The sequence below is a fragment of the Staurois parvus genome, unplaced genomic scaffold, assembly GCF_062004578.1.
Source record: "Staurois parvus isolate SC_StPar_1 unplaced genomic scaffold, SC_StPar_1.0 ptg000132l, whole genome shotgun sequence".
Taxonomy (NCBI): Eukaryota; Metazoa; Chordata; class Amphibia; order Anura; family Ranidae; genus Staurois; species Staurois parvus.
The window spans coordinates 1116868-1261046 of record NW_028317928.1 but is presented as its reverse complement, the minus strand read 5'-3'; the positions used below and the strand labels follow the sequence as shown (position 1 = coordinate 1261046).

The 144179-nt window shown below is 44.0% G+C and overlaps 2 protein-coding genes across 3 annotated transcripts in view; one reads left to right on the top strand and one right to left on the bottom strand.

Annotated features, from left to right (window-relative positions):
* The first annotated feature begins 24924 nt into the window (after window positions 1–24924).
* Window positions 24925–113240, top strand: LOC149466122 (syntaxin-3-like). Of its 2 annotated transcripts, none has more exons than XM_089672871.1 (11): window positions 24925–25109; window positions 71417–71494; window positions 72913–73012; window positions 77439–77513; window positions 78873–78940; window positions 83266–83374; window positions 86394–86467; window positions 90374–90511; window positions 90820–90930; window positions 99305–99425; window positions 102479–102940. In XM_089672871.1, exons 1-10 carry the CDS (start codon window positions 25080–25082, stop codon window positions 99389–99391), a joined length of 870 nt encoding a protein of 289 aa, XP_089528997.1. In that variant the 5' UTR covers window positions 24925–25079; the 3' UTR covers window positions 99392–99425; window positions 102479–102940. The 2 variants fall into 2 exon arrangements, with proteins under 2 accessions (XP_089528997.1, XP_089528998.1); XM_089672872.1 differs by lacking the exons at window positions 90820–90930; window positions 99305–99425; window positions 102479–102940 and adding exons at window positions 92491–92601; window positions 108052–108130; window positions 113141–113240 and having other exon boundaries at window positions 24933–25109.
* A 21005-nt stretch (window positions 113241–134245) lies between these two features.
* The window catches only part of LOC149466121 (cobalamin binding intrinsic factor-like), an 11304-nt gene continuing 1370 nt past the window's right edge, over window positions 134246–144179 (bottom strand). The window contains exons 2-4 of the mRNA XM_089672888.1: window positions 142799–142943; window positions 138390–138508; window positions 134246–134899 (exon numbers count right to left, since the gene is read on the bottom strand). Of these exons, the coding sequence (XP_089529014.1) occupies window positions 134838–134899; window positions 138390–138508; window positions 142799–142943 (326 nt within the window). The 3' untranslated portion in view covers window positions 134246–134837. The remainder of the gene's footprint in view (window positions 134900–138389; window positions 138509–142798; window positions 142944–144179) is intronic.

Sequence of the window (144179 nt, the reverse complement as noted above, 5' to 3'; positions counted from 1 at the left end):
GACCATTTGGAAACTCAGGCACTGCCCGAGGGCCCGGGGTCAGTAGGGGGCCCCATGAGATGCCCCTGGTACCTTTTTCATAGGCTTTTTTGAGTTTGGGCAAGGACACAGGGGCCCCATGATCCCCTATTGCCCAGGGGCCCCATGAGTTGTCAGTGCGCACCTGGAAACCTATACATTTTCAGTTGTATCCAAGTAGGCAGGCCCTTGTACTACATAGTTGAAGGTAAATCTAAAGGGAATTGGGCAGAAATTGGACAGAAAATGGTATAGTATGTGGCAGGGGCGGACTGACAACTCATAGGGCCCCGGGCAATAGGGGATCATGGGGCCCCTGTGTCCTTGCCCAAACTCAAAAAGCCTATGAAAAAGGTACCAGGGGTATCTAATGGGGCCCCCTACTGACCTCCGGCCCTCGGGTAGTGCCCGAGTTTCCAAATGGTCAGTCCGCCCCTGGTATGTGGTCAGCCTTAGAGTCTATGTTGGTTGTGTAATATACTTTAATACATCATCAAACTGCTGACCTCTGTGGCTGTGCTACCTAACATAGGCCACTAGCAGGTGGTAGTACTCTATAAGATAGGCAAAGTACGATATATACGGAAATCGAAAGGATAACATTTCAAGCTGGTAGGTGATTTAACCTTCTAATGGGAAATCAAATGTAACTTATGGGTGGACGGATCCTTTTATTTTGTGTATCCCTTGGTGCTGTTCCACACAATGATTTGCTTCTTGACCATCTTCCATACAAAATCAAACAAGGTTACTAGTTTTGGATGGAATTATTCTTTGAAAGAGTGCAAAATACACTTGTTAAAACTACAGTTTCTCGTAGTTTTTGGCCGCGGAACCCAAAGGTACAAATTGCAAGAATTCTGAAAAGGTTTTGCAGATTGTAGCACATCTGTAGATATTGAGATAGGCTGTTCAAGTCAGCTTCCTGAACGTGAGTGCTAAGGGGGAGAATCTGCATATCATAGTTAATTACAGGCGTACCTCGGTTTACAAATTTAATGCGTTCTGCGGGGCTTTTTGTATTGCGAAAAATTCATAAACCGAAACGCGGTTTCCCATAATAATGCATTGAAAACCAATTAATCCGTTCCGGAGGTCAGAAAAAAGTAAGAAAAAAGTATTTTGTCTGTTCAAAACTCTTTATAAAGTTCACTTTAAAGGCATAAATACTGTACAGGGACATGATTAAAAATGAATTTGTAAATGCATTGAAAACCAATTAATCCATTCCGGAGGTCAGAAAAAAGTCAAAGAAGTTTTATCTGTTCAAAACTCTTTATAAAGTGCACTTTAAAGGCATAAATACTGTACAGGGACATGATAGAAAAAAATCGTAAATGCATTGAAAACCAAGCCTTTATTTTCATTTGTAAACCAAAAATTACGTTAACCGGGGCGTTCGTAAACTGAGGTACACCTGTAGTTAGTCTGGCTGAAAAAAGACAAAAGTCCATCCAGTTCAACCATTAAAAAACAAAAGTTATAATCCTATAACCACAGTTGATCCAGAGGAGGGCAAAAAAACCCAGCAAAGCATGATCCAATTTGCTCCTGCAGGGGAAAAAATTCCTTCCTGATCCCCCGAGAGACAATCGGATATTCCCTGGATCAACTTTACTTTCTATCCAGTTATATTCTGTGTATCCAAGAAAGAATCCAGAACTTTCCTACAGCAATCCACTGAGCTGGCCATAACCAACTCTTGAGGGAGTCTATTCCACATTTTCACAGCTCTCACTGTGAAGAAACCTTTCTGTGTTTGGAGATTACATTTCCTTCCCTTCAGACGTAAAGAGTGCCATGATTATGTGATGTTAGATATGTAGAGAAACATTTTATCTCTACCCCCCAACATCTTTTTAAATGGGCAGACAAAATATTTGCAAGTGAATCGCTTTGCCTTACTTGAAAGGAAGAGAAATACAGCTTATTGCTATGTCTGAAGCAGGGGCGGACTGATCATTGGAGCACTCGGGTACTGCCAGAGGGTCCGGGGTCAGTAGGGGGCCCTATGAAATGCCCCTAGTACCTCTTATAGGCTTTTTTGGGTGTGCTTTGGGTGTGGGCAAGATGATCCCCATGAGTTGTCAGTCCGCCCCTGGTCTGAAGTCATATTAAATATTATATAAACCATATATTCACAGCGCAAATGAGATGTAAAAATATATTAAAAAGGGTGCAGCGAGGAGGATCGGGTGAAACGCTCGTTTCATGTGATTTACAGAAACATTTAACAGTTATTGTGGATATTTGGAAATGCTTTCATTTATTTCATGTGACTTCAATACTTTCTACCCAATAAATGGTTTTTAATGGATTATGAGTTTTCTTTGACATCTTTCCTTGATTACGTAGCAGGGGCGGACTGACATCTCATGGGGCCCCTGGGCAATAGGGGATCATGGGGCCCCTGTGTCCTTGCCCAAACTCAAAAAAGCCTATGAAAAAGGTACCAGGGGCATCTCATGGGGCCCCCTACTGACCCCGGGCAGTGCCCGAGTTTCCAAATGGTCAGTCCGCCCCTGTTACAGAGTGTAATAGTTTGGAGGATGTCCCGCCATCATATCAGTCTCTAATTGATGAAGGGCTGGTTTATTGATGATCTGTACTACGCTGACACTCACCATAAGTCCTCATGCACACGGGACGTTTTTACAGCTCATGTTTTTGGCTTTTGATGGTTTTTTCTACAGCCAGTAAACCCCCCAGCATGTTATCCTATGTGTCCATGCACACATAGACTGGAATCAACGTTTTTTGGCTGGGACTTTTTTTTTACTGGAAAAAACCCCAGGACCAGTGGGTTTTGTAACGGAACTGACCCAGTCTGCGCTTGGGTACTTCTGTTAGAATACCGCTTCCCCATCCAAACACCGACCACAGACACCACAGCCGCCCATACAAGACTAATTTATTTGAACACAGATACAATATATATACACTTAGGGAGCAATCCCCCCTCCCTGCATAATGTCACAGGGCGGGGCAATCTACATTTAGTAACAAGAGACACACAGGTATTTAAACTTCACACCAGCAGACAGTCCCATCAGGAGGGAGGGCTGCTGGAGACACCCCCCACCAAGCTACTACACATAAACACATACATGCCATAATAGTTTGCTCCCAAGCCAGACAAACAATAGAACAATGGGATGCAGCCACATAACATTAAACAATCAACAACCCCCACCCCACCTATCTCCTAGACATGTCTACACAATATTAGGACAGATCACCCTGAACCTCTAACAGGCACAGGGTGACTTACACATAAGAGGGATATGGGGAACTGAGACAGGGGTCTCCCCACCTCTCCAAAGTGAGCTGGGTTCCATGGGCCCCCCACCCAAAGTGACTCCCGTCACAGGTTTCTAGAGGAGTTTCTTAGCTGTAAAAAGGCTCTAACGCTGAAAAAACTCAGCAAAATGCAGTAATTTGTAATATCGTCCATATCATCACAACTACTTTGTACATCCGGGTGGATTATACCGCGTTTTTTCAGGACAAATTGGGCTTTCATTTGGTGGTAAATGGTAATGGATAGCTCCTGATTTTTTTTATTATCAAAGGAAAAGTAGCCCAAAATAGTAAAAAAAAAAATTGTTTTATTTAGCTGTGTGTTTCTCGTTTGTACCATAACCTACCACCAAAGAACAACCCAAAATAAATTCTCCAGCTCTTGACGATCGCAGCGATACCATATATGTGTATGTTATTTGTTGTTTGTACCCATAGTACAGCCCAGAAACAATAGTGCGCATTTTGTTTTTGTCTTTTTTTTTTTTACCTAAAACACACTGACACTAACTGACACTGATACCAATTTGTTTTTTTAAATCCTGACCTTTTGACCTTTGACCCTGACCTTGACCCAAACCCTGGCACTGAACTAGATCAAACCTTGATCTAGGCATTTTTTATTTTATTTTTTAATATTTATTTATTTATCTTTTTTTTTTGTTCAAACATTTTTTTTTCTCTGTATGCTAGGAGTTAGAGAGATACAATGTATAATAGAATGTATATAATGATACAATGTATAATGGAATGTATATAATGATACAATGTATAATAGGATGTATATAATGATACAATGAAAGTAGATTTCAAGCCAGGCATGAGAATATTCCATAATGTCGTGATCCTCTCCTTGCTTGCTTGCTTGCTTAAAGGGAAGCTCGAAGGTGGATCCTAACATTCTACATCCTGCTGTATCCTCATTACTACCCATCAAACTGTTGGGAGTCACTTTGGGTGGGGGGCCATGGAACCCAGCTCACTTTGGAGAGGTGGGGAGACCCGTCTCAGCTACCCATATCCCTATTAAGTGTAAGTCACTCTGTGCCTGTTAGGGGTACAGGGTGATCTGTCCTAATATTGTGTAGACATGTTTAGGAGATAGGTGGGGTGGAGGTTGTGGATTGTTTGGTGTTGTGTGGCTGCATTCCATTGTTACATGATCAGTGACACCGAGGTCTTTGTGCTGGGAGCACGCTGTGCAGCGTGTTCCCAGCACAAAGACAGGTACGCCAACATGCGGCCCCACGGAAAAAAGGACAGTTCCGTGAGGCCGCATATTTGTGTGATGTCGGCGTCAAGGGGTTAAATATTATACTAAATTGTTATTAATCATTAAATTACAGAATGGTACTTGTGGATATAACACACTGAGGTTTTATATGTCATTTTCTTTTTTAAAAAAACTGAAAAAAGTGTGGCAGAATAGCTGCATTTTTCTAACAAGTGAGGCCATAGTGTTTTCATGCTATCACCTGCCTTCTTAACTATACAAATAAAAACTAATGCCCTACCCCACAGGTGTTAAACTGGTGACCCTCCAGCTGTTGCCAAACTACAAGTCCCGTGAGGCATTGCAAGACTGACAGTTACAGGCATGACTCCCAAACGCAGAGGCATGATGGGACTTGTAGTTTTGCAACAGCTGGAGGGCTGCCAGTGTGACACCCCTGCCTTACCCCATTCCTGGATTCAACTGTCTAGTCCAGGGGTGTCAAACTGCAGCCCTCCAGCTGTTGAGGAACTACAAATCCAATGAGGCATTGCAAGGCTGACCGTTATAAGCATGATTCCCAAAGGCAGAGGCATGATGGGAAGTGTAGTTCCTCAACAGCTAGAGGGCTGCAGTTTGACACTTGAGGGTTTATTTACTAAAGCTGGAGAGTCCAAAATCAGACTCACTTCTGCATAGAAACCAATCAGCTTCTAACCTCAGCTTGTTCAATGAAGCTTTGGCAATGAAACCTGGAAGCTGATTGGTTTCTATGCAGAAGTGAGTCTGATTTTGCACTCTCCAGCTTTAGTAAATAAACCCCTTGGGGTCTAGTCCATCCACATTAGTGGAACATGGACAGAGACTCATTCCTCTGTCATTACAATACCATTGGTGTACCTCAGCTTAAAGTCTGGTTTACCCTGGAGATTAGGACCGTGTTCATGTACTCGTGTTGGAGTGGAGGACTCCGCCATCACATTCTTCCCGGCCGGCCGCGGCACAAGGAAAGGAAGGTGCACTGTGATGTAAGGGAAGGTGGGGGACTCTTATCTTCTCAAAGTGGGAGGGCTCTTGACATCTGATGTAAGGAGGGGGTTCTCTGGACATCTAGTCTTACAGATACAACCAACCCTTCAAGGACAACTATAATGCTGATGCTGCCCATGAAGAAATTGAGTTTTACACCCCTGCAATACAGCCTAGTGCTCTGGTGGATTCTCCAGAGAAGTACTTATGGCTGAAGACACTAGTAGCTTGGCTGAAAGATTTAGCACAGCTCATGGGTGTCAAAATGCCTGATGGAGTCCATGAAAGGAGTATGTATACCCATTGGGGGACAGATGTTCCAAAAAATTAAAAGGTAATTGGACTAGTATTTGCAGTACTTCATCAAAAGGATACATGGGGTATATTTACTAAGCTGATCATTTGTCATTCCCTGTGTCCCGTTCCTGGGATAATACAAAAGCAATATACAGTATTACCCACTAAGTGTAGTACTACCCCCTTGCTGAAGATTTGGGTCCTCCTATAGTCAGGCGACACGTAATTCCTTCCAGCCTTGCACTCCAGAGACAGTAAACAGTCCTTGAACTTGTTTTTTTTTTTTGCATTTTATTAGGGGATTTAAACTTGGATGTGGATGAGGGATGCATGGGATACCCAAGGAACTGTTAAACTAAAGGCAACTTCCTGGAACTGTGTACAAGTGCTCAGAAGGGTTTATCCTCTTTGAGGAGCTCTCCGGGCTCTCCTGGTGTAGGAATCCCTGGATCAGAGGATCTAGAGTCTGACACTTTAAAGAACACAGTTCAGCTGGGGCTAGTCAGGTTTCCCACCCAAATGCCCTCTCCCCTACTCCTGTCCAGGGGGTGTAGAAGTACTCACTTTCCCTCTTCTGCAAACTGCAGGTTGGTAGCTGCTTTCAGGCCTTCTGCTGGGCTAGCTCCTTCGTTAGCTCCACAGATTGTCCTGTCACAGTGGGCTGGTGAGGTTCAACTGTCCTCATTTCAGCTCCTCTCTGGAGGCAGGCCCCTTCCTTGGGCCTCCTCACAGGCTCCCCACTTCAGTTCCTTCTCTCACACCTTACACCCGAACTCCTCCTACACTGAGCAGGCTCAGCTATGCTTAAAGGCTGTCCCAACCTCTTGCCAAGCCTCCTGCTGGGGAATGGTTGAGATCCTTTAGGCATACAGACCAGCCACTCCTTACCCCCACCCACTGAGTTCTAGAGACTTCTCCAAGTCTCTAGATCAGGGGGAGGTCTTAGAGATATACAGAGCCTCACAGCCCTGACTAAAATTTGACCCCTCTGAATATCTTCTCTGGCTGCTACCCAGCCTTCTAACTACATAAATAATTAACTAGCTCCCCCTAGGTTACCTAGAAGAGTGCTACATAGGAAATTTCTATATATCACTTTCTTTTAGGTCAATGCCATCACAGTGGGTGGGGACTTCCACCCCCTAACTCCCTGAATCATTATATTCAGGAGTCCTCTTGGATCCCCTTGGTGTGTGCACGCGCATTATTTATAGTAGCTCCAAGTGGGCCATTTATGGCTGCCATCTGCAGGACAACAGAGCCGAGAGATCTTCATTTATATTTTGTGACCTGTGATTATACAACTGTCACAGACATGGGGCTGAAGGAGAACCAAAGCTCAGGGAGAACTCTGTGTTTGGTTATGTTTTCAAGTTATCCAGAAAGAACGATCATTGTAACATATGGCTTCCTATATATAATGTATTCCTACGTGGGAGCTGGACTGTCTGGAGTGGGCATTGTCTGTCATAATGTGATTAGTTCTTATCTGATGGTTTTCTGTATAAATTCATTGTGTTTCTCTAATAAAGCAGTTTTTCTTGTTTACTCCAAAAATTGGTGTTGTCTAGTTATTTGGGGTAGCTAAAGCTATAGTCACTTGCCTCGTGTTCCAGAGCTTGGGGAGCAGATTTTTGGTGGAGATACCCATCCTGGCTTGCTCCCTGGCTCTTCCTGTCAGAGCCTGGGATCGAACCTGGTCCTTCAGCAGTGGGAGGCAATGTCTCTTTATGTAGGGGAACCCAGGAAGGCAGGTCGCTGGACACAGGATTTCCAGCAGCAGGCTGGGAATCAGTTATTGGCCAGTGTAGCTGGACATCAGGGGCTGGCACATCAGGCTGAGCAGCGGACAGAGGCACATCGGGCTGTGCAGCGGGCAGAGGCACATCGGGCAGAGGCACGACAGCGGGCACCGAGTCATCTGGCACGACAGCGGGCACCGAGTCATCTGGCACGATAGCAGGCACCAAGTCACCGGGCAAGTCAGCGGGCATCGAGTCATCGGGCACGTGAGCGGGCACCGAGCCATCTAGCAGACCGCGGTCACCAGGTAACCAAGCTCGACAGCGGGCACCGAGTCATCTGGCACAACAGCGGGCACCAAGTCATCTGGCACGACAGCGGGCACCAAGTCACCGGGCAAGTCACCGGGCACATCAGCGGGCACTGAGCCATCTAGCAGAACCGCGGGCACCGGGTCACCAAGCTTGACAGCGGGCACCGAGTCATCTGGCACGACAGCAGGCACCGAGTCATCTGGCACGACAGCGGACACCGGGTCACCAAGCTCGACAGCGGGCACCGAGTCATCTGGCACGACAACGGGCACCGAGTCACTGGGCAAGTCAGCGGACACGGAGTCATCGGGCACCGAGTCATCTAGCAGAACAGCGGGCACCGGGTCACCAAGCTCGACAGCGGGCACCGAGTCATCAGGCTGAACCACGGAAGGCGGGTTCTCAGACGGCAGGCTGACCGGTTTGGATACTGGCAGGATGGTACAGCGAGTGGGAGCAGGGGACTGACATGTGGTAGATAGCAGGGTATACTGGGTTGTCACTGGGGGTGCTGTCGGGAATGCAGGAAGAGAGCTTTGAGCAGAGGAATGATGAGAAGCAGGACTGGTTTGTTGCAAGCTGACTGAGGCTGGGTGTAACAAGTCTGACCATGTCTGCAGTATGGGTTGGACAAAGCTCAGCTTATACATAGCCTGTCTGACCAAAGACTGCACTGCGTTTATACACTCCACTAGCACCTGTGGTGAACATGCTGAACAATGTTCCCAGAAGCAATCCGGATCATCCTCCAACAACCATACCAGTGATACTATTTGACTCACACTGAATGGAGGAAGAAAGTCATCCCTGCTTTCAGGGGTACTAGATGAAGCCAACTCCACACAAGTCTGAATCAGTGCTTGCACCTCAGAGAACTCTGTGCCCTGATCTAATAGGGAATGAGCGACCCCTATGCATTCTAGCAGCTGATCCCTGGTATACTGCTGCAGAGTCTCATAGGCATATTCTCTGTCATCAAAGACTAGCAGAGACAAATACACAACCTCCTCCGGATGCATCCTTCCCAGCAACAAGCCAAGATGGCTTCCCTGTGCAGCCACTTCTGGTCAGGAAGGGCCTTGGTGTGATGTCAGGAATCTGGGTATGACCAGAAATGTGTGGACTGACACAGGGAAACGCAGACTTCAGGTATGATATAACAATATAATTATTATTAGCCACCCAGATATATAACGCACAGTGAACAAACCAACCTTCCACTAATCTTAGTATGTGCAGGAACACAGGCGTAGTCAGGGCTGAAGAGGTGGAATGGTCAGGCCAGCCGTAGGGTTCTGTAACGACCGTCTGGTGGTACCTACCTCTAGCGGTCCTCAGGACAGGATTCCCCAGGGCGCGGAGTCTAAGTCCCAGTCTGCTTATTCACCAGGGCCCCTGATGGTGGGGATGGACTTGGAGCTGACAGGAACCAGGTCGCAGCCCCTGAGTACACCTGCTCATGGTAGAGGGATCCGCCAGAGGTATGTGCAGGTAGAAAGCCTGATGTGAAGAGGCAGAAAGTGTGAGCAGGGACGGCTGGATCCGTGCAGGATGGATGGATGGTAGAGTAGTTAGCGTGGTCAGATGGGCCAGGTCAGCAACGTGCGGGCAGCGAGGTACCGAAGGAGCAGGCAGAGAATGGTCAGGGTCACAAACCGGGTTAAACAGGAGACGGTCAGCAGAGGTCAGGATCAGGCAGGGTCGGCAACAAATCAGACAGGCAGAGGAACAGGAACACAGGATACAAGATACAGGGGCTCATGGGAAACATACACCAAGGCCCTGATCACAGGCCTGGTCATTCCTTAAATACACCTTCTGCAATCAGCCCCAGGTGTTGGATGATTGCAGGAGCGAGCTTCTGGCTGCTGAGAGCACCCGCTGGTCAGCCCTGGTACTGCAGCCCACACGGCAGGTGAGTCCCACCACCAGTGCTGAGTCCATTCCTGACACTTCCTTTGCTCCTTGTGGTCTGTTGTTCCCCACTTGTATTGGCCCTTACTTGATCCCAGCTATGGTTTCTGCCTGCTACTTTGCCACTTTGCTGCCTGCAAGTTGCTCACATTGCTACCATCTCACCTGATTGCTGGAGACCTTGGCTCATTACTGGACTGATCAGTGACCAGCATTTCCCATCATCTCCAGCCACACAACAACAGCGCATTGGCATCAAAAGCCTCATCTTCCACCAGTGCCATTCCTTCGTCTCTCAATACTCCGGAGGCTTGGACTGGAGCAGTAATGGTAGCTCTTTAATAAATGATGGGTTTCTTTTCTGATCCCTCGATAGGAATAATCAATTTTTAGCTGTCAACTTATTCAATTGCTATGACAAATGCAATGAAAGTAGATTTCAAGCCAGGCATGAGAATATTCCATAATGTCCTGATCCTCTCCTTGCTTGCTTGCTTAAAGGGAAGCTCGAAGGTGGATCCTAACATTCTACATCCTGCTGTATCCTCATTACTACCCATCAAACTGTTGGGAGTCACTTTGGGTGGGGGGCCATGGAACCCAGTTCACTTTGGAGAGGTGGGGAGACCCCTGTCTCAGCTACCCATATCCCTATTAAGTGTAAGTCACCCTGTGCCTGTTAGGGGTACAGGGTGATCTGTCCTAATATTGTGTAGACATGTTTAGGAGATAGGTGGGGTGGAGGTTGTGGATTGTTTGGTGTTGTGTGGCTGCATTCCATTGTTCTGTTTTTTGTCAGGCTTGGGAGCAAACTATTATGGGATCTATGTGTTTATGTGTATTGGCTTGGTGGGGGGGGGGGGGTCTCCAGCAGCCCTCCCTTCTGATAGGACTGTCTGCTGGTGTATCTCTTGTTACTGAATGGGGATTGCCCCGCCCTGTGTCATTACGCAGGGAGGGGGGATTGTCCCCTGAGTGTATATATTTTGTATCTATGTTTCAAATAAAGAGTTTTATGTTCAGACAGACTGGTATCGTCTAGTCTTGTATGGTTGGCTGTGGTGTCTGTTGTAAGTGTTCGGACGGAGAAGCAGTATTCTAACAGAAGTACCCAAGCGCAGTCTGGGGTCGGTTCCATTACACTGTGCATTGGCATCTTCCTACCAAATCTACTTCTATCTTAGCCTTCTACCCATGGTACCCAACTAGGGGCAGGGCAGGCATTAAAACTAAGGGCTCATTCACACTAGTTGTCACGGATCTAAACCACACGCACACGACTAGCTAACTGAGGCGCGCACATGCGGCCGTTGGGGTAAGAGGGAATAAGGGGGACTTAATCTGAATATATATAAGTATATAAGACCGGCCGTGATATACTTTCACAGCCCGCACTACCTCTGGCCACCACTAGAGGGAGACTCCAATCCAGCTGGCTGACTATACACACAGGCAGACATGAATCTTATATACAATCTGGTGCACACTAAGGGCTGAGGAGCAGCCTAGCAATCGCATACCCGTCTAGGATTCCTCCAGCTATCCTACAAGCTAGAACCCCGGTGTTAATCACTCTTCCACTGTCCACACACCCCCACACCAGACACACCACAAACGGTAGCTTGTCACCACCCAACAGTTTTACTGGCCTGCTGGGCCACCACACACACACAGATCTCCATCTGGCAGACCTGTTACCTTTACAATCTGCATGCAATCTGCCAACACGCAGTGCAATTGCATACAGATTGGCAATGAACTTGACTGAGCATATAAAGACACTGCAATACAATGCAATACAATCTCTCTGGAGATATGAGCCCCTGCTTAAGTACCCAGAAGTCACTTATTAATTTTATGATTTAATATCCCGAAAGTGGGCAGTGCATAAAATATGTACAAAGTATAAAAAGTTACAGAAAATACAAAAAATACAAGAAGACACACAATTGGCTATTGACTATAAAATAAAAGGGAAATAAAAACAGAAATAAAACTTTTACCAAGAGTTATCCTGTGACTGGAGCAAGTCACAGAAAACCCGCAATCCATCAGTCAATAGAACTGGCTCCATAGGAATCACAACATCCATATCATAGGGTCCTCAATTTATGGGAATATGGACGTAGGCTGGAAATTAGCCCTTGGCCAATCGACTCTGGGGGGTGTTCCTGTACCAGCCCACAGGATGTTCTGGGTACTGAATTGCCCAAAGTCGATTGGACCAGGAATGGTTTGAATCACCAAGTCAGGGATTGAATTTCCGACACCAGCGCATCAGTCTGATCGCGACAGTACAAATCACTGTTCAGCTGTTGCAATCAGGCGCCATCTAACCATTTTCTGCATTTCTTTGGGATTCTACATAGGCTACAAATACAGTTTTACATGCAGGTGTAGCCTACAGTGTGTCCAATCAGAGGGAAGTATTTTCACCTCTCTGCAACTAATATTTTAGCTTTTATGAGAGATTTAATATATTCCTTTAAACTGCTGATATACTTCAAAGCTCCCAGACACATCGGAACCACCTCTGGTCTCCCGCTGTGTCATGAAGGCTAACTGTCTCCAGCCTTTTCCTTCCAGATTTCCCAGAAGGTGACAAATCTTATTGGCATCCAGGTGTCAACTCCTTCCAGAGGATGCTCTGTCCCTTTCAGATGCTAATTGATGATCATATGTCTCTGACTTAATTCTGAACACATCTTATATTATTATAACATGGACTGAAGCTAAACCTACATTGTCATATTTCTACAGGTCAAATCTCAGCTACTCAAATCTTACATGTACATTACACTAGTGTTGGTCTCTGAAGAGTTATCCACTTCTGGATTGCTCTTCAGAAAGCATTTGATAGGCAGTGAGTTGTATTACCTCCTCACCACCTGTATTAACCCCTTCTAGCGTGCCAAAAAAATGTGCGGTTGTCCTTTCAGAGAGGACTCATTAACTTATATGGGTTGCATCAGGGGCAGGGGCGTATTTACCGCAAGGCAAACAAGGCTTTTACCTTGGGACGCATTTTTCAGTTGGGCGGCACCCCCCGGCAGAAGGGGCACATGTGAGGATGCATGAACTCCGCTCCGCCACATGGGATCTAAAAGAGCTGCTGGAAGGTGACAGAGCCCTACTGTCATTACAAATAACTGGCTGTGCTCACCTGGGCTTTCCTGATCATGGCTCTGGTGATCTCCAGCTGTGAAGGTGAGTACTGTAAGAACTCTCTCATTGGTGGGGGCCCACAATATTTTTGCTGCCTAGAGCAGCACAAAACCTAAATACACCTCTGATCAAGGGGTGCTACACCTGCCAAAAGTGACAGGGGGTATCATTACTGCAGCAAATGCAAAGGAAGTCATCAAGGCCATTGCATATGTACACTCCTCACCTTTGTAGCTAACGGGGATAGCAGTTGGGGAAGGTAAAAGCATGGCTCAACCTTGTGGATTTACTAGTTCTCAACCACTATTGTGAATAAGCCCTGAGTAACCCATGCCTATCACTGACATCCTAAATATGAGGACCTCTAGTGTCTCCTAAAGCACATACAATTCCTGTCAATCCAAATGGTCCCAGACCTATCCTACTGCATTACATCTTGTGGCCTGAAAGAGGAACTACACCAGGAACACCAATGGCACCTGTAAAACTGTAGATTTCCGTTCACTTTCTGTCTCTGTAATAGTCATCAGTACAAAAGGAAAGTCTGAATCTGCTTCCCCCCCCCAAAAAAAACTGAAATGCGTTTAAACCCTTATATAGGGCTGTCACCTCCCTTTAAAACCGAACACATATGAATTACACAGGTTCTGATTAAGGTGGTAATTAAAATCACCTAGTGCATTAAATTAGTCTCAGAACCCGTGTAATTAATGTGTTCGGTTCTAAAGGGACGAGGTGGCAATCCCATATACGTATCATTTAACTGCACCCCAATGTGAATACCTGCTAAAAAGAAAGACACCTGACCCTCATCCAAATAAGAATAAAATATGTTGCCCTGCAAAAAGTCAGGTGCTTTCTATAATTCGTGTACCCATGTTGAGGACCTATAGAAAATGACAAGGACTGTTCAAAATGTCCAAAAAAACATAAGTGAATGCCCTAGCAAAAATGCATCTGCAAATGTGAATGGGCCCTGGGAGACTCTGACACTGGCGACTATTCTAGTGTGACATGGATCCAATATTTGGGGACTACGCTACACACAAGCAAACAGACCTTAGGTGGGAACAGACAGGCCTGCTAAATAGAATGTTCTCCCTGGATAGGTAGGATAATCTATGCTTCCTCTGTGACATCTGCAATAAAAGGCATCTAAGGACAGATGATTTAAGGATTATCCCTTGGTAATCTGGCTATTCCCAGGAGTGTGTAGGCTTCAGCCTTTGTTGGAGGCAATACCATCATGGAGTGTGACCCCCCATAGCTGACACTTACTAATGAGGAGCCGCGTGATCAGGAAATAACAGGTCCCCATTCAGACGGGAAAAAAAATGGGACTGCCCGTCATCCCCAGGCTGACCTGCTTATCAGAAGTGACAAGTACACGGCTGTTGAGTCATTTGAATCCAGGAAACACTTTCAAAGCAGGATGCTGGTGTCACTGACAGTTTCCTTATGGTGTGAATCCTAGCCATGCATTCAGCCAGCTTCTGTGTGCGCTCTCCCTCCCTGCTTACACCACGGCTCACATTGGCAAATCCCCATTTTCTAATACTTAGCATTTTCTTTTCTAAAAAATGACTTAGAACCCCCAAACATTATATATTTTTTTTCTAGCAGAGGCCCTGGAGAATAAATTGGTGGTCACAATTTTATATGTCACATGGTATTTGCACAGAGGTTTTTCAAACACAACTTTTTGGGAAAGAATACACTGTTATGAATTTTAATGTAAAAAAATTAAATATATAACCCAATTTTGGTTAACCAGAAGTGACGTAATGCTGTTGCTTCTGGTCTCCTGGACCACACTGAGATGACCGGGGATCTTCTGGTCCCCAGCCACTTCTATGACAGCCCAGCAGCACTGCCAGATCAGAAACTGGGATTCGCAATTGCATGGAAGAGCCTGGAGAGATGCAGGTAGTAAGTGGGGGCTGTGAGACCTTTCACAAAGCACAGCTTGGATCAGGCATGTGCAGTGGGCAGCTAGCTGTCCAAAGTTAACATGGCGGTGTCGCGGACTGAAGACTGGAAAAAAAAAATGGCCTGGGTGAGGATGGCGCTGGATCCTTATATCCTTGAACAAGTAATTGTCTGTTTATTAAAAGTCAGCAGCTAGAGTTTTTGAAGCTGTTGACTTTTAATTTATTCAGAATTACTGAAGAACTGCTTTAATTAGCTGTGATTAGCAGTGCTTATCCAAAGACAAGTGCCTTCACTAGGTATGCAGGAGGAGGGGGTGCTTTGGTTATCCTGTTCCACTCCATCTGCTGTTCATTGGATGCTGGGATGCAGGCTGCTAGTCTGCACTGTATCACTGGTTCCCAGCATGCAGGCGGCATAGCATCATTGGTTACCAGGATGCAGGCAGCAGGGAAGCAGAAGGGGCTGGGTCACACAGTAACATGTGCTTCTACTGTGCAGGCAGCCCAGCTGCCTTCACCACAGCAACCAATTACACTGTGCAACAAGAGGGGGTGAAATGGGGGAACTGGGTGAGAGCCCTCTAGCTGAACCCCAGGCATGCTCACTGTACATATGATGGTGGTAACTGGGCTCCGTGTAGTAACACCCACAAATTGGGCTTCTATCAGGGGAGGAACAGAGAAATTATAAGGCACAAAATAAAGAAAGGATATTCATGCAGGCGGCAGGGAAGCAGAAGGAGCTGGATCACACAGCAACATATGTTTCTACTGTGCAGGCAGCCCAGCCGCCTTCACCACAACAACCAATTAAACTGTGCGGCAAGAGGGGGTGAAATGGAGGAACTGGGTGAGAGCCCTCTGACTGATCCCCAGGCATGCTCACTCTACAAATGACTGTGGTAACTGGGCTCAGTTTAGTAACACCCACAAATCGGGCTTCTATCAAGGGAGGAACAGAGAAATTATAAGGCACAGAATAAAGAATGGATATTCATGAAGGCAGCAGGGAAGCAGAAGGAACTGGGTTGCACAGCAACATGTGTTTCTACTGTGAAGGCAGCCCAGTCACCTGCACCACAACAACCAATTATACTGTGCGACATGACCACCCGTGAAAATACAGAGGTGGTGAGATGTGGGGACTGGGTAAGAGCCTTCTAACTGACCCCCAGGCATGCTCACTGAACAAATGATGGTGGTAACTGGGCTCCGTGTAGTAATACCCACAAATCGGGCTTCTTTCATGGGAGAAGCTTGGAAAGCAAGGAACAAAGAAAGAATATTTGTTATATTTAAATAAATGTTAATCGGAGAGGCAAATGCAGGTATTTAGACATGAATGTATCAACCGTGATTCATTTCATTTTTTCATGAGAATTCTTCTTAAAGCACAACTATGGGCAAAAAAAACAAAAACCTTCAATGTTGGCCCTCCCCCCCAACCCCCTACCCCACTGCAAGAGGGAAATGCACATCTTAAGGAATACAGAAGAGGCCGTAATACTTTCCTCGACTCCCCACTCTATCAGGGTTCCCTTGGCCTGTGTGAGTACTCCACCGTAGCCTCCTTGGTAAGCTATTCCAGGCCACTGCATCCTCCTACCGGTGGCAGTGGCATTCTTACCATTACCACATATGACACAGAGATCTGGTCAATAACTTACAGTCATAGGTTGCGATCATATTCTATCAAAAAAAATCCACTTCCCTGTGTGTGGCATATTGATCCAATGAATAAATCAATTATGCCGGTCAGAAAAAAAAAATCAATCATTTACCGAAGCATGGTTGGCCACCAAAAGTTGCACTTTATCTTGCCTACACATCTCTTACTATACGCTGTAATTTTTATAGTAGTTCAGCACTGAGGACAGGATGTCACAATTACCTGAGGACAGGATGTCGCAATTACCTGTCTTCTTTAAAAATTCTTGTACTCAAGTGACTATTAGTCAATATTATCTTCGGACTATTTATCAGATCATCATTATTTAATTAGTCAACCCCTCTAATAAGGAACAAAAAAAATCTCTTCGGTCTGTTATAAATTGCCTCATGATTCTTGTAAATGCTGCTTCCGGTGGCAGTGGCATGCTTACCATTACCACATATTTATTTTATTTATTTATTTCAGTTACTTATATAGCGCCGTCAATTTACGCCACGCTTTACATATATATTGTACATTCACATCAGTCCCTAACCCTCAAGGAGCGTACAATCTAAGGTCCCTAACTTACATCCATACACATACTAGGGCCAATTTAGACAGGAGCCAATTAATCTACCAGCATATCTTTGGAGTGTGGGAGAAAACTGGAGTACCCGGGAGGAAACACATGCAGGCACAGGGAGAACATGCAAACTCCAGGCAGGTGGTGCCGTAGTTGGGATTCAAACCAACGACCCCTAGTACTGTCAGGCGTAAGTGCTAACCATTTAGCCACTGTGCTGCCCACATATGACACAGAGACCTGATCAATAACTTACAATCATAGATCATATTCTATCAAAAAAATCCACTTCCCTGTGTGTGGCATATTGATCAAATGGGATTTTCACTATAAATCAATTATGCCGGTCAGAAAAAAAAAAAATCATTTACCGAAGCATGGTTGGCCACCAAAAGTTGCACTTTATCTTGCCTACACATCTCTTACTATGCACTGTAATTTTTATAGTAGTTCAGCACTGAGGACAGAATGTCGCAATTACCTGTCTTCTTTACAAATTCTTCTACTCAAGTGACTATTAGTCAATACTATCTTCGGACTATTTATCAGATCATCGTTATTTAATTAGTCAACCCCTCTAATACTCTAATAAGGAACCAAAAAATCTCTTCGGTCTGTTATAATTGCCTCATGATTCCTGTAAATGCTTTCTTCCCTTGTTTCTTAATTCTGTCGGTGGCCTTTACGGTATACAGAAGTGTGACTATTTTCTGGGTTCCTATTTATTCCTGTATGTGGTCTTAACCCCATCTACTTTCTTCTCTCCCTTTCCAAAAATTATGCATTACATGTCCTGCCATTGTCATGATGTGAAATTTAATTTGGAGTGCATTAGCTAATTAGCAGCTTGGATTACTTTTACTTTATTCAGGTTCGCCAGCTGAAAAGATTGAGAGCTGGGTCATGACTGCATCTGCAGCCATGGTGCCGGTATAACCACTCAAATTCGATGATGTGCAGGTACGTTGTTGGGCGGCAAATGGTTAAAGGGTCCGCCCATCCTGATAATTCAGTTTGGTAGATGCTGGAGAATTAAACCCCTTGACATTTATTGAGTTAAAAAAGATCTAGAAAAAGCCTATGAGTGGTTTGATGAGCAGAAGCACTCGTTATATGTTTAAGGATGGGTAGGAGTCATCTGGGTTAATGAAACCAGATGACTCCGACTTATTGTTACACATATGATAACGGGCACCTCTGCTAATTGGATCGTTGACAGGCTTTTTCTAGACTTTTAACTCAACCAGTTCAACAATCACCTAAAAACTGCACAGAGGATCCAGGATTGGGACCCTCATAACATTGGGCATGCCCTCTTATAGCCTGCTTGGGGACAGGGTTTTATCCACCTGGGCCTTCGGAAGTTTGCGTGTCTCTACTCCACAGGGTAACCTCAATGGATGTAAGTTATTTTCCCTTTTTTCCCCATAATTAAGGCAACTTACTATGCTATAAGTGGTGTGACATCCAGTCCAATATGTCTGTATGTATATATATAAAAACTGGCACTTTAATGAAATTCCTACAAACACCTAAATCACTAGAAGCTATGATAACATCATAGAGTGATATATACAGTGCCTTGAAATTTTCCAGATTTTGTCATGTTACGATCAAAAACATAAATGTATCTTATTGGGATTATATGTGGTAGACCAACACAAAGGCACATAATTGTGAAGTGGAAGGAAAATGATAAATGATTTTCAGAATTTTTTACAAATAAATATCTGAAAAGTATGGCGTGCATTTGTATTCAGCCCCCTTTACTCTGATACCACTAACTAAAATCTAGTGGAACCAATTGCTTTCAGAAGTCACCTAATTAGTAAATAGAGACAGGTCAGGGATCAAGTTGTGGAGATGTTTAAAGCAGGGTTAGGTTATAAAAAAATCTCCCACGCTTTGAACATCTCAGGGAGCACTGTTCAATCCATCATCCGAAAATGGAAGGAGTATGGCACAACTGCAAACCTACCAAGACATGGCCGTTTATCCTGACAGGCCGGGCAAGGAGAGCATTCATCAGAGAAGCAGCCAAGAGGCCCATAGGAACTCTGGAGGAGCTGCAGAAATCCACAGCCCAGGTGGGAGAATCTGTCCACAGGACAGTTATTAGTCGTGCACAGGGTGGATAAAAATCAATAATTTTTTTTAAAAAATCAAAAAAATCTGATTTTGTTTATTTAAATCGGATTTTTTTAAATAAAATGCTTTTTGAGGAAAATATATTACCATCCAAAGGTTATTCCATCATGAAATAAAGATTCGTTTTTTAATTATGTAGAATAAGGCTGTATATGTTTAATTTTTTTGGTAAATAAATTCCATTAATACATTCACAATGTCATGCTCTTCCAGAGGTTTTTGTAAGATTATTGGGCAGTTTCTCTGCCTACAAGATATTATCACAGATGCTTGGTTTACTTTTGCAGTTCTCAAAACTGAATTTGACTCAGCAGAGATCACATGCCTCTTCTTCACAGCAAAAATGTTATAACATGAACAGAATTAAGAAAAAGACCTTAATCCTAACTTCTACAAACCTATGAATACAGAATCAACCCCTTCAGTGCTAAGTTTCAAGAAGTTCAGTGAATAGAATAGAAACAATATTTTTCTGATTGTTTGGAGTAGAATAGATCTGCACAAGAAGAAAGTGAAACTAAGTGTGAGGAGGAAGGGGCTGACAGTCTAAGTTTCTTAAAATATATATATTTTGTTTAGCCAAATTAGTTAACAAACATGGATGTTTGTTTAAGCAAATAACAGATGCTGTAATGTTATTGTTTCAGATGAATAAATCTATTTAAATTGGTATTATTAAGGTAATGATTATTTTTCTCCTTCCTAAGTACAACAGAAAAGTTGTCCAAATATGAATGATTAACCTATTAAACTGGGGATAAAAAAACTAATATGAAAAGTTGTTATTCTAAAAATCTTCATCTACTTGTATATTAAAGTTATACCAGCAAGAATTAGTCTTTTTGTAGAAAACTAGGATTTAAATCAAGCCTTACTGACTAGTGATTTAAATCGTGATTTAAATCAGTTTGATTTAAATCAAATCCACCCTGGTCGTGCACTCCACAAATCTGGCCTTTATGGAAGAGCGGCAAGAAGAAAGCCATTGTTGGAAGAAAGCCATAAGAAGTCCCAAGAAGCCATGTGGGGGACACAGCAAACATGTGGAAGAAGGGGCTCTGAACTGTTTGGCCTAAAAGCAAAATGATATGTGTGGGGGAAAACTAACACTGCACATCAACCTGAACACACCATCCCCACCGTGAAACATGGTGGTGGCAGCATCATGATGTGGGGATGCTTTTCTTCAGCAGGGACAGGCAAGCTGGTCAGAGTTGATGGGAAGATGGATGGAGCCAAATACAGGGCAATCTTAGAAGAAAACCTGTTAGAGTCTGCAAAAGACTTGAGACCGGGGCGGAGCTTCCCCTTCCAGCAGGACAACAACCCGAAACATCCAGCCAGAGCTACAATGGAATGGTTCAGATCAAAGTATCTTCATGTGTTAGAATGGCCCAGCCACAGTCCAGACCCAAATCCAATGTAGAATCTGTGGCCAGACCTGAAAATTGTTGTTCCCAGACGCTCTCCATCCAACCTGACAGAACTTGAGTGATTCTGCAAAGAATGTGCAGAAATGTCCCTCTCTAGATGTGCAAAGAGACATCCCCAAAAAGACTTGCAGCTGGAATTGCAGCCAAAGGAGGTCCTACAAAGTACTGACTCCGGGGGGCTGAATACAAATGCCGCCACACTTTTCACAGATTTGTAAAACATTTTGAAAACCGTTATCATTTTCCTTCCACTTCACAATTAGGGTAGTATATTGGCAGGTCAGGGTAGTATATTGGCAGGTCAGGGTAGTATAGTGGAAGGTTAGGGTAGTATAGTGGCAGGTTAGGGCGGTATAGTGGCAGGTTAGGGTGGTATAGTGGCAAGTTAGGACGGTATAGTGGCAAGTTAGGGCAGTATAGTGGCAGGTTAGGACGGTATAGTGGCAGGTTAGGACGGTATAGTGGCAGGTTAGGGTGGTATAGTGGCAGGTTAGGGTAGTATAGTGGCAGGTCAGGGTGGTATAGTGGCAGGTTAGGGTGGTATAGAGGCAGGTTAGGGTAGTATAGTAGCAGGTTAGGGTAATATAGTAATATAGTGTCAGGTTAGGGTAGTATAGTGGCAGGTTAGGGCAGTATAGCGGCAGGTTAGGGCAGTATAGTGGCAGGTTAGGGCAGTATAGTGGCAGGTTAGGACGGTATAGTGGCAGGTTAGGGTGGTATAGTGGCAGGTTAGGGTAGTATAGTGGCAGGTCAGGGTGGTATAGTGGCAGGTTAGGGTGGTATAGAGGCAGGTTAGGGTAGTATAGTAGCAGGTTAGGGTAATATAGTAATATAGTGTCAGGTTAGGGTAGTATAGTGTCAGGTTAGGGTAGTATAGTGACAGGTTAGGGTAGTATAGTGGCAGGTTAGGGTAGAATAGTGACTGGTTAGGGTAGTATATTGGCAGGTTAGGGTGGTATATTCGCAGGTTAGGGCGGTATAGTGGCAGGTTAGGGCAGTATAGTGGCAGGTTAGGGCAGTATAGTGGCAGGTTAGGACGGTATAGTGGCAGGTTAGGGTGGTATAGTGGCAGGTTAGGGTAGTATAGTGGCAGGTCAGGGTGGTATAGTGGCAGGTTAGGGTGGTATAGAGGCAGGTTAGGGTAGTATAGTAGCAGGTTATTGTAATATAGTAATATAGTGTCAGGTTAGGGTAGTATAGTGTCAGGTTAGGGTAGTATAGTGACAGGTTAGGGTAGTATAGTGGCAGGTTAGGGTAGAATAGTGACTGGTTAGGGTAGTATATTGGCAGGTTAGGGTGGTATATTCGCAGGTTAGGGCGGTATAGTGGCAGGTTAGGGCGGTATAGTGGCAGGTTAGGGCGGTATAGTGGCAGGCTAGGGTGGTATAGTGACTGGTTAGGGTAGTATAGTGGCAGTTAGGGCAGTATAGTGGCAGGTTAGGGTAGTATAGTGGATGGTTAGGGCAGTATAGTGGAAGGTTAGGGCGGTATAGTAGCAGGTTAGGGTGGTATAGTAGCAGTTAGGGCAGTATAGTGGCAGGTTAGGGTAGTATAGTGGCAGTTAGGGCAGTATAGTGGCAGGTTAGGGTAATAAAGTGGCAGGTTAGGGCAGTATAGTGGCAGTTAGGGCAGTATAGTGGCAGGTTAGGGTAGTATAGTAGCAGGTTAGGGTAGTATAGTGACAGGTTAGGGTAGTATAGTGGAAGGTTAGGATAGTATAGTGGCAGGTCAGGGCGGTATAGTGGCAGGTTAGGGCGGTATAGTATCAGGTTAGGGTGGTATAGTGGCAGGTAAGGGTAGTATAGTGACTGGTTAGGGTAGTATAGTGACAGGTTAGGGTAGTATAGTGACAGGTTAGGGTAGTGTAGTAGCAGGTTAGGGTAGTATATTGGCAGGTTAGGGTAGTATAGTGGCAGGTTAGGGTAGTATATTGTCAGGTTAGGGCTGTATAGTGGCAGGTTAGGGTAGTGTAGTAGCAGGTTAGGGTAGTATATTGTCAGGTTAGGGCTGTATAGTGGCAGGTTAGGGCGGTATAGTTGCAGGTTAGGGCGGTATAGTGGCAGGTTAGGGAGGTATAGTGGCAGTTAGGGCGGTATAGTAGCAGGTTAGGGTGGTATAGTAGCAGGTTAGGGTGGTATAGTGGCAGGTTAGGGTAATATAGTGGCAGGTTAGGGCAGTATAGTGGCAGTTAGGGCAGTATAGTGGCAGTTAGGGCGGTATAGTGGCAGGTTAGGGTAGTATAGTGGCAGTTAGGGCGGTATAGTGGCAGGTTAGGGCAGTATAGTGGCAGTTAGGGCAGTATAGTGGCAGGTTAGGGTAATATAGTGGCAGGTTATGGCAGTATAGTGGCAGTTAGGGCGGTATAGTGGCAGGTTAGGGTGGTATAGTGGCAGGTTAGGGTGGTATAGTGACAGGTTAGGGTAGTATAGTAATATAGTGTCAGGTTAGGGTAGTATAGTGACAAGTTAGGGTAGTATAGTGGCAGGTTAGGGTAGTATAGTGGAAGGTTAGGATAGTATAGTGGCAGGTCAGGGCGGTATAGTGGCAGGTTAGGGCGGTATAGTATCAGGTTAGGGTGGTATAGTGGCAGGTAAGGGTAGTATAGTGACTGGTTAGGGTAGTATAGTGACAGGTTAGGGTAGTATAGTGACAGGTTAGGGTAGTGTAGTAGCAGGTTAGGGTAGTATATTGGCAGGTTAGGGTAGTATAGTGGCAGGTTAGGGTAGTATATTGTCAGGTTAGGGCTGTATAGTGGCAGGTTAGGGTAGTGTAGTAGCAGGTTAGGGTAGTATATTGTCAGGTTAGGGCTGTATAGTGGCAGGTTAGGGCGGTATAGTTGCAGGTTAGGGCGGTATAGTGGCAGGTTAGGGAGGTATAGTGGCAGTTAGGGCGGTATAGTAGCAGGTTAGGGTGGTATAGTAGCAGGTTAGGGTGGTATAGTGGCAGGTTAGGGTAATATAGTGGCAGGTTAGGGCAGTATAGTGGCAGTTAGGGCAGTATAGTGGCAGTTAGGGCGGTATAGTGGCAGGTTAGGGTAGTATAGTGGCAGTTAGGGCGGTATAGTGGCAGGTTAGGGCAGTATAGTGGCAGTTAGGGCAGTATAGTGGCAGGTTAGGGTAATATAGTGGCAGGTTATGGCAGTATAGTGGCAGTTAGGGCGGTATAGTGGCAGGTTAGGGTGGTATAGTGGCAGGTTAGGGTGGTATAGTGACAGGTTAGGGTAGTATAGTAATATAGTGTCAGGTTAGGGTAGTATAGTGACAAGTTAGGGTAGTATAGTGGCAGGTTAGGGTAGTATAGTGACAGGTTAGGGTAGTATAGTGACAGGTTAGGGTAGTATAGTAATATAGTGGCAGGTTAGGGCAGTATAGTATCAGATTAGGGTAGTGTAGTGATAGGTGAGGGTAATATAGTGGCAGGTTAGGGTAGTATAGTGGCAGGTTAGGGTAGTATATTCGCAGGTTAGGGCGGTATAGTGGCAGGTTAGGGCGGTATAGTGGCAGTTAGGGTGGTATAGTGGCAGGTTAGGGTGGTACAGTGACTGGTTAGGGTAGTATAGTGGCAGTTAGGGCAGTATAGTGGCAGGTTAGGGTAGTATAGTGGAAGGTTAGGGCGGTATAGTAGCAGGTTAGGGTAATATAGTGGCAGGTTAGGGCAGTATAGTGGCAGTTAGGGCAGTATAGTGGAAGTTAGGGCAGTATAGTGGCAGGTTAGGGCGGTATAGTGGCAGTTAGGGCGGTATAGTGGCAGGTTATGGCAGTATAGTGGCAGTTAGGGCAGTATAGTGGCAGGTTAGGGTAGTATAGTGGCAAGTTAGGGTAGTATAGTGACTGGTTAGGGTGGTATAGTGGCAGTTAGGGCGTTATAGTGGCAGGTTAGGGTTGGCTTTGGGGGGGTGGACACAAGTAGAATTTGGGGGACATAGCCCACCCCAGCACCCCCCTAGATCCGCCCACACTTCATACATATACACATATCGGTCTCCATATCTCTCCGTGTATGGCTCGTCTCTCTATCCCCGTGTGTGGACTCCTCCTCCTCTCTGAGGTGGGTGTGGTCGATCATACCTGCACAGGTAGCCGTTGACGTCACTTCTCCTCCCCCCTCTCTCTGGGCGGATTAGGGCGGAGCCGGGGGCGTGGCTCAGTAAACCCGGATTAGGGTGTCGGTGAGTCCAGGGAGGATTACACAGACGGAGCTCTCCGGGAACAGGGAGGACATGTAGGCTGTGCGGAGAGGAGGATGATGATGGTGGGGCGGACACAGACGGATAGACTGAGCACAGCGAGCTCCTGAGACACCCCGATACACCCCCCGATCTCCCTCCTCCGATCACCATGAAGGACCGGCTGGAGCAGCTGAAAGCGGTGAGTAGCGGATGTTATTTCTCGGGGAGGGTGTCCCCTGTGACGGCATTCATCCTTCAGAGGGCCCCTTTCTGCCATCAGAGCCCATTGTAGAGCTGTGGATCCTGCCAGTAACCCACTTCCTGTCAGATGGTGACAACGCTCACTGCACTCTGTCTATGGAGGATCCTGGTTGTCACCCCAAACCACTCCCTTTATTTGGACTGCAAACACCTCCTCACCTTTACACAAGGGGGGGAGGTGTTCTGTACTTCTCAAAAGACAGCTGGGAAGAGTGATGGCATCCTTCATAGGAAGTTGTATTTCCGGCAATATTAATCCCGTACTGGCGGAAAATGTACAAAAACACAAAACGCAGCCCTCACTTCTAATGATGAGCTCAGGATCCCGGATCAAACCCACCTGTGCTGTCCCATCACAGCCAATCAGAAGCGGCCGAGGCATGACCTGCCCATATACACACACAGCTGGGCGCTGTGGAATGTCTCCGCCACTTATGATTGGCTATCTCCAGTGACCGCTTCCTGGCGGGAGAGCTCAGGCGGGTTTGGACCAGGATCTGTACACATCCCTGGGGCTGCGTTCACACTTCAGCGTTTTGTAGCTCCAAAAAAAAAAACGCTCAACAAAAATCCATCCATCCAGGTGTGAACAGGCACCATAGAGAATGATTGATTTGTTAAGTTTGAGATTTTTTGGAGCTTCGAGCTACGGAATGCTCAAATGTGAATGCAGCCTAAGGCTGCGTTTACAGCCGTGCGTTGTGCTTTTGAGCATTTTTTTTTTTTACCTGTTAATATGCATGGCTTTTGTACAGCATTTTTGAGCTTTGGCATCTAAGTTTTTCAACTTCTTTTAGCTTTTCCATCCCAATTTATTTATTTTTCATTTGATATTATTTTTATTATTTTTTTTTTTTTGTTAGGGTAAGGGGATTAGGGCCAGTTCACATCACATGTAGTCCAGTGCATTTTTTTTTTTCCTGCATCAAAAATGCATAGTAAGTAGGTTGCATGGTTTACAATGACATAGTTTGCACCAGTGCCATCCATTCCAGGGCATTCCAGTTCACACCCGTGCGTTGCGTTTTTGAGTGTTTTTTTTTTTTCAGGCATTTGTATGCATGTTTTTGTGCAGTGTTTTTGAGCTTTGGCGTCTGGGTTTTTCAGCTTCTTTTAGCTTTTCCATCCTCATTTATTTTATTTTTCATTTATTTTATATTATTGTTATTATTTATATTTTTTTTTGTTAGGGTAAAGGGTTAGGGCCAGTTCACATCACATGCAGTCCAGTGCATTTTTTTTTCCTGCATTAAAAACGCATAGTAAGTAGGTTGCATGGTTTACAATGGCATAGCTTGCACCAGTGCAATCCATTCCAGGGCATTCCAGTCCACACCCGTGCATTGCGTTTTTGAGCTTTTTTTTTTTTTTTCAGGCATTTGTTTTTGAGCTTTGGCATCTAGGTTTTCCTGCTTCTTCTAACTTTCCCATCTGCATTTATTTTATTTTTCATCTGTTGGTTTTTTTTTTTCCCATTTATTTTATTTTTTCATTTATTATTAATAATATATATAATTTTTTATTGTTAGGGTGTGTATTATTTTTTTGTAAGGGTGTTAATTCATTGTTTATTATTATTATAAATATTATTATTTTGTATTCTAGTATTATGATTCATTTTTTTTTTTTAGGGTTGAGGATTAAGGTTAGGGTTTAATGAAATATATATATATATATATATATATATATATATATATAATTTTTTTTTTTTTTTAATTAAAACCCTAACCTTAATCCTCAACCCTAAAAAAAAAAAAATCATAATACTAGAATATAAAACAATATTTCTAATAATAAAAAAAACTCAAATAAAAATAATTATACATTTAAAAAAAAGAGAAAATTTTTTATATATATATATATTTATTTTTTTCCTTTTTTTTTTAAATGTATAATTTTTATTTTTTTTTTTTTTTAAATTTATTTACCATTTATTTGTTCATCTATTATTACTATCTTACATTTTTTCATTTGGGCAGAAAAATGCACAAAAGAACGTGTTTCAATTAATTTCTATGGAATTAAAAGCGCTCAAAAGCGTGCACATTTGCCCAATTTGAGCGCCTCAAAGTGCTCCAGAACTTGTTTGAGCTTCGGGTGACTTGAGTGGAGAAGTGAACCATCTCCATTGGGAATAACTGATTTTTTTATTTTTTTTTTTCTCAAGCGTTTTTGAAGCTTTGAGCTACAAATCATTCAGGCCCAGTTCACGTTTTCACGCAACACGCCATCAGTTGCATGGGCTACCCTACACGTGATAGATGTGTTGAAAGAAACGCCGTGCGTTTGGCGGTTTCTGGCCACATTTGGGTGCCATTTAAAATGAATGGTGTTGATACAGTAAAAAAAAAAAAAAAATGGTGTATACATGACGCTTGTTTTTCTGTATGTTACGGGAACACGCACATGTGAATGGGGCCTAATGGCGGTCATAGATACTTTGACTTTATTATCCTATTGATGTGCAATTCAACCAAAATGATGGAATCTGCAAACAATCGATCAGTTCTAATCAGGTCCAGTGTGAGCTGATCATCCGGGGACAGTGATCAGCGGTTTGGTATTGATCAGCAGCACGGAGATACTTTGGTTATGGATCCGATCGATCAGATGAAAGGATTGTCTGTGGAAAGTATAATTTATGATTGGCTGAAACCCACATCAACATGTATGGCATATCAGCCAATTGGGTTGTGGCCTGTGTATTGATTATACCTATTGGGATAGATCAATCCTGCTGTGCTGCAGGAGACGGTCAGGGGCTGCGGCTGCGCTGCAGGAGACGGTCAGGGGCTGCGGCTGCGCTGCAGGAGACGGTCAGGGGCTGCGGCTGCGCTGCAGGAGACGGTCAGGGGCTGCGGCTGCGCTGCAGGAGACGGTCAGGGGCTATAGTGAAAGGTATTAAACACCTTGACCCGCGGTGGATTGCATTTCATAGACCAGAAAATGCTGACCCAGCCCCCACTGTGACTTTTGTAGGGCTCCAAGCCCCTCTTTAGCCAGGTAGTTGCGGGGTGGTAAAAATGTGCCTTAACTGCATGACCAACAGCCCCCCCTCCCCCCCCTCAGCTCACCCATGTAAAAACTACGTCTGGCCCACAGCCGTCATCCTTTCTCTTGAATCAACCGCTTTATTACCCAACAACTGTAGGCTGAGAATCGCTCTGTACAGGACTTCCTGCAGTCCTGATGTAGAAGTGACAGAACAACTGCCATTTGCTGCCAATGTTTATTCTTCGGTTTGTTATGTCACAAGGTGATTGGCTCACATAACATCCTCCTGTGTGATTCTTCATCTCTCCTTATCTCGTATCTGGTAGCTGTATTACCCAACCATCTGATAAGCTGCAAGACCTAGTCCTGGAGCAGAACTCCTCCGACGCTGAGCTCTGCACGTGCTGTACAAAGCCTCCAGGCAAATGGCTAACTACAGAGGAAGTGCAGAAAATGGAGGTTTTTTTTTTTTTTTTTTTTTTTTTTTAACCTGCAAAAAGATTTTTTTCCTGTCCATCCAGTTCTGAGATTTACACAGCTCTGCAACATAGCGCAGCCCTGTAAAAGGAGGAGTCCTGTTTTTTTCCTTGGGTACAGTGAAGGAAAGCTCCATGCATGTTGGGTATTGGGCTCTGCTACATGGGGTTCTGGCATTAGTTGTGGGCCAAGGGCACAAGTACCCAATTCAGCCCTGCTGGGAGCTTCTGGGGCTGGATGGTGGACCTAGCTGGATGAATGTATAGGACAGTGTGTTCCGAGGGATGAATACCTGGCGTGTAGGATCCCGGCGTGTAGGATGCCAGCTTGCAGGGTCCTGGCATTTGTCCCTTCATGCCCTAAACCTAGTGTGCATTGGACCTTACCCTTCCAGGTCTCGTCCCTCTCCCACGCTGCGATTGGATAGTGAGAGGAGAAGCAGATATGAGCATACACTATATTGCCCGCAGTATTGGGCCGTCTGCCTTTCCACGCACATGACCTTTAATGGCCTCCCAGTCTTAGTCCGTAGGGTTCAATATTGAGTTGGCCCCGCCCTTTGCAGCTATAACAGCTTCAACTCTTCTGGGAAGGCCGTCCACAAGGTTTAGGAGGGTGTCTATGGGAAGGGTGGACCATTCTTCCAGAAGCACATTTGTCAGGTCAGGCACTGATGTCGGGGGAGGAGGCCTGGCTCATACTCTCCGCTCTAATTCATCCCAAAGGTGTTCTATGGGGTTGAGGTCAGGACTCTGTGCAGGCCAGTCAAGTTCCTCCACCCCAAACTGGCTCCTCCATGTCTTTATGGACCTTGCTTTGTGTACTGGTGCGTAGTCATGTTGGAACAGGAAGGGGCCATTCCCAAACTCTTCCCACAAAGTTGGGGGCATGAAATTGTCCAAAATGTCTTGGTATGCTGACTCCTTAAGAGTTCCCTTCACTGGAACTAGGGGGCCAAGCCCAACCCCTGAAAAACAACTCCACACCATAATCCCCCCTTCACCAAACTTTACACTTGTCACAATGCAGTCAGGCAAGTACCGTTCTCCTGGCAACTGCCAAACCCTGACACGTCCATCAAATTGCCAGACAGAGGAGCGTGATTGGTCACTCCAGAGAACATGTCTCCACTGCTCTAGAGTCCAGTGGCGACATGCTTTACACCACTGCATCTGACGCTTTGCATTGCACTTGGTGATGGAAGGCTTGGATGCAGCTGCTCGGCCATGGAAACCCATTCCATGAAGCTCTCTACGCACTGTTGTTGGGCTCATCTGAAGGCCACACCAAGTTTGGAGGTCTTTAGCTATTGACTCTGCAGATAGTTGGCGACTTCTGCGCACTGTGTGCTTCAGCATGCGCTGACCCCGCTCTGTCATGTGACGTGGCCTACCACTTGGTGGCTGAGTTGTTGTTCCCAGTTGCTTTCAGTTTGTTATAATCCCACTAACAGTTGAGTGTGGAATATTTAGTAGCCAGGAAATGTCACGGATGGACTTATTGCACAGGTGACAACCTATCACGGGACCACGCTTGGAGTCACTGAGCTCCTGAGAGCGACCCATTCTTTCACCAATGTTTGTAGAAGCAGTCTGCATGCCTAGGGGCTTGATTGTATACACCTGTGTCCATGGAGGGGATTGGAACATCTGAATCACATGATTTGGAGGGCGGGGCCAATACTTTTGTTAATATAATGTCTCAATCACTCTGCTCTCTCTTTCTATCAGCATGATCCTTGAATCGAATGAACTGACTGACTCCTTGCTCTCTTTTTCCCTCCCACAGTCTGAACTCTGCTGTAAAGTGACTGCACAAGGCTGATTTCAAGTCCAGTTTAGGTACTTAAAACGTTACTAAACCCACAACAGTACAATCAGTCTGTAGATGCAGTAAAGCATGCTTGCTTGTTGTACTCACTGTGGAACCTAAAGGGTTAATCCTGTACATTGTGTAAAAAGGCTGTTTGCTTCCTATCCTCCCCTTCTTCTGCTGTCCCCAGTCCATCTGCTCTAGGAGTCACTTTGCACATGCTCAGTTTGGTGTGTATTGCAAGAGAAGCTTTTTTTTCTTTTGGAGGGTACATGTGATCAGTACAGGGCAAATCAGCACTGTCGAGACAGAGGGTCAGGGGTTATGCAGCCTCATAAGACAATCGGGGGAGAATTAAAACTCCTCCTACAAACTTTAACCAGTGCTCTGCTGGACACTGATATAGGTCACAAGACTGCTATATACTGCTGATGGGAAAAGGTATTAAGCAGTTTATATTTACTATAATAATTGCATTTCCATGTTCTGTGTACTGTGGGAGGCTGGATATAGTGAATGCAGGTTCCGGGGAGAGCGGATATAGTGAATGCGGGGTCCGGGGAGAGCGGATATAGTGAATGCGGGGTCCGGGGAGAGCGGATATAGTGAATGCGGGGTCCGGGGAGAGCGGATATAGTGAATGCGGGGTCCGGGGAGAGCGGATATAGTGAATGCGGGGTCCGGGGAGAGCGGATATAGTGAATGCGGGGTCCGGGGAGAGCGGATATAGTGAATGCGGGGTCCGGGGAGAGCGGATATAGTGAATGCGGGGTCCGGGGAGAGCGGATATAGTGAATGCGGGGTCCGGGGAGAGCGGATATAGTGAATGCGGGGTCCGGGGAGAGCGGATATAGTGAATGGGGGGTCCGGGGAGAGCGGATATAGTGAATGGGGGGTCCGGGGAGAGCGGATATAGTGAATGGGGGGTCCGGGGAGAGCGGATATAGTGAATGGGGGGTCCGGGGAGAGCGGATATAGTGAATGGGGGGTCCGGGGAGAGCGGATATAGTGAATGCGGGGTCCGGGGAGAGCGGATATAGTGAATGCGGGGTCCGGGGAGAGCGGATATAGTGAATGCGGGGTCCGGGGAGAGCGCATATAGTGAATGCGGGGTCCGGGGAGAGCGCATATAGTGAATGCGGGGTCCGGGGAGAGCGCATATAGTGAATGCGGGGTCCGGGGAGAGCGCATATAGTGGTAAAAATAAACATGCAAAAATGCCAGTTTGTGGCGTTTTTTACCACGTTTTGTCGTGTTTTTACAGCTAAAAATCTCCTCTAGAAGCCCACTAGTCCTGGTTTATTTTTTCTTCCAGCCAAAAAACGTCCTTGCCAAAAAACGATTTCAGTCTATGTGTGTATGGGCACCTAGGATAACATGCTGGGGGGGTTTACTAGGTGTAGGAAAAAACGTCAAAAGCCAAAAACAGCCGCTGTAAAAACGTCCATTGTGCATGTCCTTGTTTTACTCCACCATTGGTTCTGTCTGATGCTTGGGGTAAATTTGCTATATTCTGGTTCTAGAGCCTAGGAGGCTGTAGTTTGGTGGAGATATTTAGTTAGGGTGTCAGGCAGTCCGTCACAACTGAGTAGGTCCCCCATCTTTTGCCACCAAAACCACCCTGACCTATCATGGCATGGACACCACTAGACCTCTGAAGGTATACTGTGGTACCTGGCATCATGCCACCAAGTAGCAGGTCCTTTAAGTCCTGTAAGTAGCGCGGTGGGGCCTCCATGGATTGGTTTTTCCAGCACATCCCACAGATGCTCCATTGGATTAAGATCTGGGTGATTAGGAGGTCACGTCAAGACCTCAAACTCATGTTCCTCAAAACATTCTTGAATTCATCAGACCAGGCTACCTTCTTCCATTACTCCATGGTCCAGTTCTGATGCTCATGTGCCCCTTGTAGGATCTTTTGGCTGTGCCCCTTGTAGGAGCTTTTGGCTGTGGACAACGGTCAGAATGGGCACCCTGATTGATCTGCAGCTACGCAGCCTCATACAAAGCAAACTTTGATGCCCATTTTTCCTGCTTTCAACACATCAATTTCAGGGACAACATGGTCACTTGCTGCCTAACATATCCCACCAACTTTCAGATACCATTGTAACGAGATGATCGATATTATTCACTCAACCTGTCAGTAGTCCTAATGTTAAGGCTGAGCGTGTATACATACTGACAATCTTTATCTGTGATTCTCTTTTAAATTTAAGGAGAAGTTGTGGGAGGAAGTAACTAGGTCGATGTGCTGTGAGGTTTTGGCATTCGTTCTCTATTTATAGGAGAAGTGGACTCCGCATTTACCACCATGCACTGTATACAGAGTAGCCGTATTTATGATTGCATGCAGCATTAAAACATGTAAAAGTCCCAGCGATATTCAATGCTTTAGAAGTTGATTTCAGCAGACGGTAGTTATGCAAAGATTTGCGCAGCTACTACTGCAGGTTGCAGAATAATTTGCACCATTCTGTGTGATTCCTAGTTTGAAGGGTTGTTCATGCCAGGTGGTGCGTCCAAGCGCGTGCGCTTTTTTTGCTCATGCCCAGACAGCCCATTTATTTCCTTGGGCATATGAAACGTGCAAGAATGGTGCCAGCATGGTTTTAAAATTTGCACTGTACCAAAATGCATGGTACGGTGGTACCATGCATTTTCATGGGTGCGAATGCGTGAGTGTTTGCTAGATGCATTGGTCTTCCGTTGATAATTAGTGGCACCCAGGGACATCTGCAAAATGCAGTCCGTTTTTGTAAGGTGCGGGAAAACATGCAATATTTGTATGATTTCTGCAGAGGGCACAGCACCGGCAGTAGGGCAGTGAAGTCTGGCCTTGATTCCTCCAGCCCCATATCAGAAGGTACATACCTATGTATTTACCTGAGGCTGGAGTAGATGCTGCAAGACCCTGGGCTTTGCAGCTGCAGGCCTCTATGCCCAAAAGTAGTGTACACACATTTACCCAGGGGCGTATTTACCACAAGGCATTTGCCTAGGGTGGCATTTTTCAAGGGGGCATCACTGCCCCCCCAGGAGAATGGAGGCATGCACCATGGGGACCAGGTGGGATCTCAGAGAGGCTGCTTGATTGTGTATACAGAGGGTCTCTCTCTCTTTCTGGGGGGGGGGGTGGTATGTTAGTGGTGGGAGGCTCTCTTTGGTGGAGGGGGCAGGGGTGGTGTTGGTCAATGTCAGGCCCCCTTCCAGGGGGGAGGGGGTGGTGTTGGTCAATGTCAGGCCCCCTTCCAGGGGGGAGGGGGTGTTGTTGGTCAGTGTCAGGCCCCCTTCCAGGGAGGAGGGGGTGTTGTTGGTCAGTGTCAGGCCCCCTTCCAGGGGGGAGGGGGTGGTGTTGGTTAATGTTAGGCCCCCTTCCAGGGGGGAGGGGGCGGTGTTGGTCAATGTCAGGCCCCCATCCAGGGGGGAGGGGGTGGTGTTGGTCAATGTCAGGCCCCCTTCCAGGGTGCAGGGGGTGGTGTTGGTTGGTGCCAGGCTCTCTCCCCTGGGGTGGCGGAGCTCCGATTTACCATAGGACAAATGTTGTTGCATTTACTTCTTTTTTTGTAAAAGGTGGACTGTGCTTTTAAATTCTCAGTCAACTGTATTCCACATTTATGAAGCAAGCTCCAGTGGATTCGATTTGGCAAGAGATGAAGGCGTGTCTTTGGTAAAATATGTCATAATAACAAGACCCCTGCAACCATGCATGTCTGTAGCTCATGACCCTCTGCTTTTCAGTTAAGCCGGCCATATACGGGTCGAATTCCGATAAGAATTTTCTTTAAAAAATCTTTTCTAAGAAATTTTGTTCAAATTTCGGACCATTAGTGGGCCACAGCAATGGACGATTTCCGAGCGACCATCGAATTCGAGTAATTGGGTATGTTGAAAATTTTTTTCAATCATATCAATCATTCATGGGAGAATCGTGTGAGAAATATAAACAAAGGAGTGTGAGCTGTGACCTGGAAAGTAAAGAAAATTCTTAGCTGCGAAAATTCTTTTCTGTAGCAACATGTGAAATTGATAGCTTGGTTGGTCAAGTTTCAAAATCAATGGTTGCACCATTTATTTACAAAAGGTACGAAATTTCCTATCTTCTAAAGAACATTTGTTCAGAATTCAACCCATGTGTGGCCTGCGTTAGCTTGATAGCATTTCAGTAAAACATCTGCCAGAATCGTAGAATTTGTTTATTGGATGCATCCGGAAACTGCTTTTTCTGCTGCCATGGGATGTTTTTGACCAGGCCTGTTAGATTGAGTGCACTGCACAGTGTGGTCAGAATCTGGGTCCTACACATCCCTATCCACGCCAAGCTGACTGGGGAGGGCAGACAGAGTGAGCAGCCTGGGCTCAGGAGAAGTCCCTGGGAACTGTCCCTGTGATGGACTCCAAAACAGCCATTACATAGGGAGCCATATGTTCTAATGATAGTTCTTTCTGGATAACTTGAAAACACAATGAAACGCAGAGATCTCCGGCAATGATTGTCCTGAAGCCCCAAGTCAATAACAGTCCCACGCGGCAAGTTGTCCTGAGGGGACCACAAATCCTAAACGTCCCCTTCTGTTCCAAGCTGGCCGGCATGGGCGGCCTGGACTTCTTGGAAGTCCCGTGGAACTGTCCCCACCCAGGTGGCAATCTGTCTGAAGGGGATAGCAAATCTAAAATGTCCCCTTCCATGCCTACCTGATCGGTGCGGGTAGCACGGGATTCTGTGGAAGCCCCATGGAACTGTCCCCACAAGCACGGCAAGCTGTCTGAAGGGGATGGCAAATCCTAAACATTCCCGCTCATACCTAGCTGCTCAGTGCAGGCTGCCTGGGCTCTGAGGAAGTTCCGGGAACTGTCCCCACCCTCATGCAAGCTGTCTGGAAGGGACAGCAAATCCTAAATGTCTTTACCCGTGCCAAGCTGACCAGGAAAGGTGTTTGAAAGCATGCAGCACAGGCTACTATGGAAGACCTGTGGAACCTTCCCCATTCATTTGGCTAGCTGTCCGGAGGTGACAGCAGATCTTTAACATCCCCTTCGCGCACGGCGAGCTGTCCGGATGGGTCAGCAGATCCTAAATGTTCCCTTATTGCGTGGCAAGCTGACTGGCAAGGGTGGAAGTCCCGTTGAACTGTTTCCACCCACACAGCAAGCTCTCCAGAGGGGATGGAAAATCCTGTATGTCCCTACCAATGCCAAACTGACCTGTGAGGACAGCTAGAGAGGGCAACCTGGGCTTCTATGGAAGTCCCATGGAACAAACTTCACCCGCACGGCAAGCTGTCCGGAGGGGACGGCAAATCCTAAACATGCCCACCCCTGCCTAGCTGACTGACGCGGGTGCCCTGTGATTCTGTGGAAGCCTCGTAAAACTCTCGCCACCCGAATGGCAAGCTGTCCGGAGGGGACAGCAAATCCTAAATGTCCCCACCCACGCCAAGCTGACCAGGGAAGGCGGCCAAAGCGTGCAGCCCAGGCTTCTGTGACAGACCCATGGAACCGTCCCAACCTGTGTGGCGAGCTGTCTGGAGGGGTCAGCAGATCCTAAACATCCCCTTCCCATGTGGCAAGCTGGGTGGACAGGCCAGCAGATCCTAATCCAGGACCTACCCAGGTTCAGCCCCCTTGGGAGTCGCTGGTCCCGCATTTAGCACTGCGTCTCCTTGACTGGAGACACATAGGCGTTGCTCCCAGTACGGACAAGGTCTGGAGACTGGTATTTGGGCCTTGAGTTCCAGTCCATAGAACACGAGAGGAGAGCGCAGGCATTGCCTGACCACTTTTTGGGCTTAGTCATAGGGGCCTCAACCTGGAACCCTGGGCCTTTTAGGTAGGTCTCTTTTTAGTTTTGTCGCAGAATTACAATATGAAGTTAAGTTAGAGGGAATCTCCCCAAATGAGGACAGTTTACCTCTTAGGCAGTTTCTCCTAAAACAGGTCTTCTCATTGGAAGAATTGCCCTTCTTGTTCTGGGGATAACTACAACATTTTGGGTTTCACAATGGTCATTACAAATAAAGGGTCACATTTCCCCATTGGTCTCCCCTTTCATTGTTCTATCCAAACTAAGAAAAGGCTTGCCTAAAAACATGAATTAATGCTGCTTTGTATTTGTTGAATAAATCCCGACATGTATGTATTTTAAATTGAACGTGTGTGGGTGCCTGAATTTGAGATCTCAGAGAATGGACTGGAGGGGCAGAGCCCAATTCTGGGCACAGAAACACCCCTTACAGTTGAATAAGGTTTTGTGTGTTCCATGGAAATCCCTGGTATGATTATATAGAAGCACTAAGCCTGCCAAGCTGACCTCTGCCAATCATTTTAATTGACTTTGTTAGTAGTGGGAGGAAGGGGGTCTCCTCGAGGAACCACATGTGTCCTGGGTGGTCATGTGACATAGACGTGAAAGGATTATGACGCAGCCAATCTCATCAAGTCACGCTCATACTGATGAGATCTTTAGTTTGTGGCGCTTAAAGCAAATCAGCTGCGAGGTGTACTGGGGTGTGATGACCTCCTTTTGGAAGTTCTGCTTTTTTTGGTGCTCATGGCTCTTGTGCTAAGCCTGTAGCTTCAGATTTTGATGTCATGGATGTCACATCTTTTTATCCCTTCAAATGAAAGGGCTTCCATAGGGAAGCACACAATACTGCACACAGCCCCTGGATGCTTAAATGTCTTGTATACAGCAAGATCTCCCTCCCGTCATTCATGATTGGAGCTTTGGGTGTTTCTATCACCTTTGTGTGTTTTGGCCCCTCCTGTTACTGTCTCCATGATATCAAAAGAACACATCCAGCAGGGATGGTGGGAACCCATCATAGTGGCCACAGCAGGTGTGCAGATTCTGGAATATGGTGCAGAGAATTTAACCAATGGAATCCTCAAGAGTAAGAAGAAATTGTCAAGTGGTTTATCTCTCAAGCATCCATTAAATTCTAAACCAGGCATTCTGAACCAAGGTTCCTTGCAACCCTAAGGTACCTCTAGAAGCATCTAGGGCAGGGTTTATCAACTAGGGTTCCTCCAGAAGTCTCTAGGGCAGAGTGTCTCTACCAGGGTTCCATGGAACGCTATAGTTCCTTCAGAGGTTGCTAGGGGTTCCTTGAGCAATTTCTGCCATTCATATAAGTACCCGCTGACACCATTGATCTTTTTAGCTATCTGTAAGGGGGTTATTTTTCCCAATGACCATTCTTCCCAGAGATCATCACACTAACTTATCTGGAGTCGTGGATCTAGTAATTTTGAGAAGGGGTTCTTTAAGACTGGAAAGTTATTTCAAGGGTTCCTCTGTGTTGAAAAGGTTGAGAGAGGCTGGTCTAGGGGTTCCTTGAGCTGTGGCTAAATGACCTTCCATGTGATGGTTCCTGCGTAGTTGCAGGTCCAGCACTACTTGGCAGAGCAAGATGCATGACTGTAAGAGGAGCTTTCTTCCTATGGACCCCATCAAGGGGCATTTAAGGGGCATTTTCCCAATAACCATCAATGGACTAATCTTAGCAAGGGTACTTTTTGGGGTAAAAAGTTTGAGAAAGGTAGCTCTAAAGCAGGGTCTCCAATTTTTCTAACGAAAAGGCTAGTTTTCTGTGCTTGAGACTTTAGGGGGACTAGGTTATGGCCAGAATGAATAGGACATGGCCTTGCATCCAGTGGGAGTAAACAATGCCCTACTTTTGGTGTCAGTGGAAGGACTAGTGCCCCCTCATTGGTATCAGTGGGAGGAATAGTGCCCCCTCATTGGTGTCAGTGGGAGGAATAGTGCCCCCTCATTGGTGTCAGTGGGAGGAATAGTGCCCCCTCATTGGTGTCAGTGGGAGGAATAGTGCCCCCTCATTGGTGTCAGTGGGAGGAATAGTGCCCCCTCATTGGTGTCAGTGGGAGGAATAGTGCCCCCTCATTGGTGTCAGTGGGAGGAATAGTGCCCCGTCATTGGTGTCAGTGGGAGGAATAGTGCCCCGTCATTGGTGTCAGTGGGAGGAATAGTGCCCCGTCATTGGTGTCAGTGGGAGGAATAGTGGCCCGTCATTGGTGTCAGTGGGAGGAATAGTGGCCCGTCATTGGTGTCAGTGGGAGGAATAGTGGCCCGTCATTGGTGTCAGTGGGAGGAATAGTGGCCCGTCATTGGTGTCAGTGGGAGGAATAGTGGCCCGTCATTGGTGTCAGTGGGAGGAATAGTGCCCCGTCATTGGTGTCAGTGGGAGGAATAGTGCCCCGTCATTGGTGTCAGTGGGAGGAATAGTGCCCCGTCATTGGTGTCAGTGGGAGGAATAGTGGCCCGTCATTGGTGTCAGTGGGAGGAATAGTGGCCCGTCATTGGTGTCAGTGGGAGGAATAGTGGCCCGTCATTGGTGTCAGTGGGAGGAATAGTGGCCCGTCATTGGTGTCAGTGGGAGGAATAGTGGCCCGTCATTGGTGTCAGTGGGAGGAATAGTGGCCCGTCATTGGTGTCAGTGGGAGGAATAGTGGCCCGTCATTGGTGTCAGTGGGAGGAATAGTGGCCCGTCATTGGTGTCAGTGGGAGGAATAGTGGCCCGTCATTGGTGTCAGTGGGAGGAATAGTGGCCCGTCATTGGTGTCAGTAGAAAGACTTTAGCCCTTTTGTTGGTGTGTCAGTGGGAGGCAATGTTCCCTTTCTTTGGTTTCAGTGGGAAGAATAGTGCCCTATGGTTGGTATCAATGGAAGGAATTCTGCCCCAACATTGGTGTCAGTGGATGGAATAGTGCCCCAAGGGCTGAATAAAGGCAAGCAAAGGGCTGCAGTTTGGAGATGCTGCTCTAAACTGTTGGTTTTGGGTGGACTGACCCTTTTTTTTATATGAACCAGACAGCTAGTGTTCAGGGAATGATGCAAATTTAACAAATATACACTGCTCAAAAAAATTAAAGGAACTCTTTGAAAACACATTAGATCTCAATGGGGAAAAAAAATCCCATGCTGGATATCTACGGTATACTGATATGGACTGGGTGATGTGTTAGGAATGTTTTTTGTGCTTTTTTTTAAAGTGGAATTTTGGATTGGCACCATTGATTTGACTGGGCCTTGCTCCACTCCAAAAAGTACGCTAAAGTGGTTCATGTACCATCTTTTGGACATGAGCCAAGCGTGTTTTGCAACTTGTTTTGTCGTGCATAAAGCACACAACTTGTACCTGTGTTTGGGGTGCCTTTAAGAAATAATACCACCACAAGGATATTGCTCATTTAGCACCTCTTTTTTTTTTTTTTTTTTCGTGCGTTGGCAGAAACACAACCGCAGAAAAAAGTGTGAACGAGGCCTTAGGTGCTGCTAGGGTATCAAAATACTTGCCAAAATTGTTCAGATTCAGCCTCATTAACCCTAATCAGTCCTATTAAAGCGGCGCTCCACCCAATAGGGGGAAGTTCTGCTTTAAGGATTGGTCCCCCGCTCCCTGTGATCATTTGGCACCTTTTGGAGAACGGGTATCTGTCAAAATTGGGTTTTACTATTTTTAGATAAACTTTGTTTTTTGTTTTTCTTTGTTTCTGTATGGCTGCTTATCCTTCACAGTGATCAGTCATTTATGGACTCTAACTTAATAAAAAGTCCAATAATGCCCATGAAAAACAGACCAACTGTACATCTAATGACTGCAGCAATTCTTGTGAACTGCCCGGCTACACATTCAGAGTTTGCTGTCATAGTTGACTGTCAAAACACAAAAATGGATTATCATGGCTTTCTGTATGCGTGCAGACAAACATGGGTGTAACAAGGACTTGACGTGTCCCGTGGCAAAATCTAAAGGGCCCCCTCACCCTTTTCTGCTTACTATGCACAACTCCAAGCGTATCTAAACCAAAGAAAATAAATATATCACAGTTTACCAGATCTTAGATGTGGTGGCTGCATTAAGATCTTTTTTTTCACCTGGCATTCCTGCCAGTAACACACTTCCTGTCTTACTGTGACAACGCTTACTCACTGCTCTGAATCTATGGAGGAACAGGGTTGTCACCCTAATACAGGGTTACAGAACACCATACAATGAATTTGTATTTATTTATACTAGTAATGGCAGTGATTAGCAACTTATAGTGGTAGTGGACTGTGAGTGCAGTGGGCAATCTGACACTAACTGATGCTGTGTGGGAACTGACGGACACTGACATCTCCAGTGACACTAATACAGTGGTCAGTTCTAATACTAGACACTGTCACTGTACTAATGACCCTGGCTGGTAGGGGCATCCCTAGAGTTGGGGTCACCTGGTGCCGGAACACTTGGTGACACCCCCTCTCTCTCTTTCTGCCCCCTCTCTCTGCTTTCTTCCCCCGCCTTCTGTCTCCCCCCCCCCTACTGCCTTCTTTCTCTCCCCCCCCCTCCTCTGCCTTCTTTCTCCCCCCCCCCCTCCTCTGCCTTCTTTCTCTCCCCCCCCCCCTCCTCTGCCTTCTTTCTCTCTCTCCCCCTCCTCTGCCTTCCCTCTCTCTCTCCCCCCCCCTCCTCTACCTTCCTTCTCTCTCTCCCCCCCCCTCCTCTGCCTTCTTTCTCTCTCTCCCCCCCCCTCCTCTGCCTTCTTTCTCTCTCTCCCCCCCCCCTCCTCTGCCTTCTTTCTCTCTCTCCCCCCCCCCTCCTCTGCCTTCTTTCTCTCTCCCCCCCCCCCTCCTCTGCCTTCTTTCTCTCTCTCCCCCCCCCCCTCCTCTGCCTTCTTTCTCTCTCTCCCCCCCCTCCTCTGCCTTCTTTCTCTCTCTCCCCCCCCCCCTCCTCTGCCTTCTTTCTCTCTCTCCCCCCCCCTCCTCTGCCTTCTTTCTCTCTCCCCCCCCCCCCTCCTCTGCCTTCTTTCTCTCTCTCCCCCCCCCTCCTCTGCCTTCTTTCTCTCTCCCCCCCCCCCCCTCCTCTGCCTTCTTTCTCTCTCTCCCCCCCCCCTCCTCTGCCTTCTTTCTCCCCCCCCCCCCCTGCCTTCTTTCTCCCCCCTGTCAGCCAGTCAGCGGGTTTTGGAGACAAATCATTGGACAGGACCTGCCAATCAGCTTCTGCAGTAGCAAATGACAGCACAGCCAGGGTGGCAGGCGGAATGCGCCCCCTACCCGGAAATGTTAGATCACTTACATGTCTGTGATCCTGTGCAGCGGGGCCGCTCTGTCGCAGTTTATCTGTGGTAGGCGGTTGCCAAGCAGTTAAAGTGAAAGTTCCCCTTTTCACTCTACAGACTCCCCGCCCCACTTTCCTCTGTGGGTGAAGAGCTGTCACCGCCCATGCAGAGGTTCGGGGATTTGAAAGTCACACTGTTCTTTCCTGTTTTTCGTTTAGGGCTTTCCTCAGAGCAATTCTGGTTGGTCATGTGCTGGCACTTGACCACTTTGACCAATCAGAATCACTTTGATCCATCAATGGAGCCAGAATGAAAGGAAAGAACAGTGGGGCTCTCAAATTCCTAGACTGCTGAATCGGCTGCATGGGCAGTGCAGCTATTCACCCACGGAAGTAAGTGTAGCAGATACAGTGTCGGGACAAGGTCATTTAGAACTCCCTCCCCCATGATGTATGAGCATTGTGTCAGTAAAAATCCCCCCTCCCCCCAAAAAAAAACAATTGAGTACTAATCTGCATTCTTACCCCCCTAAGCATAAATTCCCCCTCCCAGTGCAAAACTGCCCCCTGCTGAATTTTCTCCCCCCCAGCACAAATCTTTGCCAACCCCCAGCTCAAATCCTCTCTCCCCCCATATGCCCCCATCACAACCCCGAAAAAAAATCCCCCTCCTAACACGAATCCTCTGCCCCTCAGATCTCCCCTCCAAGCACGAATCCCCTTCCTCCCCACTACAAATCCCCCCCCCAAAAAAAAAAAAATTTCCCCTCCTAGCGCAAATCCTCTTCCCCCATCACCCTCCCCTCCCAACACAAATCAGCGCAGATCACCACTCCCCAAATTTCCCCTCCTAGAACAACCCCCTGTTGGCTTCCAAATTCTCCCCCCCCTTATTCTACTCATAGTGCCCCTCCCGTCTCATATAATACCACAGTGGCCAGGGCAGCTGCCCCTCCTGCCAACCCCTTGTCCTGGCCTTGAGCAGATGCCAGGGTGGTGAGGGGGATGTACAGTGCTCAGTACTCAGTTCAGCAAATTTTTATCCATGTATGGCTGGGCTGGTTGTACAGAAGTTGATCATCTGATCTACACTTGTCAATTTTTTTCTGATCAATCAGCACCGCCGGCTATATCTGGCAGCACTGATCAATGTATTCTGATGGTAGGGAAGTCTGCTCGCTGTCCGAATACAATAGCGCAGCGGGAAGGATTTGATGTGGATGGGGGAAACGGGTCATTTTTTTTGTTCAACCCGCTGGTTTAATCAAAAACAAAATGACTTGTGTGGACTGCGTTAGTACGCCTTTTTATTTATTGTGAAAAAACGAACCCGTAATTATAAGAGCTCTTTCACACTTGCATTTGGATTACTTTTCAGAAAGTATTTGATGGGCTAAGTTTACACCTTGCGAGTGTCATGAACGCGTGCAAAATTTCGCGCTCACCCAACATTCACAGAAACATGCTGCCCTTAAACAAACATGCGATGGTGCCATGAATGGGATGGCACACACACGCTTCGACTAATGCATGTGCCAAACCAACATGGTGCCATGCGAGTTCGAAGAAGGGTCAAATACTTCTTTGCACGTTTTTCATGTGTAATGAATGGGCTGACCTACAAGTGATGTGCAGAAACATGCGTGTACTCATAGAATATGTATGGTATGATCCTAGTCTAAGGCTGCACATAGATGGGTTGTGGGCTGATCGGGAAAAAAAAAAAAAACTTGATTGGATTTCCCCAATCACACAGAAGATGTGGATGGAAGAATCCTCCCCACTAGGACTTTGTATTTTGAGAGCGAGACTCCTCCACTGTCGGGATACATTGATCAACGCTGCAGCAACTGACCCAATGAACATTTTCCAACATTCTCATTCAGCAGAAGTTGATCCTTCGAAAAGGTCATTCAATCAACTTCAGTTGAGCTGGAATGGCCTTAGATGGATCAAAATTCAGCTGGTCCATGCTGGATCCATCTAAGGCCAGTTTTAGACAGGAGCCAATTGAAGAATTTTTTGCTAGAAACATTTCTTAGAACCCCCAAACATATATATATATATATATATATATATATATATATTTTTTTTTTAAAGCAGATGCCCTAAAGCAGTGGTCTCCAATCTGTGGCCCGGGGGCCAGATGCGGTTCTTTGCCTGCTTTTATCCGACCCTTGCAGCACTATTTCATCCAGTGATACCAACAATGGAACAGAATTCTCCCCACTGACACCAATGAAGAGGTAAATTTCCTCCCAAAGACACCAAAGATGGGGCACAGTTCCTCCCAATGACACCAATAATGGGGCCTAATGACATCGATGATGGGTCACAATTCCTCCCACTGCCACCAACGATGGGGTGCTCTTCCTTCCTCTGACACCAAAGATGGGGCATTGTCTATTCCAACTGACAGCAGGACATTTTCTTCTCCCAATAGTCAGAGTCCGACCCCCCCCCCCCCCTAAATTTCGAATGACAATAAACTGGCCCTATCTTTAGAGAGTTTGTAGACCCCTGCCCTAGAGAACAAAATGGTGGGTTTTTCAATTTTCTATGTCAAACAGTATTTGCACAGCGGCTTGAACCTTTAAGCCAAAAAAAAAAACATAACCCAATTTTTGGTAAAATATAAAAGATGATGTTATGCCGAGTCAGCCGCTCCGATTGCTGTTACAAGAGAGACGACCTTCAGCTGTAAAATAAAATGGCACCTGCAGGCATCTTTCCAGAACAACCACCAGGCGTACCATGTACGGGACTGGCATGCATGTGGATATGTAAACCCAACATGTTATGTTACTGATACTGTATGTGCCGCTGTACCATGTACTTGTAAGAAAAAGTATCCTGTTCTCCTTGCATTGCTTCCTTTAGTGTGAAATCCCTGGTGATCTTGCCAGTCCCCTCTGCTTCCCTAACAAAAACTGACCACACTATGCCTGTGAGCACAGCATGGTCAGTTCTCTAGCTGTGGTCCAATGATCTGCTCTTCTCCAATGATCCCCACGCACAAACATTCACTGGGAAGATCAGTGTGCAGCGGTTTCTCCTTCCCTGGCTCTTATGCAGCTGAGAACAGAGGGTATGTGATCACTTATAAAAAAGAGAAAAAGGGTATTTATAAATTTTATAATGTTTTTTTTTTTTTTTTTTTTAGATCTATACACAAATGTTTTGCCTTTTTATTTTCTATTTTAAACTGAATGGGTTTACATATAATTTAACCTGTCAGCTTGTGTTTGGAGTGTGGGAGGAAACCGATGGAAACCCAAGCAACAACAGAGAATATGCAAACTCCATGCAGATAGTGTTATGGCCGGGATTCAAACTGAGGACCCCGGTGCTGCAAAGCACTAAGCTACCGTGCTGTTGTTATTTTTTGATCAATGCGGCTTCCCCATTAGTAACTAGGGCTCCGTTCTCTAATCTGCAGGAAGAATGTTCCTCCCTTTCAGGGTCTCATCAGTGCTAGATACCTCCTGCTCTCTAGCTCCCTTGTCTCCTCCTCCCATGCTCATCTCCAGGACTTCTCCAGAGTCTTCCCCATCCTCTGGAACGCTCTACCCCAATTTATCAGACTATCGCTCACACTGCTCACTTTTAGGCGATCTCTGAAAACCTCTCTCTTCAGGGAAGCCTATCCTGCCCTCAGCTAATAATGGAATCTTCTACTCCTCCTACCAGTCCGTCCCCCACAGTTATTACCTTTTCTACCACTAGACCCTCCCTCTTAGATTGTAAGCTCCAGGGAGCAGGGCCCTCCTAACCCTCTTGTACTGAACTGTATTGTTGCTGTCTTGTCTCCCGTTATATTGTAAAGCTATTGGCGCTATGTAAATCCTGTATAATAATAATAATATTGTAAATCCTGAATAATATAGATCCTGAATAATATATAAATCCTGTATAATTTTAATAACCATAATTAATAATGAATGAGCAGAGCAGTGATTTGTACTCTTGCAGGAAAAGAGAAGTGCTTTGCTGTCATTTTCCCATAGAGACGTGTTGGCAGCTCAGACGGGATGACGTGACCTAACCAGCCACTAAATCCACCCTATTCAGGCTGTAAACAAGGAAACACCTTAGAGAAGGGATTGTGTTCCTCCAGAACCCTGCTGTTCTCGCTCGCCGTGTGCTGGAAAACATGGCGCTGTCCTCACAATTCATCAACACTTTTAAAAACACGACGCTGAACTGCGGCCAAATTTTGGCATTGAAACCCATCCCTATGGACGGTTTTATCTGCGTTTTTTAATATTTTTAATTTTGTGTTTTTTTTTAATTAACCCCTCACCCTCCAGAGGATTCCCCCCCCCCCCCTCCTGAGCAGACCATTTTTTTGCGATACGGCGCTGCGTTACTTTAACTGACAATTGCGCGGTCATGCGACGCTGTACATAAATGAAATTTACGGCCTTTTCTCCCCACAAATAGAGCTTTCCTTTGGTGGTATTTGGTCGCGGTTTTTATTTTGTGCGCTATAAACAAAAAAAGACCGACTATTTTGAAAAAAAAAAAATGTTTTGACTTTTTGCTGTTAAACATGTCCAATTAAAAATTTTTATGTTACGGCACTGCGTTACGCTGTACATAAATTAAATTTACGTCGCCCCCCCCCCCCACAAATACACCCCCCCACAAATAGAGCTTTCTTAAGGTGGTATTTGATCGCCTGTGCTGTTTTTATTTTGTGCGCTATAAACAAAAAAAGACCGACAATTTTGAAAACAAAAATAAACGTTTTGACTTTTTGCTATTAAACATGTCCAGTAAAAAAAAATTTAAAAATCAAATTTTGTCATAAATTTCGCCCAAAATGTATTCTGCTCCATGTCTTTGCTAAAAAAAAAAAAAAAAAAAAAATCCCAATACGTGTAAATGAATTGGTTTACGTGAAAGTTCTAGCGTCTACAAATGTCGGTATAGATACTGGGTTTTGTTTTTTTTTTTGTTTTTTTTTTTATACTAGTAATGACGGCGATCAGCGACTTATAGCGGGACTGTGGTGGGGATTCTGACACTGGGGGGGTGACTAACTGCCACTGACACCCCCAGTGACACCAATACAGTGATCAGTGCTAATAAAAAGCACTGACACTGTACTAATGACGCTGGGCAGGAAGGGGTTAACATCTGGAGCGATCAAAGGGTTGACTGTGTGCTGTTTCACTACAGAGACATGCTGTGCAGAGAAATACACAGCAGCATGTCCTTGATGGCAGGAGAGAGATCTGTGTTGTTTACAGACAGATCTATCTCCTGACAGTTCTACTTTGCGATCGTTGAGACCCGGTGATTGACCCGACAAGACCCCTGCCCTAATAGGGGTTCTCCTAGTCATATGATGGCTGAGGTACAACAAATCACATAGATATGAATGGGGACTTGAGCTAATTGCATCACCTCCCCCAGTGCCTAAAACATGTTAGATGGACAGCACTGTGCAGTGCAGCTGAGCCTAACTTGCTCACTATGAAGTTCACTGGTGTTGCAATCAGACAGATTTTACGTCATTTTATTAGCAATTTAAAATAGTTTGATTTCTGAAATACAGGGCTGGACTACAGCGAGGGATTACAAGTTTGTCTGGAATTCAATTTAAAGGGTTAGTTCGCTTTTACCAGAAAACTGTCTGTGCACAAGGGGCGTCCAGAAATAAAAACCAACTGTGCAGCTTTGATCAAATTTAGACAATGTCCCTGCTGTTGGTGAGGACCATTTACTTACCTCCTGGAACCTGATTGAAAAATTCCTGAAGATGACATCCTGTCCTGCCTTGTTGCTAGGATGTTGCTAAGACTCTCCCAGCCAATACTTTTTATCCCCACCAATACAGGAACAAGTTCTCAAACCCTCAGACACAACTTTTAACCAGGGCAGACATGCCAAATGCCCCCCCCCCACATCTGTATGAGTCAGCAACCCCCTCCCCGCAAAAAAAAGCACAAATTCCTATGCCCCCAGCACAATTTCCTATACCCCCATCCTAGCACAAACCCCCCCAATTAGCTCAAATACCCTCAATCATCCCTAGCGCAATTGCGCCCCCCCACAATTCATTCTCTCTGCAAAATAGCTCAAGCTCTCTCAGATTGAATGGAGAGTGTTTGTGAACAGCAATTTTCAAGTCTTGCCACAGATTCTCTAAGTTTTCCCTGTATTTGGCTCCAACCATCTTCCCATCAACTCTGACCAGCTTCCCTATCCCTGCTGAAGAAAAGCATCCCCACCACATGATGCTGCCACCACCATGTTTCACGGTGGGGATGGTGTGTTCAGGGTGATCAGTGTTAGTTTTCCCCCACACATAGCGGTTTGCTTTTAGGCCAGAAAGTTCCATTATCGTCTCATCTGACCAGAGCCCCTTCTTCCACATGTTTGCTGTGTCCCCCACATGGCTTCTCACAAACTGCAAATGGGACTTCTTATGGCTTTCCTCCAACAATGGCTTTCTTCTTGCCACTCTTCCATAAAGGCCAGATTTGTGGCGTGCACGACTAATAGTTGTCCTGTGGACAGATTCTCCCCCCTGAGCTGTGGATCTCTGCAGCTCCAGAGTTCCCATGGGCCTCTTGGCTGCTTCTCTGAATGCTCTCCTTGCCCAGCCTGTCAGTTTAGGTGGATGGCCATGTGTTGGTAGGTTTGCAGTTGTGCTATACTCTTTCCATTTTTGGATGATGGATTGAACAGTGCTCCGTGAGATGGTCAAAGCTTGGGATATTTTTTTATGACCTAACCCTGCTTTAAACTTCTCCACAACTTTATCCCTGACCTGTCTGGTGTGTTCCTTGGCCTTCATGTTGCTGTTTGTTCACTAATGTTCTCTAACAACCTCTGAGGGCTTCACAGAACAACTGTATTTATACTGAGATCACATGACACACAGTTGGACTCTATTTACTAATTAGGTGACTTCTGAATGCAGTTGGTTCCACTAGATTTTAGTTAGGGGTATCAGAGTAAAGGAGGCTGAATACAAATGCACGCCACACTATTCAGATATTTATTTGTAAAAAATTGAAAAACCATTTCTCATTTTCCTTCCACTTCACAGTTATGTGCCACTTTGTGTCGGTCTATCACATAATATCCCCATAAAATACATTGACGTTTTTGGATGTAACATGACAACATGGGGAACATTTTCAAGGGGGAGGAAGACTTTTTCAAGGCATTGTATGAACTGATAAGGAATAAGATATTAGTAGAGTTGCAGAATTAATTTTCATTCTTGGCTCTGCAATATATGGTGCCAGGACTTGCCATATTCTACAAAACCTTCCTCATCTTGTGGTTGTGTGTTGGTGGCAGCTCTTCCTTAATGTGGTTTCCTGCCTACCAAGGGAAGCGTTGTCACCTTACTGCAGAGTATATTTTGGCTGTACCTGTCCAGGTCCTTTATCCTCGTCTGACAGCCGAACGTGCCCCCTTAGACATAGATCCCTTAGAGTTCCCAGTGCCACCTGCTAAGCCAGTCATGGGTCCGCCGATGAGCATGCGAAGCCTGGGAAACCGCTTTTTGGTTTTCCTTTATGAGATATAGGTGTCTAAAAGCGCCCTGATGTCCCACCTGCCCTCCAGTGAAGCGCAGATTGGACCATAATGGCTGGGGAAAGTGACACCAGGACCCAGAGGTAAGGTTCACGGATATCCCTCCCCTCTACCCAGTGCCACCCGCTAAGCCAGTCATGGGTCCGCCAATGGGCACGCGAACCCTGGAAAACTGCTGTACTAGGTTTGGTGGCAGTGAAAGGCTTAAATTCCTCCTCCCCGCTGCTCCCCATTGCTCTGCAATGTACGGAATTTAGGCTATACAATACCCTACCTTTTTAACCCTTTCACTACTGAACAAAATTCCCTATATGATGCATTTTTTTGGAGATGGGTTCTCTTTATTGAGACAAAGGAATCTGAAAGGACCCCTGATGTCTCACCTGCCCTCCAGAGAAGATAATGTGCAGATTGGGCCATAATGGCAGGGGAAAGTTACATGGGAACCTGGAAGGGACATTTGCTGATGTCCCTCACCTATACCTAGCCGCACCCACCATGCCAGTCCCAGGTCTGCGTTTGAGCGCGAAGCCTGGGAAACCAATGTCCTGGGTTTGGTGGCAGTGAAGAGGTTAAATGTTGCCTCCCTGCTGCTCCCCATTGTGCTGCACACATTTTAGCATACCTCGTGGTCTTAATGCCTGTTCCATTGGTGGGTGGCGTCCTCGTTGTATGGAACTCCATCGCCAGCCATGTACATTACACATAGGAGCTTTGCAGGTTAGTTTTGGCTAAATTTATAAAGTACAAATGGGCTTGTACCAGGTGGGGAGTGGGGGCAGATGCTGGCCGGAGCAGCCATTTTTGCCTGGTTGACAGGTGGAGCAGCTGGGCAGCTAGCTGTGGTTTTACAAGGCTCAACGTTGCCTATCTACACCGAGGATGAGACATTTTAGCATACATCGTGGACTTAATGCCTGTTCCATCGGTGGGTGGCGTTCCCGTTATATGGAACTCCATCGCCGGCCCTGTACATTACACAAAGGAGCTTTGCAGGTTCGTTTTGGCTACATTTATAAATTACAATTGGGCTTTTATCAGGTGGGGAGCGGGGGGCAGATGCTGGCCGGAGCAGCCATTTTTGCCTGTTTGACAGGTGCAGCACCTGGGCAGGTAGCTGTGGTTTTACGAGGCTCAACGTTGCCTATCTACACTGGGGATGACCCATTTTAGCATACATCATGGTCTTAATGCCTGTTCCTTCGGTGGGTGGCGTCTCCATTGTATGGAACTCCATCTCCGGCCCAGTAAGTTACACGAAGGAGCTTTGCATGTTAGTTTTGCCTACATTTTTAAAGTACAATTGGGCTTTTACCAGGTGGGGTGGGGAGTGGGGGCAAATGCTGATCGGAGCGGCCATTTTTGCCTGTTTGACAGGTGCATCAGCCGGGCAGGTAGCTGTAGTTTTACAAGGCTCAACATTGCATATCTACACTGAGGATGATGTATCTGGTATGGACTTTTCAGCCTCAGTGTCTCCTCTCTATTGTGCCTCCTCCAGTGGCAGCCATCTCAATCATCCTCCTGGACGGCACGGCCCGGGCTTTCACCTCAACCTCTAACCTAGTACTGAGACTTCATTTTGGCAACAAACAGGTTAATAGATGCAAGCTGTATATTCATAGGCAGAAACTCTGACAGCAGTAAAATGTTTATATACCGTCTGTTGCTGAAAAGGCCATGTTTACATGTATCTGGGTGGTAAGCTTTTGTTCCAGTTCATATATTGACTCAGGTCTCGTCAGTCCGCAGAAACTTCAAGATTTCTTTTGTACTCCAATGTACAGCTGTGTTCTCTAGAAATCCTTCTATATTTTCCTATCCGTATAAAACACGCACCATAATGATTCATTGGGTTTTTTTAAAGCCTATTACTCTCCGCCAAATGTTTAGGACGTTTGTTGTGTATGAATGAACAAGATGGTTTCCTGCTGTCAATGGTTGCTAAGGAAGCAGCGGGCTTCACCCAGTGTGTCCTTAACAACCATTGATGTCAGCTGGCCCATTTACTTATAGGGCTGGGAATCCCATGCCACGTAAACAAAGGGGCAGGGGGTGACGACATGGCCTAAATATGGCCCCCCAGGGCAGTGTCTGCAACCCCCCCATGCCATTTGTTTGACAATCCTTTGCTTCTTAGCCTAGAATATACCCAGAACTGTTAACATTTGGCTTCTATAGACTTCAGTAGGGTTTGGATTCTGCACTCAGACATTAGTAATGTTCACCAAACCCCAGTATGTTCGTCTCATTACTAATTGGGACACTAATGCTCGTTCGGGTTCTTGGCATTAAGGCTGCCTTTTTATTATAAATGGGCTGCCAACAGCAAGGGATGGGGAAAAAAAATTTCCATGACCCTTCTTTAGCAAAGCAGTGTACCGCAACACATATGAAAAATGAGTGTGCTGTACACTAAATAATCAAAGAATCAAGCAAATAAATGCTACTACATAAAAAATGTGCATAAGTTCATTGAAGTGATATAAGTCCACATTCCATTATTAAATACTTAAGTCCCAAAATCCAATAACACAGTGCTGTGTGCGAAAGAAATCCTCCAACGGAAAGTGCACAGGTGTCCACAAATGCCTGACACAAAAGAAGAAAAATCAGCCTCTTGCCGGACACTTTGATCTCCAATCAAGAGATCAAACGAGCAGTTGGTGTTCAGATCCCACACTGACACCCTAGTTAGCCGTATAAAGGAGATGAATGGGCAACTGTAGGTTCACTTGAACGAATCCATCACATCAGACAGCTCTCCACATCATGCAAGGAAAGGTTTAAAACAGAAAAAGAAAACTTTTTAATGAGACCCAATAAACCAGCAAAAAATGTATTAAAGTATTGCACCTACATAGATAAGGTGCATAAAGGCAGTGCAAACATTTAACTTTCCCACGGTGTCAGACCACCGGCCGGAACGAGGTGACGTCACAGAAAGCTCCGCCCATATACTATATATAGTACTATATACATTGTGGTGCTCTGCGGTGTCTTGTGCGATGGGCTCTACTGTACAATGTGATGCAAATGGAGACACGGCAGCGCTTATCAGAGTGTGGTATTAAGGGCTCATGTACACTGCAGCTGAAAAACGTACGTTTAGGAGCTGTTCAGCATTTTTTTCAGCAGTCCCTGAACGCTCCCTAATGGTTTCCTATTTGTCCACGTACACATCATCGTTTACAGGCAGTTGAGTTTACAGTCGTTTTTTTTTTAATGCAACAAACTTGCGTTCAGCAGTCAATTTTATCAGCGTTTCAAACGCAGAACGCTTGCAAACGCGGCAAATCACGTTTTTATAAGCGTGTGAATTTTTTTTTTAACTTTTGTAGTCCCCAGTGCTGTCCACAGCCTTTTTTATCATGAGAAATGCATGCAAAGAGTTTTTTCAAGGTGTTCAGATGGACAAAACACTGAACACAGGATGTTCCTACCAAACGTGTCACACATTGTAATGACCAATTCACACCTCAGACCTCTCTCACCCACGGAAACAAAAGATATGTTAATGACTATTCACAACTCGGACCTCTCCTACCCTTGGAAACAAAAGATATGTTAATGACCATTCACACCTCAAATTCCTCATGAAGACCCCCTGCCAGGTGGCCTTAATTACTCCCCCCACCAGACACCTTCCCAACCCTTGGAAACAAAAGAAATGTTAATGAGCAACTTGCACCTAATTATCTAAATACATACTGCTGTCTCTGCTTCTACTCTCTGTATTTCTCTGAAACAGTCTGAAATAGTTAATAATTTAACACTTTTCAGTGCATTCTGGGCATTTGGGAGGTGCTCCTGTGCTTATCTTTAAAAAGTGCTTCTAAATGCAAACAGACATTTTTTAGCCTATGTTTTCCAGCAGTCAGTTTCCATCGTTCAGAAGTGTTCCGTGTACATGGGGCCAAAAAAAGCTATATTTAATCAATATGGTTAAAGCAACTAGCGAGAGGCCTGTGGAAGGAGCCGCATGCTCCGAACACGCACCAATCAATGAGCCTGCCCTCGCCTCTCCGCTTCCGGTGACGTCACGGCTATAGGCTTTGGATCCTTAGGAGTTCTGGACACCACCAGTGCGGACCGCGGACAACGATGCCTACAGTCCCCGGAGCAGATCGAGTCTGGAGCAGCCAGTTCATGTTATTTGCAAGCCTTTTATTCATCTTTTGTGAGTTGTGTTAACTATATTGATTAAATATATCTTTTTAATACTACACTCAGATAAGCACTGCTGTGTCTCCATTTGCATCCCTTTCTATAGAGAAGCTTCATCTCTGACAGCTGGCTAGTATCTGGTCCACATCCCCCATGGACTTGTATATAGACGTTGATTTATGAACTATGGACTACTTTGTCTTTTTGGAAGATTAATTTATATATCTCCATCAGTGTCCCCCCTTGGAATTCCAAAAGTGCTACTTCACTCACTTGCCATATATTTATATTTTAATTTGTTTTACATACATTTTGTATATCCACCTGGGACTGTATTCTAGCGCTCCCCGTCTCTCCTCCGTCCACATCTACTGTACAATGTGTTGGGGTGCCATTCACAATGAATGGTGATGCACTCCCATGTTAACAATGCATGGCAATGCACAAATGTGACTGTCCCAACAGCAAAAAGAACGTAAAATAACAAATCTGAAGCAACAGTACACAAACAAACAAATACACATAAGTAAAAGGTGCAGCGCTAAAAACATATATAAAAATACTAATGTCCATAAATTAATTAATAAGCCAAATTATAAGGGGTCAGTCTGTGCAGATCTGGGTAAGAGATAACAGTAGAATCCAAATAGTGGTGCTCCAAAAAGTGTGGTAGAATTACGCACTCACCAGATGCGTAACGTAAATACGCATTGTAGAAATACAATGCGTATTTACGTTACGCATCTGGTGAGTGCATAATTCTACCACACTTTTTGGAGCACCACCGCTATTTGGATTCTACTGTTCTCTTACCCAGATCTGCGCAGACTGACACCATATAATTTGGCTTATTAATTCATTTATGGACATTTAGTATTTTTATATATGTTTTTATCGCTGCACCTTTTACTTGTTATGATTCTCTGAAGGTTTTTATTGGTTACCTTTTGGTGCTATAGCTGCTGATTTTAAGAGCACTCACTTTCTCTTTATACCTAAACAAATACACATATAAAAAGCAAAATACAAAGAACACTAAGTGAACGAACTGCCAAGAATCTGCTCTCAGAAAACGTCCAAAACTGATTTTCTCCACCATGCTTATAGCTACAGAAGTGAATGAGGGCTTGTCGTACATTTACTGCTTGTTCAGAATATGTGTAGTATGACTAGTCTGGGCACAGGTTCACTTTAGGTTTATAAGAATTCAATAACATTTTAAATAGCAGACAATCCTATCTTTAATTTGACTATCAGGAAAGCACAATTCTGGAATGGACGTCTGAAAATCTTGAAAAGGGTGTGATTCATATTGTTGGGACGCTGGCTTAAACAAAGGCATTCTGTGTATTCCTGGCTGAGAGGAAGGCAGTGATGGGTGTATTGCTTGACCTCTGAACTTCACATCGATATCTGCTGTTTCAGCTCAGATGACTGATTAGCTTGAAGCCTATTAAGTGTATGAATGAGCAATACCTTTGTTTACCGGCACAGGGCTGGATTGTGCTTCTTATTGAATTGTTTAATATCACAGAAGACCAAATATGGCAGTTTACTGATAAGTTTAGTCCTCAAACGCTGCACATGGAGCACCCTACCACTCTTCTACCTTCTACTGGACTTGGGTCCATTTCTCCGTTTTTCCTGCATTGTCACTTGGATCTGCCTGTCCATAAATCCTGCCCCATCTGTCCCTTTTTTTCCTGCATTGTTTTCTTGATCCAGATCTGCCCTTCGACATGTCTATCCATAATTCTTGCATCGTCTGCTGGCCTCATATATGAGGGCTCTACAAACGCAATGCAAGAGTGGACATAACTATTTTTAGTAGCTTACACAGGTCATTCAAATTTCGCGTGTTGGTAGTGTAACTCTTCCTCTATACCAATGGTCTCTAAACTGTGGACCAAGGGCCGGGTGCGACCCTTTGCTTGCCTTTATCTGGCCCTTGTAGCAGTATTCCTGATACGAGACACTATTCCTCCCATTGACACCAAGAATGGGGCACTGTTCCTCCCATTGACACCAAGAATGGGGCACTATTCCTCCCATTGACACCAAGAATGGGGCACTGTTCCTCCCATTGACACCAAGAATTGGGCACTGTTCCTCCCATATACACCAAGAATGGGGCACCGTTCCTCCCATTGACACCAAGAATGGGGCACCGTTCCTCCCATTGACACCAAGAATGGGGCACCGTTCCTCCCATTGACACCAAGAATGGGGCACCGTTCCTCCCATTGACACCAAGAACGGGGCACCGTTCCTCCCATTGACACCAAGAACGGGGCACCGTTCCTCCCATTGACACCAAGAACGGGGCACCGTTCCTCCCATTGACACCAAGAACGGGGCACCGTTCCTCCCATTGGCACCAAGAACGGGGCACCGTTCCTCCCACTGGCACCAAGAACGGGGCACCGTTCCTCCCACTGGCACCAAGAACGGGGCACCGTTCCTCCCACTGGCACCAAGAACGGGGCACCGTTCCTCCCACTGGCACCAAGAACGGGGCACCGTTCCTCCCACTGGCACCAAGAACGGGGCACCGTTCCTCCCACTGGCACCAAGAACGGGGCACCGTTCCTCCCACTGGCACCAAGAACGGGGCACCGTTCCTCCCACTGGCACCAAGAACGGGGCACCGTTCCTCCCACTGGCACCAAGAACGGGGCACCGTTCCTCCCACTGGCACCAAGAACGGGGCACCGTTCCTCCCACTGGCACCAAGAACGGGGCACTATTTCTTCCCCTAAGACCAAATGTGATGTTTACTCCCACTGATGCCAGGAAAATTTCCACACCTGCTGGCCAGTCTGGCCCCCCCTAAAGTCTGAAGGACAATAAACTGACCCTTTGTTTAGAAAGTTTGGAGACCGTGCTGTAAACAAAGGTTCTATGCAACAAAAGTCTTCATCACACATGATGCATTTGTACCATCGTTGAACCCAACTATGGAACCCTCTTTGATGTGCACCTACTTCTTAACAGTCTTTCACCTTGTCTTTGGCACCAAATTGTTGTACCAAATGATCATTGGACTGAACAAGTTGAAGTTGAATGGTGCTAAATCTGGACTGTACAGTGGATCGGGGCCCACTGACCAGCTGAATTTGCTGATTGCCTGATTTTGTTGCCAAATATGTGTGTTGTCATGCATTGTCATGGCGAATGTGTGGGTCATTTTCAGGTTCTTGTTTGGTCTTTTCCTCCTAATGCCTTCTCTAACCTAAGTGTCTTATTGTACTGCTCCCTGGTCATAAAATAGCCACATTCCAGAAAATCAAGGAGAATGATGCCCTTGTCATCCCAAAAAACAGTCACCATGACTTTCCTGTGCTGACCGCTGGCTCTGGAACTTCTTAGGCCTTGGGGGAGAGGTGTGACGTCATTCTATGACCTGATTCTTTGTTTCAGGATCATGACGTTACGCTCACATTTCGTATGTCTAACCATCTGTGTAGTCCTATTGACCCAGATCGTTCATCCTTCCTGCACAGTCTATTGGATTCTGATCCCTCTGCTTGTCATACATGCATACAGTGCTTCGAAAAAGTATTCATACCCCTTGACATTTTCCACATTTTGTCATGTTATAACCAAAAACGTAAACCGTCCATCTGCCCATGATTCATGCAAGGCATTCATCTCTTTCAGATAGGTGTATCAGAAATCATTATGAGTAAATGCAGGGCTGTACAAATTTCAAGAGCTGTCACTGGTGCATCTACAGTGGCAGGTTATGTTCCTTTTTATCCAGAAATCTCTGGTTAGCTGCAATATTAGGTTTTCGGGATCCTGATTTTAACATATACAGTATTTGTTCACCGCTAAGTGTAACGACTAATTAAAGGGAGCAAACCCTGACCTATACCAAGTGGATGTTTTAGTTTTTGCTTCTGAGTGACAGCTTTGACTGCTTGTTCCAGCTGCCTGATTAGTCCTGGTTTTATATCTACGCCCCAAAATATCTCCTCTTCTTGAAACCCAATGCAATATATTTAAGCCCTCTGACCCTAACCTTCTCCTCCCTTAGCCTAAAGTATACCTCTGACCCTAACCTTCTACTCCCTTAGCCTAAAGTATACCTCTGACCCTAACCTTCTACTCCCTTAGCCTAAAGTATACCTCTGACTCTAACCTTCTACTCCCTTAGCCTAAAGTATACCTCTGACCCTAACCTTCTACTCCCTTAGCCTAAAGTATACCTCTGACCCTAACCTTCTACTCCCTTAGCCTAAAGTATACCTCTGACCCTAACCTTCTACTCCCTTAGCCTAAAGTATACCTCTGACTCTAACCTTCTACTCCCTTAGCCTAAAGTATACCTCTGAACCTAACCTTCTACTCCCTTAGCCTAAAGTATACCTCTGACTCTAACCTTCTACTCCCTTAGCCTAAAGTATACCTCTGAACCTAACCTTCTACTCCCTTAGCCTAAAGTATACCTCTGACCCTAACCTTCTACTCCCTTAGCCTAAAGTATACCTCTGACTCTAACCTTCTACTCCCTTAGCCTAAAGTATACCTCTGACCCTAACCTTCTACTCCCTTAGCCTAAAGTATACCTCTGACCCTAACCTTCTACTCCCTTAGCCTAAAGTATACCTCTGACTCTAACCTTCTACTCCCTTAGCCTAAAGTATACCTCTGAACCTAATCTTCTACTACCTTAGCCTAAAGTAAACCTGTTTTGAGATATATGTGTGGATCTGCAATTGATGACTTCAAAAAATTTGAATTGGCTGATTGTTAAGATAGGAGCTTGTGTCTTCAATACTTTCAGCATCACTGATCATAAACTAGAAATGCAGGTTTGGAAAGTGGGATAAAAGTCAGAAATCCTGATATGTACGTTTCCTCTAAGTCAGCCATTCTCTAGGGTTAAGGAACTGAGAAACTAGGGTTCCTTGAACGTTGGCTGATTGACAACCCATCTGATGTTGGCTGCATAGTTCCAGGACCAAGACCACTTGGCCAAACTAGTGACATGACACCAGGGATCTTTTTATTTGTGTTTTTTTTCTCTCTGACCCCTGATGAACGGTTTTAGCAGCGTTCTCCCTAGACCTGAAATAAATTTCAAGTTCTGCTTGGGTAAGAAGGTTGAGAAATGTTGCACTAAGCATTGACCAATCCTTGTATTAATGAAAAAGTAGTGCTGTCACCAAAAGAAAGAAAAAGTATGTTGGGGTTTGGAGAGGAGGACAAAGGGGGAGATGTTCTGTTGTCCTCAGAGAGCTGGGAACAATGTTGCCGATACGAGAATAGTACAGTCAGAGAGCATAGGAAATTATCAGCTGCCAAGATTTCTTGCCTTTATCCAACATATGTAGCAAAATGCTATCTATTACATATTTGACAGACCCAAGGGGACCAAATAAGACCATTATTAGGGCTTGCATACGCTTTAAATTACCCTAACCTCTAAGTCTTACCTCCTAACCAAGATAGGCACATATATGCTGATTTCTGAAGACCTTTTAATAAAAAGACCAATAAAATGGACAGCTACCACATAGTACAGATGAAAATATCACTTGACCAGAGCCTACTTTTATTGGACACTGACTGCCCAATGTTGATTGGTGGTGGCTGATTTTTATCCATTTTTTTTTCCCGATCATGCACAGGTTTCCATTCTTTTTGCATCCAGAGTCAGACATCTGTCGGATGATGGAAAGACCCAGCTCCTTTCAGCAGGTCATTGAGTTGAACAGACTGAGTGGCCACCACTGAGAGGATCACTTGGGATCCTGGCCTCTGGTATCCACAGTGCACCGTGAGCGATTTAGGATGCGTGAATAAGGAATTATGTATGTAAGCCTAAATTCTATTTTTCAGTATGTTTGAATTCATGGCTGACCATATTCCTCCAGAGGTTGCCAGGGGTTCCTTGAGCAATGAACAATTTCTTTCTCGCAGATAACTTCCCACTGACACCATTGATCTTTTCATCTATCTGTAAGAGGGTAATTCTTCCCAATGACCACAAGTGTGAGGAACATTCTTCCCACTGACCATCACACAGAGGTATCATGAGATGTAGATCTAGTCATTTTTAGCAGGGGTTCCTGGAGACTGGAAAGCTATTTCAAGGGTTCCTCAACTAGGTTTCCTCCAGAGGTTGCCGGGTTGCCTTGAGCAATGAACAATTTCTGCCTCTCAGATAAGTTCCCACTGACACCATTGATCTTTTCATCTATCTGTAAGGGGGTAATTATTCCCAATGACCACAAGTGTGAGGAACATTCTTCCCACTGACCATCACGCAAATGTATCATGAGCTGTAGACAGTCATTTTTAGAAGGGGTTCCCTGAGTTTGGAAATTTTGTTTCAAGGGTTCCTCCGTGTTGAAAATGTTGAGAGAGGCTGATATACAGTTTCTTAAGTAAATCCTTTTTTATGAATCTTTTGCAAAGTTTCTTACCTTGAGATCCTGCCATTAATGGCTTATCCTGTTTCAGGCAAACCATTCTGGGCCACTGCCTTACAATTAGCAGAACTGTTGTCAGCTTGTTGGGTGCAATCCTTGAATTGGTTGCTGGCTGCCAGTGGCCAGATCAAGAAGCGTGCACAGTAGGCTGACCACATTGCAGCCACTTTGATTGGCTGTCAGTGGTCACATGATCAGAACCCGGTTTCACTAGCTACGACCGGTAATGGGAACCAAGAGCTTTTTTTTTTTTTGACAGGTCGGTCTCTGTGCTGGGAGCTCACAGTGAGCACGCTCTCTGGACAGAAACCTTGCCTCCCTCCCTAGTCACACACATGTGCGACGAATTCCCGCAGTTCTTCCACCACACATACTGTAGTTGTCAGTGGTGTATTTTGGTTTTGTGCTGCCCTAGGCAACACAAAAGTTGTCTGCCGCCCACGGACACCAACCAACACCCCCCCAATTCCCCCTCCAGTTTAGAGAGCCTGACATTTCTGACATTGACCAACAACACCCCTGCCCCCCACTCGGGAGAGCCTTCCACTAACCTCCCAGGCAATAGTGAAAAAGACAATCCTCTTCAGAGCTCCAGACATACTCGGGAATGAGAGGCAGGCTCTACATACACCATCAAGCAACCGCAGCCTCATGCAGATTCCACCTGGTTCCCATGGCATACGTGCTCCTTCTTTCATCCCTTCTGGGTGGAGATGCTGCCCCCCTGAAAACTTCCGCCCTAGGCAAATGCCTTGTTTGCCTTGTGGTAAAAACGCCCCTGGTAGTTGTCCATGGGTGGCAACAGGTTAGGGATTCTTTCAAGCAGGGGATCCCTGCAGTTAGCCCTTTGAATGCAATAGGAGGCTGCCGCTTGCATGTAATCGCTGTGCAGCAATCACCTGCGGGTGATCAGTCCTGGAATGTGAATGGGCCCTAATATTCTGGGGGGGGGGGGGGTAACCTCCCTAGGGAAATGTTTTCTTCTAAATCTGGCATTTGCCTTTCAATGAAATGAGAACAAGTGTGTTGTGTCTCTCTCTTCGCAGCTGTCTCCTGACCCTCTCCCCTCCCCCAGCAAACCGTAAAAACCTTAATAACATGTTATAGGTATTAGGGAGATTATCCACTGACCATCTGCACTGATAGCACAGATGCTATCGACGAGCTCCAACCCCACTGATTAAAGACTACGAAACCAACACAATCAGGCTTATTGGAAGAGGCAGCACAAAGAGCAACAGCTCATAACCAATAACATTGCAGTCAGATCGGTAAAATACGAATGCTGATTGGATGGTAAGGGGTGCCTCACTTTACATTTTTGTCTTGTGTAAAAATAAAAAAAAAAATCAGTGCATTAAATGTTACAAAAAAGTGGCAACAACCCCAACCTATAACTAGCCTTTGCATTGAGGAGCGCATGGAAGGGGCAACACACGTCACAAACAAAGGAATTCCCAGCACACGTACCAGTCAGCCTGCAAGACAACCAAATTGCTCTGTCTAACCATTAACATTCAAAGCAGAGGGTTTTGTTTGCACACATTTGCAAATGTATGTGTCCTAGATTGTAAGCTCCAAGGAACAGGGCCCTCTAATCCCTCTTGTATTGAACTGTATTGTTACTGTACTGTCTCCCTCCATTATGAAAAGTGCTGAGCAAACTGTTGGCGCTATATAAATCCTGTATAATAATAATGTATGTGTAAGCAGCAGTGCCACGCCAAGGGACCTCTGTCTGTACTGCAGTTCTAACGCCAAGTTTCCAGAGCCTCCATAGTAGGAGCACATATAGTAATGGATAGATTAACCCCCCCCCGGCGGTATTCCCGAGTGTAGCTCGGGGTAAACATTCAGTACCAGAAGCGGTAACCCCCCTGAGCTACACTTGGAAATACCCTGCAGCATTGCTCCGGGATCCCTGTTTCGCTTACCTTGTCCTGCGCTCCCGCGATGTCCCTCCTGCAGTATCCCCTGTAATGTCCTCCGGCCGATGCCGGCATCCATCTTCCGGGTTCCGATCCCTGCGAGCGTTGGGACGTACGGGGACGGAACCGGCAGGAAATTAAAAAATTTTACAAGTGACATTCACTCAATACACTAAAATCACATAGTATAACATTACTGTATCAAACCATTTCACATACATTTTGTCCCGAGTGCTCTGTCCTGTGCCCTGCCTGCATTTTTACTGTTCTTTCTGCCTGGAAACTGAGAAACGTCCATGGCGTCCAAAAATCGTCCCTTTAGGTCAAAAGCGGTTTTAAACCGGCTAGAGAACAGTGATAGTAAATCAGAACCACTTGCAGAATTGAGTGATAATGATTCGTGGGGAAATTTGTCTTCAGACACTGAAAACGATTCTGCGACTTTGCTCAGCGATGTGCGAACTTGGCGCTATATTTCAAATTTTGGTTTGATTACATTATTGAATTAAATGTATTATATTTTATATAATTATTTGATTTTGTGTTTCAAATTTTATCATACCCGGGATGTTTACTAGACTGTTGTTCGGACAGATTTCAGTGAGTTATTCCTAAAAATTACAGGCCTACAATAAAAAAAAAGACATATTTCCATGCAAAAAAATGTACCGCGTTGAGTACAGAAATATGGATATAATCAGACCGCTAGGGAGGTTAAGGGCAGGTGTGCCTGGTGGTTGCTGCTTTTTTGTACAATTAGGTGAATTGTAGTGGGGTTGCTGCCATTGTGCTCTTGCTAGATGTCCCATGCGTCCCTGTGCCTTTTAAGGAGAGTCAGGCTTCCTCCAGGCATACTTTCCTTTTAATCTATCCATCCTTATATGTGCTCCTACTATGGAGGCTCTGGAAATTCAGAGTTAGGATCGTAGTATTTACAGAGGTCCCTTGGGGTGGGCACTGCGGCTTAAGCATGTATTTGTAAACAGTTAGACAGGGCCAATTCAGTTGTTTTGCAGGCTGGCTGGTAAGTGTGCTGGGAACTCTTTTGTTCATTAAATAGTGATAGTTCAGTGTTTTGGTGGATGCTGGGGAATTAGACTATTCCACAGTATCTCTCTCTTGGAGACTCTCTTGGTGGAATCCTGTGTCTGCATACCTCCTGTGCTCATTATAGGGGGCTCCCACCATCTTTGCTGGATTTTACATTTATCTTGTATTATAGAGGTTGTAACAAGGGGAGCTGGACCACACACAACCTTTAAGCACTGATGCATTTCGGCATGTCATGTGTAAGACAGCTCTTTCCATTCGTTTCAGTGGACTACCTTATGTGCTTGAAATGCAGAAAGGTCTCCAAACTTTACAATCATGGAGCCAGTGTACTGTCCTTCAGACATTAGGGGGGCTGGATTGTTGCCAGTGGGGGTAGAAAATGTCCCGAGCCCAACATCAGTGAGAATAAACATTGCCACAAGGTTGGTAGTCAGTTACATAGCACCTGTGGTCAGTAGGAGGAGGAATAGTGGCACATCATTGGTATTACTGGGAGGAACAATACCCCATCATTGGAATCAGTGGAAGAAATAGCACCTTATTGTTGGTGTCAGTGAGAAGAATAATTCCTCATTGATATCAGTGGGAGGAATAGTGGCCCATTATTGGTATCAGTGGGAGGAATAGTGCCTCATCATTGGTATCAGAGGGAGGAATAGTGCCTCATCATTGATATCAGTGGGAGGAATAGTGGCCCATTATTGGTATCAGTGGGAGGAGTAGTGCCCCATCATTGGTGTCAGTGGGAGGAATAGTGTCCCATCATTGATATCAGTGGGAGGAATAGCGTCCCATCATTGATATCAGTGGGAGGAATGGCGTCCCATTATTGATATCGGTGGGAGGAATAGTACCCCACTGTTGGTGTTGGTGGAAGGAATAGTGCCTCATATCGGTGGGAGGACTATTACCCCAAGGGCCAGATAAAGGCTAGCAAAAGGCTGTATCTGGCCCTGCGGCCGCAGTTTGGAGACCACTGGTCTAGGTGACAACAGCATGCTGCTATCAAGACAGATACTTCCCTTTAAATCTGAACACCAGAAAATGTTTTCCTTGCAGTGAGGCGGCACCCCCACTGCGGGCTGTCTGTCAAATAAAGACTTAGTGGTGATGCTGCCTTTTACATTTTGTTTGGGTTGTGGGAAGGTTATTCATTTTTTTTTTTTTTTTTTTTTTTTTATCATATGTATTATGCTGTGTTGCATGGCCTGTCTGTAAATGTGTGCATGCTCACCTCTCAATTGCTATAACAAGTCAATAATAGGGTCAAGAGCTATTGATTAGCATAAGTGTTGTGGGTCAGTGACTGAATGAACTGAAGTCTGGGGATCGGTATGAAAGCCAGGACACTAGAATTTTCAAAAAGGAGAGGTCGATTTGTGGCAGGGTATGTATTTTCCTTTTTTCGGGTCTCCTATAAAGTGATTATAAACCCTTCCCATATACCCAGTGAAGCGACTGGCCTTAGGTGATACATAGAAATTAAATGAATCCTCCTACATAAGTCGTACCTGTTTACCTGCAGCCCTCTTTTCTCTACAGCCATTTCAAGTTTAGAATTTATACAGCTTGTCTGAGCTTTCAGAAAGCTGGAGGAGGAGAGCTGAAGATACTCTGCAGAGCTCAGTGAGAGCTGAGCTGATTGGAGGGAAGGGACACATCCCTCTTCATACTGCACACAGGAACAGAGCTGAGGCTGTCAATCACAGGATGTGTGCTGGAGATTCCGCCCAGCCACCCACCCATTCACAGGTTTGCAACTTTTTAAGGGCTTGTTCACACCAGCAGCCATATGATAAGTGTGCTTTGGAAGGAAATGCTGGCAGGAAGGAAACGCACCCTTTAAAAAAAAAAAAAAAAATGTATGCGTTGCAACTCACTGCACTGAAAAGTACTTTTTTAAGCACACACCACTGCAAATCAATGTTGTGAACTCACACCATAGGAAACAAGGCAACTGTCTTTGCATTGGGACTGCTGTGAATGATCCCGAAGTCTTTTCATGAGACTTCAGAGATGAGTCATGGAAACTGTGAATGAGCTCAGATGATAAAGCAGCAGCGTGATGCGGACCCATAACTCGGAGGAGCAGAGATGTTCTAAATACCTGTACAGTGAACACGCTGCAATACGGGACGTCATGCAATAATAATACACAGGAGATGACAATGCAAATATGTCATGAGTCACTCTGTACCTCTGTCATGTAGAAAATATTACAAGAACAGAATATAATGGCTGCTTCTGGTGCACATTTTTCACGGATATAGTATCACTGCCGTAAGTTGATATGATCCAGAAATATTTAGACAGAATAAAGGTGAATAAAGCCCCTGGACCGGATGGCATACACCCACGGGGCCTTAACCACTTCATGTCCGGGCACTTTCACCCCCTTCCTGTCCAGGCCAATTTTCAGCTTTCAGCGCTATCACACTTTGAATGACAGTTGCGCGGTCATGCAACACTGTACACATATGACATTTTTTAGCATTTTTTGAGACAGATAAAGCTTTATTTTAGTGGTATGTATTCACCGCTGGGATTTTTTTTTTTTTTTTTTTGCTATATAAATGAAAAAGTCCCAAAATTTTGAAAAGTGTTTTTCTTATAAAATTTTGCAAATAAATAATATTTCATCATAAATCTTGCCCAAAATTTATTCAGTTATCTTTTTAGTAAAAAAAACCCCAAATTAGTTTATAACCAAAAATTATATTTTTTTAAAATTCTTTTTTACATTTTTATTTTATTTTTTTATATTTGTTTTTTTTTTTTTTTTTTACATACTGTCACCCTAGCAGTACAGTGTCACTATGGTGACACTGTACTACTTGTGGGGGGGTGATGAAGATTTATTTATTTTTTTACACTGATTGCTTTTACACCCATAAAGGATGTAAAAGCAATCATTTCTCCTCTCTGGCTGCATTCTTGCAGCCATTGAGAAATGCTGTGTGAGCTGTGATTGGTCACAGCTTGTCACATGGTAGAAGGTTGTTGTGAATATCTGTGATTATTTACAGATTTCACACGTAGTAAGCAATGATGTCCGAAGTGACATCTTGCTTACCACTCTTCATATGACCACTGATTGGCCAATCAGTGATCACATGATCAGGACCTCGCAGAGAGGTCCCGTACGACGATTGGTGTTCCACTGTGTTCAGAGGACACAGTGGGCACCGGATCGCGGTGCTGCGCACTCCCAGGGAGCGCACACAGCTGGAAAATGCGGGTACCGTTTAGCAATGGCAACCCACCCCTGGAGTGCCACCGTCCTGCTGTTTATAAATAGCAGCTGGACGGGAAGTGGTTAAAGAATTGAGCTCTGTCATTTCAAAGCCATTCTTTCTCATTTTTAGGGACACTTTAATGACTGGCATAGTACCACTGGATTGGTGTAAGGCCAATGTGGTGCCAATATTTAAAAAGGGATCAAAATCTTTACCAAGTAATTATAGACCTGTTAGTGTAACTTCTATTGTTGGGAAGATACTGGAGAGTTTAATAAAGACCACATAGATGAGTTCTTGCTGGAAAAAAATATTTTAAGCAACAGACAGCATGGAGTCATGAAAGACAGAAGTTGTGAAACAAATCTGATTTCTTTTTATGAGAGGGTGAGCAAAACCTTGGACAGAGGGGTGGCGGTGGACGTGGCATACTTGGACAGAGGGATGACGGTGGACATGGTATAGTTGGACGTGGTATACGTGGACAGAGGGGTGGCTGTGGACGCGGTATACTTGAACAGAGGGGTGGCTGTGGACGCGGTATACTTGGACAGAGGGGTGGCTGTGGACGCGGTATACTTGGACAGAGGGGTGGCTGTGGACGCGGTATACTTGGACAGAGGGGTGGCTGTGGACGCGGTACACTTGGACAGAGGGGTGGCTGTGGACGCGGTACACTTGGACAGAGGGGTGGCTGTGGACGCGGTACACTTGGACAGAGGGGTGGCGGTGGACGCGGTACACTTGGACAGAGGGGTGGCGATGGACGCGGTACACTTGGACAGAGGAGTGGCGATGGACGCGGTACACTTGGACAGAGGGGTGGCGATGGACGCGGTACACTTGGATTTTGCAAAAGCGTTTGACATAGTTCCCCACACACGGCTAATGTGTAAGGTAAAGTCTACGGGCTTGAAAAATCCATATGTAAATGGATAGAAAACTGGCTAAAAGATGGTATTCAGAGAGTAGCGGTTAATGATTCATACTCTGAATGGTCTCGGGGTGTCAGTGGTGTACCCCAAGGTTCAGTGTTGGAACCCTTACTTTTTAATATATTTATAAACAATATAGGGTTTGGGATTAAAAATCCCATTTCAGTCTTTGCAGATGACACCAAGCTGTGCAGTGGAATAACGTCCTTACAGGATGTCTCCAATTTACAAGCCGACCTCAATGCACTGTTTAATTGGGCAACTATGTGGCAAATGAGGTTTAATGTTGATAAATGTAAGGTTCTGCACTTGGGGGCTAAGAATATGCATGCATCATACATACTAGATGAGTACAACTGGGGGGGTCAATGGTGGAAAAGGATCTGGGAGGGTCAATGGTGAAGGATCTGGGGGTTCTGGTAGATCACAAGCTTAATAATAGCATGGAATCCCAAGCTGTGGGTTCTAAAGCAAGCAAAATCCTCTTGTATTAGGAGAGGTATAGACTCCAGAGAGATATAATTTCCCCCGGTACAAATCATTAGTATTACCTCATCTGAAATATGTAGTTCAGTTTTGGGCACCAATTCACAAAAAGAACATTGGGGAACTGGAGAAAGTGCAGAGAAGGGCAACCAAACTGTGGACACCTAACCATCACACCTACCTACCTGTACAAGGCCTGAAGTATGTGGACACTTGATCATCACACTGACCTATATGGCTCAAACTATGTAGACATCTAACCATCAAATCTACCTATATGGCCCAAAGTATGTGGACATCATACCTACTGTACCTACAGTTGTGCTCTAAAGTTTGCGTACCTTGGCAGAAATTGTGAAATTTTGGCATCAATACATGAATATATATATGACTGATCGTGCCAAAAAACTGTCTTGTATTTAAAGATAGTGATCATATGAAGCCATTTTTGATCACATAGTTGTTTGGCTCCTTTTTAAATCATAATAACAGAAATCACCCAAATGGTCCTGATGAAAAGTCTCCATCCCCCGGATCAGAAGTCTCTCCCCCCTGGAATGTTTGGCCTTGGTACACACGCAAGGTGACACACATACGTTAAAATGGCAATTAAAGGTTGATTTCCCAAATTTGTGGCTTTTTAAATTGCAATTAGTGTCAGTGTATAAATAGTCAATGTGTTTGTTAGCTCTTGTGTGGATGCACTGAGCAGGCTAGATACTAAGCCATGGGGAGCAGAAAAGAACTGTCAAAAGACCTGCGTTACAAGGTAATGGAATTTTAAAAGAGATGGAAAAGGATCTAAAAAGATATCCAAAGCCTTGAATATGCCAGTTAGTGCTGTTTTAATCACTTATTAAGAAGTGGAAAATTTGGGGATCTCTTGAGAAAAAGCCAAGGTCAGGTAGACCAAGAAAGATTGCAGCCACAATTGCTTGAAGAATTATTCAGGATGCAAAAAAGTCCACAAGTAACCTCAGGAGAAATACAGGCTGCTTTGGAAAAAGGTGGTGTGGTTGTTTCAAGGAGCACAATATTACGATACTTGAACAAAAATGAGCTGCATGATCCAGTTACCAGAAAGAAGCTTTTACTGCGCCAATGACACAAAAAAGCCCGGTGAGACCTGTCAAGGTGTTGTCAGGCATATTGTAACCGCGCTGTTTTGTGGCATTGGTGCAGTAAAGTCTTCTTTCTGACAACTCAATAATGCAGCTTATTTTTGTTCCAGTATCATCGTCTTGTGCTCCTTAAAGCAACCAACACCGTCTTCTTTTCCAGAGCAGCCTATATTTCTCCTGAGGTTACCTGTGGGGTATTTCTTTGTATTCCCAACAGTTCTTCTGGCAGTTGTCTGTAATCTTTTATGGTCTTACTTGGCCTTGGATTGTTATTAAGAGATCCTATTTTAACCTGTATGTGTTACTTTGTGTGTCTGTACCAAGGCCCAACGTTCCAGAGTATGTAAATTTTTGGTCAGGGCCATTTGGGTGATTTCTGTTATGATTTACAAAGGAGCCAAAAAACTGTGATAATAGTTGGTTTCATATGATTACTATCCTATAAAAAAAGTGGTTTTTTTTGGCATGATCAGTCATATTTTAACCACCTCCCGTCCGGCCCATGTATTTAAATGTCTGGACGGGAGCAGTGCTGGGGCGGGTGGCCATTTATAAACGGTCTCCCAGCCCCCTGCTTGTGCACGCTCCCTGGGAGAGCATGGCACCACGATCCTCCGGACACAGTGGAACACTGATCGTTGTATGGGACCTCTGTGTGAGGTCCCGATCATGTGATCCCTGATTGGCCAATCGGTGATCACATGAAGAGTAGTAAGCAAGATGTCACTTCTGACATCATTGCTTACTACGTGTGAAATCTGAATGATCACATGGTACACGGCCATTCACAACAGCCTTGTACCCATGTGACAAGCTGTGACCAATCACAGCTCTCACAGTATTTCTCAATGACTGCAAGAATGCAGCCAGAGAGAAGGTGAAATGATTGCTTTTACAGCCTTTATGGGTGTAAAAGCAATCGGTGTAAAAAAAAAACAAAACTTCATAACCCCCCACAAGCAGTACAGTGTCACTATGGTGACACTGTACTGCTAGGGTGACTGTATGTAAAAAAAAATCAATAATATAAAAAAATAAATTCTGAAAAATTATAATTTTTGGTTATAAACCAATTTTTGGGTTTTTTTTTTCTTTTTTTTTACTAAAAAGATAACTGAATAAATGTTGGCCAAGATTTATGAAGAAAGGAATACTTATTTGCAAAATTTTATAAGCAAAACACTTTTTTTTTAATTTTTGGACTTTTTCATTTATATAGCAAAAATAAAAATCCCAGTGGTGAATAAATACCACCAAAATAAAGTTTTATCTGTCTCAAAAAAATTCATACGGGTACAGTGTTGCATGACCGCGCAATTGTCATTTAAAGTGTGATAATGCTGAAAATTGGCCTGGACAGGAAGGGGGTGAAAGTGTCTGGACTTGTAGTGGTTAAATATCAATGCTAAAATGTCACGATTTTTGCCAGGGTATGCTAACTATTGAGCACAACTGTATATGGCCCAAAGTGTGTGAACACCTGATCATCACACCAACTTATGTGGCCCAAAGTATGTGGATACCTCTCCAAATGGTTGATCGGAGTTTTCAGTGACCGATGTGTATAATGTTCAGCATACAAAGCCATTTTAGACCATTGTGCTTCCAACTGTGTGGTAACAGGTTGTGGAAGGTTCTTTTCTGTCTTGTTTTCTGCTGTGGTTTGACAAGTGGGAGATGTAGGAACGGAACTTGAGTGGGTTGCACAGAGCCCTACAGAACACCTTAACATGACTTTTCAGTACAAGAGATTCTTGTCCAACTTTAGTATCTGACCACACTGTTTTCCAAAGATTTGTGACTTCTAGTAGCAAGAGGGTTGGTGGCAACTGTATAATAAATTATGGCCTTGGCTTTGGAAGGGCACATCCAGCAAGCTCATGTAGGTGTGATTGTCAGGTGTGCGCAAACATTTGGCTGTATAGTATAGGAACTTGCGCTATTTTAGACAATTGTGCTTCCAACGGTGTGGTAATAGGTTATGGAAGGTTCTTTTCTGTTGTGGTTTGACAAGTGTGAGATGTAGGAACTTGAGTGGGTTGCACAGAGTCCTACAGAACACCTTAACATGACTTTCGGCACAAGATCTTCTTGTCCAACTTTAGTATCTCACCACACTAATGTTTTATGTATAATGTTCAGTATACAAAGGCATTTTAGACGATTGTGCTTCCAACTGTGTGGTACCAGGTTATGGAAGGTTCTTTTCTGTCTGGTTTTCTTTTGTGGCTTGACAAGTGTGAGATGTAGGAACTTGAGTGGGTTGCACAGAGCCCTACAGAACACCTTTTTAACATGACTTTTTGGAACAAGCTCTTCTTGCCCAACTTTAGTATCTGACCACACTGTTTTCCAAAGATTGGCGACTTCTAGTAGCAAGAGGGTTGGTGGCAACTGTATAATATATTATGGCCTTGGCTTTGGAAGGGCACATCCAGCAAGCTCATGTAGGTGTGATTGTCAGGTGTGCGCAAACATCTGGCTATACAGTATAGGAACTTGTGCTATTCAAGCCGCATAACTGCAGTGCCTCTTCTTGTGGGGGACATGGTTGGTCTTTCCATCACACTTGACTAATGTAATGCAGCCTTGTAATTCATTGCACAATGACCTTATTAGATATGTGATATCAGCTTGTGTCCTGGTGCATTCTTATTGGAGAACTGTTGTCTTGCTTTTTGACTGATGCATCCTTTGATGTGAGCAATCTGCAATGGGGAGGTAACTTGATGATATGCAGGTGATCATGCAAATGTAGAATGAGTCACAAATTACAATCTGTACCTCTGTAGTGTAGAAAATATTAGAACATGTAATCATGTATTTATATACATTGTATATCATATATAATAAATTTTATATATATATATATATATATATATATATATATATATATATATATATATATGCTCTATATATTATTAATAATAATTATTGTGTTTGTTGCTTAAAGTGTTTTTTCTTTTTCCCCAGACCCAGGATACAGATGACCCAGAAGATGTTGACATTTCCATTGATAATGCGGCCTTTATGGATGACTTCTTTGCCCAGGTGAGAAGATGGCAACGACAAACAATTACTTTAGGCCCAACTCTAGAAATTGCAAAAAATTCCACCCTTTCGGTTCTTTCCCTCGCAGAGTTAGTTGCTTGTTAAAGCAGAGTTCCACCTGAAGAAAGAAAGTCAGCAGCTACAAAAACTGTAGCTGCTGACTTTTAAAATACAGACACTTACCTGTCCCTCGGTCCAGAGGTGTCCTCGCCACCGCTGGTTTCACTGGCCGTGTTTTCTCCCTGGCACCGGCATCTTCGGTGTGGGCACCCAGCTGTGACAGCTTGCAGCTTCACAGCCGGGTGCCCACTGCTCATGCGCAAGAAGCGTTGCGCTTTGTGAATGGTTCCCTCATCTTCTGGGACCTGTCACGTGTCCCAGAAGACTATGGGGAGGGAGGGGGAGGGCAACTTCCACTTCTGATAACCTAGGCGATCGCAGCGGGAGTGGGAGCAGGTATCTGTGAAATTCGCCAATTACTGAACCCTCTATCATTGAACTGGCACCAATTACTGCATCTTCCATCAGTGACCTGGCACCAACTACTGCACCTTCCAGCAGTGACCTGGCACCAACCACTGCACCTTCCAGCAGTGACCTGGCGCCAGCCACTGCACCCTCCGTCACTGATCTGGCGCCAGCCACTGCACCCTCCGTCACTGATCTGGCGCCAGCCACTGCACCCTCCGTCACTGATCTGGCGCCAGCCACTGCACCCTCCGTCACTGATCTGGCGCCAGCCACTGCACCCTCCGTCACTGATCTGGCGCCAGCCACTGCACCCTCCGTCACTGATCTGGCGCCAGCCACTGCACCCTCCGTCACTGATCTGGCGCCAGCCACTGCACCCTCCGTCACTGATCTGGCGCCAGCCACTGCACCCTCCGTCACTGATCTGGCGCCAGCCACTGCACCCTCCGTCACTGATCTGGCGCCAGCCACTGCACCCTCCGTCACTGATCTGGCGCCAGCCACTGCACCCTCCGTCACTGATCTGGAGTAAAATACAACATTGCCACCATTTACCCCGACTTAATGGCACTGGGCGTCACTGATGCTGCACACCTGTTAAATCTCTACCGCTGATCTGCAGCATACTATTACGCATCACTGCACCTCTGTGCACTCCTGCTCTTATTCTGTTCGATGAACAGGAACACCTTTTGCACATTTAATCCTTTCGGTAAAATACAGTTTTTATTGATCCCTGTGTCCACATTGGAGAGAGTCCCTCATTTCCTGTCCTCTGTGGCACACAAAGTGAGGTAACCTCAAAACCAACAATAAAAATGTGACCCTTTACATTTACAAAAATGTTGGCTGCAGTACAACTTCATGAAAATGTTCTATAGTTCCCCCGTTATCTGCTATCTTCTTATATTTTAATTATGATTTTTTTTCTTTCTTTCTCTCTGTAGATTGAGGAGATTCGGGTGAACATTGACAAGATCTCAGAAAGTGTAAATGAGACCAAGAAACTGCACAGCGTCATCCTATCGGCGCCTCTTCCTGAGCAGAGTGTGTAAATGTCTTTGGCTATCGTGGTGTCCTCACATGTCACCTTGCATGGTCCTCTTCTGTCCAAGTCCATGCCATATCTAATGCATTTTAGGGATAATATAAAAAAACTCAGGGTATCATTTGTTTAGGCACAGTAACAGAAAAAAATATATGGTGGATTCCAATAACGACCAGATTGTAGGGATCCCTCAAGGTTCCGTCCTTGGACCCCTACTCTTCTCCATCTATACCTCCTCCCTTGGTCACTTGAAAAACTCCAATGGCTTTAAGTATCATCTCTATGCTGGTGACACACAAATCTATCTGTCTACCCTTCACCTCACCCCTTCAGTCTCCTCTCGCATTACTAACCTACTTAGTGACATATCGGCATGGATGTCACTCCACTTCCTCAAACTCAATCTTTCCAAAACTGAGCTCTTGGTATTCCCTCCAGCCCGTGCCCCTTCCCCTGACTTCTCCATCAAAATCAATAATACAACCACCAGTCCCTCCCCTCATGCCAGGGTACTAGGTGTAATCCTAGACTCCCATCTGTCCTTTCAGCCCTAAATCCAATCGCTGTCCAAATCTTGTAGACTTCACCTCCCCAACATCTCCAAGATACGCCCGTTCCTAACCTCAGAAACCACTAAGCAACTTATTCACTCCCTTGTTATATTTCGCCTTGACTATTGTAACTCCCTCCTCATTGGCCGACCTCATCGCAGGCTATCCCCTCTTCGGTCTATCATGAATGCTGCTGCCAGACTCATCCACCTTACTAACCGTTCTGTATCTGCCACCCCTCTCTGCCAATCCCTCCACTGGCCTCCACTCAGTGTCCTCCACCCCTCTCTGCCAATCCCTCCACTGGCCTCCACTCAGTGTCCTCCACCCCTCTCTGCCAATCCCTCCACTGACCTCCATTCAGTGTCCTCCACCCCTCTCTGCCAATCCCACCACTGGCTTCTCATTGCCCAACAAATAAAATTCAAAACATTAACAATAACATATAAAGCCATTTATAACTCCACCCCAAATTACATCACCAATCTTGTCTCCAAATATCACCCAAACTGTACTCTTTTCTCCTCGCACGACCTCCTGCTCTCTAGCTCCCTTGTCACCTCTTATGCTCATCTCCAGGACTTCTCCAGAGCTTCCCCCATTCTCTGGAACTCTCTACCTCAATTTATCAGACTATCGCCTACTCTGCTCACTTTTTTTTATTCGATCTCTGAAAACCTATCTCTTCAAGGAAGCCTATCCTGCCCTCAGCTAATAATGGAATCTTCTACTCCTAAAACCAGTCCATCCCCCACAGTCACTACCTTTTGTACCACTAACCCCTCCCTCCTAGATCGTAAGCTCCAAGGATCAGGGCCCTCCTAACCCTCTTGTATTGAACTGTATTGTTGCTGTATTGTTTCCCGTTATATTGTAAAGCGCTGAGCAAACTGTTGGCGCCATATAAATCCTGTATAATAATAATAATGACCATCTTCCAAAAATGCTGTTTGCCTGGCTTTTATGCCTCTGGTTTCAGAGTCACTGAGCTGAAACAAGTTTGGAGATCAGAAAAACCAGAGATCTAAAATTTTTATCTGCATATTATTTCCTGATTAGTCAAAGTGCTGAATAACGAAAGTCGGCATGACAGCCAAGCAACTATTATTTTCTAAACCAGAAGTCCACAGTGGCAGCCGCCAAATATGCTTAGACTAGATCCCCTTAAAAATGTATGTAAACCCTAACAGTGTTTTTGTTATCTGTTCAAAAATACTTGTTGGCCCTGCCAGAAATCCAGTGAGCTGAGAACTTCCTTCATGTTCTATAGCCCTGTGCTAGGGGCGGCAACACTGCTTCTCCATAGAGAGCCGTCAGTGAGCGTTGTCACCTTTGGAAGGAAGGTAATGAGATAAAAGTAAAGAAGTCTGAAAGAAAACTAAAGCAGCTACTACAGCTAAAGACCAGTAAGCTGCAATAAATAAATGATTGTTGTTGGGTTTTAGATGCACTTTAAATCTTTTGCTGCCAGGACCGGGATTTTGTGTAAATCTAACAAGCAGACTCCTGCCTGTCGGGTGGAAGCATTTCGGTGGCTGTGATGGCACCTGATTGCTTCCACACACCCTCAGAAATGGTTCCCCCCCCTTCCCGCACGTGCCATATGTTCCGGGCTCCACTTGCCTATCTGCAGGATTAGGACCAACAATAGCAGGTGTCAGCGGATGGAGAGGAGATGTGCGGAGTGTTTGACATCCCTTTCAAGGCCCCATGTTAGTTTCCCCAGCCAGTTTGGCAGGGAAAAAATATATTGCAATGCAATCTGCATTGCATTACATTCAGTGGAACACAGGAGCCAACCAGGGTCTTTTAGACCCTAGATGTCTCATTAAAGAGAACCTGTCACCAAAAAATCAACACATAGGGGACTTTGTCCCCTATGTGATGGAAAACAATGTAAAGTTAAAAAAACAAAATACTTTTAAGATGTAAAAAAAAAGTTACACCCAAGCACTTAGGGCTCGTTCACACTTGACTGTTTTACCAACGCTTGCCAAACGCCCCTATGGCGTTTGGCAAACTTTGGTCTGGCGTTTGCGGAGCGGTTTTTTAATGCTCGGCAAATGTCGCATGCGCGGTTTAGCGGAGGTTGCTAGGCATTTGCAGAGTGTTTAAAAACGCCCCCCAAACGCCTATAATGAAGTTTGAATGGTGTTACCGCTCCGCAACCGCACCGCAAACGCCGGCCGGTCATTTGCAGAGCGGCACCATAGACTAGAATAGGAGGCTTCAACGCCTCCTGACTCGACCAGAGGCGTCCGTTTTGCCAGGACGGGATGCTAACGCTCCCGTTAGAACAGCACCATGTGCTGCAATGTGTAGAATTGTCCAAGGCGTTTGGGAAGCGGTAAAAACGCTTCCCAAACGCCTCTCTGCTGCCTGCACACAATGCTAGTGTGAACGTAGCCTTAAACTCCACCCCCACCCCACATAAGCATATGCAGGGCCATGGATATGCAGTCCTCCTCTACGGGGCCCAAGCTAGCAGGGGGCCCAGGCAGCTGGGTGAATCTGATGTGGGTAGGGAGGGTGAACAGCATGGTGGGTGGGGGAATTACTGGAACCGATCCCCTATATGGTTCCCTCTGCAGCAGCTGAAAGCCGACTTCTCCTCTTCTCTCCCTCCATCTGGCTTTCAGCTGCTGCAGAGAGAACCATATAGGGGATCGGTTCCAGTAATTGCCCCCCGCCGCACTCATCTCTCTCCCTGTGAACCATATGATGCCCCCCTGTGTACCCCCACAGTGCTGCCGGCTTCCCTTCTCTCCTTCCCACAGGCAGCTGCAATCGCATAATAGGATCCTTTTGGATGGAGAGTGGGGGAAGTGTCTGGTAAATGTCACATTTTCCACCCCCTCCCTTTCATGAATGAACACAATCAGTGATCAGTACTGATCACTTGCTGTGTTCATTCATAACTGAAGCCTAGTAGACTGTATTTTTTTTTTTGGGGGGGGGGGGGGGCTGTCAGGTTGGCTGTATGGGGCTCCATGGTTTCTCTCAGCAGCCTAGAGCATGTGCAAGCTTAAATACACACATCGGGGGCTCCTACGCATGAAAAGGGCGATTTCGATACACATGTTGCATATTGACTCGCACGCTGGAGTGAGAGCAATAATTCTAGCACCAGACCTCCTCTGTAAAGCTGAACTGATGACCTATAGGGGGCTTTCATTTCACAATACATCCTATTGGCCTGTGAAGTTGCCCATCCTATTATTGACCAATAGGGGAAATGTCTATTCTTCTCACTGTCCTGCTTAGTTGAAGGTCCTTTTTAAAAGCTGAACTTCAGGCCTGCTGCTCTATGCCTACTGTATATAAGAACTGCCAAAGCTTTCGTAAATCTGGGATCCAGACCAGGGGTGGACTGACAACTCGAGGGGGGGGGGGGGGCCATTAGATGACCCTGGTACCTTTCATAGGCTTTTTGGGGTGTGGTTTGAGTGTGGGCGAGGACACGGGTCCAATGATCTTCTATTGCCAGGGGGCTCCATGAACTGTCAGTCTGCCCCTGATCCAGACATTTCTACTAGAGAGCCGACCTCCCCTGTAGCTAGAACACTGCATCAGGATTCCGATACAACCCCAGCCTGCTGATTGGACAGGGAAGGATCATCTCCCTACTGTGTCCTCCTATCACGGTGTCCTCTATCAGCACTGTGCTCTGACTTTGATCCTGATTGGCTCACCTCCTTTTCCCAGTCTGAGTGCTGTAAAGTCGGGGTTTATTAGAGGGTGATGTAAAGACAGATAGAGGTCCTCGAAATACGTTTAAAAAGATATTCAGTTATCGTTTTAATGATTACATAAGTGCATTGATGCGTTTTTGTTTTTTTTAGACCATTAACAAATTACTTTCCTGATTTTTCAGAAACAAAGGATGAGCTGGAAAACTTAACCCTGGAGATCAAGAAAGCGGCAAATAATGTCCGGTCCCGTTTAAAGGGTGAGTACCACTTGATAACCGGATTAAAGAGATTTCGCTGTACTTGGAGGAATGGGTATTAAATGAAACGCGTAGGAACACAAAAAACAGAATCTGTCTCACAACTTCTAGTTACCTGGCAGTCTCTGAGTTAATCACTGCAATACCAGCACTTTCACCCCCTTCCTGCCCAGGCCAGATTTCAGCACTGTTGCACTTTGAATAACAATTGCGCGGTCATGCAACGCTTTGAAAACCAAACTAAAATGACTAGTTGTGGACTCAGCCAGGATTGGTGGGTTTTTTTGTGTTACATTCATGTATTAAATAATAAGGCTGGTGGTCAAAAAGCACATGAGTGACTAATTCAAACAAAGACAGCTTTAAAAGCAAATCAAAAACACCACACCCCACAGGTCTCACCTAGTGCTCCCTTTTTGGGGGGTACCAATAAGGCATAGATAGACATCAAATTCTCTCATATTGCGCAAAAGTGCTTGGCATATAGAATTGCAGTATTAATGACTTTAAATCCTCATCAAAGGGAAGTTCCTCGTGTCATTCCCTTATGCCCCTCAGGAAAGTTATGTAATGCAACAAAGATGGTTTGGGCCCCGTGAAGAGAGAGTGCCGTGTAGTCCAGCGCAGGATATCCTGTGTACGCTTGCAGTAAGCACTGACCTCCCGCTTACACTAGATAGGTGACCAAATAAATCCTGTAGGGGGCAACCATTAAAAGGCCCAAACGGAACGCCAGACCGGATAGGTGCATGCAACACTGTACACAAATATAAATTTAAATTTTTTTTCGTTGTTGAGACAGAGCTTTCTTGTGCTGGTATTTAATCACCATTGGGTTTTTATTTCTTACTAAACAAATGAAAATTTTGAAAAAAATGTCTTGGTTTCTGTTAGAAAACTGCAAATAAGTAATTTTTCTTCTTCACTGACGGGCGCTGGTGAGTCTGCAGTGATGGGCTGCTTGGGAGGCTGCAGTGATGGGCTACTTGGGAGGCTGCAGTGATGGGCTGCTTGGGAGGCGGCAGTGATGGGCTGCTTGGGAGGCGGCAGTGATGGGCTGCTTGGGAGGCGGCAGTGATGGGCTGCTTGGGAGGCGGCAGTGATGGGCACTGATGAGGAGGTGCGCAGGAGGCGTATTTTGGGAGGACATCTACGGACACCCTTCCAGGACAAGAGAGCCGAGCTGTAGCCGTCTAACTATGGCGTGGTAATGAGATAGTTATTGACCTGGGGAAAGCATGTAACAAGTGAAGATGTGCAGATGTGTTTTGTCGATTATATAATAACAATCATGACTTTGAACATGGATGACGTTTTGGTTCACATATAAATCTGTTTTTTTTTTCTCTGGATTTTAAGCCATGGAGCAGACTATAGAACAAGAGGAAGGGCAGTCTTCAGCCGACCTTCGAATACGAAAGTCCCAGGTAAGGGGTGGAAGAAGTAATGTGCGCATTGCAATAGTATTGTATGGTCATTCCTGAAGATCTTGCCCGAGGTTGTCTTCTATTGACAGGATGAGACAAGTTTCTATTTCTGGTAGTAAATACCAGGCTCATGGTCCCTTTCCTCTGATTAACAAGTCTAATTTTTACTAGTAAAATACTGGAAACCCTAGATCAGTGGTCTCCAAACTGATGCGCCCCTTTGCCTGCCTTTATCCGGCCCTTGGGGCACTTTTCCTCCTACTGATATGAGATTGTTCTGCCAACTGACATAAACAATGGGGCGGCCATTTATTCCACTGGCACCGACAGTGGGGCTCCATTTATTCCACTGGCACCGACAGTGGGGCGCCATTTGTTCCACTGGCACCGACAGTGGGGCGCCATTTGTTCCACTGGCACCGACAATGGGGGCGCCATTTGTTCCACTGGCACCGACAATGGGGGCGCCATTTGTTCCACTGGCACCGACAATGGGGGCGCCATTTGTTCCACTGGCGCCGACAATGGAGGCGCCATTTGTTCCACTGGCGCCGACAATGGGGGCGCCATTTGTTCCACTGGCGCCGACAATGGGGGCGCCATTTGTTCCACTGGCGCCGACAATGGGGGCGCCATTTGTTCCACTGGCACCGACAATGGGGGCGCCATTTGTTCCACTGACACCGACAATGGGGCGCCATTTGTTCCACTGGCACAGACAATGGGGCACTATTCCTCCCCCTAATACCAAACATGATGATGCTTACTCTGATGCCAGAGAATATTCTAATCCCACTGGTTTCAGTACGGCCCCCCTAAAGTCTGAAGGACAATAAACTGGCCCTTTGTTTAGAAAGATTGGAGACCCCTGCTCTAGATGGGATTTAGGGTTGCCTGGGCTTTAACTCTCCAAACTCTCTCTTAAATAAAAATGGTTGTGAACCATCCCTCAGGCTTGTTTCCTTTATCTTCACCCGATGATACTGCGAATAACACACTTCTGTCCTAGGGTGACACCACAAGCACTCGCACGCTGTATTTTATTTATAGAGGAATGGGGTTGTCATTCTAGGACAGGCCTACAGGACACCTCCCACTCTTCTCATATGGGGAAGTGTGTTGCATAGTCCACAGAGAATTGGAAGCAACGCTTTACTGATTGTTTTCAGCAGACAACACTGAATGTTCCAAGATTTCTGGCAGGATCAATATTTTTTTTTTTTCTCTTGCACTTTATAAAAAGGTTTAACGACACACTTTAAGGCTTCAGTCACATAGCCGCTGGGGCCCATAGAACATGATTGGGCTGAGTGTTAATGCATATTGAGCCGCTTTGTTGATGGGGGAATCAAGCGATTTTTCTTTCCTGCAACCCTTGGTGGAAGAAAATTGCATCATCTATGGCCTGCTTTACTCTTTTTGTCTTCCTGGCAGCAGAGTTTGTCCTGTCATCTCTACTTACTTTTTCACCCTCCTTAACCACTTCATGTCCGGACACTTTCACCCCCTCCCTGTCCAGGCCAATTTTCAGCGCTATCACACTTTGAATGACAATTGCGCGGTCATGCAACACTGTACCCGTATGAACTTTTTTTTTTTTAGCATTCTTTTGAGACCAATAAAACTTTATTTTGTTGGTATTTATTCACCACTGGGATTTTTATTTTTTTTTATATATAAATGGAAAAAGTCCAAAAACTTAAAAAAAAAGTGTTTTTCTTTTAAAATATTGCAAATAAATAATCTTTCTTCATAAATCTTAGCCAAAATGTATTCAGTTATCTTTTTAGTAAAAAAACAAATTTGTTTATAACCAAAAATTATAATTTTTAAAACTTTTTTTTACTTTTTTTTTTTTTTTTACATACTGTCACCCTAGCAGTACAGTGTCACCATAGTGACACTGTGCTACTTGTGGGGATTATGAAGATTTTTTTTTTTTTTTTTTTTTTTTTTTTATACTGATTGCTTTTACACCCATAAAGGCTGTAAAAGCAATCATTTCTCATTCTCTCTGGCTACATTCTTGCAGCCATTGAGAAATACTGTGTGAGTTGTGATTGGTCACATGGTACAAGGCTGTTGTGAATAGCCCTGTACCATGTGATCTCTGTGATCATTCACAGATTTCACACGTAGTAAGCAATGGTGTCAGAAGTGACATCTTGCTTACTACTCTGCATGTGATCACTGATTGGCCAAGAGGCTTGCTATTGGGGGCACTTGGTATGGGTGAAGAGCCAGGAGCACCAGCGGCAGACCCAAAAAAAAGAGGATCAGGGCTGCTCTAAGCAAAACCATTACACAGAGCAGGTAAGTATAGCATGTTTGTTATTAAAAAAAAAATAAAACACAAGCCTTTAGTATTACTTTAGCTAGTTCATCATTTTTTGCTTTGCAAGACCGCTTTGGTCCTGTACCATCATATATGACTGTGGCAAATGAGGTTTAATGTTGATAAATGTAAGGTTCTGCACTTCGGAGCTAAGAATATGCATGCATCATACATACTAGGGGGGACTACATCTAGGGGGGTCAATGGTGAATGATCTAGGGGGGTCAATGGTAGAGAAGGATCTGGGAGTTCTGGTAGAACACAAGCTTAATAATGACATGCAATGCCAAACTGCGGGTTCTAAAGCGAGCAAAATCCTCTCTTGTATTAAAAGAGGTATAGACTCCAGAAAGAGAGAGATCATATTACCCCGGTACAAATCATTAGTAACACCTCATCTGGAATATGCAGTTCAGTTTTGGGCACCAATTCACAAAAAGAACATTGGGGAACTGAAGAAAGTACAGAGAAGGGCAACCAAACTGAGAAGAGGCATGGAGGAGCTCAGCTATGAGGAAAGATTAGAAGAACTGAATTTATTCTCGCTTGAGAAGATGAGATTAGGGGGATATGATCACCATGTATAATACATAAGGGGGATATGATCACCATGTATAATACATAAGGGGGATATGATCTCCATGTATAATACATAAGGGGGATATGATCACCATGTATAATACATAAGGGGGATATGATCTCCATGTATAATACATAAGGGGGGATATGATCTCCATGTATAATACATAAGGGGGGATATGATCTCCATGTATAATACATAAGGGGGGATATGATCTCCATGTATAATACATAAGGGGGGATATGATCTCCATGTATAATACATAAGGGGGGATATGATCACCATGTATAATACATAAGGGGGGATATGATCACCATGTATAATACATAAGGGGGGATATGATCTCCATGTATAATACATAAGGGGAATATGATCTCCATGTATAATACATAAGGGGGGGGATATGTTCTCCATGTATAATACATAAGGGGGAATATGATCTCCATGTATAATACATAAGGGGGGATATGATCTCCATGTATAATACATAAAGGGGGGATATGATCTCCATGTATAATACATAAAGGGGGGATATGATCTCCATGTATAATACATAAGGGGGGGATATGATCTCCATGTATAATACATAAGGGGGGATATGATCTCCATGTATAATACATAAGGGGGGATATGATCTCCATGTATAATGCATAAGGGGGGATATGATCTCCATGTATAATGCATAAGGGGGGATATGATCTCCATGTATAATGCATAAGGGGGGATATGATCTCCATGTATAATACATAAGGGGGATATGATCTCCATGTATAATACATAAGGGGGATATGATCTCCATGTATAATACATAAGGGGGGGGATATGTTCTCCATGTATAATACATAAGGGGGAATATGATCTCCATGTATAAATACATCAGTGGTTCATATAGTGAACTCGGTGTAGTTATTCACCCTGAGGTCATCATAGAGGACAAGGGGGCACTCTTTACATCTGGAGGAAAAGATTTAATCTCCAAACACAGAAAGGTTTCTTCACAGGAAGAGCTGTGAGAATGTGGAATAGACTCCCTCAAGAGTTGGTTGTGGCCAGCTCAGTGGATTGCTGTAGGAAAGTCCTGGATTCTTTCTTGGATATACAGAATATAACTGGACATAACATTTATAGGTTAAGTTGATCCAGGGAATATCTGATTGCCTCTTGGGGGATCAGGAAGGAATTTATTTCCCTGCAGGAGCAAATTGGATCATGCTTTGCTGGGTGTTTTTTTTTTTTTTTTTTTTGCCTTCCTCTGGATCAACTGTGGGTGTAGGATTAAAACTTTTTTTTTTTTTTTTGTGGTTGAACTGGATGGACTTTTGTCTTTTTTCAGCCAGACTAGCTATGTAGCTATATATGATGACAGTTGTCGGCAAAGTCTGAATAGCTCGCCTCTCACTCTCTCTGCAGCACTCCGTCCTGTCGCGGAAGTTTGTGGACGTTATGACCAAGTACAATGAAGCTCAGGTGGACTTCAGAGAGCGAAGTAAAGGAAGGATCCAGAGGCAGCTGGAGATCAGTGAGTTATCCCCACCATGGTTGTGTTTTGTGGTTTCCCTTGTTCATGAACAGATTTAAACCCATTGGAGATTGTCCAGTATTTAGGTAAGTGGAAGCAATGTACTGATTGCAAAAAAGCAGCCAGCTGGAGGAGAAAAAAAAAACAAAAAAACCCAAAACGTGCTGGTTTGACCTCTCCACTATAATTTTGTTTTGGGGAGGGGGGGGGACAGGGGCATATGCTTAGTTGAACCATCCATTGGTTTATGTATAACAGAAAAGTCCGATCTGGGTTTCTGTGTTCCCAACGATGGCCACGTACCTCCAGATCCACCACCCATGTTAGATTTTCATCTGCGATAATGCAGATAAGAGAGCTAAGGACTCCGATGGAGAATGGGGGGAGGGGAATCTATTGAATTTCCTCAAGAGATATAATAAAAGAAATGGGTGATTCAGTTCATAAGTATGTGCCTATGAATGAGAAGTTATTTTTGAATGGGCTGACTATTTATTTTTTTTATGGCACAAATATATTGCATTCCATTTTTTTTAAAGATAATTAACCACTTGAGTACCAGCCCCTTTTATTTCCAGGCAGGGGCGGACTGACAACTCATGGGGCCCTCGGGCAATAGGGTATCATGGGGCCCCTGTGTCCTTGCCCAAACTCAAAAAAGCCTATGAAAAAGGTACCAGGGGCATCTCATGGGGCCCCCTACTGACCCCGGGCCCTCGGGCAGTGCCCGAGTTTCCAAATGGTCAGTCCGCCCCTGTTTCCAGGCCATTTTTCAGTTTTCAGTGCTGTGATAGTTTACTCGGTCATGCAACACTGTCTCCAAATGAGTTTTATATCATTTTATGAGACGGAGCCTACATTTGGTGGTATTTAGGTTTTTCACCATTTTTTTTCACCCATTCTATGCATTAAGGTGCTGCGAAATCCACCCCCAGCCTCCCCCATGCTTACCTGGGCCCGATCCAGGGATGTGCATGAGATCAGCGGCTCTCGCCGCTGTCTCTCTCCTCCCTGGCAGATTGATAGCAGTAGGAGCCATTGGCTCCTGCTACTGTCAATCAAATGCTGTGTCGAGTGAATGGGGCCAAACCGCCCATCCTGTGTCAATGGCCACAGGCAGGGCAGTTTGAGAGCGAGCACACACGGGTGCCCCCATGGAAAGTGGCTTTCCATGGAGCCACTTCACAAAGCGGAGGATCCTGGAGCGCCAGTGGGGGACCCCAGAAGAAGAGGATCAGGGCAGCTGTGTGCAAATCTATTGCACAGATCAGGTAACTATGACATGTTTATTTTAATTTAAAAAAAAAAAAAAGCTTTAATATCATTCACTTTAATAACCCCTGAGGTTTTTTTTGTTTTGTTTTTTTTACATAAAAAGAAAAAAAAAAACCTGTTTCTCTTTTTTTGCTAAAATCAAAATGCCAGAATAGTACGTCCTTTTTTTTTTTTTTTTTTTTGAATGAAGAAATGTTCCGTTACTGAGAGGGTTAGGGCTCATGTACACAGCAGCTGATAAACTCACATTTAGGAGCTGTTCAGCATTTTTTTTCAGCAGCCCCTGAACTCTCCCTAATGTTTTCCTATGTGTCCATGTACACATCGCCGTTTACAGTCGTTCTTTTTAATGCAACAAACTTGCGTTCAGACGTCGATTTTATCAGCGTTTCAAACTCAAAACGCATGTAAACGCATCTAAACGTGGCAAATCGCATTTATAAGCGTTTGAATTTTTTTTTTTCACTCTTCCAGTTCCCGATGCTGTCCAGAACCTTTTTTCATCATGAAATATGCATGCGTTTTCAAGGTGCCCAGATGGACAAAACACTGAACACAGGATGTTCCTACCAAGCTTGTCACACATTGTAATGACCAATTCACACCTCAGACCTCTCCCACCCTTGGAAACAAAAGATATGTTAATGTTTTTTCTGCGGTTTTTACACATTTTTGATGCATTTTGCTTTTTAATCTGCCTAGCAACAAGAACAAAAGCATAAAAAATGCATCAAAAACACATTTGCAAAAGCGCCCCACACAATGCACTGGAGAAACAGATCAAACGCTAACTGCATAGGTGTGAGCCTTGCCTTATAGAATAGGGGGGAGGCTGAAATAGTTTTTTTCTTTTAAATCCCTATAGTGGGGCAGCACAGTGGCTAAATGGTTAGCACTTCTGCCTGGTCATTGGTTCGAATCCCAACCATGGCACCACCTGCCTGGAGTTTGCATGTTCTCCCTGTGCCTGTGTGGGTTTCCTCCGGGTACTCCGGTTTCCTCCCACACTCCAAAGACATGCTGGAAGGTTAGTTGGCTCCTGTCTAAATTGCCCCTATTATGTGTATGTATGAATGTGTATTAGGGACCTTAGATTGTACAGCCCTTGAGGGTTAGGGACTAATGTGAATGTACAATATATATGTAAAGTGCTGTGTAAATTGATGGCGCTATACAAGTACCTGAAAAAAATAAATAAATAGTCGCTCATCCATCCATTCTGTGTCCATAATCCTGTTTATAAGTGGAAAGGGAGGGATCAGCATTGTAAATGGTACCATGTAATCGCTGTGATGACCGATCACAGCAATCCCAGCCCTTCGGATCAGTGTGAAAGTAGCCTAAATGCAATCTGTATTCAAAGCCATTTCAGGTGCAGCTGCTGTGCGATTTGTATGCAGGTGCTGGTTGATTCCATTGTGATTTTACAGGTAACCAGAAAATATCAAGGCTACAAACCCTGGCCGACTTCTGGAAATACGAATTCCTTGGTTATCAGGCAGGTTATGGGCCAGTGACTCAAAAAAGCATTGCGGCCTTTGCCAGCCAGGCAACTAGCATTTTCATACAGCCATAGATCCCAACCTCCAGATTCCTTTCTTTTGGTGGCAGCAAAGCAGCTTTGTAGTGGGTGGGAGAGAAAATGAAATTAAACGGCTGCAGCATTGGCTGGTCTATACGGGGTATTTTATATATCATTGCGATTCTGACTTCTGTCTTTTGGCATCTCTGTTTTCCCTTCAAGCTGGCAAAAACACAACAGACGATGAATTGGAGGAAATGCTGGAGAGCGGAAACCCCAACATCTTCACCTCTGGGGTGAGTCTTTTATAAAGGGGACCTGTCACATACAGATGGCTTCAGCCTGGATCCTGCACATTCCAAATACTGTGACTTGCAGACATCCATCATTCTGTATGTTCACCTTTTACTGTAGGTTGCATTGACTTTTGACCCAAGGCGTTGAGAACCTTCCATTTCCTGGAAAAAATATGTCCTCAGAATGGCAAAGATGATGTGCCAGGTGCAGATCTGTATCTTGGGATTCAGATGTCACTACTTTAACTGAAAGCTGAAATATGGTGCAAGGGAAGCCACCATCAACTGGGCCCTTGGAGGGGCCTGGGGGCCAGCCTCCTTCCCACCGACTATAGACCCAGGGCTAAGGAGACCACAAGGAACCTTTTCCCCAAGAGGGTTAGGTCACTTCCCTGGGTACCTGACTGGCAGTGAATTATTCCGGCTCTCCTTTCCATGAAATTAGGCTGGAGGGCCGTTTATCGGCCGAATTGTCAGCTGATAAACAAAAAATCGGTCGGCGCCGATGCTGCCACCATTGTCCATGAAAAAGTCAGTTTTTCGTTTATTTTCTAGCATGACCGATAAAAATAAATGAGATCCACGAAAAGTGGGCGGGCCCCACTAACGGCGTGAATATCGGCCCATTTTTCGTGCAGACGAAAATTTGGCCGATAAATGACCCGTCTATGGCCTGCATTAGGAAACTTTATTTTCTGTTCCAGGTTTCCCCGGCATCAACTGTTTGTTGTAATTAGGTTTAGGTGATAAGCTTTCCTTTTTGTTTAATCACCTCCAGAGTCCAGACTGCTTGATGCCAGGAAGAAACCCATTGCTCTATTGTGTTTGATTGTTTATTTGTATATGTAATGTATTTTTTAACTGAGACTTCTAATGTATACCATACCTGTCTAGGGGGAAAGTTTTTGTGTATAAATGCTGTGCTGTGTGTTTATAAAATCAGTCCTTGTTTTACTCCAACATCGGATCTGTCTGATGCTTGGGGTAAATTTGCAATATTCTGGTTCCAGAGTGGAGGAAGCTGTAGTTTGGTGGAGATACCCAGTTGAGGTGTCAGGCAGTCCATCACATACAGTTGTTGCTGTAGGTATTTGTTTTTCCCATATGAGGAATATTTTTTTTCTTTTTCAAATCTTCCATCACTGCTTACATATTGTCTCATCCAATGAGAAGTGGATATGGGCATATCCATCCAAATGTTCTTGGATATCACTAGGCCCCAGTTGTATAATGGAGGGACCTAGCAACTCTTCATTAATGGTTGAGACACTCAGCCTAAAGCTTATGTCAGAGTCGATGGGTATACTTGATCCCGACCCTAGGAGTGCAGGATTCCTGTTTGGGGAAGGTATGTGATTTTAAAAAGTCCATTGGTAAATCCGCCACCTACATACATCGTTCAGCCACAATATTAGAATCACTGGAAGGTAAAGTGAAGAATAATGATGATCTCGTTACAATGGCATCAGAAAGTTGGTGTGATATGTTAGGTAGCAAGTAAACACGTTGTCCCTGAAGTTGGTGTGTTGAAAGCCAAAAAAGGGCATTGTAGTTATTTGTGTATGGGGATGCGTAGCCATAGGCTAGTCAGGGTGCCCATGCTGACCCGTGTCCACAGTCAAAAGCACCTTCAATGGCCACAAGAGCAGTGGCGTCCCTAGAGGGGGTGCGGAAAAATGTCACCAGCGCACCGAGGATCACCAATATGGGTCCAAAGGTTTTAATGAACGACCACATAGTTACAGCAAGGCAACGTTTTGGATCTCGCAGGACCCCTTCATCAGGCATGAAGGGGTCCTGTGAGACTCCGAAACGTTGCCTTGCTGTAACTATGTGATCGCTCATTAAAACCTTTGGCCCCATATTGGTGATCCTCTGTGTGCTGGTGACATTTTTTCTTGCTGATTTTGTTCGGTTCCAGCCGACGGTCGCCGCAGCACCCACTTATACACACAGCCATTTTTACCGCAGGAACGTGTGCGTTTGGATTGTATACTTGCCAAGGGGGGTGTGGGCCGTACCGGATGACACCATCACGGGGTGCAGGAGCAGGATGCCAGCAGAGCTTCTGGGCTCTGAAGGTCCTGGCCAGTTATTGGGGTAATCCTGAATTCCCGGCACAGGGACCGCTGCCCCCGGTGTAGCGGTAAAATGAGTATCCTGGACCCGTGAAGATATGTATCCCCTGAAGCAACTGCACATGTGCCGATTTCAGGCCGAAGAAGCCGATCTCCGACTTTAGCACAGAGCTGGCACAGTTAACCCCTTACAGGCTGCAAACTGCTGAAGCTGATCCAGCAGATCACTATGGGTTTCAAGATCAGTTCACCCCATATAGGTTCAACCTGATCTTGCAACCCATAGTGATCTGTGGGATCAGCTTCAGTGGTTTGCAGCCTGTAAGGGGTTAACTGTGGCAGCTCTGTGCTAAAGTCGGAGATCGGCTTCTTCGGCCTGAAACCGGCACATGCGCAGTTGCTTCAGGGGATACATATCTTCACGGGTCCGGGATACTCATTTTACCGCTACACCGGGGGCAGCGGTCACTGTGCCGGGAATTTTTACGGGATACTCATTTTATCGCTGCACCGCTGCTTCCTCTCTGGAGGGGTGATACCACGTGTTACCGCACCGGGTTACACCAACCCTAGGGACTCCTCTGCACAAGAGCATCAGAACTGGACCACAGAGCAGTGGAAGAAGGTGGCCTGGTCTGATGAATCATGTTTTCGTTTACATCATGTGGATTTCTGGGTGCCTGTGTGTTGCTTACCTGGTAAAGAGATGGCACCAGATGCATTATGGGAGGAAGGCAAGCCGGGGGAGGCAGTGTGATGATTTGGGCAATGTTCTGCTGGTAAAGCTTGGGTCGTGCCATTCAGATGGATGTTACTTTGACACGTACTACCTACCTAAATGTTATTGCTGACCAAGTACACCCCTTCATGGAAATGGTATTCCCTGATGGCAGTGGCCTCTTTTAGCAGGATAATGTTCCCTACCACGCTGCAAAAATGGTTCAAGAATGGTTTGAAGAAAACATTAACAAGTTGACTCCGCCCCCAAATGCTCTGGATCTATCGAGCATCAGTGGGATGTTCTGGAAAACCTAATCAGATCTTTGGAGGCCCCACCTCGCAGCTTACAGGACTTAAAGGATATGCTGCTGACCACTTGGTGTCAAATACCACAGCGTAGCTTTTAGTGGTCTAGTGGAGTCCATGCCGCATTGGGGTCAGGACTGTTTTGGCAAGAAAAGGGGGACCTACTCAATATTAGGTGTGTCATCATAATGTTATAGCTGATCAGTGAATACAAAATAACTGTTTTTAGAGGAGCCTTTCACTGGTGTACCGGAGATGCACTATGTGGACACCTAGCCATCACACCAACAATCCTAATCCATAAGTTCAGCTGTTTGCAATGATTGCTATTATTACTGCTTGCACAGAGCCCTGAACTCAACCCAATTGAGCATCTTTTGGATGATTGCAAGCCAGGTTAAAGGAGGAATTAAAAGGGGGTAAATAATCATACTCTTATAAACAGACTTCACTGGTTTATTCAGCAAAACAATAGTTGTCTCATTCAATGTGAGTATCTAACCTCACAAATGTTCTTTTGACTAAATGAGCACAAATTCCCCCAGATTCACTGCACATTCCTATGGAGAGCCTTTCCAGGAGAATGGAAGAAAGGGTGGGAAGATCAACTTCATATTTATGGCCATGCTTTTGGAATGGGATGTGGAACAAGCTCATATAAGGTGTGACTGTAGGTGTCCACAAACATTTCACCATTTAGTGTAGGACATAGCGATAAAGAAGATGTACACCTTAGACCTAACTAGCTACCAGAACGATCTGGTATCTGTAGCCTAATCACATCTGTTAATCTTTCCTGTAGATAATTAATGACTCGCAGATTTCACGCCAAGCTCTGAGTGAAATTGAATCTCGTCATCGGGACATCGTACGGCTAGAAAGCAGTCTGAAGGAGCTCCATGACATGTTCATGGATATCGCCATGCTGGTTGAGAACCAGGTAACCATCATGGACAATATGGGGTTGGTGAAGACCACTAAATAAATGACACAACAGGGCCTTGAAATAGGAGATTAGGAGTACTATATAAACTGTTTTATGTTGATCTTAAATCACCCTAACGTGGCCTCTATAAAAGCCATTTGATTTCTCAGTTGTGTCCCATTTTCTGTCTTTAATGCTTTGCTTGGAGACTGAGGCGCGACCTAGTTAAGGTAACTATAATCTCCTCTCTGGGACTTTTGCCTTCATCTGAAATCCCTTCTGTTTGTCCAGGTGTACTAACCCATCTTTTGTACCCACCACAGGGGGAGGTGACTGATAACATAGAGATCAATGTCATGAAGTCAGTGGAACATGTAGAGAAAGCTCGAGAAGAGACAACCAAAGCTGTGAAATACCAGAGCAAAGCGCGCAAGGTGAGGGTGGGAAGACCAATAGACAATAATGCAACTGACCGACTTTAGATATAAAATCTGGTATAAGGATGCCGTTGAGGGCTACAAATGACTGGACACAGTTCTATGATATGACACTGCAATATCAAATGTGTTTTTTTTTTTTTTTTTTTTCTAATCTCGCATTATGTCCTGCTTACTTCTTGTACAATTCCCATCTTTTAATTTTTACTTCTGCCATGAACATTTCTTACTGTGTGTCTTGCTTGGTGTGCTCTATGCTTTTGTTCCTTTTGCGCTGTTTTATTTTACTCTTCCCTTTCCTCCATTTAAACCTTTCTGGTTTCTACCACGGGTTTACCTATGCTTCTTCTCAAACGTTGATCTCCTTCTCATTTCATTTTGTCCACCATGCTCTTTTACTATCTTTCCACTTTTTTTTTTTTTTTTTTTCATCCTGGTTTTAATACTGTTATGTTTAATACTCATGTCTTTACCAACCCATTTTCTCTACTTCCTACTTTGTGTTTTCCTATGCTTTTGCTCAAAACGTCTACCTAAATCTCAACTTTCAAAACCCAACCTTGCTTTTCCAATGTTTTATCTACCGTTTTTCTTTTTTAATTTTCTTAAAACATGCGTCAACTTCATCATTTTACTTTACATTTAATATTCTGCCATGGGTCGATGTGCTTGAACTCTTCTGTCTCATGCTGTATGTTTCCCCTTTCTATAATGGCCCAAACTTGTCGTCTCCAAAACTCTAAATACGTCATTTAAACCTCTCTGGTTTCTACCATGGGTTTACCTATGCTACTCCACAAACGTTGATCTCATCCTCATCACGTTCTCCCCACCATGTACTTTCACTATCTTTCTACTGTTCTCAACTTTTTCATCCTGGCTTTAATACTCTTATGTTTAATCATTTCTTTACCAACATTTTTCCTCTACTTCCTATGTTGTGTTTTCCTATGCTTTTGCTCAAAATGTCTACCTTACTCTCAAAACCCAACCTTCCTTTCCCGATGTTTTATCTACCATTCTCTCTTTTCTGATTTTCTTCAAACCTACTCCAACTTCATTTTCTTTACATTTAATATCCTGCTATGGGTCAATGTGCTTGAACCTAACTCTTCTGTCTCGTGTTGTTTGTTCTTCCTTCTGTAATGGCCCAAACTTGTCATCTTCAAAACGCTAAACATACTTCATTTTCAAACTTTCTATTCCTAATTCTTCATGGCCTTCTGTGCTTTGATTTTCTTTGAGCTATATTATTTCTTCTCTTTTCTCTTCTCATCTCCTTTTCTCGCCTCATTCTCTTCTCTTCTCATTTTGATTTGCCTTATTCTCTTCCCGCCTCTCTCTCTTCCCGCCTCTTCTCTCTTTTCTTCTCGTATATTATCTTCTGCCATGTCCTTTCTCTCACTCTTCTTTTACACTTACCACAATCCTTTTTTCTTGCAATCCTTCAACAACATACATCCCTTAACCCATTCCCATACTTGTGTCTTGGCTTCCTTCTGCTATTTGTCCCCCATCCCTGTCTTTTCTTTTTTCTATACCTCTTTCTTTCTTAAGGGTTCTCTTATAGACCGTATAGAAAATAACATGGACGAGTCAGTAGGTTTTGTCGAACGAGCTGTGGCCGATACAAAGAAAGCTGTAAAATACCAGAGTGAGGCCCGGAGGGTGAGAAGAACCACTTAGATTGCTCAGTAGTAACTTGAGGCTTGGCACCCTTGATGTACCCCAAATAGCAACCAGATCCCTGCATATAGTTATGCTGTGCTGGTAGTGCATTGATTTAGATGCAACTGCTTTTGGTTACCTTACGTTGATTTTTTAGATTTAGAGTTCACATAGATGTGACTGGGCTCATTTATAAAAAATGGAGGAAGGAAAATGAGAGGGTGTGGTCAAAAACAACAAATCAGAATCTAGTGGTAACTTTCTGAACTGGAGCATAAAAATGTTGAATTCTGTGTGGCCTGGAGTCACACAGGAGCAAGCAGATGAAACTGGGCTTCTGAGGTGGTTCCAACCCTTTAGGAGACCATTGAAGGTCTTTAAAAGGTCTTTTGGATAGAGTGGAAAAAGATAGAACCTTTATCAGGTTTTTATTGTGGTGTGTGTCCCTGTTTTTGGAACATGTGCTCTTACAAGACAGTGATCAATGGGTCAAAAAGTAAGGGCAGGGCTGCACATCGGTGATTTTTGCTATAGCAGTCATCAACTATAATTACCCTGTAATCACTGTAGTAGCAATCAATCACACAAATGCTACACTTTATTGTTCCCTATGTGTAGGAATTGCTGGTGATCACTGTAGCAGAAATCACCCATGTGTGGTCAGCCTGAAACTTCCTATCAGAGACACCGATGACAATAAAAAACTTGAAATGGATCTAAACTCATCCCTACTCAATCTACAACAATTAAAACAAATTAGCTGGTATTGCACTTTAAAGCCTAACTGCAGGCTTTGAACTCCTCCCCTGCTTTCCCCTAGTGTACCCCCCCCCCCCCCCCCCCAACATTTGCAGATGTCTTCAGGCCAGTAGGGTCCTCTTAAGAGCTGAAGTAAGAGATCCCCAATGATCCAGAGAATGGCATTACTGCCATAATAATGTCAGAACTGCTCTCTGCATCATTGAGCTGTACAGGGCTGAGTGGTCCATGACACCCTGCATTCCCAGTATGTTCCTAGGCTACCAGGTTAGAGGCACTGGACATTATTTATCCTGGAAGATTATGGGCACCTTGTTGTGGGGAAAAAAGCACAGCAGGAGACTGGAGGTGATTAATGCTTTTTGATTACAATAATGGCAAATTTTCACTTTAATGTATATCGATGTGACCATGAAGTGCTGAGGGTTATGGAAGGTGGGCCAAATTGGTCATTGTGGTCAGTCTGTCGTTTTTCCTTTACTCCAGTTTTCATAAATAAGACCAGAAGTAGCTCTATATTGTGCATCCTTTATGGTTTACCTCCTTCTTCTCTTGTCCTTCATATCTCTCCACATTTTATGTGCGCAAGGACAAGGGATTTTTAGCTTACTGGCTCTGCCTTGACTTTGTGCAGACCAAAGGCATTCCGGGAAATGAAAGTCGGATGGAATGTCAGTTAGATATCAGGCCACGGTTATAGCCATTTAAAAATGATTTTCTAAGGAGGACTTGTACTTGAAATTAATATCATATGTCTTCATACCCCCCAACTTTCTTCGATAGGAAAGAGGGTCACGTTGTACCAAGTACATAGGCAAAGACTACACCCCCGGTTATGTGGACCAGGAAGAACTAATATGCAAAAAAACATTGTTCAATCCACAAATGGTCTCAGTGCCCGTCTGAATGAACCATTAATACTGTTTTTTCAAAGTAACAAATGCAATAGGTCAGAGGTTAGATGAAAGGTTCTATCATAACATTTTTGGTGGTTGGTTCTGTAGATACAGTCATGGCCGAAATTGTTGGTACCCTTGATATTTCTCCAGGAAATCATGTATTTCTCACGAAACGTATTGCATTAACACATGTTTTGCTATACACATGTTTATTCCCTTTGTGTGTATTGGGACAAAACAAAAAAAGGGAGGAAAGAAAGCAAATTCGACATAATGTCACACAAACCTCCAAAAATGGGCTGGACAAAAGTATTGGCACCCTTTCACAACTGCGGATAAATAAGAATGTTACAAGCATGTGATGCTCCTGTAAACTCACCTGGGGCAAGTAACAGGTGTGGGCAATATAGAAATCACACCTGAAAGCAGATAAAAAGGAGAGACGTTCACTTAACCTTTGCATTGTGTGTCTGTCTGTGCCACACTAAGCATGGACAACAGAAAGAGGAGACGAGAACTGTCTGAGGACCTGAGAACCAAAATTGTGGCAAAATATCAACAATCTCAAGGTTACAAGTCCATCTCCAGAGAACTAGATTTGCCTTTGTCCACAGTGCGCAACATTATCAAGAAGTTTGCAACCCATGGCACTGTAGCTAATCTCCCTGGTCGTGGACGGATGAGGAAAATTGATGAAAGATTGCAACGCAGAATAGTCCGGATGGTGGATAAGCAGCCCCAAACATGTTCCAAAGACATTCAAGCTGTCCTGCAGGCTCAGGGAGCATCAGTGTCAGCGCGAACTATCCGTCGACATTTAAATGAAATGAAACGCTATGGCAGGAGACCCAGGAGGACCCCACTGCTGACACAGAGACATAAAAAAGCAAGACTACAGTTTGCCAAAATGTACTTGAGTAAGCCAAAAGCCTTCTGGGAAAACGTCTTGTGGACAGATGAGACCAAGATAGAGCTTTTCGGTAAAGCACATCATTCTACTGTTTACCGAAAACGGAATGAGGCCTACAAAGAACAAAACACAGTACCTACGGTAAAATATGGTGGAGGTTCAATGATGTTTTGGGGTTGTTTTGCTGCCTCTGGCACTGGGTGCCTTGACTGTGTGCAAGGCATCATGAAATCTGAGGATTACCAAAGGATTTTGGGTCGCACTGTAGGGCCCAGTGTCAGAAAGCTGGGTTTGCGTCCAAGATCCTGGGTCTTCCAGCAGGACAATGACCCCAAACATACGTCAAAAAGCACTCAGAAATGGATGGCAAAGAAGCGCTGGAGAGTTCTGAAGTGGCCAGCAATGAGCCCAGATCTAAATCCCATTGAACACCTGTGGAGAGATCTTAAAATTGCTGTTGGGAAAAGGTGTCCTTCCAATAAGAGAGACCTGGAGCTGTTTGCAAAGGAAGAGTGGTCCAAAATTCCGGGTGAGAGGTGTCAGAAGCTTATTGATGGTTATAGGAAGCGACTGATTTCAGTTATGTTTTCCAAAGGGTGTGCAACCAAATATTAAGTTAAGGGTGCCAATACTTTTGTCCAGCCCATTTTTGGGGTTTTGTGTGACATTATGTCATATTTGCTTTTCTGCCTCTGTTTTATATTTGTTCCAATACATACAAAGGGAATAAACATGTGTATAGCAAAACATGTGTTAATGCAATACCTTTTTTGTGTGAAATACTTGATTTTCAGGAAAAATATCAAGGGTGCCAACAATTTCGGCCATGACTGTATATATATATTAAACCTAGAAGAGTATGTATGTGTACAGATGGACAGATGTGTGTACGGACAATAATATGCTAGATGCCTAAATATGAATTTAACAGGATATGCAAAAAGGAAACAAAGGCCGCAAAAATTGAAAACGAATGACAGATAGGAGCAACCCCCAAAATTCTTCAAATATATTTAATAGTAAAAAGGACAGCTTCAACAAAAAAGACAAATAAAAGCATATAACAAACGATGAGCATCACCAGATTCCGCCAGCATGCATAATATCGTCATGCATTTGGCCCTGCCCTAACGCGTTTCACTGTAAATGGCGTCTTTGGGGGATAGGGGCACAACACGGGATGTGCATGCTGGTGGAATCCGGTGATGCTCCTCGTTTGTTATATGATTTTGATTGTCTTTTTATTGTAAGTACATTAACATATACAAAGCCCTTGGTGTGAACATACTGCACTATGGTGGTCCCTTCTTGTTGAACTCCTCTGTCCTCTGTGATTGTATCCAAATGGGGTGGGGTATCGGAATATTTTGTGCTGTATGTATATATGTGTGTGTGTGTGTATACATGTATGTATTTGTGTGCGTGTGTGTGTGTATTTGTGTGTGTGTGTATGTGTGTGTGTGTGTATATATATATATATATATATATATATATATATATATATATATATATATATACACATACATACAGTCGGGTCCATAAATATTGGGACATCGACACAATTCTTACATTTTTGGCTCTATACACCACCACAATGGATTTGAAATGAAACAAACAAGATGTGCTTTAACTGCAGACTGTCAGCTTTAATTTGAGGGTATTTACATCCAAATCAGGTGAACGGTGTAGAAATTACAACAGTTTGCATATGTGCCTCTCACTTGTTAAGGGACCAAAAGTAATGGGACAGAATAATAATCATAAATCAAACTTTCACTATTTAATACTTGGTTGCAAATCCTTTGCAGTCAATTACAGCCTGAAGTCTGGAACGCATAGACATCACCAGGCGCTGGGTTTCATCCCTGGTGATGCTCTGCCAGGCCTCTACTGCAACTGTCTTCAGTTCCTGCTTGTTCTTGGGGCATTTTCCCTTCAGTTTTGTCTTCAGCAAGTGAAATGCATACTCAATCGGATTCAGGTCAGGTGATTGACTTGGCCATTGCATAACATTCCACTTCTTTCCCTTAAAAAACTGTTTGGTTGCTTTTGCAGTATGCTTTGGGTCATTCTCCATCTGCACTGTGAAGCGGCGTCCAATGAGTTCTGAAGCATTTGGCTGAATATGAGCAGATAATATAATATTGCCCGAAACACTTCAGAATTCATCCTGCTGCTTTTGTCAGCAGTCACATCAATAAATACAAGAGAACCAGTTCCATTGGCAGCCATACATGCCCACGCCATGACACTACCACAACCATGCTTCACTGATGAGGTGGTATGCTTAGGATCATGAGCAGTTCCTTTCCTTCTCCATACTCTTCTCTTCCCATCACTCTGGTACAAGTTGATCTTGGTCTCATCTGTCCATAGGATGTTGTTCCGGAACTGTGAAGGTTTTTTTAGATATTGTTTGGCAAACTCTAATCTGGCCTTCCTGTTTATGAGGCTCACCAATGGTTTATATCTTGTGGTGAACCCTCTGTATTCACTCTGATTAAGTCTTCTCTTGATTGTTGACTTTGACACACATACACCTACCTCCTGGAGAGTGTTCTTGATCTGGCCAACTGTTGTGAAGGGTGTTTTCTTCACCAGGGAAAGAATTCTTCGGTCATCCACCACAGTTGTTTTCTGTGGTCTTCCGGGTCTTTTGGTGTTGCTGAGCTCACCGGTGCGTTCCTTCTTTTTAAGAATGTTCCAAACAGTTGTATTGGCCACGCCTAATGTTTTTGCTATCTCTATGATGGGTTTGTTTTGTTTTTTCAGCCTAATGATGGCTTGCTTCACTGATAGTGACAGCTCTTTGGATCTTATCTTGAGAGTTGATAGCAACAGTTTCCAAATGCAAATAGCACACTTGAAATGAACTCTGGACCTTTTATCTGCTCATTGTAATTGGGATAATGAGGGAATAACACACACCTGGCCATGGAACAGCTGAGAAGCCCCATTACTTTTGGTCTCTTAACAAGTGGGAGGCACATATGCAAACTGTTGTAATTCCTACACCGTTCACCTGATTTGGATGTAAATACCCTCAAATTAAAGCTGACAGTCTGCAGTTAAAGCACATCTTGTTCGTTTAATTTCAAATCCATTGTGGTGGTGTATAGAGCCACAAATGTTAGAATTGTGTCAATGTCCCAATATTTATGGACCTGACTGTGTATGTAATATATATATATATATATATATCTATCCTGCTGATCTCTGCAGCAGCAGAGTGGGCAGAGACCCTTCATTCGCCTGCTCAGCTGAGTGGACACAGACACTGCTTGCTGATTTTTAATGGGACAGTCAGATGGAAACGGACCGTCTGTCCATTTCCACTCGATTGTCATCCAATCCACTGGATGGATGAGAACTGATCCAAATCCATCTGTTTTTGGCATGCAGGATCGGATGCCAGCGGGTATCAGCGGACTATTGTCTATAGAAGTCTATGGATGAACCGGTCGGGTCCACCTGAAAAACGGTCCCTGTCGGTCCACTCGTGTGAAAGGGGCCTATAGCATTAATTTACCAATGTTTACAGAAACTATTCATCTTATCAACTAAGAACAAAATCTCTGCTCCAGTCTGTCTCTGGTTATGTCCCTGTTGGAAGCTGCCATCTTGCCTCTTGCGCAGAGAAGCGAAGGCAACTTGTGGATCTCAGAGAATACATTAATGACACGTCTGTACGTCTAGTGACAGTCGCGTGTCACTGCTCTGTGCATGAATTGGAAATGGAGATGAGGGTTAAGCTCCTGACTTGGCAAGCAGTCAGAATGGACTTAGTAACGGTGCTGGTTATTCGGCTTAGCCTTAGTAGAAGAGAACATTTTGATGGAACAAACCTGATGGTATAGTTTTTATGGAAAAGGTTCACTTTAAAGGTATTCTCCACTCCGACATAAATCCTTTCACAGAGTAAATTCTGTTCCATTTCTTCCCTTCTCGATCACCTTCCTCTTCTATGGCTTGTGTCAGCAATATAATCCCCCGTGTTGTTTAGGTTGTATTTTTTCAGGCACGACATGCTTGCTTTGGACTGATAAGTGACATGTGAAAGACAAAGACGTGACTGTTTCCTACAATTGCTCCTTGTGGTTGATCGTTCTCCTTGATGTTCCCTTCCCTTTCCTAGAAAATGATCATAATTATTGTGGTGGTAATTATCCTGCTAGCAATTGTGGCACTGATCATCGGCTTATCCGTGGGACTAAAACGCTGAGGCTGGCACCGTGCTGTGCCGGGAATACACACATGTAAGTAGTAAATATTTAACATATAAAACACTTTTTGATTGCAAGGCCCACAATAATTATTGTCAGATTGTAATAGATTGTATAGATTGTAAGCTCCGAGGATCAGGGCCCTCCTTTCCCTCTTGTATTGAACTGTATTGTTGCTGTATTGTCTCCCTTTATATTGTAAAGCGCTGAGCAAACTGTTGGTGCTATATAAATCCTGTATAATAATAATAATTATTATAATACAGGGTTTATATAGCACCAACAGTTTGCACAGCCACCGCGCAGCGAGCTCCCAGCACAAAGACCGGGGTGTCACTGAGAGCCTTGGGCCCCGTTCTAATGATCGTCACCCGGGACTCCCGATTCCAGGTCACATGATCGCTGTTATAGCCCCTGAATGGCTATTGCAGTGATCAGTCACTGTGAAGCCCACCCCATTTGTTGTTTTTTTTTTTCCCCTCTGTGAATGGAGGAGAGAGATGCATTGTATCTCTATCTCTCTTTGCAGAGAGAAAAAATAATTTAGTGAAAAAAAAAAAAAAGATATATACATAAATAATAAAAAACAAAACGAGAAACAAAACCTAGACCAAGGTGCGATCTAGCTTAGTGCCAGGGTTAGTGTTTGGGTCCAGGTCAAAGGTCAGGATATATATATATATATATATATATATATATATATATATATATATATATATATATATATATATATATATATATATATATATATATATATATATATATGTATATCTACATCTCTATCCATTCAGTCGTATCCGACCCTTGGTGATTGCATGGACCGTCACTCGCAAGCGACTTCTTCCATGAATTCACTTAGCAATTATTTTACAGGGTAGGTTGCCAGGTCTTTCCCCAACCCCTACCATTAGATCCCGCTTGGCCAGGGATGAAACTAGGACAATTTTTAGACAGAAACCAATTAACCTACCAGCATGTCTTTTGGAGTGTGGGAGGAACCGGAGTACCCAGAGGAAACCCATACGAACACAGGGAGAGCATGCAAACTCCATTCAGGAGGCGCCATGGTCGGGAATCGAACCCATGTACTGCAAGGCAGAAGTGCTAACCACTAAGCCACTGTGCCGCCCATATACAGTCAGGTCCATAAATATTGGGACATTGACACAATTCTAACATTTTTGGCTCTATACACCACCACAATGGATTTGAAATGAAACAAACTAGATGTGCTTTAACTGCAGACTGTCAGCTTTAATTTGAGGGTATTTACATCCAAATCAGGTGAACGGTGTAGGAATTACAACAGTTTGCATATGTGCCTTCCACTTGTCAAGGGACCAAAAGTAATGGGACAATTGGCTTCTCAGCTGTTCCATGGCCAGGTGTGTGTCATTCCCTCATTATCCCAATTACAATGAGCAGATAAAAGGTCCAGAGTTCATTTCAAGTGTGATATTTGCATTTGGAATCTGTTGCTGTCAACTTTCTAGATGAGATCCAAGGAGCTGTCACTATCAGTGAAGCAAGCCATCATTAGGCTGAAAAAACAAAACAAACTCATCAGAGAGATAGCAAAAACATTAGGCGTGGCCAAAACAACTGTTTGGAACATTGTTAAAAAGAAGGAACGCACCGGTGAGCTCAGCAACACCAAAAGACCCGGAAGACCACGGAAAACAACTGTGGTGGATGACCAAAGAATTCTTTCCCTGGTGAAGAAAACGCCCTTCACAACAGTTGGCCAGATCAAGAACACTCTCCAGGAGGTAGGTGTATGTGTGTCAGTCAACAATCAAGAGAAGACTTCACCAGAGTGAATACAGAGGGTTCACCACAAGATATAAACCATTGGTGAGCCTCATAAACAGGAAGGCCAGATTAGAGTTTGCCAAACGACATCTAAAAAAGCCTTCACAGTCCTGGAACAACATCCTATGGACAGATGAGACCAAGATCAACTTGTACCAGAGTGATGGGAAGAGAAGAGTATGGAGAAGGAAAGGAACTGCTCATGATCCTAAGCATACCACCTCATCAGTGAAACATGGTGGTGGTAGTGTCATGGCGTGGGCATGTATGGCTGCCAATGGAACTGGTTCTCTTGTATTTATTGATGATGTGACTGCTGACAAAAGCAGCCGGATGAATTCTGAAGTGTTTCCGGCAATATTATCTGCTCATATTTAGCCAAATGCTTCACAACTCATTGGACGCCGCTTCACAGTGCAGATGGACAATGACCCAAAGCATACTGCAAAAGCAACCAAACAGTTTTTTAAGGGAAAGAAGTGGAATGTTATGCAATGGCCAAGTCAATCACCTGACCTGAATCTGATTGAGCATGCATTTCACTTGCTGAAGACAAAACTGAAGGGAAAATGCCCCAAGAACAAGCAGGAACTGAAGACAGTTGCAGTAGAGGCCTGACAGAGCATCACCAGGGATGAAACCCAGCATCTGGTGATGTCTATGCGTTCCAGACTTCAGGCTGTAATTGACTGCAAAGGATTTGCAACCAAGTATTAAAAAGTGAAAGTTTGATTTATGATTATTATTCTGTCCCATTACTTTTGGTCCCTTAACAAGTGGGAGGCACATATGCAAACTGTTGTAATTGCTACACCGTTCACCTGATTTGGATGTAAATACCCTCAAATTAAAGCTGACAGTCTGCAGTTAAAGCACATGTTGTTCGTTTCATTTCAAATCCATTGTGGTGGTGTATAGAGCCAAAACTGTTAGAATTGTGTCGATGTCCCAATATTTATGGACCTGACAGTAGATGCTGGGGACTGGCCACCAAGGGCATGTTAAAGAAGGGATAAATGCACATGAACTTTGGGTGTGAAAAATGGCTAGTGAGCTCTGTGTGTTGGATGGGCCATCTCACTGCCAGCATGGATACTGGTAAGTCAGTTGTGTGGTGGTGGTGATCTTATTTAGGCATGCTCAGTTTAGTTGAATCCCCAGTGAGAAAGTAATAGTGCTACTTAGGCAATGATTCAACAAAGTAGGGTAGGTTATTTTGTGATTGATAATTGGATATAACTGTCTTGTAATTATTCCCTTTATCTGTTCTCCAGCATAACACTCCATCCATGATGCCTTATCCAGATCCCTTCTGCCTCCTCCAGCCTTCCCCTGTTCTGTCGCCCAACTTTTCCTATAAAAGAACCTAGCTTTTGCTTCCCGAAGACCTCACCCAATATGGCTGCCCTGGAACTTTGGTCCCGCATTCTCTTCCTGACTGTGTGCACTACCTACTCTTCAACACAATCCTGTTACAATGTAAAAGCACAAGAAGGGACGAGACTGAAGTGTGCTATTTTTAAAGACTTTTAAATGTAAATAAGATGAAGAAAAAGACTTATGTTTGTAGAATGATCTTGAGTACGAACGCCATCTTCAAATCTAGACCTCCACCAAAACCAAAACTTGGTCTCCACCTCATCCCCATTCCTTACCAGACCTCTCCAGCCATATTCGTAGATGCTATGATGCAGCGCTAAATATACAGCTGGCTGGTGGATATAACCACCCTATATATTGGATAATAGTAAGTAACATATAAACCATACGATACAATTTTCTATCTGTGGTGTTAGATCTAATCGGAACTGATTCCGTGATACACAAGTGATAATCAGTGCAGAGTAAGAGGTTCTATAGAACCTGTATAGGTGGTATAAATTTCCTTCCCGTCTAGGGATTGATTATAGCAGAAATGAATGTGATTACAACCGCAGTGAATCCCTAGTTTTTAACCCTGTATAGGGATTCACTGTGGTGGTAATCACGTTCATTTCTGCTATAATCAATCCCTAGACGGGAAGGAAATTTATACCACCTATACAGGTTCTATAGAACCTCTTACTCTGCACTGATTATCACTTGTGTATCACTGAATCAGATCCGATTAGATCTAACACCATATATAGAAAATTGTATTGTATGGTTTATATGTTACTTACTATTATCCAATATATAGGGGGGGTTATATCCACCAGCCAGCTGTATATTTAGCGCTGAATCATAGTGTCAATATTGTTTATATCCATCTTGAGGGGATGTTTGGATGCTAGCTGCTCCCGTATAGACTTTTATAGCAGCGCAGGAGGACCCCCAATTATAATATTCGTAAATGGGACTCTTTCTTCTGAGCTACTCTTTAACAAAGAAAAAAAAATTATATCTGTCATGCCAAATATGGGAAGATGGGAGATATAAATACCTAATTGGCTGGATCTCAAGGTTTAATAAGCAGACAATATAGCTGTTGTGAAAAGGGTGGAAACCAATAGTAGCCAATCAAATGTCATTTTCCATTGAGAATACAGCAAACCAAATGCCTTGAGACCTTACTAAATAGGAAGACAACAGCTTATGTTATGGAAAACTGGCCTTCCTTCACTGTTGGTGTTGATCAGAGTGCGCTTTTCATTTTTTAACCTGCACCGGAAAACTGACCAACAGAATCTGGTTGCTATGAGCAATTTGGGCAGCTGTTATTTTTTTACACCCAATTCATTTATCGGTTTTACTTTTGGCATTATTCTTTGACCAAGCACACAACAGATCTCATTTCCATTAAACCATTGGCTTCATTAAACCAAAGGCTTGCCGTTGACCATAGTGGTCAAATTCCAGCTGCCATATTTCGGATTCAGGTTGGATAATGAGAACGATCTTTCTGATAGCTTAATTGGAAAAACACCCATCCTTTCCCTTTTGGTTATGTTATTATATAGAAAGTTGAAAGTTTTTTTTGTCAGTTGAGAGAAGAATTCATAGATTACAAGGCTGCAAATGTTTTTATAATGCATATAAAGCCAAAAATTTTTTTTTTTAATTGAGTAGAGAAGGGTTGGAACCCATGTCTGCCTTTTATTGCTGTCTATGTCCTTGCTGTCAATATTCTCCCTCCTTTTTTTTTTTTTTTTTTCTCTTGGCCATTGTTTCCAACAAGAACATTGTGTAAATTTTCCAATGGGAATACCTGTTCTGGTGAGATTTTTAAAAAACGTTTAACAGGACTTTATCCTTCCTCTAACATCTCTGGTGTGGGAAGTACGAGGAAGTCTCCCCAATAGACAGACAAAAGTTTATTTTCATTACCTGCTCTATCCAAAACTTATGCGTGGTTATGTTTTAAGGTAAATTTAGCAAAATGTAATATTTTTAGTGCAGGTGCAGTTATAGTTAGAAAGTATTAGTAGTGCATTGATTTTTTTTTTTTGGTTACCTGATACTTCCATTTTACATTTTGTGTGTGCTATACGCCAGTAGTTTTTGGATGACCTTTTTACGGAGATTTGGTGCTAGATTTTGCATAACCCGTAATGGTCCAAAAACCTAAAATTTCATACCTACTGTTAAAGTTTGTAGATGCACAATAGTACGTTACTAGTTGAAACAGTCTCATCATATCCTGGTGTGAGAACTTTTACATACATAACTAGAGTGGCTGCTACTTCATACTGGTCCAACCTGTATTTGAGGTTTGACTTGTTTGTGCATTTTCATAGCCAATGTTGTGAATACCTCCCTGTTTTTATCTCGGGTCAAAAGGGGAAATGGACTAGATTAACTGGTTTTTTTAATGTGAAACTTCCAGTCACTGTATGGGTATGTTTAGTTGTCAGAAAATTCATTATTGGCATTTTTGTGCTGAATAATTCTTGGTTAGGTTTTTGCATGAGATCACTCTTGTTATGTAGTTGCATAGTTGGTCAGGTTGGGAAAAAAGCACCAAAAAAGTCCATCTAGTTCAACGAACAGAAAAAAAATAGAAAACCTCCATATACAGAATCATCTACCCACAGTTGATCCAGAGCAAAAAATCCAGAGAAGGCATGATTCAATATGTCCAGACGGAGAAAAAAATATTCTTCCTGACCACCCAGGAGGCAGTGGGATATTCCCTGGATCAATTACCCCTGGTGCAGGGGTGGACTGACAACTCATGGGGCCGCCAGGCAATAGGGGATCATGGGGCCCTGTGTTCTCGGCCACACACAAAAAAGCCAATGAAAGGTACCAGGGGCATCTCTTGGGGCCCCCTACTGACCCCAGGCCCTTGGTCAGTGCCGAGTGCTTGAATGGTCAGTCCACCCCTGCCCTGGTGTTATTACCAGGATGATCTTGTAAACGTGACCTTATTCAGCCTTGTAGGTTTTTATCTTCTGTAGACAACTAGCTGGACTCCTTTGTTGGAAATGTGATTTAGGAGGAGATGGGAACGGTTACAGCTACATAGAAAGTGCCATAAACCTATTGATGTTCAGACTCAGGGAAGTACTGTGTACAGAGTATCTGGTTAATGGCAACACAAGCTGCTTTTTATTTTTATCTACAGGAAAAGGAGAGAATATATGTGGCTTCTCCATACATGTTGATTGTCCGTAGTCCCAATCTGCTCTTTTGTATATTTGTTAATAGTGTAATATAAACCAACCTGAAGCTAATGAAGGACCCCTCTGTTTCCTTGCTTGACTTTTTAAGAGACACATAAATTGACCTAAATGGACCTATCATTTAATGTTATCTTGGCACTGTGTGATGTCTTGATGGGTTGGAAAACAGTAATAAAAGAGCCAAAATACTTATGATGAAGAAAATGTATCCTCTGGTAAAAGCAGATGATCATCTTATCTGTACCAAAGGAGAGAATCAGAATTTTGATTCAGGCAATGCTCTCCTTCAGCAGACCACCCATGCTTTTGGTCTCCTATGACTATCACTGGAGAGAGCATGGAGTAACATTTCAATAGGAAGCATAACTATTTTAGCTCCTCTTTTGCACTTTACTGATCTGTCTTTGCAAAGACACCCACCGTAGCTTTGTTATCATTTAAGTGTAGGTCTGCTTTAAAGATATATCCCATATCCAAGATGGACCTATATGACACCCATCTGCTGACTGGAAGGGCTTCATGCTCAGAATTCCTGTCATTGGTTCTTCTTGGATCTTGGATTTACAAGGTCAGGCTGTGGCTGTTTTCTCCTGCATTGGCTTTCCAAGGACAATACATTTGGCACTAAAGATTCAGACTTATTATGTGGGAGACCCCTACCAATCAGCAGGTGGAGAGCATTTAGGTAGATTTTCTGCTTCCATAGCCAAATAGATATCGTCTCTAAGTATGATGAGGGCAATGCTAGGTTGATCATTTTGTAACAAGCTGTATGTCAGGGCAGCCAAGAAAATGTTAACATTTCTCAGTGGGCACAACAGATAAGAGAGCAAATTGTATAATGGAGAATGTAAGGCATGGCGGTGAAATGATCAGGTATATATTAAATCTACTGGCAATGTAAGCCTTTACAGCATGAACATCTTTAAAGTGTTAACCTAGAGCCTTGCCTTCAGCCTTGCTGCACTAGATAGATCAAGAGTAATGAAAGTGTTTGTTTAAATGCTTGCATTTCTTGAAGAAAATGCTGCTTGAGTTCAGAGCAGTGCTGTTACATGACCCAAAGCCAACCAATGTGGTCACATGATCACTATTGAAGGACCAGAGTTCAAATTGGATTACCTCCCATTCCTTCACTTTCAATAAGGTTTTTTTTTTTTTTTTTTTTTTTTTTTTTATTTTGTGGGATACATAGCATAACCTGTACAAATATATAAAAGTAACTAAGATAAAGATCTATGAGCAGATTTCCCCCCCCCCCCCCCCATTCCTTCAATAGAGATCACATGCCCGAATGTCTAGACCAGCCTTTCTCAACATTTGTACCCCAAAGGAACCCATAAAACAATTTTCAGATCTCAGGGGGAAACCTTACTGAAATCAACTCATCTAGGGGCAATGGTAAAAATGCCTCATACACTGGTGCTGGTAGGAAAATTAAAACCCTTACATTTATGGTCAGAAATCCAACTCTTACAAACAGCTAAAAAGGGTGATCGGTGTCATGCTGCTGGCTTTGCCAAGTGGCGTTGATCCTGGAACTATGCAGGTGCAATCAGAAGCAATTAGCCACATCGCAAGGAACCCCTAGTAACCTCTGGAGATATCCCAGGGTTCCATAAAACCCTGGTTGGCCTTTTGTTACTTGGCAAGCACTGTTACTCTTTATTTATCCAGGCCAGGGAAACTATTATTGTTTGTGTTTTTAGGTCCACTTTAAATCATTAGGACAACTTTACCCAAAATTAAGTTTTCCATTATGGATGCATCTGTGAAGTGAAAAACTTAATGCCTTCTCAAAGGTTTCAGTAATGGGATTTCTATGCAGTAATTTGAATTCCTGTTCCCTTTACCCAAGCCCTTACAAAGGTATGACTCTGTTTTGCATTTTGGAGAATTTAATAATGGAGTGTGACACCATCGTTGTGATGTGTGGCTTCCTGGCCCAGAATTAGGAACTCTAGAGAGATAACTAACCGTTGAGATGTGCAAGCTAGTATGCAAATCAGCTTGCCGTCAACCACCCAGAACTGGAATAGACATTTAGGTTGATGCTATCCTTTTTTGTAATTTGTAGGTGTTTTTCAAACTTACAGAATAAGGAAATTATCAATTTAGCCATGCCCAAATCATACAACTCTCCCACAATTTCCCTCTTTTTTTTTTTTTTTTTTTTAATCAAAAGCCCTTTTTTATTGCTCACTAAAAGGTCCCCTCTCTTCTGACTTTTTGGCACGCTGCAGAAGAAGATAATGATTCTGATCTGCTGTATAATCCTTATAATTATCATAGCATCCACGATCGGAGGAATCTTTGCCTAAGGTAAGAACCTTATAGCACTCATGGGAGGTAATAGAAAAAACTGGGAACTGTATTGTTAGGTCATAATATATTTATGTGAAAGAATGTACATAATAATTTATCTTTTATTGCAATGATTTAAACACACATAGAATAAACTGTTTTATTTTGAGAGAACATTTGTTTTTATTGCATGAATTGTAGACCTTTTAAGGGCATTTATTCACCAACACCCATTGGAAAGTTTAATAACTCACTGCCATTCACCATACGTCTTCTCCAAGAGGAAATTTGTGTTAAATTCTAGCCTTAAATATTCTACAATTGCTCTGGCTCCTCTGCTTTAAACAAAAATGTCTACAAATGCAGTGAGTCCCTCACAGTGAGCACTTAAAGATCCTCTATGTACAATAACCTGCCTCATCTCTGAGCAGTATGACATTCAGCATCATCCAACCCGCCTCTGTCCCCATACTTGACTGTTGAAGGCCCCCACTTGAAGGACTGACAGCGTTGTCATTGCAGGGCTGAAAACTTATTGTAGAGCAAAACATCATTGGAACTTATTGCATCCAACAGAAACCAAAAACCAGCGCTCAAATCTTCTTGCTGCACTGAGAATATGGAATCTCGCACTTGCTGAGGTGCCACCCTTGATAGGCCGGGGAATCTTTTTACTTGCAAAAAAGAGCAAAACAGGGTGCACTCTCCTCATGCATTACCGTGATAAGAAATTTATTATAAAATTACAAATGCATACTCGCAAACCAAAAAGGTCATAAAAACAGAGACAAAGAGTCAAGAGACGCCAGTCGTGGACAGCAGAGGTCCTCGGGTAAAAGTGCTAACGTGTTTCGGGAGTTGAACTCCATCAGAGCAATAGATAAAACACAATGCAGAAGCATGGTTCTTATATGTGAGACCAAGTGATAATGAGACCCCAGCCACTCCCCCTCCGTACAAAAAAAAAAAGGGCAGAATCATGGGTTTTTGGGAGAAACATCACATTTGGAACCATAACCCTCTTGAGGCAAACCTGGTCCTCTACGCTCGCTACATAGACAACATCTTGATCATTTGGGATTGTCCCTTGACCACGCTGAATTAATTCATCCAACATTGTTAATCCAATCCATCTGACATTGAGTTTACACATGTGGTAGATGACTTCAGTCTAATTGTTTTGGATCTGGAACTTTGAGTTGGACCAGAATCACATATAGTATCCAAAACCCATTTCAAGCCCACAGCAGGTAACTCCTACATTTATGAAAGAGCCATCATCATCCTAGATGGATTTCACTTGCACCCTAGTGGATGACTATGAAAGCCAAATCCTAAAAGAAAAGTTTCTGGATAAAAGTTATGGTGACTCGGTCCATGACTGCTGTCCATGACTGGCATCTTTGACTCCTTGTCCCTGTTTTTTTATGACCTTTTTGGTTTGTGAGTATGTATTTGTAATTTTATAATACATTTCTTATCACGGTAATGCACGAGAACTTATTGAATGTATGATGGCTCAATTGGTTAACATGGGTTTTATGTTAAGCAGATCACTTGTATTTATAGTTTGCCTTTTCCGGCACCAAGGGCAGTCTTCTGCCATTATTATATGAGGTAGTGTCAAAATTGTATCAAAATCCTTTTGTCATTAAAGCCCATACAATATCTATTGCACATTTAACACAATGAATTCAATAACCGCCTAAGCCGATATTGTTGCTGAATACCTTAATTGGACCATTTTTCAGTAAACATGTCCCCTAGTAGTTGATAACCGAGGCTGTAGTGAATTGCCAAAGATTTATGAACACTTAAACCATCACATCTTCAGTATATAAGCCCAAATCTCTATAGAACATACCCTCTATATAAAGCATGCAATGAGAAGGGATGGGTGTGCTCTCCACTCTCCTGAAACATACCAGCCACATGCGTTCCCTTCGACATAGGGGAGGTAAGCTTGCCAAGGGGGACCCCTGGAAAAGCCGCTTGTCCCTATGTTGATGAGGAAAATAAATAAACCTGGCCAGGTGGTTGTGGGGGCTATGGGTGGTGGATTGTTTGGAACCTAGCTAGCTGTTATCACTATCATACATGTGATCCATTGGCTGTAGAACCACATAGATCACCTTTACTGAACAGCCGACTGGAAGCTGTAAAAAAACGAAAAAAAAAACATCAAGCTCATGGCCGGGATTTTACCCAGAGCTCTGACAGAGGAACAGAGAATGGGGACAAAGGTGAGTATTAGTGGGTGGAAGGTTGAACTTTCAAAAGAATCTATTTTGAAACTTCCCGCAATTCCAATAAGATCACCTCTGGTGCCAATAGCTTCCTCCTTGGTTTATGGGACAGAAAATTGGCATGGTAGCAAACTTTCAGTCACAGCTAACACCTAAACCTTGGTTCAATGTGTGCGATCAGAGGACCTCAAAACTAAAGAACTAAGGTATTACTTGTGCCAGCTGCCCTTGAAACCTCAAACAGGAGACCCAAACAGGTTATTCGTATTGACCAGTGACCACCTTCTAAAAATTCTGGATTGCTTATCCAGTGACCTCGATACTTTGAGTCATTCCTCTGAATTAGTATGTATCCAATTAATTCATAGAACAGTCAAGATTCCTGACTTGAGTACTTGTATTGAGTCAGTGTCTTAGAATATTTAAAAAGCAATGGGTTTTCAGAAACACAACAATGGCAGCTCATTTGTTTCTCATCACAATAGTTTCTTGAAAATTAGTTGGGTGTGACAGAATACTCATGCGAACCAGCATTTTCAGGGCAAAGTAACTGGTTTAGTTTCATTAAACCCACATTATCAATAAATGCTGTATTACATTCTGTTCATATTCACTCAGTCACTATGGAATTCTCACTCACTATGGAATTTTTCTATATTCTACTAAATAAACTGGTTGATCCTGCTGTTCTCTGTCTCCCCCTTCTGTCCATGTCCCCACTGCTGTTGGGGATTTTGCAGAGAATTGTTGACAGCTAGTGCACATGCTCAGTTTTCAGCATTTTTATATCCTGAGCATTTCCTCCCTATCACATCTGAGCAGACCATGTGACTATAGAGTCACACATGTGGGTGTATATACAGTGGTAAATGATAGCCCACTCCCTCCCTCCTCCTCTATGCCCACTAACCAGCTAAACACAATTGGGATGGAATATTACATCTTGATTGATGTAGGCTTAAGCTCCCTGTTATTCTAAGACACAGACTGGAGGGGAATGACAAAAGCATGTGACTGGCAGAAATCTGCCCATTCCACTGTCAAAAAATAAAGATTTGGTTTCAAATATTTGTATGACAATTTAAAACAGTTTATTGGTATTATTTATATTTCCTCTGTATTCCAAAGGCTATTTTTTTTCTTTTGAACATGTGACCAACAGCAGAGGACTAGAAGCTCCTCCTACCACTGTTTCCCTGCAGACAAGCTGGGCAAGCGCTGGGTTATGTGACAGTTGTATATCGATTAGGGAAAAAAGATACTTAATTTTTTGAGATTTTTTTCTAAATTAAAATTACCAGCTCTCGCAGTTTGATAATTAGCGAAAACTGGAGGGAGACAAAATTTAAAATATTACATAGGGCATACAATGCCCTTCATAGCCGATAAATCAGACCCATCATTATCAACCTGTTCCTGGTGTGGTACTTTATGACCCACTCTGCTGCATAGACTGTGGAGTTGTAACAAGAGTTCTTCTTTCTGGACGTAAACGTTGAACTATATCCACACCATTTCAGGCATACAAATCGAAAAGGACCCCATGATGTGTCTGTTCGGGTATTTCAACCCTTCTTCCCAATCTTTAACATCTTCACGAATATCTTTGACATGAAGTTCAACAATGACATGGCCATCTTTATGTATGTTAACTGCTCGTAGAAGTATTTTGAAATCTTGGACATCACCGAATGCTCCAAAGGTAACGATGGTGAAAAAGGAATTGAAATGCTTGATGTATATCGAAAAGCTGGACACAACAGTTGAAGCCTTGACCTCAAACATATTTTTAAGTGTTGGCAAAGATTTAGGGAACACTCATTCTCTGATCAAGAAAGATCTCCGTTGATGTCATCATTTCTCTATACTGAATGGTACACAAAATTGAGTCGGTCCAACTCTTTGGGCAGATTAAAAATCCAACAAAGACATTTTCAATTGACACAATCTTAAAGGATTTTGTAACATTAAGATCCACTAAACTGCTTAAATGACACCATGTACCTTCCTATTGTTATTTGGATGTTGTTTCAATAGGGGGTTTTCCCTATATATTTTTTTCCTCTTTTCTCATTAATTTTAAAACTTTTTTATTTTTTTATTACTTGGTATTGGCTTACGTGATAAAGCTTTCTGATGACGGTAATTCATCCACGCCTCCTTTTGTAGCAAGATAATCCTATCTTTAGATGCTTATCCTCATGAGTGGCGTTTTCCGATGTGATTGACCTAAACTTTAATAATAGTCTATTTGTAACGCACATTTGCCATGTTTAAGTTTCATTTGATTTTACTTTTTCTACAAATTTTTCTCTGTTATTTTTCTTTTGGTTTTCTGTAATATGACAAACTTGAATAAAAATTATAAAAAAAAAATAAAAATAATAAAAGATAATGTAAAGCAAACCACCATCCACCATTGTCACATTAGGTATGTTACATGTTCATTCATACCTGGAAGTGCCAAATATTCTTTGCTCTTTACAGAGCCCTAGGGGAGTGGAGGAAAGGCCAGTATGTGCTGCTGGTGGACAAGACTTTAAAAGAAACCTGTTATTTTCTTCTGTATAGTGAAAGCAGAGCTTCAGCTATGGCTGCTATGAAGACAAAAGCCATATTGTCATCAGGACCTAAATAATGAGAATGCCTAGAAATTCATTATTTGCTAGTTTATGTTGAAACCCGTTACTTTACCATATTAAAATGTAAACGAGAACCCTGACTGGTTGATGAAGACCTTGCATTCTATTTTATTTTTGTTTCTTTTTCTTTTATGCCACAGACCACACTTAAAAATCATGTCTACAAGAATAAAGAAGATACTGGATGTAAATGGACAATTGTGTCTGCTGGGTGGCTTCAATAAAAAGTTTGTCAAAGCATCTGTGTCTTCTGTGTTATTTTGAGTGAAGGGGTTTCGACTTTCTCACACATCAAAAGAACTTGGGCTTACAAGGTTTACAGTCTGGTTACTTTCCATTTAAAAATCAAATTTGTAACAGTCTAAGCCAGGTACTGCACAATATACAGTAACTAAAAACATTTTGGGGCACCTGGAGAAGCCCCAAACCTGGTTGCCCTCAACTACAATAATCAAATTATCTGTGTCCCCCGACGCTTTATCATGTTCTTCTCCTTCAGCCTCACCAGCCAAAACATGGGGCTGTGATTGTGACTGGGGTGACTTTGGGTGGGGGGCCCATAGAACACAGCCGCCTTTTGGCGAGGTGGGGAGACCCCTGTCTCAGCACCCCATATCCCTATTATGTGTAAATCACCCTGTGCCTGTTAGGAGTACAGGTTGGAATGTTCTAATATTGGGGTGGGGGGGTGTTCATTGTTCACTGCCATGCGGCTGCATCCCATTGTTCTATTGTGTGTCTTGCTTGGGTGCAAACTATTATGGGATGTATGGGTTTGTACTGGCTTGGTGGGGGGGTGTTTCCGGCAGCCCTTCCCCCTGATGGGACGGCCTGCTGAGTGTTACTCCAGTTACTGGGTGTATTTCCCCGCCTTGTGTATATATCTTGTAGCTATGTTAAAATAAAGCAGTCCATTTCCTGTTTTAATACAAGTCTGGTGCTGTCCCATCTTGTATGGTCAGTGGTGGTGTCTGTGGATCTGTGTTCAGACGGAAGAGGTAGTCTAACGGAAATACCCAAGTGCAGACGGGGTCCGGTTCTGTTACATTGGCGCCAGCAGTGGGATTCGGACCCACGCCCCCGAAGAGACAGGGGTCTCCTCACCACTCCAAAGGGGGGGCTGTGTTCCATGGGCCCCCCACTCAAAGTCACTCCCGTCACAGTGATACTTGTATTGCATTGTGGAAAAAGGAAGCTTTATGGGCTTCTTCCACCACTAAGGCTGTGAGGAATGTAGGTACATTCTGTTTCTTACGCCAGCTGCTGAGGGACACACATTGCTTTGTGGAATTCAGTAACTTTATTTGCTCTTTTAACCAGTTAATGGGGCATCAATATTTCATTGTGGGATGTAGGAAATGAATCTGCATCTTTTAACGACTGGTGAGATACCTGCACTGTGGGATATGAAAATTTGAATTGTCCCTTCCACTGACCACTGAAAATCTTGCATCGCATTGTGAGATGCAGGGGCTTTATCTGCTCCTTCTACTAGCTGCTGAGGTACCTGCATTGCATTGCAAGATGTGGGACCTTTGTGCACTACTGTTAGCAGTTGCCGAGGGTGCAGATGTGTTTAACTCCATGAGTTCACAATAATAGCCATGTTGAAGCTTTCGAGTGTAGATCGATTCAGGTCATCTCTAGCAGTTCCATGTGTGATTTTGACCCCTTGTAGTACCCAGGGCTGGATTTATACTTACTGCCTTTACCCCCCTGGCCAACTGCCCTGGGTTGCTACACTCTTATACAGGGGCGGACTGACAACTCATGGGTCCCCCAGGCAATAGGGGATCATGGGGCCCCTGTGTCCTTGCCCAAACTTAAAAAAGCCAATGAAAAAGGTACCAGGGGCATCTCATGGGGCCCCCTACTGACCCTGGGCCCTCGGGCAGTGCCCAAGTTTCCAAATGGTCAGTCTGCCCCTGCTCCTATATCAATCAAATGCCTACATTTAAAGCCAATAAGGCACATAGTGACTTGGGTGAAGGAGAGATTACAAAAGCAGTGTCAGTATACCTAGAACTGAAGACTTGAAGCCTGAGGAAATATCTTGCTCTAGGTTTATAGACTCAGAGTGGTGGCACTGGAACTATATAAGTACACAGTTTATTTTTCCTACAATGAAAATGTACAAACTGTCCTAAGACATAATGAGAATATGGATGGGTTGCTCTTGCAGGAATTCCAGTTGGAGATTAAACAGGGCTGACTGCCTCCCAGCACCACCTAACATGGCTGGGCCAACCACCATGCACCACCATTGTCACTCTAGGTACGTTACAGTTGCAAGAAAAAGTATGTGAACCCCTTGGGATTACGTGGTGTTTTGCATGAATTGGGCATAAAATGTGCTCTGAACGTCATCTAAGTCACAACAATAGAAGAACGCAGTCTGCTGAACATAATACTACACAAACATTAGATGTTGCCATGGTTTAATTGCACATAACGTGTAAACATTCACAGTGCAGGGAGGAAAAAGTATGTGAGGCCCTAGCTTAATGACTTCTCCCAGAGCTAATTGGAGCCAGGAGTGAGCCAACCTTGACTCCAATCAGTGTGATGATATTGGATGTGTTGCTGACAGCTGTCCTGCCCTTAAAAAACACACGCCTGTTTTGGGTTTACTGGTTTCAAGAAGCACTGTCTGATGTGAACCATGCCTCGCAGAAAAGAGCTCTCAGAAGACCTACGATCAAGAATTGTTGACTTGCATGAAGCTGGAAAGGGTTACAAAAGTATCTCCAAAAGCCTTGATGTTCATGTGTCCACGGTAAGACAGACTGTCTACAAATGGAGAAAGTTTAGTACTGTTGCTACTCTCCCTAGGTGTGGTCGTCCTGTAAAAATGACTGCAAGAGCACAGCGCAGAATGCTGCATGAGGTAAAGAAGAATCCCAAAGTGTCAGCTAAAGACCTACAGAAATCTCTGGCACATGCTAACATTTTTGTTGACACATCTACAATAAGGAAAACATTAAACAAGAATGGAGTACATGGGAGGACACCACGGAGGAAGCCATTGCTGTCCAAAAAGAATATTGCAGCACGTTTGAAGTTTGCAAAAGAGCACCTGGATGTTCCACAGCAATACTGGCAAAATATACTGTGGACAGATGAAACCAAGATTGAGTTGTTTGGGAAGAACACACAACACTATGTGTGGAGAAAAAAAGGCACAGCACACCAACATCAAAACCTCATCCCCACTGTAAAACATGGCGGAGGGAGCATCATGGTTTGGGGCTGCTTTGCTGCCTCAGGGCCTGGACTGATTGTTGTCATTGATGGGAAAATGAATGCCAGAGTTTATCAAGACATTTTGCAGGAAAACGTACGACCATCTGTCCGCCAACTGAAGCTCCGCAGAGGATGGGTGATGCAACAGGACAATGACCCAAAGCATACAAGTAATTCAACAAAACAATGGCTGCAACAGCACAGAATACGCCTTCTGGAGTGGCCCAGTCAGAGTCCTGACCTCCACCCAATTGAAATGCTGTGGTATGACCTTAAGAGAGCGATTCACACCAGACATCCCAAGAATATTGCTACACTGAAACAGTTTTGTGAAGAGGAGTGGTCCAAACTGACTCCAAATCATTGTGCAGGTCTGATCTGCAACTACAGGAAACGTTTGGTTGAGATTATTGCTGCCAAAGGAGGGTCAACCAGTTATTAAGTCCAAAGGTTCACATACTTTTTCCTCCCTGCACTGTGAATATTTATACCTGGAAGTGCCAGATATTCTTTGCTCTCAACAGAGCTCTAGTGGAGTGGAGGAAAGGCCAGTATGTGCTGATGGTGGACCATATTATAAAAAGAACCAGTTATCTGCTCCTACTGGCTGCTGAGGTACAGGTTTTGCATTGTGGGACCTTTTATGTACTTATTTTAGAAGGTGCTGATGTGTACAACTCATGAGTTCACAACCATAGCCAAGTTGAGGCCTTCAAGCTGAGTGTAGATCGATTCAGGTAATCTCTAGCAGTCTCGTGAGTGATTTTGAACCCTTGCGACAGCCAAGGCTGGATTTAAACTTACTGCCTTTTATTCCCCAGGCCAACTGCCCTGGGCTATCACTCTCCTATGGCAGTCAAATACCTAAGAGCTGAGAAATCTCTTGACCTACTATCTATTATTCTAGGTGTATAGACTAAGAGTGGGGGAACTGGAACTATAAGTAGACTGTACATTTTAATTTGTGGAAAAATAAACTAACTGCCCTAAGACTGCAATATTGAGGACCTGGATGGGCTTGCTCTTGCAGGCAGAGTCTTAGTCTGGAACTTTTTATTATATATGAGAATGTGTTCTAATGACAGCTTCATAAATAGAAAAAAGTGAAAATGAGAGTTTTCTTTTCTTTGTAATTTCTGTGAAAATTAGGAGATTTGTGCAAATGCATTGAGGGTGCAGTGGGCTTTCAAAAGGTTATCTGGGATTAATAATGCATCTTCTACCCATCCTGGAGCTTTTCTTGAGCCAGAAAATGGCATTACAGTACCTTCATTGTTTGAAAAACAAAGTAAAAAAATTAGCAAAACTAGAAAACCATGCCAAAAAAAAGAAACCCACAAACAATAAGGAGCACTGAATGATAGTTAACCCCCCCCCCCCCCAACAAAAGAAAAAGTATATACAGATACTGTGAGTGTGTATATGTGTGTGAGTGTATATGTGTGTGTGTGTGTGTGTGTGTATATATATACAGGATATGGGTATGTATGTGTACATATATGGGTGTGTGTGTGTGTGTATATGTGTGTGTATATATATATATATATATATGTATGTATATATATATATGTGTGTGTGTGTGTGTATGTATGTATATATGTGTGTATGTATATGTGTATATGTGTGTATATATACATACATACATACATACATACATACATACATACATACATACACATACACACAGTTCAAAATAATAGCAGTGTGTTGAAAAAAGTGAATAAAGCTCACAATCCTTCTAATAGCTTTTATTTCCATACACACAAATGCATTGGGAACACTACACATTCTATTCCAAATCAAAACATGAAAAAAAAATATCAAATTTGTATTGTTCCTCTAAAAAAAATTGAAGAAAAGTGAATATTAGACTGTTCAAAAAAAATAGCAGTGTTTGTATTCTTCTTTACACACTCAAACATTCTCTATCTAAACTGAAAGATGTTTGAAGATTTTGCTTTCCTTTGAATCACTTAATGAATATTTCGTTGTATAAGCACTGTTTCTGAGAACTGCTGTACATCTGTGTTGCATGGAGTCAACCAACTTCTGGCACCTGTGAACAGGTATTCCAGCCAGGATGATTGGACTACATTCCACAGTTCTTCTCTATTTCTTGGTTTTGCCTCAGAAACTGAATTTTTGATGTCACCCCACAAGTTTTCTATTGGATTAATATCCGGGGATTGGGCTGGCCACTCCATAACATCAATCTTGTTAGTCTGGAACCAAGATGTTGCACGTTTACTGGTGTGTTTGGGGTCGTTGTCTTGTTGGAACACCCATTTCAAGGGCATTTCCTCTTCAGCATAAGGCAGCATGATCTCTTCAAGTATTCTGATGTATTCAAACTGATCCATGATCCCTGGTATGCGATAAATAGGCCCAACACCGTAGTATGAGAAACATCCCCATATCATGATGCTTGCACAACTATGCTTCACTGTCTTCACAGTGTACTGTGGCTTGAATTCAGTGTTTGGGGGTCTTCTGACAAACTGTCTCCGGCCACTAGACCCAAAAAGAACAATCTTACTTTCATCAGTCCACAAAATGTTGCGCCATTTCTCTTTAGGCCAGTTAATGTGCTTTTTGGCAAATTGTAACCTCTTCAGCACGTCTTTTTTTCAACAGTGGGACTTTGCGGGGCTTCTTGCAGATAGCTTGGCTTCACATAGGCGTCTTCTAATTGTAACAGTACTCACAGGTAACTTTAGACCTTCTTTCATCTTCCCGGAGCTGATTGTTGGCTGAGTCCTTGCCATTTTGGATATTCTTCTATCCATTCCAATGGTAGTTTTTTGCTTTCTTCCACATCTTTCAGGTTTTGGTTGCCATTTGAAAGCATTTGCGATCATTTTAGCTGAGCAGCCTATCATTTTCTGCACTTCTTTATATGTTTTCCCCTCTCCAATCAACTTTTTAATCAAGGTACGCTGTTCTTCTGAACAATGTCTGGAACGACCCATTTTCCTCAGAATTTCAGAGAGAAACCAGCATGTACAACATTTGCTGCCTTCCTTCCTTAAATAAGGGCAATAATTGCCACCTGTTTTTCAAAGAATGAATGACCTCACTAATAGAACTCCACACTGCTATTATTTTGAACATGCCCCTTTCAATTAGTGATTCAATTACACAGAATCAGCAGCATGCATGTCATGACTGTCGGGTCTGTTGGATTTCTATTACTCTACTACACCTGCTAGTAAATTATTTGCCATGTAGAAATATCATTTCTACCAAAAACAGTGATTGATCAGGTTAGAGATGTCTGACTGCTATTATTTTGAACACAACTGTATATATAGACACTTTTTTTTTTTCTTCAAGCAAATTTCTTTTCAGTGGCTCATTGAACAAAACTGAGTGTCCTACTTCTAATCAATTTCACAGATGTTACTTTACTCATTTCTGAACTTAATTCGGAGGATATGCATACATTTCTGGTCCAGACCTACTCACCAGTGGTATTATTAAACGGTTTAATTTTAACCACTTGTCTACCGGGCACTTATACCCCCTTCCTGCCCAGGCCATATTTCAGCTTTCAGCGCTATCACACTTTGAATGACAACTGCGCGGTCATGCAACACTGTACCCATATGGAATTTTTATCATTTTTTTGTGACAGCTTTATTTTGGTGGTATTTACTCACCTCTGGGTTTTTTTATTTTTTTCGTAAACCAAAAACCACTGAAAATTTTGGGGAAAAAAAAGTTTTTTCTTAGTTTTTGTTATAAAATTTTGCAAATAAGTGAATTTTCTCCTTCACTGATGTGCTCTAATAAGGCTGTAGTGATGGGCACTGATCGGCTGCACTGATGGGTACTGATGAGGAGGCACTGGTAGGTGGCACTGATGGGCTTTGACAGGCATACCTGATGGGCACTGAATGGCAGCACTCATATATGGCACTGGTAGGCGGCACTGACGGGCACTGATAAGCAGCACTGACTGGCTTTGATCGGTGGCACTGACCGGCACTGATGGGTGACACTGAAAAGCAGCTCAGATGGGCACTGATATGTGGCATTGATGTGCACTGAAATGTGGCACTGATGGGCACTGGCTGGTGCCATGGATGTGCACTGAAATGTGGCACTGATGGGCACTGGCTGGTGCCATGGATGAGCACTGACAGCTGGCACTGATGGGCACTGATAGGTGGCACTGCTGGGGCTACATTGATCATCAGGGCACACTGATCATCAATGCTATGATGATCAGTGTACATGTCCCCTCCGAAGAATACCGACTACTTGCTCTCCTCTCCTCTGTCAGCATGACAGCTTGTGAGGAGAGGACTGCCGATCACCGGCATTTCCCTGTTTACATGTGATCAGCTGTGATTGGACACAGCTGATCCCATGACCGAGCCGACATCTTCGGCTCTTTCCGTTGATCGGTGATCCACTGTGGCCGAGGGACACAGCGCACCACCGATCGCCACGCTGCGCGCTCCTGGAGCAGCGCATGCACAGTTAGAATGGGATGACGTCATATGACGTCCTCCCAGAACAAGAAAACCACCTTGCGCCCGTCATTGTACTAAATGGTGGGCGGCAGGTGGCTAAAGATAGCTACTGCATCCAATGGAGAAAGTGGTCTTTAATGAGTCTATGTATGAGATACTGTAGCATGCACATGGTTGATCTACAATTATAGGCAATGCCAAAACTGGTATAAATAAAAATGTAAAATTAAAAAATATAAAAGTTATGAAAAAGGCTGCACCCTCCAGGCTTTGCCCTGTGCTGAATTTCCTTCAGTCCTGCTTCTGCCAATTACTGGAAATCAGGGATAAACTGCAGGAAGCCTGTGCACTGACAGAATGAGATCTTCTTGCAGGGATAGATGGTGGTGGTTAAGGGTGTATTTAGGTTTCGTGCTGCCCTAGGCAACACAAAAATTGGCTCCCCCCCACAGACATTGACCAACAACACCCCAGCCCCCCCCCACCCAAAAGAGCCTTCCACTACCACTGGACAACCCCCCACCCCACCCCGGCAAGAGATAAGACACTCACCTTCACAGCTTCGGACATCTCCGTGCACTGCATACACCATCAAGCATCCTCTCTCAGATCCCACCTGGTCCCCGTGCTGCATGTGTCCCTTCTTCCATTCCTTCTTTCAGGGGACAGCGCTGCCCCCCTGAAAAATGCCGTCCTAGGCAAATGCTTTGTTTGCCTTGTGGTAAATACACCCCTGGTAGTGGTGGCAATTCTCAACCTTGAAAAACTGTAACCATAAAATGAGATTATGCCCCATCTTTATGGCGGCTGGAGCAGCCTCCACTCTTCTTGGAAACAATTTCACAACACTTTAGAGTGTGTCTGTGCGAATTTGTGACTCTTCAGCCCAAAAAAACATTTCTTAGGTCAGGCACTAAAGTTGAATGAAAAGACCTGTCTTACAAGTGGCATTATATTTAATCCAAAAGGTGTTTAGTTTTGAGGTCACTTGAATTCCTTCACACCATGCTGCTCAAACCATATCTATATTGATGACTGTGTGCACAAATTTGGGCATAGTTATGCTGCAACTGGAAAAACCTGAACTCAATAATATTATGGAGTGTCCACATACTTTAGAATAAAACTACTGAACTATCTGAAAAAAAAAATCTAAAAAGAAAACACTGAAAAATCCAAAGCAATGGGTGTTGCCATGACCGACCAACAACTATAGTAAATGGGTTACATGAGCTATTGAATATGTGTTCACCCTAATTCCAGTTAACCTGATAGATACCTTTTTCATTGAATTTCCCATACCTTCTCCAAAAACCTTGGTCTATGAAGTGGAATTCTTTTTTAGGTTAGTTATAATATCATCAAAATGTTAATCTTGCCATGCTTTCAAATATCTACTTTTCTCTTTACACATAAAGAAACCTCTATCCTACCTGAGACTAGTCAAGTCTCTATTTTTCAGATTTGTGTAGGCCCACAGATTCCTTAGACTTAAGTTCCAAATCCAGTGGATGCATGGCCAGGGGCGGACTGACCATTTGGAAACTCGGGCGCTGCCTGAGGGCCCGGAGTCAGTAGGGGGCCCCATGAGATGCCCCTGGTACCTTTTTCATAGGCTTTTTTGAGTTTAGGCAAGGATAGGGGCACCATGATTCCCTATTGCCCGGGGGCCCCATGAGTTGTCAGTCCGCCCCTGGGCATAGCCCTACCAGACATAATTAAAAAACACGCAGCCTGTCATTTCGTAGTTTCATGTCCACACAAATCTTTAAAGTCGTACCAAGCAATCGTTCACCCTCGAACAATCCAATTCCATGCTACTCATAAATTCCTCTGGGGTGCCTTGCAGATTCCCATGTAGCTGAAAACACACCCCGCTATAGGCTCTTCTATTATTGTTTGTGCACAGGCATTTCTGAACAAGGATCTCTCTCTTACTCTGATTTATCCACCTCTGTACCCAATAAAAGTCAATCCTAGATTTGCCTTAGGCTTCCTGGATGACTCGTTCCATAACTTATTCTCTAAAAAACCAAGCCTCCCATTTTCTGCTCTTGGGAAAATGGCCTTCCAGGAGGGTTTCAGAGCCAGGTGGGCTGGTGTCCTTGGGCAGCTTATGGACTGTAAAGCTGCTCTAGAGGCCTCAGCTGTGTCAGGGCTGAGGGCCTGGATGGACCCTGCTTGGAGCTGATTGCAGAACCTCACCACAGAGGACTTGATCTCCAGAGGTGCTGTCCCACTCACTGGAACGTGTCCAGAGGAAGATGGAGGATGGCAGCTGTCTTGGGGACTTTTGAGTAAAGACCCTAAACTGATCCCTGTGACTGCACTGGTACTGGCAGTTGTGCATCAGCGTAAGGTAACCAGATGCCTACAAGACGTGCCTCATGGTCTTCAGCTATAGGTTTTTTGACTGTTCAAGACTCATTATTACTCAAGGATAAGCCTGTCCTCTAAACATTGGGTGCTGAGCTTTTTGAGATATCCCATGCACTAACCCTTATCCTGCTAAAGTTTCTTCTAGCAATAGATGACAAGAAGACATTCCCAATACCGATTCATTGAAGCCAGAGCGTATGGACTGGTACTTGAGTGAGGGAAGGGAAGACCCAGCTGTCGCCAGCGGCCCCTACAGGGGTAGCGCTACACCTTATTCCCACACTCACCTCATTTTAATTAGGCATATCCTTACCTTCTACACTGACCTTTCCTTCCTTCATACTTTCTCCCCATTCCATCCTGTCACTATAATACTAGCACTTTTTTTACTATAATTCCATATTTCTCCTAACACCAAATATTAAAAAATTAACTCTGAGTTACCCTACCCTATATCCTTCATTGGGCGAAGGCAGGGGCGGACTGACCATTTGGAAACTCAGGCACTGCCCGAGGGCCCGGGGTCAGTAGGGGGCCTCATGAGATACCCCTGGTACCTTTTTCATAGGCTTTTTTGAGTTTGGACAAGGACACAGGGGCCCCATGATCCCCTATTGCCCGGGGGCCCTATGAGTTGTCAGTCCACCCCTGGGCTAAGGTAACCCTATCTTATAAAAGGCTCCACTTTTCTCATTCCCAAACTCAGGATCTCTCTCCGCAAATGTCAATGCACAACAATCAATAAATATTGAGCTTTATTGATCTGGGATTTGCTCCTCTTCATCTCACTCTGCAACATTGGGACATTGACCTTTATATTATTGTCACTTGTACTTTGCTCTGAGTTTTAAAAATTAAGTAAAGAAAAAAAATTGCCAAACAATTACACCATACCATTACTTTAGAGCAGTGATCTCCAAACTGTGGCCCTTTGCTTGCTTTTATCCGGCCCTTGGGCTAATATTCCCCCCGCTGTCAGCAACAGTGGGGCATAGTTTCTGCCACTGACACCAACGATGCTGCAATATTCCTCACATTGACACCAATGATAGGGCACTATTCCTTCCACTTACACCAACAATGGGGCACTATTCCTCCCATTGACACCAATAATGGGGCACTATTCCTCCCATTGACACCAATAATGGGGCACTATTCCTCCCATTGACACCAACAATGGGGCACTCTTACTCCCACTGACACCAATAATGGGGCACTATTTCACCCTCTGGCACCAACGATGGGGCACTATTCCTCCCACTAACACCAACAATAAGGCACTATTCCTCCCACTGACACCAACTATGGGGCACTCTTACTCCCACTGACACCAACAATGGGGCACTCTTACTCCCACTGACACCAACAATGGGGCACTATTCCTCCCACTGACACCAACAATAAGGCACTATTCCTCCCACTGACACCAATTATGGGGCACTATTCCTTCCACTGATACCAACAATGGGGCACTCTTACTCCCACTGACACCAATGATGGGGCACTATTCCTCCCACTGACACCAACAATGAGGCACTATTCCTCCCACTGACACCAACAATGGGGCACTATTTTTCCACCTGACACCAACAATGAGGAACTATTCCTCCCACTGACACCAACAATGGGGCACTATTTTTCCACCTGACACCAACAATGAGGAAATACTCCTCCCACTGACACCAATGATGGGCCACTATTTCTCCACCTGACACCAACAATAAGGCACTATTCCTCTCACTGACACCAATTATGGGGCACTTTTCCTCCCACTGATACCAACAATGGGGCACTCTTACTCCCACTGACACCAATGATGGGGCACTATTCCTCCCACTGACACCAACGAGGCACCATTCCTCCCACTGACACCAATTATGGGGCAATATTGCTCCCACTGACATCAACAAGGCACTATTCCTCCCACTGACACCAATTATGGGGCAATATTCCTCCCACTGACATCAAAAATGAGGAACTATTCCTCCCACTGACACCAATGATGGGGCACTATTTCTCCACCTGACACCAACAATGAGGCACTATTTCTCCCACTAACAGCAAAGATGGGACACTGTTAACTCCCACTGACACCAAAACATTTTCTACTCTGCCCACAGTCCGGCCTTCCTAAAGTTTTAAAGGGCAGTAAACTGGCCCGTCATTTTGAAAGTTTGGAGACCCCTGCTTTATAGGGTTGTCATGAATATATATACAGTGAGGAACAGAAGAATTTGAACACCCTGCGATTTTGCAAGTTCTCCCACTTAGAAATCATGGAGGGGTCTGAAATTCACATTGTAGGTACATTCCCACTCTGAGAGACAGAATTAAAAAAAAAAAATTCAGGAAATCACATTGTATGATTTTTAAAGAATTTATTTGTCTTGCAGTGCTGAACATAAGTATTTGAACACCTGAGAAAATCAGTGTTAATATTTGGTACAAAAGCCTTTGTTTGCAATTACAGAGGTCAAACCTTTCCTGTAGTTCTTGACCAGGTTTGCACACACTGCAACAGGGATTTTGGCCCACTCCTCCACATAGATCTCCTCTAGATCTGTCAGGTTTCGGGGCTGTCACTGAGCAACACGGAGTTTCAGCTCCCTCCAAAGATGTTCTATTGGATTTAGGTCTGGAGACTGGCTAGGCCACTCCAGCACCTTGATATGCTTCTTACGGAGCCACTCCTTGGTTATCCTGGCTGTGTGCTTCGGGTCGTTGTCATGTTGGAAGACCCAGCCACGAACCATCTTCAATGCTCTGACTGAGGGAAGGAGGTTGTTTCTCAAAATCTCACAATAAATGGCCCCATTCATCCTCTCCTTAATACAGTGCAGTCATCCTGTCCCCTTCGCAGAAAAGCACCCCCAAAGCATGATGTTACCACCCCCATGCTTCACAGTAGGGATAGTGTTCTTGGGATGCAACTCATCCTTCTTTTTCCTCCAAACACGATGAGTGAAGTTTAGACCAAAAAGTTCTACTTTGGTCTCATCTGACCACATGACTTTCTCCCATGCCTCCTCTGGATCATCCAGATGGTCATTGACAAACTTCAGATGGGCCTGGACATGTGATGACATGAGCAGGGGAACCTTCCTTGAAATGTATGATTTGAAACCATGACGGCGTAGTGTTCTACTGACAGTGACCTTTGAAACTGTGGTCCCAGCTCTCTCCATGTCATTGATCAGCTCCTCCCTTGTAGTTCTGGGCTGATTCCTCACCTTTCTTATCATCAGTGATACCCCACGAGGTGAGATCTTGCATGGAGCCCCAGTCCGAGGGAGACTGACAGTCGTCTTTAGCCTCTTCCATTTCTAACAATTGCTCCAACAGTTGATCTATTTTCACCAAGCTGCTTGGCAATTTCCCCGTAGCCCTTTCCAGCCTTGTGGAGGTCCACAATTTTGTCTCTGGTGTCTTTTGACAACTCTTCTGTCTTGCCCATGGTAGTAGTTGGCATCTGACTGACTGTGGGGTGGACAAGTGTCTTTAAAGAGCTCAGACAGGTGCTACTAAGTTAGATTAATGAGTGGAGTAGAGGTGGACTTTTTAAAGGCACAGTAACAGGTCTTTGAGAGCCAGAATTCTTGCTGTTTCTTAGGTGTTCAAATACTTATGTTCAGCAGTGCAAGACAAATAAATTCTTTAAAAATCATACAATGTGATTTCCTGAATTTTTTTTTAATATTCTGTCTCTCAGAGTGGGAATGCACCTACAATGTGAATTTCAGACCCCTCCATGATTTCTAAGTGGGAGAACTTGCAAAATCGCAGGGTGTTCAAATACTTCTGTTCCTCACTGTATCTATTTATAGTCCTTCCAGAAGGAGGGTCACTATAAGACAAAATGGTTTCATTTCCTCTGATGTCCATGCTAAGTTGTAGCAGTAGCGAGCAGGGACGGACTGACCATTTGGAAACTCGGGCACTGCCCGAGGGCCCAGGGTCAGTAGGGGGCCCCATGAGATGCCCCTGGTACCTTTTTCATAGGCTTTTTCGAGTTTGGGCAAGGACACAGGGGCCCCATGATCCCCCTATTGCCCAGGGGCCCCATGAGTTGTCAGTCCGCCTCTGGTAGTGAGCTTAGTGAACCATTCATTCTTCACCTAGTGCTATAGTTTTTTTTTGTTTAAATTCCTTGGCAGCTGGTTATATGTGACTACATATGGTCAGACATTGCCCCCCAGTGGCCTATTCTCAGAATGTCTTGCAAGGGAAACTCAAATTTTGCTAAAAAGAAATAAAAAAAATGTTTGAAATTGCCATTTTGTAATTTGGGTCCAATTATGCTCGTGTAGATAGATCTGTAGTGGGATAGACCAGGGCTTGACAAATCCCAGGTGCCAGGCCGCCATGGTGAATAGAAATTGCGCTCTGGTGCCTGGGTTCACACATTGCCTCCCATTGACATACTTAAATAGTTAGTTTGGCTGAAAAAAGACAAAAGTCCATCCAGTTCAACCATAGAAAAAAAAAGAAGTTAAAATACTAGACCCACAGTTAATCCAGAGGAAGGCAAAAAAAAACCAGCAACGCACGATCCAATTTGCTCCTGCAGGGGGAAAAAATTCCTTCCTGATCCCCTGAGAGGCAATCGGATATTCCCTGGATCAACTTTACCTATACAGTGAAGGAAATGCGTATTTGATCCCTGGCTGATTTTGAATGTTTGTCCACTTACAAAGAAATGATTGGTCTAAGAATCAAATGTTCGGTGTATTGTAACACTGAGAGACAGAATAGCAACAAAAAATTCAGCAGAAATGCATGTCTAACAAATGATGACTGATTTGCATGTTCATGAGGGAAATACGTATTTGATCCCCTATCAGTCAGCAGGATTTCTAGCTTACAGGTATCTTTCATACAGGTAACAAGCTGAGATTAGAAGCAGTCTCTTACAGGGAGTGCTGCTAATCTCATTTTGAGGAGGACTGGTTGAAAGTGTTGTGGTCTGATGAAACCAAAATCGAGCTCTTTGAAATCAACTCAACTCACCGTGTTTGGAGGAGGAGGAATGCTGCCTATGACCCCAAGAACACCATCCCAACTGTCAAACGTGGTGGAAACATTCTGCTTTGGGGGAATTTCCTGCTAAGGGGACAGGACAACTGCACTGCATCAAAGGGACGATGGACGGGGCAATGTACTGTCAAATCTTGGGTGAGAACCTTCTTCCCTCAGCCAGGGCATTGAAAATGGGTCGTGGATGGGTGTTCCAGCATGACAATGACCCAAAACACACGGCCAAGGCAACCAAGGAGTGGCTCAAGAAGAAGCACATTTAGGTCCTGGAGTGGTCTAGCCAGTCTCCAGACCTTAATCTGATTGAAAATCTGTGGAGGGAGCTAAAAGTTCGAGTTGCCAAATGTCAGTCACCAAACATTAATGACTTGGAGAGGATCTGCCAAGAGGAGTGGGCCAAAATCCCTCCTGAGATGTGTGCAAACCTGGTGGCCAACTCCAGGAAACGTCTGACCTCTGTGGTTGCCAACAAGGGATTTGCCACCAAGTACTAAGTCATGTTTTGTGAAGGGGATCAAATACTTATTTCCCTCATGAACATGCAAATCAGTCATCATTTGTTAGACATGCATTTCTGCTGAATTTTTGCTTTACAAAGAATTTTATTATAGAATAGATAGGAGCAGAGAAACAGTCCAAAACAGATGCATTGATCAACAGGAATAAAACATACAGTGTATTTGATGAATATTAGAGAATATGTACTGATGGAGAGACATAGAAATAAACTGCATACTTAAGTGCTGGGTACAGAAAAAAGAGAACACACACAAAAAAAAGGGAAAAAACAATAAGTTGCAAAAATGGTAAACATTTAAAGACCAATGTCAATATAAACTCTAAGGAAACATTGTCACTATATCAGCATACAGAAAGCGAAGAAGATATGAGATGGAGCCTCTCTAAACGCAGATAGGCATTCCACACGCAGGGCTCCCGATGGAGTCCAGCATAAGGATATAGTATTGCTGGTGCGGCACTCAAAGCAATAATCACAATCAGTACACATAGCAGAAAGACAGACTAGAGCAAAGGAAAGACAGGAACGATGAGTAAGGAGACAAAAACAAAAACAAAAAGGGCTCCAGGGGGATCGCAACAGAAAAAAAAAGAAAAATAAACTAATATGTGAATTTTATATCGACAAAAGGGACTGGTCGAATCTCGATGGTTGGGCTATATCAAGCCAGGGACGCCATGTCTGCAGGAATTTTGTGTGGGTGTCTAGCAGTATAGCCATCAGTTTTTCATTGACCATTATGAAGTTCATCCAGCTTTTGACAGCCTCATAGCTGAGGAGGGGAGTCTTCCAGGCCTTTGCGATCGTCAGCTTGGTAGCCATAAACAGGTGTGACGCCAGCTGCCGTTCGGGACGAAGTAGGCCCACTAATGGTTTAAATAAAAGTGCTTCATACAGGTTGCGGTTAATGTCTGTGTGAAACATAGTACAGTGAAGGGCATAAACTCTGATCCACAATCTGCAAACCTTAGGACAAGTCCACCAAATATGGACCATAGTACCCATCTGTTGACAGCCCTGAAAGCAAGTCGGGGAATATGTAGGGATAAAACGAGCCAGACGAGCAGGTGTGTAATACCATCTATGAAAAACCTTATAGGCATTTTCTAGTATGATAACATTCCTAGAGCATTTAGATAACGCTTGGGTCATGGTCCCCCAATCCTGTTGATCCAGAGTGCCCCCCGAGTTCCAACTGCCAACGCTGATGATAAGAACGGACCGGAAGAGAGTGAATATAAGAAATAATGGAAGAGTAGACTAGAGATATTAAGCCCGGAGCATGGGGTCTATGTCTACATTGACTTTCAAAGGGGGATAACCTGTAGGGTCCCGAGTGCGTCTGTATTAATGTATTTATAAAGTGGTGGAGTTGAAGGTAGCCAAAATGTTTCCGCAATGGGAGCGCAGGGTTTCAAAGGTGAGTAGTCGAGTGGGAGGTAGCATCGAATGTACATCATGGAAGCCATTTGCTTGCCACCAAGCAAACTGTCCAGGATTATCACGACCTGGGGGGAATAATGGGTTATGTAGCAAACGTAGCAGCGGTAGGTGGGCAGAGATGAGGCCTGCAGAATATTTAATAGAATCCCAAAGACGAAGCGTTAGCATCAGCGTTGGACTAAGGGATGAAGGTCGATGAGTAGAAGGAAGCCACAGCAAAGAAAAGAGTGGTATTGGGTGGGAGTCCATCAAGTCTATAGAAGCCCATAAAGGAAAGTTGTGAGATGCATGGAGATGGGCTAGGGGGGCAATATTGGCCGCCAGATAGTAAGACTGAAGATTTGGGACAGATAACCCACCCGCGGTCTTACGAGCAAATAAGATTTGTTTACTAATTCTGGGTCGAGAAGAACCCCAAATGAAAGACAGGAGTTTTCACTGATGAATACGCAATATATGTGAGGAAACAGGGACAGGTAGAACTCAAAATACTTTGGGAAGATAGGTCATACGGATCGCATTGATTCTACCGAACCATGATAGTGGAATTTCTGCTGAATTTTTTGTTGCTATTCTGTCTCAGTGTTACAATACACTGAACATTCGATTTTAGACTTATCATTTCTTTGTGAGTGGGCATTCAAAATCAGCAGGGGAGCAAATACGCATTTCCTTCATTGTAAATGTTAGCACTTCAATGCAAAATTGTGTCCCTGTGCCTTCAATGCAATATCGCTTCCCATTGATTTAAATGCAGAAATGCCTCCTTTTTTACTTCAAAGCAATATCGCTTCCCAGTCACTACAATACAAAAACGCCACCCATTGACTTCAATACAAAAACACATTTCTTTGAGTTTAAATGCCAAAACTCCTGTCAATAGCAATCCTATGTGAACACTTATGCCACTCTACTTAATGATTGTCGTGTGGTAAATTGCACTGCGTGAAGCTTGTCGCCCAAAAGTTGCCTTGCCCCGGGTGCTGACAAGCCACGTTACACTAAAGAAAACTGGCTCCTAACTTTTTAGGCTGGCTCCTGGATTCAAAACAAATATGTCAAGCCCTGAGATAGACATTGTACTCAGGGGCGGATTGACCATTTGGAAATTCTGGCACTGCCGAGGGCCCGGGGTCAGTAGGGGGCCCCATGAGATGCCCCTGGTACCTTTTTCATTGGCTTTTTTGAGTTTGGGCAAAGACACAGGGGCCCCATGATCCCCTATTGCCCGGTGGCCCCATGAGTTGTCAGTCTGCCCCTGATTGTACTGACAACCTAAATATGTGCACCAGAGTGGAGGCACTTCTCTCCGTAATCAGCACTTAGTAACAAACCTGCCTACACCCTCCTTCCCTTCTTCGCTATACAAGTGTGTGCTGGTTGGTGTGGCTGCTACTCAGCTCTGCATGCACAGAGTATTGCAGTGTAGAGCAAGAAGCAGCCTTTTTGCTGTACTCACCGACCACAGATTACCCAAATGATGGCTTCACTGCGAAGGGTGTCATATGACGTCCTCCCAGAGCGCGCCCTCCCATGCGCACCCGACGATCTCCGTGATCGCTGTGTCCTGTGGACACAGCTGATCACGTGATATGGTAAAAGGCCAATCACAGCGGTCTTTTACCACGTGATATCAAAGCTGATCACATGTGCAGCACCAGGGCAACTGCAAATCAAACAGAGGCTAAGATGGTAGCTTCCTTGGCTGTAACAAATAGGAGGGTTTACTTCCACTTTAAATGAGGAGGTATTGGCTACCTCTAGGCATACCTGTCCTCAGTGTATTCAATTCTATACATATGAATTATAAGTTAGGGTTCATACCAGGGGCGGACTGACCATTTGGAAACTTGGGCACTGCCCCAGGGCCTGGGGTCAGTAGGGGGCCCCATGAGATGCCCCTGGTACCTTTTTCATAGGCTTTTTCGAGTTTGGGCAAGGACACAGGGGCCCCATGATCCCCTATTGCCCGGGGGGCCCCATGAGTTGTCAGTCCGGCCCTGGTTCACACTTCATGAAGGAGCCTTGCCAGGTAGTGCTTCCGCATATTTTGGCAAATGTATGTAGCACTCTCCTAGTGCAGCTAGGGGGAGCTGGACCCTAATGGTTAGTCAGGAGCAGGGGCGGACTGACCATTTGGGAACTCGGGCACTGCCCGAGGGCCCAAGGTCAGTAGGGGGCCCCATAAGATGCCCCTGGTACCTTTTCATGGGCTTTTTTTGGTGTGGTTTGAGTGTGGGCGAGGACACAGGGGCCCCATGATCCCCTGTTGCCCGGAGGCCCCATGAGTTGTTAGTCCACCCCTGGTCAGGAGCTTGTTACCAGCTCAGGTGTGATAGCCAGAGGGGTCAAATTGTGGTCAGGGCTGAGAGACTCTGCAGGCCAGCCCCTCTGGAATTTTTCCCTGCTCTGAGGCTTTTGGAGGAGGGCCTTGGAGGCAGTGGGTGGATCTGAGGGGTGGCTGGCTTGTTAGGGTAAGGGGTTAGAGTTAAGGTTAGGTTAGGGTTAGGATTAGGGTTTGGGTTGGGATTAGTATTTTATTTATTATTTTCTTATTATTTATTCATAGTATTTTACTTATTATTTTCTCATTATTAATTTATTTTTTTGCTAAGGTAATAATATTAATATGAATAAATAAATGTAAAATAAATACACAAGTAAGGCTAAGGCTGCATTCACACCTGAGTGTTTTGTAGCGCGAAGCTCCAAGCTCCAAAATGCTCAGGTCGAAAAAAAAAATCAATATTACTCTATGGAGATGGTTCACATCTCCACTCCAAGTCGCCTGAAATTTGGAGCTACTTTTGTAGCTCAATTTGGGTAGATATGCATGTTTTTGGCACGTTTTTATTCCCATATACCCTAACAAAAAACAAAATAATAAAAAATGAATAATAACAATAATAATAATAAAAAATAAACCTGATGGAAAAACTACAAAAAAGAAAAACCTAGCAAGAAATGATAATTTTCTCTACTGGCTAATAAAAAAACGACAAAGTTCAAAAACGCCTAAAAACGCTGTATGAAAATGAGCAAAAAACGCGCACAACAAAATGCACCAAAAACTCTGAAAAACGCTATGCTCAGATGTGAATGGAGCCTAAGAGGAAGACGAGTATCTCCTGTCCTGTGAATGGAGCCTAAGAGGAACACGAGTATCTCCTGTCTTGTGAATGGAGCCTAAGAGGAACACGAGAATCTCCCGTCCTGTGAATGGAGCCTAAGAGGAACACGAGTATCTCCCGTCCTGTGAATGGAGCCTAAGAGGAACACGAGTATCTCCTGTCCTGTGAATGGAGCCTAAGAGGAACACGAGAATCTCCCGTCCTGTGAATGGAGCCTAAGAGGAACACGAGTATCTCCCGTCCTGTGAATGGAGCCTAAGAGGAACACGAGTATCTCCTGTCCTGTGAATGGAGCCTAAGAGGAACACGAGAATCTCCCGTCCTGTGAATGGAGCCTAAGAGGAACACGAGTATCTCCCGTCCTGTGAATGGAGCCTAAGAGAAACACGAGTATCTCCCGTCCTGTGAATGGAGCATAAGAGGAACACGAGTATCTCCTGTCCTGTGAATGGAGCCTAAGAGGAACAAGAGTATCTCCTGTCCTGTGAATGGGGACTAAGAGGAGCACGAGTATCTCTTGACCTGTGAATGGAGCCTAAGGGGAACCCGAGTATCTCCTGTCTTGTGAATGGAGCCTAAGAAGAACACGAGTATCTCCTGTCCTGTGAATGGAGCCTAAGGGGAACACGAGTATCTCCTGTCTTGTGAATGGAGCCTAACAGGAACACGAGTATCTCCCGTCCTGTGAATTGAGCCTAAGAGGAACACAAGAATCTCCCGTCCTGTGAATGGAGCCTAAGAGGAACGCGAGTATCTCCCGGCCTGTGAATGGAGCCTAAGAGGAACACGAGAATCTCCCGTCCTGTGAATGGAGCCTAAGAGGAACACGAGTATCTCCTGTCCTGTGAATGGAGCCTAAGAGGAACACGAGTATCTCCTGTCCTGTGAATGGAGCCTAAGAGGAACACGAGTATCTCCTGTCCTCCATTCTCCCCCCATGGTGGGGCTACCAGCACCACTTGTGCAGGGAGGTAAAACTACATCTGCCTACAAGATGATGTTTAAGAAAAGCACCCGTTGTTGATCAGCAATCTTTTTATTTGAAAACTTTAAATAAAGAGTTATTTGAACTAAAAAGCCATAACACTGTCAGTTTTAGGTGAAGAAAAATATCCCAAATTTTCATTACACAAGGCTGGGAGGTATGTCCAAGTTACTGTTAGTTATTCAGATGAACAGGTATGATTTGCCTCTTTTATCTATAATATTTATTCTTTTTATTTATTTCAGGTACTTATATAGCGCCATCAATGTACGCAGGACTTTACATATATATTGTACATTCACATCAGTCCCTAACCCTCAAGGGGCGTACAATCTAAGGTCCCTAACTCACATTCATACATACACATACTAGGGACAATTTACACAGCAGCCAATTAACCTACCAGCATGTCTTTGGAGTGTGGGAGGAAACCCACGCAGGCACAGGGAGAACATGCAAACTCCAGGCAGGTGGTGCCGTGGTTGGGATTCAAACTGGTGACCCCAGTACTGCCAGGCAGAAGTGCTAACCACTTACCCACTGTGCTGCCCAATAATAAACAAATTGTTAAATTTTATATACACGTGATTCTAAAATTCAAAGTAAAAATCTGTAGATTCCTGATCAGTATTTGCTGAAGACGGCAATGATATGGTCTTTGTTACTGGGTATGTAGTCACTGACACCTGGAGGGACAAAACAGAAGAAAATGTGGTAAAGCGAGCTACACGAGCCCCCATTCCCCAGCACTCCCAACACCATGAAAACGTCTATAGATACAGTATTACCCAATAAATGTCTAAAAATGAACTTTTATTTAAATTATCTTCAAATGAACTCCGCTTTATTATATATGTTATTGGTTTTGTGTCTTCCTTTATTTGTACATCTAATTACACACTATATTCCTTATCATAGACCTCCTAGATTGTAAGCTCTAAGGATCAGGGCCCTCTGTTTCCTCTTGTACCCAATTATATTGTAACTGTACTGTCAGCCTTCATTTTGTAAAGTGCAAACTGTTGGCGCGATATAAATCCTGTATAATAATAAAAATAATAAATGATGGAGAATGATGCAATGTAACCATGCATCTGTGAATATTTCGCATAAACAATGAACTTGCACATTGAACACTTGCACAGTTGCCAACATTTAAAAAATGTTTTTAGGAACATATTTTTTTTTGTGTGTTCAGCCACTGTAGGCGGGGCATTACTTAAAGCAGGGGTGGGGCATTCATTTATCATGGGCGTGGTTCTACAAGATGTAGGCTGGGAAAGTGGGCGTGGTTTGACTTACTGGGTTCGGATTAAAGGTTGTGCGGTTAAATAGGGTTTGTGATGATTTACATAGGGAATGTCCTGTGCAGAACGAGGGGGGAAAGATGCCAAGTGTGACCCTTCCTCCCATACTGACAAGGATGAAAGGTGCACACCGTGCCTGGGATGGCATAATGGACCAATATGACAACGCTAAGCTATTGCCACCATTATAAATATTAACCGGATAGGGAGGGGTGCGGCTTCTCCTGCAATGTAGTAATAACAATGGTAATGCAGAGTCAATCTTCAACATTTCTATCTGGGGAACAAGGCAGCTTCTACCTTACAAGTGCACATTCAGGTCTTCAATTTGACTTTATGCAGTTATATATCTACATTCAGGTCTATGGTGTTCAGAAACTGCATCCATGTGCCTCTCATATACCATCCTATTCATCTGTATACCTCTTATATACCATCCTATTCATCCGTATACCTCTTATATACCATCCTATTCATCCGTATACCTCTTACATACCATCCTATTCATCCATATACCTCTTACATACCATCCTATTCATCCATATACCTGTCTTACATACCATCCTATTCATCTGTATACCTATTATATATCATCCTATTCATCCATATACCTCTTACATACCATCCTATTCATCCATATACCTGTCTTACATACCATCCTATTCATCCGTATACCTCTTATATACCATCCTATTCATCTGTATACCTCTTATATACCATCCTATTCATCCGTATACCTCTTATATACCATCCTATTCATCTGTATACCTCTTATATACCATCCTATTCATCCATATACCTCTTATATACCATCCTATTCATCCATATACCTGTCTTACATACCATCCTATTCATCCGTATACCTCTTATATACCATCCTATTCATCTGTATACCTCTTATATACCATCCTATTCATCCGTATACCTCTTATATACCATCCTATTCATCTGTATACCTCTTATATACCATCCTATTCATCCATATACCTTTTATATACCATCCTATTCATCCATATACCTCTTACATACCATCTTATTCATCCATATACCTCTTACATACCATCCTATTCATCCATATACCTGTCTTACATACCATCCTATTCATCTGTATACCTATTATATACCATCCTATTCATCTGTATACCTCTTATATACCATCCTATTCATCTGTATACCTCTTATATACCATCCTATTCATCTGTATACCTCTTATATACCATCCTATTCATCCGTATACCTCTTATATACCATCCTATTCATCCATATACCTCTTACATACCATCCTATTCATCCATATACCTGTCTTACATACCATCCTATTCATCCGTAAACCTCTTATATACCATCCTATTCATCCGTATACCTCTTATATACCATCCTATTCATCCGTATACCTCTTATATACCATCCTATTCATCCGTATACCTCTTATATACCATCCTATTCATCCATATACCTGTCTTATATACCATCCTATTCATCCGTATACCTCTTATAAACCATCCTACTCATCCGTATACCTCTTATATACCATCCTATTCATCCGTATACCTCTTATATACCATCCTATTCATCCGTATACCTCTTATATACCATCCTATTCATCCATGCACCTCTTATATACCATCCTATTCATCCGTATACCTCTTATATACCATCCTATTCATCCATATACCTCTTATATACCATCCTATTCATCCATGTACCTCTTATATACCATCCTATTCATCCGTATACCTCTTATATACCATCCTATTCATCCATATACCTGTCTTATATACCATCCTATTCATCCGTATACCTCTTATATACCATCCTATTCATCCGTATACCTCTTATATACCATCCTATTCATCTGTATACCTCTTATATACCATCCTATTCATCCATGCACCTCTTATATACCATCCTATTCATCCGTATACCTCTTATATACCATCCTATTCATCCATATACCTCTTATATACCATCCTTTTCATCCATGCACCTCTTATATACCATCCTATTCATCCGTATACCTCTTATATACCATCCTATTCATCCATATACCTGTCTTATATACCATCCTATTCATCCATGTACCTCTTATATACCATCCTATTCATCCATATACCTGTCTTATATACCATCATATTCATCCATATACCTCTTATATACCATCCTGTTCATCCATGTACTAGAGTACAGGGGTCAGTAGTATGTACACAAGTGCACAGAGGTCAGTAGTATGTACAGCAGTATACAGGGGTCAGTAGTATGTGAGGCAGTGCACAGGGGTCAGTAGTATGTAGAGCAGTGTACAGAGGACAGTAGTATGTACAGCAGTATACAGGGGTCAGTAGTATGTACAGCAGTGCACAGAGGTCAGTAGTATGTAGAGCAGTGTACAGAGGACAGTAGTATGTAGAGCAGTGGACAGAGGTCAGTAGTATGTAGAGCACTGTACAGAGGACAGTAGTATGTGAGGCAGTGCACAAGGGTCAGTAGTATGTAGGGCAGTGTACAGAGGACAGTAGTATGTGAGGCAGTGCACAGAGGTCAGTAGTATGTAGGGCAGTGTACAGAGGACAGTAGTATGTGAGGCAGTGCACAGAGGTCAGTAGTATGTAGGGCAGTGTACAGGGGTCAGTAGTATGTAGAGCAGTGTACAGAGGATAGTAGTATGTGAGGCAGTGCACAGGGGTCAGTAGTATGTAGAGCAGTGCAAAGGGGTCAGTAGCATGTAGAATAGTGCAAAGGGGTCAGTAGCATGTAGAGTAGTGTACAGGGGTAAGTAGTATGTAGGGCAGTGTGCAGAGGTCAGTAGTATGTAGAGCAGTGCACAGGGGTCAGTAGAATTTAGAGCAGTGTAACTGTACTGAGTACTCACCTTCCGCCAATGGATTGTTACCACTAAAGAACTGCCAGTATGTCTTTTCATTGGTGCTTCCGAAAAGTTGGCCAATGGCTGTAATGTAAACTCCAAAGGGGTACTCTTGTGTCTGGAAGCTGTGTCATAGTAAGATGGATAAAAGAGAACCATTAAGATATACAGCACTATTATGTACTGTAATTACATACCTGTTGTTAAATTGAAAAATAACAGTTATGAGGTTAACCCCACTAAAAAAATTATATTGCTAGATTATCCCTTAATCCAGGGAAAAACAGCAATTATAAGTGTAGCGCTACTCTCATAGGGGCCACTGGTAATAGCTGGCTCTTCTCAAACCTTACAGAGGCTTCCCTTCTCCACAAGCACAACTCAACACACATATCAGCTTCAACAACTCAGTCTAAGGAATGTCTTTTTGAAATGTATTTGCTCGTAGAACTTTAAAAACAGGAGAGGGGTTAGGGCATTGGATACTCCAAAATGCTTGCACAGTAACTAGAGGACACTTTTCTCTAGGCTCCCACTCTAGGGTTCTGCTGAGGACAAGTGAATAGCCGGTACTCTGAAACCCTGTGAGAGATGTTGCAGTCCAGAATACAATCCTTCTTCAGACCAGATTCCCTTATGGTGAAGTCCCACAGCCAGCTCCAGATCATTCCAGGTCCCCAGCTCTGCCACAGATGAGATCTCAAAGTGATTCTGCCCAAAGGCTGCCTCCTATGGCAGCAGCCCTAGAGGCTTTGGAACCCTATTTGCCCAAGAAAGAACAATCTCAATGGCTTCAGACTATTCATCACCTCATGAACCCCCTTCTGGACACTCCTCTCCAGGGATTGGTCAGAGCATGATAAATATTCAAGCTGGTCATTTGAATCTCCTCTATATGTTCTAGAGACTTCTTCCAAAAACATGGAGAGACAATCAAACTTCCAGACTGTAAAACCCTAACCAGGCCAGAACAAACAATCACTGCTCCCTTGACTACAGAAGGAATCGAAATCTAAATTTGCCTAGCATCCTGGCCAGTAGGGTGCTACATGAATCTTGGTCCAGATTGTCCTAACATGAGAAAAACCTTCCTGGTATCTTGTCCTGGTCAAGATGCTCCTTGGATCAATGATCTACAATGTTATATCTTACATTCTGTATTACTAGCCAGCTATATTTTGTAAATGTAGAAACACATCCAGCCTTTTGTGAAGAACTTACTAAATCAGCTAAAACTAGCTGCTGTGGAAGTCTCTTTATTTTCTAAACTCTTTTGTAATGGACCATTGCATTGGGAACATATATATTTATAGAAGATAATTATGTTCCCCTTAGTCACCTTTCCTCAATGGAGAATAAATTCAATTCAGTTCATCTTTCCTCATTTCAGATCTCAACCATGCCCCTTATTAATTTAGTTCAGCATGGTGAAGGTGAGCTTAAGGGGGTTGGGTGGTGGACGACTACTACTACGACTACTACTACTACTACTCTTTATTTTATAGCTTCTCAAAGCACTTTACAAAGAATACAAATAGGAAATTCACAGGCTCCCGCTGTATCTTGTGAGAGGAGCGGTGCTGCAGCCTACACAGAGCTGGAACAGTAACAGGAGTAGAGTGAGTATTTAGGGATGGGGTGGGTACATGGGCGTATTTACCACAAGGCATTTGCCTAGGGTGTCATTTTTCAGGGGGGCAGCAGCATTTTTCAGGAGGGCAGCATCGCCACCCGAAAGAATGGACACACACAGCATGGGGATCAGGTGGGATCTGAGAGAGGCTGCGGGCTGCTTGATGGTGTATGCAGAGGCTGACTCTCGTTCCCAGGGATGTCTGGAGCTGTGAAGGTGAGTGTCTTCTCTCTCGCTGGGGTGGGGGGGCTGTCAGTGTATGGGGGGGCAGTAGTAGTTAAAGGCTCTCTCGGGTGAGGGTGGGAGTGGGGGCTGCTGTGTTTTTGGTCAATGTCAGGCTCTCTTTGTGGGGAAGGGGGGTGTTGGTAGGTGTCTCTCCATATGGGGGGGACGACGATTGTTTTGTTGCCTAAGGCAGCACGAAACCTAAATACACCACTGGGTGGGTAGATTAGGTAGTGGAGAGTTTTTTTTTCCCTTTAAGTTAAGTAATTTTCAGAATGAATTTCTTCATAGTACAAGCAGCTTTAGAGGTAAGTGAGGACTTGTTTAAAGCTCTTTTATGACTTGTTAAGAATATGTAAATTTGTGCCTATATTTAGAGCACAGGAGCACAATAAAAAAACAGCAGGGAGGTAGACGTCTATTTCTAGAAAGCCATTTAAAAACAGAACTTCAGAAATAGTCCTTAGGTGGTCAGTGCAACAATGGCTATAAAGCAACCTATCAATGGATGGCTCAGTCCACAGACACAGTTTTGCAGAGCTAATATAAGCAACTCTGTACCATTTGATTGCTCTAATGACCAGGGGCGGACTGACCATTAGAGCACTCGGGCACTGCCGGAGGGCCAAGGGTCAGTAGGGGGCCCCATGAAATCCCCCTGGTTCCTTTTATAGGCTTTTTTGGGTGTGCTTTGAGTGTGGTCAAGGAAACAGGGGCCCCATGATCCCCTATTGCCCAGGGTCCCCATCAGTTGTCAGTCCTCCCCTGCTAATGACCAATAATAGCTCATAATCACAAATGTAAAGTCTCTACTGTTTACATCTGCAGAGCCTGCCCCTATCATTTATAGGTAGAATTCATTCATAAGTTCCAGATCAGCAGCAGCAGCAGACTAAGGGGAGGAAGTTTGATTGTGAGATTTATTTATTTTTGTTTATTTCATGTACTTATATAGCACCGTCAATTTACACAGCGCTTTAAATATATATATATTATACATTCACATCAGTCCCTAACCCTCAAGGGGTGTACAATCTAAGGTCCTTAACTTACATTCATACATGCACATACTAGGGACAATTTAGACGGGAGCCAATTAACCTACCAGTATATCTTTGGAGTGTGGGAGGAAACTGGAGTACCCAGAGGAAACCCACGCAAGCACAGAGAGAACATTCAAACCCAATGCAGGTGGTGCCCTGGTTGGGATTCGAACCAATGACCCTTGTACTGCCCGGCAGAAGTGCTAACCATTTTGCCATTGTGCTGCCCCATTTTTTTAACCCCTTCTGTGGCGGGAGTCACTTTGGGTTGGGGGCCCATGGAACCCAGCTCACTTTGGAGAGCTGGGGAGACCCCTGTCTCAGCTCCCCATATTCCTCTTATGTGTAAGTCACCCTGTGCCTGTTAGGGGTACAGGGTGATCTGTCCTAATATTGGGAGGGCTTTGTCTCAGACTGTGTAGACATGTCTAGGAGATAGGTGGGGTGGGGGTTGTGGATTGTTTGGTGTTATGTGGCTGCATCCCATTGTTCTATTATTTGTCTGGCTTGGGAGCAAACTATTATGGGATGTATGTGTTTATGTGTATTAGCTTAGTGGGGGGGGGGGGCGGTGTCTCCAGCAGCTTTCCCTCCTGATGGGACTGTCTGCTGGTGTGAAGTTTGAATACCTGTGTGTCTTTTGTTACTAAATGTAGATTGCCCTGCCTTGTGTCATTATGCAGGGAGGGGGGATTGTCCCCTGAGTGGATATATCTTGTATCTGTGTTCAAATAAAGTAGTCTACCTCTGGTTTACTTCAAATCTGGTGTCATCTGGATCTTGGGGTAACAATAGCCAGATTCACTAGTTTTGTGTTCCAGAGCCTGAGAAGCAGCTTCTTGACAGAGATACCCAGTCATGGGTGTCTGGGGTCCTTTACACCTTCACCTACATGTCAGCTCCATCCTGTCTTTATGTGACATTGTAAATTAACCTCTCGCCTCCCTTACGCTACATATCTGAGTATTAACCCCTTCATCTCCATCCCCCCACTATATATGACCTGTACATTACATCCTTCTCTGTATGACCTATGATGCCGCTGTATCTAGTGCACCATTATCAAGCTCCATGTTCTAACCATCTCAATACCAGCATGCTTGTTCATTTCCAAAACATTGCGTAAAAAATGAGATCACTTTGGGGTGTCTAGTTTTCAAAAAGGAGTCATTTTGGGGTTTTTCATACTGTTCTGGCTTTTTTTTGCTATGTTTTATAACAGTAATAATATTGTCAATATTTTTTTTTTTTTAAATTTAATTGGGTACACTATTGAATGACAGAGTAATTGTCAAACTATCCCAGTACTGAAAACTGAGAGTTGGCCTGGTAATGAAGAATGGTTAAAAAAAAATTGACTGGAATTACATTTTAATGACCTCCAAAACGTTAAGCCCAGAGAAAGGTTATAGCAAGGAGCGCTGATAAACACTCTCTGAGAACCGCACATGTGTTGCATTATCAAATGTCAAACAAGAAATTGTTTTCGTCAATGTCAGGTTGCAAGTTCTCACCTGAATTCCTTGGGGTTCAGTTCGGCAGCTTTTTCCATGACCTGCAGTAGTGTGGACCCTTCTCTCACTTCTACAGTAATGGAATTCTTAAAAAAGTTCCCTGTTAAATCATTCACAACTGTGAATTCAACATGGATTAAGCGAGCTGCATGGAAGTAAAAGAAGAAATAGGAATGAAAAGAGATATTGAGGAAGAATGCAACTTTGGTAACCTATTATGGCGTAAAATCAATAAATAAAATCTGGAAAGGCATAAAATAGTCCAAATTATTCCGTGAAATCCATGCACGTGACTTCCGTGATAAGAATCAACAGTGTGATTAATGCTCATGTGTATATATTATCCTCTGTGGTCATCTGGGTTCAGGAAAGGAATAGAAATCATCTGGCACACAGACAGCATACAAGGCATAACTCCAGACCTCACTCACAGGACCCTCTCAGTATCCAGGAACAGCTCCTCAATACTCCATCACCACCAGATAATAATAGCTCAAAAAGGATGTTTCCACCCAGGGGCAGACTGACCATTTGGAAACTCGGGCATTGCCCGAGGGCCCGGGGTCAGTAGGGGGCCCCATGAAATGCCCCTGGTACCTTTTTCATAGGCTTTTTTGAGTTTGGGCAGGGACACAGGGGCCCTATGATCCCCTATTGCCCGGGGGCCCCATGAATTGTCAGTATGCCTCTGTTTCCACCTTAAAAGGCTCGCTATAAACAAGCCAGAAACAATAAAGTGCTGATAGTGTAGTATTTTATTATATTGGTATGCAGAAAGGATCAATCCATAAATCAGCTGTCAGCACACACTTGCAGGGACAAAAGATGGCCGCCAGCCTTCCATGTGGCCTCTGCGGCGTGACGTCAATACGGCAAGGCTCCAACTGACGCTTTTCGTGCGCATGCACGTTGTCAAAGGGATCCCTTTTTTCTCATTTTGGTAACCTAATCAGCTGTATTAGATGGTAACAACACAAATATTGATAGATATTTTTATTGAAAAAAGGTTCTTAAAAAATACTTAGTTACATAAAGAGCCAGTCAACCCAAAAGTGATGAGTTGAGCAGGGGTGGACTGACAACTCATGGGGCCCCCAGGCAATAGGGGATCATGGGGCCCCTGTGTCCTTGCCCACACTCAAAAAAGCCTATAAGAAAGGTACCAGGGGCATTTCATGGGGCCCCCTACTGACCCCGGGCCCTCGGGCAGTGCCCGAGTGCTCGATTGGTCAGTCCGCCCCTGGAGTGGAGTCTGGTTGGCTGAAACAGCTGTTGGATTCCTTTATGTCTTGGCTATTCAATTCTCATTTCGGCTTCTGTCCACCTGGGAGCTTTGGATGTTGCTGCCCACCTTTTTGTATCCCATATTCTCCATTTACAT

Excerpts from the sequence above, each read along its gene's own strand:
- LOC149466122 (XM_089672871.1), top strand. The coding sequence starts at position 25,080 with ATGAAGGACCGGCTGGAGCAGCTGAAAGCG. Across the intron at positions 78,941-83,265 it reads TTCGAATACGAAAGTCCCAG|CACTCCGTCCTGTCGCGGAA; the intron begins GTAAGGGGTGGA and ends CTCTCTCTGCAG. Across the intron at positions 90,512-90,819 it reads CCATGCTGGTTGAGAACCAG|GGGGAGGTGACTGATAACAT; the intron begins GTAACCATCATG and ends TACCCACCACAG.